Source organism: Oenanthe melanoleuca, chromosome 4 (genome assembly GCF_029582105.1).
Source record: "Oenanthe melanoleuca isolate GR-GAL-2019-014 chromosome 4, OMel1.0, whole genome shotgun sequence".
Lineage (NCBI taxonomy): Eukaryota > Metazoa > Chordata > Aves > Passeriformes > Muscicapidae > Oenanthe > Oenanthe melanoleuca.
In genome coordinates, this window is record NC_079337.1 from 40,039,202 (window position 1) to 40,183,380 (window position 144,179).

The 144,179-nt window shown below is 36.9% G+C and overlaps 1 protein-coding gene across 3 annotated transcripts; it reads right to left on the reverse strand.

Moving 5' to 3' along the window:
* Positions 1-2,190: 2,190 nt before the first annotated feature.
* On the reverse strand, positions 2,191-102,701 carry FAT1 (FAT atypical cadherin 1). Of its 3 annotated transcripts, XM_056489173.1 has the most exons (29): positions 101,882-102,041; positions 93,627-96,915; positions 67,533-67,847; positions 51,264-51,325; positions 48,180-48,509; positions 47,460-47,670; positions 43,333-43,472; positions 35,676-35,951; positions 35,261-35,471; positions 28,826-32,893; positions 28,014-28,210; positions 26,533-26,686; positions 24,876-25,109; positions 23,247-23,636; positions 21,854-22,068; positions 21,314-21,451; positions 21,010-21,153; positions 18,530-18,727; positions 13,701-14,502; positions 12,659-12,790; positions 12,387-12,550; positions 11,353-11,815; positions 10,664-10,817; positions 10,323-10,433; positions 9,478-10,109; positions 9,095-9,232; positions 6,998-7,057; positions 4,804-4,839; positions 2,191-3,895 (listed from the first exon to the last, which is right to left on the reverse strand). In XM_056489173.1, the coding sequence occupies exons 1-29, from the start codon at positions 102,023-102,025 to the stop codon at positions 3,279-3,281; spliced, it is 14,025 nt and encodes a 4,674-aa protein (XP_056345148.1). In that variant the 5' UTR covers positions 102,026-102,041; the 3' UTR covers positions 2,191-3,278. The 3 variants fall into 3 exon arrangements, with proteins under 3 accessions (XP_056345148.1, XP_056345147.1, XP_056345146.1); XM_056489172.1 differs by lacking the exons at positions 4,804-4,839; positions 6,998-7,057; positions 101,882-102,041 and adding an exon at positions 102,461-102,701; XM_056489171.1 differs by lacking the exons at positions 4,804-4,839; positions 6,998-7,057 and having other exon boundaries at positions 101,882-102,039.
* Between the last annotated feature and the right edge of the window lie 41,478 nt (positions 102,702-144,179).

Here is a 144,179-nt window from a genome sequence, read left to right on the forward strand (position 1 = left end):
TAAAGTAAATAAAAAACCCAAAAAAACATAAAAACAAACAAAAAACCCAAACAACCAACTGAACAAAACTTCCACGAGGGTCTTAACTACAGTTCAGCAAAGGGCCAGTAAGATGATTAAGAGACTGGAGCTGCTTTTGTATGAGAGTCTGAGAGAACTGAGGTTGGTCAATCTGGGGAAAAAAGAAGACTCAGTGGGGAACTTAATGATGTTTATAAATACCTGATGTGAAGCTGTAAAGACAGAGACAGACTCATCCCAGTGGTGCCTTCTGGCACAGTAAGAAAGAATGGGCATAAATTGAAACACATGAAACTACATCTCAACATGAACCTCTTGCTGTGACAACGTGAGGACAGATGAACACTGGAATAGTGAATGTGTGACTTCACTGAAATTCCTCATTTTAAAATGTTTGGCTAGTAAAATAAATGACATGGCCAATGCTTTTGAATGTGCTGGACTGCTCTTGAATGGAACAGCAATGCTCTGCTGTATCAGTTTTAATTGGGTTTAAAATGTCACCAGCTTCATCTGGTGTATTGCTGTAGCTCTGTGTGGGAGAACAGGTTTGATTCCACTTACTGGACCTGAATTAGGCAATAAGAGCTCCCCACAAAGGGAGCATTTGTCCAACATCCTTGCTTTACACACCAACAGCAAAGCTATTGAAAGCTGTGGAGTTGAAAATGCCTGCTATTTTCATAACTGAGTGTTATGATGCAGCCTTATTTTCTGCTGTGAAGTATAACTTTGGTGTTGCATGTTGCCTAGCAGCACACTTCTTGTGAAGAGTAAAAAAAATACATATATATATATATATGCATTCTGATACTTTCAACAAAACATTCTCTTACACCTCCATGGAATTTCACCATAGAATAATGAGACATTGTTCCCTTTCCGTTTGATGTTCTAGGTTAGCCTTCAGTTCACAGTACTACACATCAGTGTATATTTAAGTGGATATTCCTGTCCTTCACAACACCTCTCAATTTTAAAAATCTGTCTTCAGGCCTTTCTTCTGTAAATGAGTAACTTTAGAAAATGCACTTGCAAGGCAGGTTTTCATCTTTTCTGGGAATCCTTGTCAACTGAGAAATGATACAAATTTGTGCAGTGTCTTCCTCTTGCTGACTCCTGAGACTGATTCCTACTGAGTAGCAGATATTAAGGAATCCTGAGCAGAACTTCCACTTACCTTACACTTCCTCAATCAAGATGAGCCTTAAGCAGTGATGTGAGGTACTACAGTGTGTGACATCCTCTGCTCACAGTTCTGTAAGATTCTTCTAAAGCTACTAATTAAGAAAATTCTAAAAGTCTGATGTACAAAAGGCTGCACAGCCAGACTGTGGGTTTAAACCTATTGATGTTTTAGTCTTTTTACTTAAGTCATGAGATTCTTAACCTGCATATGGGCAAGTTAACACAGGAATGTCAGTGCCTAGCTGTGTCCTGTAATCCACCCAATTTCCATTATTCAGCTGCCAAGCTGGGAGTTGTTCCATTTTGTATATAAATAGCACTCCAAATACAGTACCCTGTTCCCCTAGATGGAAGAAGGCTGAGGCTCAGCTCTCATGACAGAGAGAATCTAATATTGTATATTTCTAGGCTACAGAACTTTATGATGGTAGGAACAAAATGGAGATGGAGCTGAAAGGATTCCAGGCTATATTAAAAATTCACTAATGTGCCAGGAAATCTGTTCTGAACTTAAAAAGCATACCTCAAGCAAGAGGCAAAAGACAGTTACATTATTCCTTTAGCTTACCATCAGGCCAAATTTATGACAGAGAACTCTCTTAAAGACTTTGTTCTTTTCTAGTCAGAAAAGCAGCTGGATAATATACAGGAAAACTGCATTCCACCTTTACTTCCTCAAGGTAAACTTCTAGTCCAAACTTCATGTAAGAAATTGCAACTGAGATATAATTGCAGGAAACAACCAATTATTTAGCACGAAGACAATGACATGGCCATTTCAGCATGCAGGTGCACAATCAAGGGGTAACTAGTCATGAAAGTATTCAGGTGATAAAGGAGGGAAGAAACTGCTTTAAAGATCCTGGGGATATTTTTTGGTACATAGCTTTGTGACTTGAGGAAAAAAAAAACCAAAAACCAGGAATTTACATAGCTGATATTATATGTTTAAAGAAAAATGCAAACTACCGAAAAGGCTGCTGCAGTTTGATACCCATCAATCTTTATTCAGACTGGCCCGATTACTTTTAAAAACACCATTAAGCAGACACACACTGCCATCTTGTGAGCATCTCTAACACAGCTGCAGGCTGATTTTGGAGGAGAGGAAAACGAGTTGCTTGGAGCAAGTAACTTAATACAGTACAAAACATATACAGACTTAAAAAATGCTGCACCGAATGCTTTGTCAATGGTATATTATATAATAGAGATACACAGAGCAAAGCTAAAGTATTTTATTAATAATTTATTGTCAGTAAGAAAGACTGGCTAATGGTAATTTTCAGTAAAAACCTTTACAAGACCATTGGATCACAAATATACAGACACTATAAAAACTGTGTCATGGTGGTTTTGGTTCTAAACTGGTATGCAGAGGGTCCCCAACACACTTTCCAAGAAGGGAAAAAAATGTTTACAGTTCTAAAATACAGCAACCCATTTAAGACATTTCCATATAGCTGACCCAGAAAAATATCAGACCTAATGTATGTACAATTGAAATTGTGTGAATATGTTGAATGTTTTACAATGAAATGTCAAACCTTCGTTTTCAGGGGAATACATACAGTGATGCCCTGATTATAATAAGTCAGGGTGCTCATTTTTAATGGCACACTAACACCACTAGCTTCAGTGGAAAACAAATTCACAAAATATCTACAAAATCTAGTTAAAACTATTAAAATCAAAACTGTACATAAAATTTACAAAAAGTAGGAGAAAATTAATTGCATTAGAACTATATAAATATATGCATCATGCTAACATGGAAAAGTGGTATGTGATTTTTTTTAAACATAGAACAATGTAAATACATAAAGGATGTTCAGAAATGGCACAGCCAATGGAAATCTTGGAACTTTCCAAAAACAGTAGGTCAGGAAATGGAAAGAGGTTCATTTAGTGAAATGAATTGCATGATCCAATGCTGCCATGCCAGTTTAGCTCACTGAAACAAAAGCATTCACCATTGCTGGAAAAAAAAATGAAAAGAAAAAATAAAAATGAAAATTGTTCTAGATTTGATAAAGTTTCTTAGAGTCCAGGCACTTTTGTTGAGCGTGTCAGACTTCTGTATGCTGCTGGGAATCCAGTGGAGGAATGGTGACATCCTCGAAGTGACCATCGTCTCCACTCTCGTAGTCACTCATCATGACCTCGGACTCCATCTCGCAGCACGCCGACACATCCGAGCAGGAGGCTGTGGACGCGTACACAGACATGGACATGTTGTCTGCAGCGGCTGCTTCAAAGTCCTGGCTGAACCCCAGCGAGTAGGGAGCGAACGGCTCCCTGTAGCTGCCGCCGCCCGCAGTCTGAGGTTCTGACAGGTCTGCAGGGTAGTGATGGGGAAGGTACTGGTTAAGGTTGAATCTCTGCCTGCTCCTTGCAGAGGAACCCAAGCTACCTACGGCTGGCATGTCTCTGGGTGGCTGTATTGACTCAAACTGGTCGCTGTATTCGGGTGGTAACGGTGGAAGCTCATCAGGTGCAGGGAAGTCATCAGGTGGAGGTGGAAAATCACTCTCTATGTCATAACCACCAGGGTAATAGTCTGTGTCGATGGCATTTGGATCTGTGTAGAGGGGAGCTGATTCCTCAACCACTTCGTAATTCGGATACTCTTGGATACCTGGCAACTGAACACTTGGCATCCAATCTGAGGTATCCCAGTGATAACCTGAAAAGTTAATTAAAAAAAGAAAACAAGTATTACTATCCCGTATTCAAATCAGTCTGAACTGAAAAATGACCACGTGTATTAGGACAATGCAATCACTGTGATTAGGACACTATTTGTTAATCAGCAGTTTGCCCTGGTTGCACAAAAGACATTCAACACAACTTTACTTTATGCCATGCATGAGAGAGTGCATCATTCACACTTGAACTTTTCCATTTTCTCAGACATCATACCTAACATGGGAAGAGCTGTTGTCACCTACAGAATGTGCTGTGACAATACATAGTTGTTCACTGGATAGCAAAGAATCAGCACCCTACCTGGTGCAGCTAAATACTTAATTGTTCCTGAGTAATTAGTTAGAGTGATAACAAAGGCCCATTTTTTCTTAAGAATATATTTAGCATATATAACCCACAACTTTCTTACATAAAAGAAGCAATTTCTATTTGGTAAAGTGTTCAGACCATTTAAAGTGACTTTGCTGCTCAAGCAGATTATAGAGTTAGTTTCACAAAATGCTGTTAAGCTCTACAGGAACACCTCTGATAAAAATTTTTTGTTATTAGTAAATACATTCCACATTCAACTACAAGAAAAAAACCAAGAAAATCAAGCTTAATCATGCAAAAATGACTGGACTTGATCCTCTCTTGCCAGCTCCTGTTGAATAAGTTTGTCTTGTCAGCTGGAAACTATATGGAAGCCTGAACTAACTAAAAACCAATAATTTCTGTCACCTGAACACCAATTAAAAAGTATACTGTCGTAATATAGTGCAAATCTAGTAAAGAGAAATCACTGCAGACAAATGCACAGCAAGCAACTGATAGTAAGTCTGTGTTAAAACCAAATATTAACAGAAATATTTTGGTGAACATCAATGAACTGCATGCAGAAGTCACCTCTTGAATTGCTGAGGTCAGGAACAGCAAAAGATTCTTTAGGTGGCAGAATAAGAAGAAAAAGGAGAAAACATCTGTAGTTAGGAATCAAATAGTAGAACCAATATGAAGACAAACAATGACTTAGTCACTATGACATTCACACTGTTTTTCTCCAGTTTAGCAATAAATTAATTAATTAATAATAATTAATAAATTAATTAGCTATACTGAAGTTGTCTTTTACAAAAATTTTCTTCTGGGTTTCTTATTTGTCAAAACTTGTTAATACAGCTAGTGAATTAATGTACAGACCATCTAGGACATAGCTGTCTTGTGGTTAAACCTGCAGTCTGGAGTTTACTGAAATCCTTGTATCAGTATACTCAGGACTTCTGCTACACAGAGTAACAGGACTTGATCTGATTTTTTTTCTTTCCTTGAATCTACCCTTGTGTTTTGATACAGGGCTCCATCTATTGGCACTTACACTTTGAAGTATCTCTCAAGTATCAAGGAATCTCTTCCTTTAGTGTCTGGCTTCCATACATAAAGCACTGGGAAACCTGCCTCCCTTTGTACAGCAATTCCAACAACTCATGCTCAGCAGAGAACTGCCCTGTGTTATCTGACAAATATTAAACCTTTCTCTCTTCAGGAATCTATATTCCCTATTAAAGTCTCTAAGGATGAGTGATGCCTATCCTAATAGCAGAATCTTCTCCTAAGAATTCACACTTTCATCTGTTGGAAGACTGAGGGGACAGAGGTTGACTCTTTGGAGAGAAGTTTCTGGTTTTTAAGCTTGCCTAGCCCAGACAAGAAAAATACTGTTCAGACTAATGGAGATGTCAGTCTGAGCTCTGAGACTCTTAAAACATCTCTGGCCCCAACTCCAGGAGATGGTTCTGATCACTAGTCTGCTTAGAAGACAACATTCTTTATATTTCCTGGGAAATTGGGTTCAAAACTAAAGCCAACCAGGCTTTAGGATTTAGAGCACTTTTACGAAGGAATGGAGAGATCTTGGTTTTCCTCTTCTTCTGAGGCAAAGACCCTTTAACATAAATGACAGAAACACAAACTAGAACCAGATGTGCCCATCTTTATGTGACAATCTGCTAGATTGAAGCTGTATTTTCTCTTGCACCCAGCTTCTCTGATTTCCATCAAGCTACAACTCGAGAAGCAGTGCAGAGAATACAGGCCTAAAACTGTCCTACAATGAGCAGAACTCTTTACCTAAGATGCTTTGAAAGAAGAAATGCTTATTAAGAGCAGAAACTTCCAAATGTTAAGAAGAAGCTGTGTAGCACATACTTAATTTCTCTATGACTGCAATGCATACAATGTTTGCATTTATCTTACAGTGATACTAAAACACCAAACCATACTTTTATCTTTGACTATTTATAGAAGTACTATTTAGTCATTAAAACAATAGTTAACATTTGTATAGACTCTTTGGCACTTTTATTGCTACTATTATTTTGTAAAGAGTTGGTGTTTTCCAGAGTGGTTAGTTTTTAAATGTTAGAGAAATGAAATAAAATACCATTGAAAATGCCTTCCCTGCCTCTTTCTAACTTCCAAATACATACTACACACACACAAATATATGTGTGCATACATATACCCAAACATACATTTTAGGTACTGTTGTAAGGCTGCATAGTAACAAACTCCTTAAACTGAGGAGGATGTGTATGGCTGTATCTCAGCTGCAGACAAAAATAATTTTTTTCAGCTTAAGAGACAGATTGATCTGAAGACCAAGGAAGTGAGTACTGATACCAGACCATTTTGATTCTGGTCAGCTGGACAAGGTATCAACAGGTGTGGGTAGGAGAAGAAAAGGAAGCGGAGGCTGCTGCTGTTTCATCTACAGTGCTGCATGTATTTGCCTTTGATGCCAGCTTTAGTATGAATATTTTCAGAAGAGAGTGAGCACCAAGATCTTTTTATGCCAATCCCTTTTTTCCCAAGAAAACACACTTTGAAACCTGTTCACAAGGCATCTACAGCATAGGCAAGAAAATATTAACAGATATACAAGATATAAATATATTTTTTGCTGTAACTTATCAGAACATCTAAATAAATAATATTTTATAACTCACATCTGGCTAGGACTACGTAACTAGAAGACAATGTAAGAAGACAAACGTGCATTATGCTGCCAGAGCAGTAAATAAATATGAAAACATGTATATACCTTCTTTTTCCACCGAGTCAACAACAGCATTGACAAGGTGTATTACAGTCACTATGGAAGCTTGTAAAAGGTATAAAAGGAGCAAATTAAAACAAACCTATAGTTAGTATCACTTTAAACAGCAGACAGATACACATAAAACCCCCCCTTAACACTGTGAAATTTCAGTTTGTTACTATTTTATAGAGCAAGATTATGGGTGTACATACACATATACTCTCAGTCTAGAGAGTAGTTGCATTTAATACATCAAACACGTATCTAAAGCTCAATTTTATTCTTCCTAAACATACAGAATACTAGTACTTGTAGTGAAATACATTTTGCATGAGCACAAGGCTGTTTAAGTTGTGTTAGAATTTCTGAAATGTTGCCTAAACATATTTATTTGCATAATACTTTATCTACATAGCAACAAACTACAATTTCTAAAGGCTTGTGCTGGGTAAATTAAGGATTATTGCATTAAAAGATTATTGCTTTAGACTTCTCCTTTAAAAATGTAAGCTATGTTTGCTTCCTACCAATGAAAGACATGGGAAAGAAATTTTCCCTGAAATGAACTAAAAGGACAAAATATGAAAAATACCCACTGAAAATTTCAGTTACTTATCTATTTAAGCTTTTTAAGAAGTAGAGATATCACAGTAGGGAAACTAAAGTCAGGCTGTTACATGCTTTTTTTTAAAAAAAAACTAAACTTAAATGAATGTATTTTTTATGTCTTCCCTTTCCCTCAAGATAGTTTTGGAATGGAGGAAGATTTATTTTTATAAGGTAAAATGAAGTAAGCACATGCAACTTGTTTGCACAGCTCAGGGATTAAATATCAAGCTAATAAATTCTGCATCTACCAAAATGGAAAGAAGGAACAGTATCTGCAGATGCTACAGCTATTTCTCTTAAAATGATGTATTAATGAGAAATCAATACATGACAGGAAATGGGGAAAAGAATATACTAAACATATGAGACAGTGAGGAGGGGAGAACAACATGTACAACACAACACTTAAAACCACAGGAAAAAAAGCTGGAAGTTGGTATCAGGTCTACTGATAAAATGAAGCATACCATTTTACTTTCACCAATCATTAAAACAGATAGGTTTTTTTCATGCTGTTAATAACAAATCACTCTACTTCATTAAGAAGCAGAATGTTCTTTATTCCTAAGCTAAAATAATTGCAAGTTCTTTTTTACCAGGCAGAGACAAAAGCAGAAAATGGAATAAAGAATCAAAGCACACCTTAACTTAGCAAATTAAGTTAGGACACAACTGTGGCTTTGTCCAATCAGTATGACATGTTTCTGAATACATAGATGCATTCATATCAACTATAAAAGCATCTGTCATCACAATGGAAAAGGCATCCATTGATTATATTTTGATGGACTTGAGGTGTGATCAAAATATTTATATTTTTATATGGGCTTTTTTTCAATGTATGAAATGTTTTTATGAATTCATTTCAGTCATGGTGAAAGCCAAACATATTTTTCTATTACAACAAAATTCCTTTTTGTGCTGTTTTCCTCATTACTAAAGTAATCAAACTTACAAGCAGTCCCTTAAACTCTGCTCTCACTCAGAACTGATCTGATCCATATGGGAGCTGAGGTCGCAGCAAGAAAAAGAGAAGGAAACAAATGAAACTGTAACACCAGAAAGCTTTTTACTGAGAGCTGAACAGCAAAGTGGAAGTTATATTTGTGCAGAGGCCATTTTTTAAATTGTACTCTTTAAACTGTATTCTTGCATAAGGTGATAATTAAGGATAACCTAGGAGAGTTTACCAAATTCTAATACATTTTAAGCACAACTTGAGCTGCATTTTCACTCTAATACTCTAACAGCAGAATGATCACATATAATTTTAGGGTAAAATAATTAACAGTTGGTGTAGAGATAGGTAAAATATTTTTTAAAAATTAACAGATCTGGGTATTAACATAAGTAAATACAAATATATATTAAATAAGCTACTATTTAATATATATTCAATATATGTACATCCTGTTGTTACTAAGAGATACAGATGCAAAGACAGAACAAATGAACATCAGCAGTGGTGCAGAACGATTGAATTTTACGTACCATTGTCATCACATGATTCAGACTGGAAGGAGCTGAGAGACTGGACCTCAGACATGCTTTCTCTAGCACTGTAAGGATGGGAGTTCTTTTCATCCAAAGGCTTCTTAGAAAGGCAGGGGTCAAGATCTACTACTTTAGCTGAAAGAAAAAGTTTCAAGTGAGACAATTTGATTCCAGATTAAAGAATCAATACAATTTAAAGCTGAGATCTGCACATTTTTACAAAACTTGGTAGAGCATGAAGGCTGATCAGAGACAAAATTCAGTAAAGTCAAAATGCCTTTTGTACTCTAAGAGGTATAAACAGAGATTTTGAACTCATATTAAAGTAGTACCAGCACACACATTTAACAGGAAAATAAAAAAATAAGAACATCTCTTACTGTCATAGTCAAAATCCCAGCTGGGTTTCTGTATTGAATCACTGTCCGAAGGTGAGTTGGAGGGAGGTGGAGGTGGCAAGTTTGGTGCAACACTGCAAACAGCTACAGCTTTCCTGTGACCGTGCACAGAATCTGGGTTAAAAGTACTGAACTCGGGGTGCTCAGGGATAGCAGACCCTTCAAAAGAATTCCTGTCAAGATTGTTCCTGGAGTCGCTTGGAATGCTTGGAGTGTACGAAATGGGACGAACAGGAACCTGTGGTGGGATGTCAGAATAGATGTTCTTATTCAATTTTGCATCAAAACATGGTCTTTGCAAGAAGGCTGTTGTAGCTCCCAGCTGCTTGTCTTCAGGTTCTGGCTGGTGCTTCTTCTTTCTACCAACCACTTTGCGGCAAACAACAAAAATCACAACTAACAAGAAGATTCCTGCGATGAAAACAATAATCCCAATCACTTCAGCTAAGCTAATGTTCCAAGATGTTGAAACGTATTTATTAAGAACAATGTCTGTGCAGTGTTTGCCTCCAAATCCATGACTGCAGTTGCAGTGATATGAACCGTAGGTATTCTCACAAAGGGCACCATTGAGACATGGATTTTCTACGCATTCATCGACATCAGTCAGGCACCTGTCAGAAACAGAGCACAGCAGTGATGTTTAGTTTGCACCAGCAGTCTTTGTTGTAACCTTGTTCTCAACAATTTTAGATATATTTATTATAAGGTACTGCACACTAACATCCATTTGACTGTTTTATCAACATCCCAGATTTCAACCAGTTTGAACTGCTAGTCTGTTAATCAATACTACTAAAATCCAATGTATGTGGAATGCTACCTACCTTTCTCCACGAAAGCCTGCTTCACACTCACAAACAGGTCCATCCAAACTGTCAATACACTTGCCACTGTTTTTGCAAGGATTGTCTTTACAATATGGACCCAGCTGGCATCTGCAATGGCAAAAAAAACAAAAACAGCTGAACATTACCTTACTGCAAGTGAGTTTATAATGTGGGATTCAGAGCTGCAACATAGGGCTTTTGTTAACCTCAGCCAGCTCCAGGTGTGTCTCGAAGTATGAGCTTTAAGTAGGAAACAGATAAAAATGGAAACAAAAAGTGCTACATTTATCTCCAGTTTTCTAAGGGGTTCACTGATACCATGAACCACACAAACATACCTTTGACCTGTGTACTGTCCTCGGCACTGGCAGATAAAATCATCGCTGACTGGGATGCAAGTCCCACCATAAAGGCAGGGGTTGGAAGCACATGGGTTGACACTTACATCGCAGTGAGTTCCCATAAACAAAGGTGCACACTTGCAGTAGTAACCTGAAATCAAACACAGTCTTTTTGAAAGATGCACACGGCTTTACTGGATTTGAGATAAAATCCTCCCTGCCCACCTACAGATTTAAGGTAAATTCCTTCCTACCCACTAACCTGTTATAAGAGAGAGAGGATGGGAAAAAATAGAAATGCTTTTATCAAAAGATGAGGCAAAGTATTACAGTAAGAGATTCCTTAAACATGACTGAAGGATGATTCCATTTCTCTCACAAAACACAAGATGTCCTAATGATTTCAGAATTTTTTAAAGAAAGACTCCAAAGTAGGCAGTTAAGAGGATGGACCTCAGATGTCAGCACTGCAGATTAAATCCCCACTTTGCCAGATGGACTTTGTCTACTTCCTACCCAAAGGACTTGAATCTAGAAAGTACACACAGCCCTCCTACCTATTCAACAACTGACCTTCTACAACTCTGGAAACCAAGAATTACGCACAAAGTTGTTTTGTCCTTCAAAGCAGAGAAGTTGAAAAGCAGTTTTGAAAACAAAAAGCAGAAGAATAAAGAGCGGCTTACCTCCATTTGACAGTGCAGTGCAGATGCCTCCATTCTGACAGGGGCTGCTTGAACAGCCATCTGTGGCAGTCAGTAAGCATCCAGGAGTGACATCTACAGATTCTTCCATGTGTGCATAGTTTCGTGGCTTGCTGTTTAGGGGCAGCTCTTGTCCATTTAGTACGATGGAATCCATACAGCCTCTGAAACCATTGCTAACCTGAGGACTTCTACCATGTCTTGTACCTTGCTGACGAATATGACCACCAAAAAACACATGATTGTCCAGGTTTAGGGTTCTGAGTGTACCAGGAGCAGTACCAGATGCAGTATGCACCCTGTCCAGAACAAGTCGTGCATAGTTTCCATCCACTTCAAGAGATATGGAATGCCACTGGCCATCGTTTATCTGAGTGCTCTGAACAGAGACAATCCCGGGTCCACTGCCACAATCAAATTTATATTGCAGTCTTCCATGATGGATCTACAGAGGAAAGCCATGTCATCAATAAATGGTCTGCACACTTAAACAGTATAAAATATTGATGCCTATAAAAGTTTATGTTTGCTGGAGAGACAGGATGATAGTGGTGTTCATAAAAAGCAGTTCAATAACACCATTTTCCAGTCACAGCAACTGTGATTTATTCTATATGGTTCTTTTAATTGAAACATACACTTTGTACATTTTGTTCCTCTAGTAAAGCAGTCACAGATCATAATCAAAATATTACAATATTTCAATACCTTCCATCTTGTGTTTTAAGTAACTTTTCCTGTATGGACTTCAGCATTATAAGCAAATAAATTTGAAGTTATTTATAATATTCAGGAAAGCTTTGAAATGATTCAGGAAGCTTTGTTTGTTTACACATTTTAAAAATTCTGTACAAGTTTGTCACCTGGATGTGTTAACACACCCTACCGTTAAGGCAATTTTCCATTATAAAAATTCTACAGAGATGTTATGACTCAATCTTTTAATCTGACAAAAAAAATAGTAAGAAGATGGTAGGAAGAAAGGAGGAGATATGCACCAGGAGATTTAAATATACCTCTAAGATGCTGTAGTCTGTTCCTCGAGCATACATAACAACTGCATGAGCAGAGTAAGTTCTAAGTCTCATTGTCAGCTTCATTTCCTCTTTGTTCTCATTTTCCATGAGACGGTATTTCACATAGCTGCTCCCAGTAAATGTCACAGCAGAGCCACTTAATGCTTAGGAATACAGAAAAGCATAAAAAGTATTAGCACAGGACTAGAATAGAAGTTATATTTGGAAAGTAATGTAGTTTTACACAGAGTTTTTTAGGGTTAATTCCTTACCAGGACATTGTCCAGCTTTGCTGTCTTGGCAAACACAGGTGTATTTTCCTTCCTGTGGATCTCCTAAACATTCAGTACCTTCAGGACACGGGTTTCCTTCACACACACTGTTCACCAGGGGGCATTTTCCTTCTGTAAAAACCAAATTCATTATTTATTTTCTGTTGGTATTTTGTGAAAAGGGCCTCTTAAGTATAGTAGCTGAAAGTACCCCAAATGATATCCCTAACTATCAGACAAGGAAGTGATAACAAACAGCATATAGAGTGTCTGATGCTCATCCTTATCTTGATTGCTCAATTCAACTGGTAAAACTGGGAAACTAATGTTGTCGTTTAAGGCTTACCATTAGAATAATTCACCACAAAACCCAATATGTAGATATTAAACATGGACAGAGTAGGTTGGGGAAAGCAGAGAAAAGCACGTTTCTATTTGAGACAGAAAAGGAATGGGCTTGAAATATTTACTTCGTATGTGCAGTTCATCCAGCAAGGTTAAGTCCTGATTTTAAAAAGCAATGTTGTTTTCCTCAGAGATAAAGATAAATTAATCTTCTGTCAGAAGTCTTTATACTTACATATATTTTAATGAATATTTATTTCCCACATTACCCTCTCATTCCCAAACAAGTCTGAAAACCTCTGTGGGCTAGTCTTCTAAGCAGAAACAAGGAAGTATTCCGGCACTTTGCAGGAACTTACTTTTATGCACACAAGACTGAAACTGGCCATCAATATAGGCTAGGCAACAACAAAAAAAATTAACTTTTTTCATAAAATGGAAAGTGAAGGTGTGGCTATAAAGAAAAAAAAGGTATCTGCTCCCATAAGCTTATATTATGTAAACTCTTGAAATGAGGTAATGAGATAAGAAAGAATTACTCTTTACTATGAATAAGATTAGGCAAATATTATAGAGAGAGTTACTGAACATTCCTAATCTTGTCCTGTAATATAAATTTCCATCCAGCAGTGGATTACTGCTTTTTAAAACCAGAACTATCTTTTCAAGGATGCAGTTTTCCTTACTGAGTTCTTACCTTTACAAAGACAAACTGCTGTTCTGTGATGACGAGGAGTGACGAAGCTCAGCCTGGCCGTGCTGTGGGTTGACATGACGTTCTCATCCACTGTCACCTTTTCTTCACAAAATTTCAAAGGACAATCTAGGCCTGCGCAGAGCTTGTGAAACACGTCAATTATCCGGACACCTAAAATCTCCTCTAGGTCAGGCACAGAAGAGTTTATCTTGTGGAGCAAAATTCTCATTGGGTGGTGAGAGCTACCAGACTTTTCAACATTCAGGAGGACATCCAGATTAGAAGGAGGATCAGAAGGCTGCAAACTAACAATCTGGATGTCATTTCTCCTCACACCCAAGATGTTTCTTAATGCTCTCTGGAAATTGCGCCAGTAATCACCGATGAATTCTTCAGGGGACAGGTTTGCGAAGCGTATTGCGATACTGTGGTTTAATATATCTTGTGTGATTTGTCTGATGTGTACGGTAATATCAGCTGCAGTTGTAAATTTTCCATCTGTAACAGTGACATTTAGGAGGTACTGTCCTACATCTAACCTTTTGTGTGCTATTAGTTTGCCACCAGTACTGGAAACAGAGAACAGGGATTCCATTTTGGGGTCCAGACTGTATGTCAAGGTATCATAAACATCTTGATCGGTTGCGTGAATTTTTCCAATGACACCACCTGAATATTCTTCCCCAAAGGCTGTGATAAAGATTTCCAGAGGCAGTATTGCTGGAGAATAAATGCTTTCCTCAATAACTCTAATATCAATGTAAGTCAAAGATGACAACGGTGGTTTTCCATTATCTGCAACCTAAAGGAAAGATGAGGACAGATTTACATTTTTGCTTTATCTCAAATTCTACTGTAAATATTTGTACTGTATACAGCAGAGCTGTATTTTTGTACCAAAAAAAAAACCCACCAAAATGACCTATAGGAAAATGCTTTACATAAATTTCATAACACAATTCTTAACATAAAAGTTAAGTAAGTTATATATAAGTTATATAAGCAGGCCCACACAAACAAATTTTCACTTCTCCCAAGATTAAAAGCCTAGAGTTTCCCTATTACTGGAAAATGCCAGGAAGCTATTAACACTGATAGCAAATACACAGGAAATGCACAGTAGCTGATTTCAGACAGCAGATGGTGCTTGAAGCTTTTTTATATCAAGCATGAAAAAAACCATTACAAACTTGAAATGAGTCATGCACTAGAAATGTACAACATGCTTCACTTCAGTTAGAGGTGGTCTGGAAGACAAAAATGCACTGTGCCAAACAGTACTTCAAAAGGAAAAAAAAATGCATGCAGAAGGTTACAATTAATTATGTTGGCTTTCATGATTTTTGGTCACAGAGAGGGAAAAAAGAGGTGGGGTAATGAGATAAGAAAGAATTACTCTTTACTATGAATAATATTACAGAGAGAGTTATAGAACATTCCTGTAGCACCTGTAGTACTATTAGCTTCAGACAGTTAGTTAACTATCTTTAACTGTATCAGCCTAATTCAATTTTAAAGCCTTTTTGAACAACCTATTCTGCACCCTGTTTGGACAAAGACATACACTGTTGTTTTATGAAGACAATAAAAACAAGAGTAGAAAAGTGAATGAAGAGCATTCCCTTGGGTTCACTTTTTCCCTTCTATTTCTCACCTCTTGTTTCCCATCTACCTTTTTCCAGAACCCTCTCCCAGTTACTGAAAGTGACACTGAAGAAATAGTTAAAGAAGGACTGGAGACATGTGAAGGTACAGAGGGGATATACAGGGCCCAGAAAGTAGATGATATTCTGCATTGTTTAAAAGATTTGGCAATAATTTTACAGAGTACACTTTGAAGATCTATGCAGAGAAGCTGCTTTTGATTTTTTAATACAAATTTAACCAAAAGAGGAGTAATTCCAGGCACAAGATTATCTGTGGACGGGCATATAAATGTGGCATCTTTAAAAGGTAATGCATGTCTTCATCTCTTTCTGGAAACTCCAAAAGACAGAGACTTGTCCTCCAGTTACCCAAATAAATAACAAGAGCTTTAGCTCAAGTTGGCAAAGTTTTGTTTTGCCTAGATCTCTGCCTGGGAACAAGACAAGGCAGGCAGTTTAGCTACAGAAGAAATGCCCAAGGGAAACAAGAAAAGGCTCAAAACAAACACAAGCAAAATTATAACAAATGTAGGAAAGTAGGAAAGAAGAGCCCCTGGAGAAATGGTTTTTCAATAGTGCAGATATTTAAAAATGTGCTATGGTTTTAAACTGAAGACTTCGGAGTGTGGCACAAAGGACTGCATGACTCATAGCTGAAGATTTTGCACACTAAAGCTGTGAGACATTTGTTAATGGATAATCTATTTCCTTTGGAAAGAGGACAAGCAAATACGAGTAGTGTGCCCATATAAGGTGATCACTGGGAAAAAAATATCGTTATTTCTATTAAAATGACAAAAAGTAAAGTCTTTTGGAGGTAGTGGATGTGTAGAGTGCATATGGGGAACGTTTGTGTGGTTTTAGTGTTTTTTTTTTGCCTGTGAGTTTTTTCAAATGAAAGTATGCCTGTAAATGAAAAACATCACTACCTCAGCAATCCATTCAGAAAGCAACTAAGGTGAAAGCTGTCAATACTGAAAAGCACACCAGTAAAGCTCAGTTAAAAACTGAAAATGGGTATCAAGAGGTCATACACAACCATTAACTTGCAATTTGCAAGATCAAGATGCAGAAAGTAAACATAAAGTAAACTTGAGAAAATGTCTTCCTACAGACTTTAAAAGGTATTATTTTAGGTGAATAAAGAAAGAATATTTTACCTCAACAGCCATGCCTATAATTTTGTGTGTAACATTGGAACTGGAGTCTTGTGATAGGGAAATGCTAGTTTTAGTCTTGGATGCCTTCACACCCATGGAACGTAAGATAATAGCAAATAATAGCAGTATGTCTATTGAAAAAAAGCTAGCAAAGTGTAAAATGACAAATGGCAATTAAAAGACAGTGATATATTTCAAAAATCCAGTTGAGAAATTTGGAAATCAACAGATGAGACAGGTCCAAAATACTGAGATTGCGTAGTACCGCACACAAAAAGAGAGACATTAGTACAGTCTGCTTTAATGATTTAGTCTCTGAGAAGTCTGTTCTAAATGAGTACATTTGTTTTAAGATACTTGTTTAGCTCCTGGATGCCATTAAAATAGCCCATATTCATTCCCTAATAAAAAGGCATTTTTCAGTTGCTGTGCTGAAGACAAGATAGCTGAAGTACTGACAAGCTGTTTACAAGCAGACTAGAGACCAGAAAGTGGCTTAGGAATGAAAGAACTGTAATATTCCACCCAGAGGAAGATGTCAGACAGGCATCTCACACTTAAGAAAAGCCAGGCACATAAGGAAGGGCCAAAGGTGCAGCTAAATCATGATATGTGACAAAGTCAGCATTAACAGCCTATACAGAACAAACATGTCTGTACATGTATTTATAAGAATACATTTTAAAAGCAAAATAAATAGAAATTAGTTACTGCTTAGAGCAGATTTAAAGTAAAACATATGAATCTTGCACTACACTGATTCCACATACAGGAAAAACATCCATAAACAAAAAGGTGACCTTGGGGGAACTGGCATATCACTACTGAGGGAAGAATGGCTAACAGAGGAATGATGTGCCTGCACCCATTTTCATCCCAATTCTTAAACTCTAAACTAAACTACACTTTAATGAAACTCTTACACTGATTGCTCCTGGTTACCAACATTTCAGTCACTCAAACAGCAGATTACAGTATATGTGTGAACTTTTTCTTCTTTTCCCAAAGAAAATAGACTTTGTGTAAATACGTCATAATTATCCCAATTTACTGATAAATTATCTGCAATAGTGTGCATAAGAATAATTTGGAGGTTGAAAGAAATTCCTCATGTGAAAATGAAGGTAAGAATTTTTCTTAGAACCTGAATCTGGAATGCAATTTAAGAATTAAGGTCATCCATTTTTAGCCTATCAATTTTAAGTCCTCTATTCCTAGCTGCTTAATTTATAACTGAATTTAAAAAGACTAGGTAAGATTAAAACAATTGGTTTGAACTTCTCTCACACAAGGTTACAAAAAGTGTTTGAGAGAACTTAGGTATCTTAATTTTACCTTGGACATGGTCTGGTCTTTTTGGACAGCAATGGCAAATGTAGCATTTATTACAGCACTTCAGTGTCATTTTTTGAGTTTTATGCTGTGGTTTCTACTGCAGGATCCTGAGATCTCAAACTACTGCACTGCAAATTTCAATGCTATGAAAAAAGGTCTAGTGAAATACTATGAAAAAGCATCCAAACTTAAAAAATATGTTTTCAATTGCTATTGAAAAAAATGTGGCACTACGGGAAAATTTTTCATTACTGCTATGTTGTGCAATCCCTGCTTTCATCATGTGAGTTTAATCAAGCACACAGCTTCAAGGGTCAAAACAACAGTGGCAAGAGGAATTCTGCAGTCAATAGTGAGTGACACAAGGGACCTGTCCCCTCCTGGTTTTTTCAACATTCCAACCAGAAGGCAAAAGGCTTATCAAGACCACTCACTCAATTAACATTTTGCTTACACCTTACTTCTAACTGTGAGCTTAACTAAACTTCCCATTGCATCTGTGTAGATTAGCATTTAAACCAACAGGTTTTGTCTATGAAGATGTCACCACATGGGACATGCCTCAAATGACTACTTGGCATGTCAGGATCTCCTAACAGAAAGACAAGTGGTGGAGTGAACATAAGTGGGAAAAGTTGATTAAATACTTAAAATGCAAAAGAGTAATAACGTGACAAAAACATCCTACCTTAACATGAAGCAAATAGTGGTCTCTCACTTTGCGATTCAGTGCAGCACTTGTGGTCAGAACTCCCTGCTGGGTAATCTGAAAAGCTCTCTCTTCATTTCCAGTCAGGATGGTGAAGAGAAAAGGAGGGCCGTTGTGAGAAGAATCCCTGTCTGTCACCACCAGCTGCAGCACACTGAATCCAATTGGCTTATTTTCCTACAGATATATAATACACATTGGTTTTGTTATAACTGAGGATATGGTCTGGTGCTGATTTCTTCCTTGCAACAGAAACCCCAAAAAAATACCATCAAAGCAGTTAATCAGTACAAGAGAAATCAGAATGACAATATTGCTTCAGGGAAAGTACTACCCTTGGAGAATATGACTCAGAAACAGTAAAAGGAAAAAGGCAGTTTTTTGAACTTTATATTGTATTTTTGGAAGTCGTTCAGCCTTGACACTACATTTTCCACTTCTGGCCTGAATTAATATTACTGTAGCCTAATTACTAAGTCATCAAAGATTTGAAATTTAAAGAAAACACCTGTTCAGAATAATCGAATGCCTTTGTTGGGAGGACTAGAAAAATACACTCCTCCATCTGATTCCTTGTGACCCTAATTAGAGTTCTGACTACAGCTGTGGCTGCTACAGCCACCATCCAGCTAAAATATGAAATCCAGGTTTTAAAATTTGCATCATTGAATCCCTTCAAGTTTGCATCATGTGGATGTCTGAGGTTTCACAGAAACTTCACATATGTGGGGTCATCATGTATCTTACATAGACATATAACCATATCTGACACTTTTAACTCCTCTCCCAGAATACTTGTGATCTACTGTATCAGCCAGATTTTTCTGTATACATACTTATTTGAAAAGCAGGAAAAGTAGAAAATTTATTTTGAAGTACAATGACAAAATGCTATCCCTTTTACAGATGTAAAAACTGATAACAATACTCTTTCTGAGAGAATGAATCAATTTAGTTATCAGACACCTCAAAAAGCTGAAGCTTTTTCCCTTTCAGCAAAACAAATACCACTGCTTTAAAATACAAATATTTACAGTTTGAAATCGAGTAATTTGACTTTCCTAAGAGCTAAGCACATTTTCTACTGTGTCCAAATATATCCATCTCCAATACATAAGGAAATGCACACCAGCATTCTTGGGCAACTCCTCCTGCATTTTCTCTGCTACTTTCAACTAGGGCAGGCCCATATGAATGAACTATAAAACAAGAGCTTTTCCTTTTTAATTGAGTAAGGGAAATAGTACAGACAAAATAGTACGGACATTGGCTACACAGTCTGCAGTTTAAGAGACATTAATTAGCATTTATTTCAAGAAAGACTGTAATTGGGGAAAAGATGCATTTGATAGCACACAAACATGAATCTGTTGATTTGGTTTTGGTTTTTTTTTTTTTGTTTTATTTGGTTGTTTTGTTTTTTTTTAAAGCAAGATTCAGGACATCTTATTTGCATACTGTGTGTATACTGTATATATTCACTTTGCCCTATTCTATTTCAGAAAGCTGCCTTTATGAATGATGCACACTAGTCCCAAACACAAGTGGTATGTTAGGATGGCATAGTGCATCAGGTAACATTGTCTGATCCTCACTGATCTACTGTACCAGGCCAGGAAACAGTAGAGGACACAAAGTACTGAGCTCATTCACATTACTACTCTACAAAGGTCTTTGTTGACTTCCATTTATTTCCTATTGGATTTAGGAAGACAAGAAGTATAGAAGCTGACTCTGCTGTCTTTGCTTTAGCAGTTTTCTGAATCAGGCAAGTATATGCCAGACACTTGAGAATGTGGCCTACTGCTACCATCCTACAGTCTAAAATTAGTCAAATGATTGGTATGTAGCCAGATGAAATTCCACTCTTGTTCTATGTTCTGTTGCTGATCCCAGAGGAGGCCAATGGGAATTAAGGCTTAACCTATATGCTATGGTGCAGAACACTAGCTTCACAGGAACAGGTACCTAAAGGGTCTTTTTCTAAGCAGTAACACTTAAGACTAAAAAGAAATAGCAAAATTATCATGTATTTTAACATTGTTGTATGATTCTAAGATTGTTCAATCCATAAATGGAATGCATAACATGTACACACACATGTACACATAAAAGGAATCTGAAAACCAGAGACATTATGCAGGTTCCCTCACAGTAAATATTCAAGAACTATCTGGACTCAGCCCTGTGCCAAGTGCTCTAGGATGAGCCTGCTTTAGCAGGGAGTTGGACCAGATGACTCACTGTGGCCCCTTCCAACCTCACCCATTCTGTGATTCTGACAACTTACAGTATAAGTTTCTACATAACATGCAAACAGGAATTTTATAACCCTCAACACTTATTTGATAAGCAGTCTCAGTGGCAACCTTAAATAATTAAAATTACAGAAAAATTCAAGTCACAAATTCGCAGTCCAATAACATTATTGATTTAACTAATTCACTAGTTGCATTTACCTGGATGATAACACTATAGTTTCCTTTTGAGAACACTGGAGGATTATCATTTACATCAGAAACATCAATGTTAACTGTAGTTGTGTTAAGCTTAGGTGGGCTTCCATTATCTGAGGCTTGAACTGTCAAGGTATATCCTGAAATCTAAAAAAATAATAAAAAAAATAAATTAAAAACATTTACTGAAGAGGAAAAAAGTAACATATAGGTATATTAATTAAAAGGTATTATTATAGGTATTATTAAGTAAAAGTAACATATAGGTATATAAATCCCAGCTGCCCTAAATACACAAAAAACTTACCTTTTCTCTGTCTAGAAGCTTAGTCACTTTTATTTCACCCCTGGTGGGATCAATTGTAAAAGGATTTCCTTGATTGCCATCTATAATTGTGTAGTGAATGCGGTTGTTGGAAGGTCCATCAGCATCATCTGCCATAACCTAAGGATATTACAGTCTCATTTAAAACAGGTTGAAATAGAATCTAGCACCTTTCAGATAAACTCATCCTGAAGATGAGCTCTTTTGGTCTAATGAATTTCACAGTTCACAGGAGAAATGTTATCTCAATAGAATATACCATCATCACTTAATTTCCAGAATTTCTTCTAAAAGTTATGTCAGAGTCTCATGAGGAGAACACAGACATATCACAAAATATTATCTACTTTCCCACAGCATTTGAAGTCCCAACTTCTGAAACTTTTTCTAAGTAAATTTTCAATTCAGTCAGTGGCAAACATCTATTAATTGATGTTCACCTTCAAATCAATATTTATTCCTTCCAGACTGAAAGCATGATCATCATGACAGAGTATTTCAAGGTAAAAAACCAATACATACTGTAATAACTGATTGTTCAAGCATAGCATCTTCACTGATTACTGCAGTGTAAGTGTCTTGGCTAAACACTGGAGAATTGTCATTGATATCTGTGACATTAATATTCACTGTTACAACATCACTTAATGAAGGTGTGCCTCCATCTGTGGCTTCCACTGTCAAGTAGTACTCATGGGAATTTTCATAATCCAAACTCTCAATGACAAAAATGACTCCTAGGGAAGAAAAAAAAAAATAAAGCTTCACACAAACTCTGCTACTGCTGTAGTATTATGTGTTGCAACTTTTCATTTTGACCTGACAAATACTCAAGTTCTTCAGGGCTTGACTTGTCACTGTAAAGCTAGAGGTACCCAATGAAATTATTATGCTTTACACATGTCAGTAAAAAGATGCAAAGTTCCTGCCATTACCACAAGAGATTCACACAACTTGGCTTGCATTTTGTAATGGGAGTTTTTAACTGACTAGTTAAGATACTGCAGTCCCTAGCACACACATTGATTTGCTGGATGAGTTTTTCTGGAACTCTTTTACTCCTTTCAAATATATGAAGTTTATCTGGCAAGGTACTTCTATACCTTAGTACCAGCATGCCCACTGGAAAAAGCAGAACTAACTATTACACTACTATAAATACACTATTTAACTAACTACTAAGTCAGTTAGAATTAACTTTTGGGTAGAAATCTTATTAAAAACAATACCCCCAAAACCTAAACAACTTTACCAGAAATTAGCTCTAGAAAAAGAACTATATAAGTAAACAAAACCAAAATTGAGGTGTTTATTGATTTTTAACAAAGAATTGTCATTAATAGGGAAAAATTCTCAACATAACCTAAACAGTGCCTGAAACTAAATCTGACTATCATACAAGCCTAAAATCTCCACTGTAATGCTGGATACATGGTTGAACATAATATGCCTATTCCAAGCTCCCCTGAATGCCATATCAAACTTCTCTAGGATTACTGCCTTTGTGGACCAATGACTAGTTTTCCCAACCAATTTTATTTCTAATCCTTCTTTTGCCAAGCCTGGCTGTTCCTTCTGATTATATACCTTTTGTGGAAAGATTATTGTTTCTCCTTACAAATCTATGTCTTTCTACCTGCCTGCCTCCAGAGTGGGGAATTTCCAGATACGAAATCCTTACTCTTGCCAGCTAATCTAATCCAAGTAATAATCCAATAAATAAAGTTCATATTCTACATTTTACTGCACTCCTCTAGAAATCATGCTGGAAAAATGGGTGAAAAGACAGAAGCAGCAACTTTACAGACAGGATGATGCACACAGATTATATATAACCTAGCTGAACCTTGGAGGAAGTCAGTATGGCATCATGCTTGCTTGGCCCAAAGTAATATTCACAGTTGTAACCTGTTACCTGTTGTTGAATCGATGCTGAATTTTCCATGTTCATTCCCACTGACTATTGAGTATGTGATTTCAGCATTGGCTTCAATGTCTCTGCTTGCAGCATAGATCTGGAGAACTTCAGTTCCAGCCAAAATGTCTTCTGACACACTTGCACTATATTCCCTATGCTCAAATACAGGTGGATTATCATTAATATCCAAAACAGAAACTATAAGACTACTTGTTGAAGACAGTCTTCTAGGTAAGCCTTCATCTGTAGCCTTCAAAGTTAATGTGTACACAGCTTGTAATTCCCGATCCAAAGGCTTCTCCAAACGAATGATTCCAGAGAATTCATCAATAGAGAACTGCCCCTCTGCAGAGTTCACCAGTGAATAATGGATTTTACGGTTCAACCCTGCATTTTGAAAACAATTGTGAAGTATGAAGCAGCCAATAAAATACATAACAACAGAATAATTCATCTGATAGCTATGGAAATAAGACATGCATGCTAAATATTATCATTCATGCTAGAAGCAAATTTCAAAAAAAAAAAAAAAAAAAAAAGCTAACACTTTACTGCACTGATTTTCTGTCATACAGAAAGCATCAACCATAGTTCTGCTTCAGTTACAGCACTAGTTAATATGAAACAATTGTCAATATAAATGCAATTACAACTTTAGAACAACAGAGTCTGCTTAGCTTATAAGAACAGAGGACGATAAGGGAGAGTTTGTTTGTATAAATTAACTAGACTCAAAATCAGTATGTTTAAGAATCATGCCCCAAAGTTAACAGAAGCATAATTTCTAGCAACATTTCTTTACAAAACAAAAAAAAATCTTACAAATTTCAGGGGCAAGTATTTTGGTCCATCTGAGCCTCAAAGACTAGCGAAGTATGAAAACATCTGTCTGTTACCTTCCAAATAAGCAACCTAGATTTATCACAGCACAAAGCAGCTCAGTTGCTTTAGGAGACTGAGGCAACTATTCTAGGCTACTAGATTAAGAAATTGATGAGATGTGGAAATCATACACTTTTAAAAATACTTTATGCTGTTGTGTTCCTTACAACAAAGTCTATGAACAAACTCTAATGTCATTTTCAGTTCACTTTCACTTAAATATTTGTAACTGAACAATGAAGACAAAGAGACAGTAAAAATTTAACAGCATATACATAAAGCTACAGCTAACCAGGGTTCTCTTGATCATTGATGGCTGGCCTGACAAGCACACATTCAAAAATCCATGAATGCCCATTTACACGAACAGACATGGCTTGATAGTCCTGTTACTTATATATATATATATATATATATATATATATATATCAGAAGTATAAGGATGAACCTAATCAATCATAACATTAATACCTTATGACACTACAAATATCCTACATTTTGTCTCTCCCCCATCTCCTCTTTTTCCCAAAGACACTATAGGGATGTATTCCAAGCTACTCACACATGGAAGTCAGGTGTTAAATGATTTAGTAGACCAAAATATATCTTTCAGGAGTCTAATCCTGAAGGGTATTGAACATCTGTCAGCTCTACTGAAACACTTGACACTTCTCAAGATAAAACTAAAGAAATAATACTATAAGTCGGAGAATATGACAAAAGTATCAGTCAGAGAATGCATACCTGCATCTGCATCTGTTGCCTGCACTCTTGTCAAAAGGGTTTTAGGCTCTGTGTTTTCAAATACTGTAATGGAGTAAGTATCAGTTGTGAACTCTGGGGCATTATCATTCACATCTTCCAGAGTTAGGATAATGTTAGCTTGGCAGAATCTTCCTCCTCCATCTGTGGCTTTCACTAGAAGATGATAAACTGCTTGCTGCTCGCGATCAAGTGCCATTAATGTTTTCAGTTCACCTACAAATAGCATAACACATAAGTTGGTGCAAGTTGCAAGGCTTAAGTACTCCTAACATGTTTTCAGAAAAGCTAAACAAGAGTTTTCTTGTTTACAGTAATTTCATCAGTGGCTAAGTCAACAGCTGTATTAATGAACTCAACTTTGGGCAAAGCATGTAAGTGACCTGCCTTTTCAGCTTGAAAAAGTTAAGACCTTAAAACCCTTTTTTTTCCTAATGCTCTTGAAACAGAAATTAGCTAAAGTTAAACTCTCTGATAGTGCAGAGAGAGAATGCATATACATGCAAAAATCCATGTGTGTTTGTGCAAAGAAAATTAAAATATTAGAACTCTGTCTTTAGAAAAATGCAAGGTTAAATCCATGTCTGGTTTTTCTAGGCTATTTGGTGGTATTCCTTCCACAGCCATTGGTATTTCCTCCTCTAATGCTCTGTGAATAAACACAGATATTCACCATGAGGTCCTAACTGCTACTACAAAAAAACCTCTAGAACTCTAACACATGCTTTCTTTCTAAAGAGACAGAAAACATGAGAGGCTACTACTATGTACAGTCATTGTCTCCTTATAAACAGTTCAAAAAAGTATTATGAAACACTTTTTGTGAGTATTCTAGCCCTACCAATTCTCAGTTTATGTAACAACACAGTAGCACATCACACAGGTGACATTCAAAGTTGAAAAAACCCGGAAACCCATGAAGTAAGGTCCTTCTCTTTTATTTTGTCACTGAAGTTTTCTAATCTCTTCTACTTGCATTAATTTTGCATTCATCTTATTCAATTTTTTCTACACTGTTTACCTTCCTACTGCATGTCTACTGCAGCCTGCACAGTATAGGATTTTGGCAACAGCTGTGGCCTATACTATAACACAAAACACACAAATGCCATGAAGACTGAAGTGAAGCAAGTTAAAAGTTAATCTCATTCCAATAAAACTGGGGGCACTTCTGGCGTTTGCTACGGAAAAGAAATTTGTTGCTCCATCTAACCTCATCCAATTTAACTTTCCAAAACAAGATGGCAAAGACAATCTGAAGGAAGATATTTTTAGTTACAAACCATTATTGCTACTACTACTACAGGGAATATAAAAGGAGCAAAATTTATGGCATACTTTTATTCCAGTCACTTGGGCATAAAAGTTTCTGGCTTCAGGGCAATTACCCTGTTTACGCTTTAGTTCCTGATATATTAAAATACCTGCCTTTTGCCCGACTTTATTCAATATATTATTACTATTTGTGTAGTAGAAAGTCAGTATTTGTGTAGTAGAAAGTCACATTTTAAACCGCTGTACAATAAACCAACCCTTAGTGAAAGGTTTTAATGACTGACATTTTTGTCTTAATGTAATAGCAAAACATTTTATAAAATGAGGTGACTAGAATATTTTATAATATATAAAGTATTATTACCTGTGTCTGGAGTGAGTCTGAATTTTTCTGCTCCTGTGCCATGCAGTGTGTAAGTAATTTCTGCATTGGAACGAATATCTGCATCTGTAGCAGACACCTGCATTATCAGTTTGCCAGGAAGGGCATCTTCAGGAACCGAATCAGCATACAAAGTCTGCAAGATTTCAAAGTTACATTGAAAAACTAAACATACAAAGTAAGCAGAGCTTGGAAGGGGGAGGCGAAGAAGGAATGATAGAGGAAATAATATTGTGTTTGAACGTGTGGTAACATATAATGTAAACCAGAGAATGAAATTACTGAAAATTAAAAGAACTTATGGTTTTCTAATTAATTACTTCATTTATTAGATTATTCAGAAAGGTATTTAATACTGCAACTATAGGGACTTTTGAACATCACTGCATTGCTCTGAAGTTGAAGCACTTCTAACTGATTAACTGATACTAGAATGTGTTCCCAAAATAGCAGTTACAAATTTTTGCCTATTTCACTTCTATCTTTTTTGGTGGATCATCTTTTCTAGGTCTGTCTCAACCTACAAGACATTGACATCTGCCCTTTTAATGACACATGAGCTTCTAGATTAAATTAAAAATAAAAAAGGATTCAGAATTTAATGGCACTAAGCACTCTTACAGCTCAACCATGTCAGGAATGTGCATTACATTAGAAGCACGAAGACTTGTAACACAATATTAACAAAGGGGAAAATAAAAGGGGAAAAAAGCTAAAAATACTGACTTGCCACTGTGTGTATAACTGCAGCCATTTACAGAGATGTAACCAACATAAACATCAACTAAAAAAAAAAAATCACTGTATACTAGTCCTTGTCCTTTGTAGTACAAGGGAAGATTTCAACCTAGTAATATCAAATCTGTGTTCAACTATGAAAAGTCCAAAAGAGGCAATAACACATCTTGCAGGGGCTAATCTTTCTGAGTTTTCTCCATTCCTTGTTTTTTCATGTCCATTTTTGCAGACTACAAAATCTGGTAGACAGCTTTGTAACAAGAAAACATTTATGGCTTAGAGATTTTTGGTGCTGTTGACTGCAACTGCAGGGTAATATTCCACTCTTTTCAACTTTTTTATCACAGGAAATACACACATATTTCAACTAAGCAATGGCATTTAGCTTTCTTTAAAACTTTGCTTCTGTCATAAAATGGAGCATATAAACTATGATGGCTGCAGCTTAAAAGAAGTTTTCTTGGAAAAGAATTAACATAGGAGAAATGTACTACGATTCTCCCTATATCTCTTAAATACCCACTGAGTGTCAATGAATAGTCTTTAAATTTTTTAAAAATCTGTGAAGTATCTTTTATTTGACAGCATTCTATCTTAAAAGTCCAAATTTTTGTTACTGAGTTAAAAGGAATAGCTATTTGTCAGTCTCCTGAGAAGCAATTTCAAAGAAAATGTAAATTTTATGTATGAAAGCAGTGGGTAATGAAAGATACAAGAATGCCTACCTTTTCACAAACAGGGCTATTATCATTAGCATCAAGGACTTTAACCTCCACAACAGCTTTAGCTGCAAAGGTCCCATCAGTAGCTGTAATATTTAGAAGATAATTATCCTTTTCTTCCCTGTCCAGAGGCTTTTTGACGTAGACTTTCCATTCATTCTGTATATTGTCAATAGCAAACTGTCCCAAAGGATCACCTCCTGAAATATGAAAAGAAATATTTATTTAAAGATGGAGGTTTCTACTAATACTCTATCAATTTAAAGTATAGTTAAAAAAAAAAAAAAAAAAAAGCCGGCACTCTATGGCTCTATTATGAGGAAACAGTTTCATTGCTTCATTTCCCAGGTAGAAATTATCACTAGATGCTCAGAAAACCAACTGAACTGTGGCCAACAGAATCCATAAAAACTAATTTAGAAATTCATGCAGCATTATAGAAAACATCATATCATGACATATGCTACATAAAAACAATAAAATACTCCATTTTAAATTAACAGCCTATTATTTTGTGAAATTTCTTTTATCTGTTCTTTAACTTCATCACTAATCTAAGTATAGTTTTTAAAATGAAATTCAATATATAAATAATATATGGAGAAAGACAATTTAAGCAAGGCAAACATGAAACAAAGCCAGCTAAGACTCATTTTTCCACTAAAGTTTTTAGTTATCATATTAAGACACAGACATTCTCTCTCTGCAGCTCTATGGTTGCAAACACTCGCCAATCCCTTCAAAGTTAAGACCTATCTCCCATCATTCCAGCACCACTCAAATGGTTATTCTGACATTACCCAAAAAAGATTTACCTGTGATGTAATAAAAGACTTGTCGATTGGTTTCTTCTGTATCAGCATCTGTTGTACTCAGGATGGCAATCACCCCACCAGGAGGGTCATCCTCACTGACTGTTCCTTTATAGATCTCTGCAGTAAACCGTGGAGGATTGTCATTCACGTCTGTGACAGTAACTTCAACCACAGCCACAGAAGACAGCTGAATTTTTTCCCCCCGGTCAGATGCAACCACTGCGATTTCGTATTTGTCTCGTTTCTCGTGATCAAGTTCTTTCAGAGTCGTAATCCAGCCAGTTTCCATGTTTATGGCAAAAGACTCTATAATGTCCAGCTCCTGAGAAGGATCCAAGCTGTAAGTAACCTGCCCATTGAGTCCTGAATCTAAGTCAGTTCCTTTAACCTGTATGACTCTTGTTCCAGCTGGTGTGTTTTCTACAATGAATGCTTCATATGGGTTGGACTCCAAAATGGGTTTGTTATCATTTGCATCTTTTACTTGAATGCTTACCTCTACTGAGGAAACAACATTATAATCTTCATTTGCATACTGTGCTTGAATTGAGAACTGATACCATTTAGTTGTTTCATGATCAAGATTCTTCTCAAGTTTCAACTCTCCAGTCTGGTGGTCAATCACAAAAAACTCATCTCTGTTGCTTTCAGGAGTGTTCCCTTTAATCAGACTATATACTAAAGTCTGATTATGCTCTGCTTTGATAACATCTATCACAGTTCCAATTGGAATGTCCTCAGAAACAGTGTAAGTATAAAATGGTTCTGAAAATTTTGGTGGAGGCACTTCTGGTGGGAGTATTCTAGCATAGACAGGAACAACTGACTCTTTTTGGGGGGATCCACCATCAATTGCTCTAACAAGGAAAGTAAGAAACTCATTTTCCAAACCAATTAAGCTTTCTTTTGTAGTAATTATACCAGACAACGAATCAATTTCCAAGTTCTCTTCTACGTTTTCCGACTCTGCTTCAATAGAATATGTGATGTCTGCATTTGTACCTTCATCAGCATCAGATGCCCAGACTTTAATGACTGAAGTACCCCGTGGAACATCAGACCCAATATTTACCTCATACTCTGTTGCTCGGAACTGAGGAGCATTATCATTGTCGTCTGTAAGAATTACATTAACAGTACAGAAAGCAACTTTCCCTCCTGAATCTTTGGCCATTAAACTAATGGCAATTACTTTTTCTGCTTGTGTTTCACGGTCAAGCTTTTCAGAGGTAAATATCTGCCCTCTCTCATTTGTATAAAATCTGTCTTTGGCAAAGTCATTTACAATGTGGTAAGTGATGTGGCCATGTGAGCCGGAGTCTTCATCTGTTGCTTTAACTTCAGTAACCAAAGTATGCAATGGAGCATTTTCAGCTAGTTCAACCTCATACTCATTCTGACTGAAAACAGGACTGTGCATGTTGGCACTGATTACAGTTACATGGACTTGGGCCGAGCTCCTGAAGACGCCATCAGAAACTGACACATTAAGATTGTAATGGGACTTCAGCGTCTGTCTGCGAAGGTTTGAGATGGTGATAATGCCAGTTTTACTATTAATCACAAAATTCTTCTGATCATTGCCTGTCAGAATGGAGTACTCCAGCTTGTCAACATCTGAACTGTCTGCATCTGAGGCTTGCACACATGTCACAAAATGTCCTCGAGGAGCAAGTTCACTAATTTTGGCTTCATAAAGCAACTGGCTAAAAAGAGGGGGGTTATCATTGAGATCAGTTACATCCACAGTTACAATAGTATCACTGCTCAAGGGCAGCATGCCACCATCTATGGCCCTTATTAGCAACTTGTGTTGCTTAATTTGTTCATAGTCCAAAGTTCTTGCTGTTAGGATAAGTCCAGTGCTGCTATCTATGTGAAAGTACTCATGACTTTCACTATTATTCTCAACCAAGTGATAGGAAATCCCCCTGTTGGTTCCAGAATCGGCATCTGTAGCGCTCACTTGTGCAACAGATGTTCCAACGACAGATGCTTCAGAAAGTGTTGCAATGTAAGACTGCTCTGTGAAAACAGGAGGATTATCATTGATGTCTTCCACTATTATGTCTACAAACACATCAGCATGTGCACCATTTAGGGAGTCAGTTGCTCGGACAGTCAGTTTATAGGCTGGATGAGACTCAAAGTCAAGAGGGGCAACAACATTTATAACTCCAGTGTTGAAGTTGATGGTGAACTGATTGAAAGGATCTCCACCTGTGATGCTGTAAAATACCTTGAGTCCTTCAGGGCTGTTTGCTTGCACATGTACCACAGGACTATGGAGCTGAATGTTTTCTGGTATCTCTGCACTGTAGAAAGGCTTTTCGAACACTGGCATAGCTTTACTCATAACTGTAATTGGGACTGTAACTTCAGTTGAAAATGCAGGGTCTCCTCCATCTTTTGCCACTACTGTGACCAGATACTCCTTATTTACTGTGTCTGGTTCAAACTCCTTCTTCAGGGAGATTTCACCAGTGGGATTAATTTGGAAATGTTCATTATGTTCTTTGAGATAGTAATGCACCTCTCCATTTTTGCCAGTATCTTTATCTACTGCTGTCACATGTTGAATAACATGGCCTGCTTCAGAGTCTACTTTAATAACAGCATAATATGGAAGGTTAACAAAAAATGGAGCATTATCATTTACATCTTCTACTGTGACTTTAACTACAATGTGTGCAACAACTGATGGTTTATTTTCCTCTGTCACTTCCACGACCACATCAAAAGATTCTTGCTGTTCACGATCAAATGGTATTCCCGTTGTTGAAAGGACTCCTGAAGTTTGGCTTATTTTAAATCTGCTGTCTGGATTTAGAATATGGTAAAACAAAGGCTTATTTATTTGATTCCCTATAGCAGTAACAACAGCTATTGTTTTTGCCTCTGTGGAATTCTCCTGCACTGTTGCAGAGTAAGAACTCTGAGTGAACTTTAGCTGGCTTGCTTTGCTTTCTTTCACATTAATTTTTACAGATGCAGTGCTTGCAAATCTGCCATCGGATGCTCTCACTGTTAATTCATATCTGCTTCTTAACTGAGTTGTGTTTTGTACTGTTATATCTCCAGTCTTAGGGTTTATTGAAAATTTTTCTCCAATGTTGCCTTCAATAATGGAATAAATTAATTGGGAAAAAATGCCTGAATCTGCATCAGTGGCATTTACGCTGATGACTTTCACGCCTTTGTAAGTTGGAACCAGAATGGATGTCTCATATAGCTCTCTTGAAAACACAGGAGGGCAATCATTGATGTCAATCACATAAATAGTAACATTAGCTGCATATTCTGCATACAGACGTGGTATGCCTGTATCATGTACTTGCACTGAAAAGTGGAAAATATTTGTCTCCTCGTAGTCCAGACTCATTACTGTCCGAATGGCACCAGTGCTAGAATCAATGGCAAAATACTGGCGGACAGATGGCTCAACAATTTGATAAACAAGCAAAGCATTAGATTCTTTATCAGCATCTGTAGCTCGAATTACTAATGGGATATTCTTGTCAGTCAGAACCACACTGTTAATTGAAGCTGATTCACTGATGAGTCCTGTATATTCAGCCTGCATAAAAATTGGTGCATTGTCATTCTCATCCCGAAGATGGACCAAAACTGTTGTATTACTGGACAAGCCAGCCATGTTTGTTCCTTGCACAGTTAGAGCATAAGAAGGTAAAGTTTCAAAATCAAGTATCTTCTGGGTAATGATGACACCTGAGTTGGGGTTGATAGCAAAGACATCATCTGTATTGCCATCTTTTATTTCATAAACTACAGAAGACTGACTGTATGCTGCAACCATTCCAACAAAACTGCCAATGTTGGCACTTTCACTGATTTCTGCAGAATATTCTCTGGCTGTGAATTTTGGTGAGGCATTATCAGAAACTGTAACAAATATGTGAACAGAGGTCACTTCACTCATTGGAGGATGTCCTTTATCTGTAGCTTTTACCATCAGGTTGTATTCTTCCTGGTTACTACGATCTAATTCCTTTGCAATTTTAATTATACCCAAAATGGGATCAATAAGGAAGGAATTTCCAATATTCCCTGTGAAGAAAGAAAAAGCAATTAAGAAAGAAGTATACAGAATTTAAGGGATGACTGCTTATTTAGCTCTATACTTAAAAAGACATAGACAGAACCCAGAAACAACGAAAGTTTCTTAGTTTTGCTTGATAAACATTTGTTAGCTGGAAGGTTTTTTGTAATCAAAAATTGGCAGTAATTCTAACCTTACTAGTGGAAAAAACTATACTTCATAAAATACAGTTAGCAAAGCCATCCAAGTCTTGAAAATAAATGCAAAAATTTTCTTTTAGCAAACAAATATTGACTGTAGTTGAAAGAAACCTGTATTCAAAAGTTAAGATTAGTGGAATCAAAGTTACATTTTATAATCTAAAACAGCTGAAATGTTTTGGACAAGAAAAAAAGAAGGGTTGTAACAAACTCTTGTGATTCTTAATTGTTTACACAAGTATTGTTTAAATCTCTGCTTCAAAAACAAACTTTTTGAATTGGACAAATAGTTACTTCTTTCAACTTCCTATTGATACAAAGACAAATTATTCCCTGTGATAGTATTAGAAGAAAAATAATGCCTGCTGAGAACCAGCTGCCATTTAATAGAAACACTTGTTTGCTTCGAATTTTGAAATATACAGATGAAGTACACTGCATACAAGACTCTGCTCATGTATTAAATATGCTAAGATTTAACATTTTACTTACTTAAAAACTACATTACTAATGCCATGATCTCAGAATAAAAAAAAAACATCATTAAAAACCTCTGAGTTCTGCACACAAGTAGGCAAGAAGGAGGTTTTGTGTTTTGTTTGGGTTTTTTTACTGTTGGTTTTTTTTTGGCTGGGTATTTTTGGGCTTTTTAGAGGAGACTCTAAACACAGTGGCATTCTTGGAATATCCCATTACATATCTAAGCAGCCATTACAGGCATTTAAGGAATGTTCCTTCTATTTGCTCAGAATATCAATTATAATGCTCTGACCTCCCAGTAGATCACAGTCCTGTAATATAAATCTTACAGGTCTTACATTTACTCCTACGAAAAGATAGAAAAAAGGAACAGAACAGCATGTTACTTCATTCTAGACTGCAGGCACACACATTTTTTCTTGCCATTGTTTGCAATTCATAAAACATGCACTAACAAAATGGGAAAGGCAAGAAGAAAATTTTATGGACATTGGTGTCCTGCTTAGTAAATGTCGTATTTCTAGAAACAACAGAAACATCTCATGTAGTTTAAGTAACTTATGAGACACTCAAAAACACTCATTCTTGTTAGAGTATCATAATCACAGCTTTGTTTTAATACAGTGTTAAAGTATGCCTTCATATGAAAACAGCACTTTGGGGAAGAAAAAAAAATTATAATAAATAATTCCTATCCTTTACACAGCAATTTACATAAAATTTTAAAAAAGCATCAGCACATATCACTTTGCATGCTACAGTAATTGAGCAACTTTTGCCTGTTGTTGTTCCCATTAATATACAGTCTCTTATGCTTGTTACCGGGATTTTTATTTTCAATTATTTTTTACCTTGAAAGCAGTACTTCACATAAGGAATGAAATTTAAATAACTTTTTTTTCTAGTCACTGTGTCTACAAAGCTCAGGATCTTGATAATGGCAAACTTGTATTACTTCAGATTTAATGATTCAGATTTAATGGACTGAACCAAAAAAAAGATACTCTGAGGTTAAAAATAAGGAGCAGTTCTTCCCTGGCCTGCAATCTGGAAGGAGTTTTAATGCCAAACTGACCAACCCTTAAGGAATTTCTCAAATATTTTAATAGGATAGAATAATAGTAGTCCTACTACTAAAATCAGCCTGAGAGAAATATGGAAAGCAAACCCTTCTTTGCTGCATCTATCAGAAAGTTCACCTTAAAAGCTGATATTATTTAAGGGTTTGGTACATGCATATTTAAGTTATTTTTGTGCTCCTTACTTCTGCATTATATTAAACACAAAAGTACTTGACTCAGGCTCTTACTCTATTCATCAAATCCCTGCTTTGCCCATGCCACAAAAAATAAGACTTACAATATCAAAATAGAATGCAATTTTTAGACCTGAATGGAATGATTATGTAATTTCTAAAGAAATTACTCATTTTGAACATTTAAAGATGGCTTTTTCTTCCCCTACTACTAAAATATGCCAAATGTATCTAGAGAATAACATAAATAGCTGAAGTATATAGATGAATATTGGCAGCTTTCTTTTAAATACTCTGAGGCTGTATCTTCAACACATCTCTCAGAATATGGCACATAACCCTGCACTGCCCCCCTTTTTAACAAATAGGTTTTTACAAATCTACAGTTGAAAAGGTATCAGCGAGTTCAACGGACTGAAAACGTAAGAAAGCGAATATACCTGATTCAATAGAGTAGACAATTTCTGCATTTTTTCCTTTGTCCTTATCTAATGCTGTAACCTGGAGCACAGCTGATCCAACAGCTGCTGACTCATACACTCGTCCTTCATAGGAAGGGCTGGTGAACCATGGGGCGTGGTCGTTTGTGTCGCTGACATTGACGACGATTCTGGCGTAGTTGCGCTTCACAGGAACATCCTGATCCCGAACCTGCAACAGTCAGCACATCACCAGTCATTAGCACTGTTTTTTCAGTAGTTCACCAGGTATTAGCAATAATTCAAGGTGCAATCAGTCACAAAGACTACATAAAAATTAAATGTGCAAATAAATGTTTGAATTATGGGGACAAACTAGAATGACATTTAAAGTATGTCTGTCATTCACAATAGAAGTAATCTCATGAGTACCTACCATTACTGTGAGAATATGCTGGTTCATGGTCTCATGGTCCAGTTTTTCTGAGGTATAAAGGGAGCCAGTTGCAGGGTCCAGACGAAATTTTTTAAGACTGATGGGATCAGTGCTGCCCTGCATTGTATAAATCAGCTTATTCTTCTCATCTCTGTCTGTGGCACTGACTTGCAGAATTTCTGTCTCTGGTAAGGTATCCTCAGGTATAACAACTTCATATTTTGAAGCAGAAAACTGAGGCCTGTGATTATTTGTATCTATGACTTTGATGTACACCTGAAATGATACAATGGGAAGAAGAAAACCTTGATATTTGGTATAAAAAAAAAAAGAGATAAAAGGAGGATATTTCATTAAAAATCTGACCATAATACTGAAGTAATCCACCTCAAGACAATTTTACTTTGCTAGGAGGAGGAGGAGGAGAGATCCAAGATGTGTAGGAAAGAAGAATGTTACTGAAGCCAAATCTACCTTACCTTCCCCAAAGTCAAAACAGAAATCTGTACAACCAGAAGCATCTTAGATAAGACATCTTAAAGGGAATTATTTTTGTCCAAAGCAATGCAAAAAAACCCAAAACCCTCCTCATTAATTTTGGAATTAAAAATTAAAAATATACAATATGGATCCTAGAGTGGGTAAAAATCCCAAAAAATTTTGGGGTACAAAGGTACAATTTTAAGCAATGTTTTTTCAAGGCAGTGCATGTATAATACTCCTCCCTTGCCCTCACATAAAACCAGTCCTCTTTCAGCCCCTCACATCTGCAAGTCTAGACAAGAACAGAGAAGTGGTGGAATTGCCACAAAAATGCATTCTTTCAAAGAACTGCAGGTGGTATTGCCTACTAATCTCCAGCCATGTAGCACAATTTCAGCATAGCTCACTGGTCACCAACATGATTTCTCTGAAGTTACAGTTAAATTAAATCAGATGCTTAAATTGCATCCTTGTATAGTATTGCTCACTGGAACCACACAAGATCCCTGCACCCCCACTTGCTTTTGACAGCACCAAAGTCTTGTACAAAGAGGGTAAGACAGACAGCCACCATCCTGTTCCTTCAACAGTGATAACATCAGACAAGCAACAGTAATGCAAAGGACTTGGCAAGTAGACAGCAAAGCTCCAGCAACACACAGCTAAATTAAAGTTCTTTATGTGCTGCACATACAGCCATGCTTTTATCCATCCAAAGGTTAGGTGCTTTCTATAAATTTGTTAAGGGCTGTATATAAAAAGGTTTTTAAAACATGTACTTACAATATTGTAAGTGGGTTAAATTGCTCTTGGAAGACACTGCTTTCCATTGGTAACTGGGGGAGTTTACAGATGTAATTTAGAGAAGTGCATGCAGTAGAAACTAAATTAGATGAATCCTGATGGTGGCAAATAATTAGGAAATGGCATACCTCTTGCTACAGGAAGAGGAAACATCAACCTTGCAAAACTAGCATCTTAGTCTGATAAAATGCCTTGCAAGATGTTGCTATGGAGACTAAGGAGTTTGGTTTTGTCACAGATTAGAAACAGATTAAAGAAAAGAAACAAAGAGTTAGAATAAATATTGACTTTCAGTGGGGAGAAATATTAATGGTATATGACCCAGGATACATATTAGGACAAGCTTTTAAATACATTAACTAACAAATTCAATTGGAAGATGAAAAGCAAGAATAAGTATTACATTAAAAATGTGGTCTTTTTATATTGTCATTGTAAGACACGATGCAATTAAGCAACACAAGCAGAGCTGTTAGTTTCTTTTTAAATTTTGTATAAATAAAATACATTTTAATGCCTCTTGGAAGGAATAAGACAGAAGGGTCTAATACACTCTCAAAGCATTTGAGTAAAAACAGCTGCTCACTGAAAAATGGGCCTCAGGAAAATTAAAAATGATACCAAACTAAGAGGAAAAAACAAATTTAAAAAAAGCATAAAACCTCAACACTCAATACAAATCAAACTATAAAAATATTTTTGCATAAATTAAAGTTTTAAAGGCCGTATACAAATACAACACTTCATTAATGGATCCTATGCTTTCAAAAGTAACTCATTACCAATTTTTTAATTACACTTCCACCCCAAGAAATTATTAAGGTCAGACTCGGGAAAAAAAAAGGTGAAAAGACAAGGTGTCAAACACAATGAATTTAAATTAAAATTGCTATTTAAGTTCACGTTTATTTCCACTCCCAAATGAGGAAACACAGAAACTAAGGTTAAAATTGAAAGTGAGAAGGTATGAAACTACAGAGCAATTCTGTTAAGTGAATCTTTGGAGCAGAAAACATGGCCACCTGTGCTGCTGGTAGTACTCATAACAAATAAAAGAAAATCAGCATTTCTAGAATGGAGCACCACAAAAAAAAACATACATGCAGACTATTAAGTTTAACATCAGGAATGTAGTGACTGCAAAACCAACATTAGTGCCTGCAGGACTAACTGTATATCCAATGAACCAGCTTAACTGAAAAGTGAGTCACTGATCATAGCATCAGGATTTACCAACAACTCTGGCACTAGCTAGTGAAGCAATTAAAATGACACAGAAGAAATCCTCCAAAAAAATACTGCTGGGCTAAGCAGATAAGGAGTTAGCACCTCAAGATGTACAGCATTATTAAATATGAATTATTAAAAAAAAAAATTGCTAAGAAATAAACAGTGACTCAGTCACTATAAATGGTTAGCTCAGGTATTCCATTACTTGTCACATTAGTTGCTCAGGCTGCAGTTTTTCTCCACACTGGTAAACACAACTACAAATACACAACTTCATATATTAGTGTAATAATTTTAAATTTTAATTTAAAGTGAAGAGTGTTTTATCTACATACTCTAGGATTCATTTTTCTCTCAGTGACATCATTACTTTATGCCCCTGTGCAAATTCTGGTGGACAAACATAACGTGACCTGATGGGTTCCCTTTTGGTAACTTGTTTAACTCTGCACACTGGGCTGCTTTTATAAGGGCAGGTGGAAGGAATTGCCCCCTTCTGTTTGATACTCACTGATGGGAATGTAGATCCACCACAGTTTTAAGCCCTGCAGTACAGGAGAGACCTTTACAAAATGAAACAAATCCAATGAAAGGTCATTAAAATCAGTGAGGATTGAAAAGCACAGGAGGGATGCAAGAAAGAGCCAGACTCTCCTCAGAGATGCACAGTGAAAGGACAGGAGGTGACACTCACAAGCCCCAATACAACCAGACATAAGAAAAAAAAAATTTTCAAGGAGAGTTATTAAACACCAGCATAAGAGCAATTCCAAGGAAGAGATGGTGTGCCTAGTCATCCCAGGCAGTTAGAACCTGACCAGTCACTGAAAAACTTGATCACCTATGCAGTTTGCTTTGCTTTGACCAGGAGTTTTAACTAGAACTCCAAGGGCTCTTTCCAATGTAAACTGTTAAATAAATATTAAAAAATGTTCTAAGGAAGCCTTATTTTCAATTCAGGAATTTTTACTGAGGGTGACAGGTGCTAGATGTGCAATTACCTTTTAAATGTAAGAGGACCAAATTGTCATGTAAACTGTTAAGACCTTGAAGTTAAATGGAAAGAACGTGCAGAAATAATTGTCAGTGCAGTTTTAAAGACCCATACAGAAAATTTTTTTAGTGGGTCTGAGAACAAAACACATTAAGAACTTGTGTCAATTCCAACATAACATGTAGCATAAAATAGCTAGTGAACATTTCTCAATTAAACTAAAAGATTCAATTAAAATGAAATATGCTAATATTATTTCTTAAGAAAGAGGCACAATCTAGACATCAGCAGACCATAACATGATCTTTCAAACAAAATGCTCTGGAACTAAAGAAACTTTATGAATTTTGCAAAAATACACAAGGGCTGTGTTGCACAGCTGCCTTCTGCCCACAGATCCCACTGAGAGCAATGCACACTGGTTATACAGAGAACAAAGCAGCCCAGGATTACTTTGAGGAAGGACTTCAAATCTATTAATAATCTGGCAGGTGAAACCTAAACTTGCATAGGGATGTATTGATTGCTACTAAGAGGAGATATGTGCCATTGACAAAACATACTCAATGTGCAATATTTACACATAATGTTCCTTCAGATTGCTTTAATATCATTTTTCCCTTACTGATTCTATGTGGAGTTCAAAACCTACTCCTGTCTCATAATTACATTATAGTTATACTGACATATTTATAATCATTTTTATAAATAAAAAATTGTATTACCCAGAGATAATATAACTTCATTTCAGTTCTAAATGTCTCTGTAGAGCAGTGTAATCACAAGCAAGCAAAAGTGCATACAAAAATGTAGTAAATTAAGATTATTCTACATTTCATTACCAAAATATCATATCCATAAAAACTGTGAATAAAGAAAGAGTAAATATTCTGCAATAGCAAAGCAATAGGTAAAATGCTGCAATTAGCTGCAAACCATCTGAAGTATTACTTTCAAGGAAAAAAAACTGATTTACATAGCAATGACTGCAAGTGGCTATAGCTAAAAAACAGGACTATTTCTTTTTGTTATCCCCTAAAAATCAATTCAGTAGTTCATTTTTCACTACTTACAGCCTCTGAATAAACTCTTCTGTTTCAGTACATAGGTACACTGACTTATGGGATTTAGTTATTTAGTTTCTGTATTTTTATTTTATTTCTAATCATAATCCTTCCAAGTGTGACACTAGTAGTTTCTAACATCATGTCAAGCACCACTACTGTAGGCCTGGAATTTGTTTGTCCTTGCTTTGCCTCATACATTTGGCATTTAGATGCATGCAAAATTCTAATAGCCTCCACGCCTACTATTGCTTTATTTTTCAAACAAGCTATTTAACTGAAGTCCTGAAAGAGTCAAATGCTCTACAGATGTTAATGGCCCAAGGCCAACAAATGCCTTCCAGTTTTAAAGTCAGATTCAATACACTGCTTTTACACAGTAAGATTTTCATTTCTTATGCCCCTCCTCAATTTCTTGCAAATGCCACTTCCTTTTTAAAATTAAATGTAAAATTACTTAATCTGCTGTTAATCAAGATCTGTTGAATTGTTTACTGTATATCCAGTGTTTATAGCAATTACTTTGTAAACTAAAAGCTCTGTATGGCATATTGTTGTTCCTCATGTATGCACTCAGAATTCAGAATTTCTTTTGCCTGTCACTCCATTTTAACTGTTTATCAGCCCTTAGAAGAACCCAATGTCACATTTAAACTTTAACCATCAGTATTTCAGCAGTGAGTAATGGAGATTGCACACTGGCAGCCATAAATCACACCTTCAGTTTTGATATTGTATCAACATTTTTAACCCCTTAATTTAAGTCTGATCTGAAATGCATCCTTCAAGGGCTAGTCCTGAGGGTTATTTTAGCAGGTTAGTGCATTTGGGTGGGCCAGGAGTTATGAGGGTGATAAGAGAAGCAATTAAAATCAGGATCATGCACCAACAGTTGCAGAGCTTGATCTAGTCCACACTCCTCAATCTAATACACCAGAGTGAGATTCCAACAGCAACAGGGAAACTTGTGCTTATCCCACAAGCAGGGCAAAAGGAAGACAATGCAAAGCAAGTCTTTGTGCTTATTTTGTAACAGAAACCACAACCTCTGATCCTGCCAAGCCTGAGAGAGGAAGTGAAAGATATGAAAACAATCATAGAAAAGCAATCACAGAAATGACAAACTTGAGACTACTACTCCAATTCTTCTGGAGAAGAGCGCTGTGGGGTAGATGTTTATCATGTTCACTTAGCTTTGCAAAAAGTGTTAAAATAACAAATTCATTTACAGAACTCAAACAAAAGGTACACTGTGAATTCCCAAGAAGAACTAAATTAATCAATCACATAACTCAGAGGAAGAGAAAGGATGAGGGCTAAAGACAAAGCAGATTATGGTTCAACTGTGACAGCTCAGGACATCTGCATAAATTCAGCTATGCAAGCAGCAGCACTGGATAGGCTATCTGCATTCACCAAGGCCGCATGTTAAGCCTTTTCTAGTCCCCAGGCTACCCCAACAGAAAGTAGGATGGAGTTTTGAATGCACTTTTGGGAGGGGGGTAACTGTTTATGGAAAAGCCTCTTTTTGACTTTTAGCTGAATTTGTGTTTCTTCTATTTTTTGTCCTAAGTAATTCCTGCCTTCTATCCAGCATGCTGTAATCGCTAGAAGTGAATCTGCTCAATACTTTTACTACCAGTAGGCAAATTTTAACAGCTTTACAGCAGGATTCTCCAAATCTTTTATAGTGGTTATCAGCACCAGAGGCAATGGCACCACAGCTGTGATTGCAGCAATTTCCTACTGGGAAATATGTTGCTGTCTTTGAAGATTCATGGTCTACAAAAATCACAATTGTCACCTTTAAAGGAAAAGGCATTTCTCAAAGGAAACTTGGTCACCTTATACTATCAAATTTACACTATTTGACCTATCAAGCCTTCAGACATGAAGTCAGCTCAATAATGATTCTGTTTAAAATCCTGAACATTGACAAGAAACATCTTTTCCCCTGGCCAAAAGCAGAAGACAACATATAAGACATTAGAAAAGGTAACAGGAAAAACATATGCACTTCACAGAAGGTGAACAAGAAGAAATTGCATTTGTAGCACAGATCTCTATGTACAGAAAAGACAGCAGCAACCCAGTTATTGCTCTTTGAGTGCCTGAGGTGTAGGTAATACAGACACATCACTGTCCAAGTCAAACAGTCTTTAATCAGTAAATAAAGCCTTTCCTTTCTATCTGGAAGAAAAGAGAAGCTCCTCTGTGATCCTCTATTCACACCAACCTCAGCTAACCTGTACTTTCAAACATATTCAGGTTCTGGGCTAGGGAAATAAACTAGATGGGATAAACAGGCGGGATACACATCATAAACTACTTTACTATTAATTATTTCCAGTGCTGTCACAAAAGTCTTCTGCACCTTTAAGTGAACTTATTAGTCCAACTGCAAAGAATTGCTACCATCACGGAGCCTTAATAAAAAGGTAATTTTAAAACATTGGTTTGTCTGAGGTTGCTGCTATTTGGAGATTGCTAAACAATCTCTACTTCCACCAAAACTAAAATAAAGTATTTGGGACAATACAAGGAGATATTATAATCTAAACCTTGTTTATATGTGAACACTATGCAGAAGAAGCAGCTCAGTTTCATATAAAACATTACTCGGACATTGTATAACTGGTCATCCACAGATCTTGCAGAGGGAGGGGAACCACGAGATATTTTAAATGGTTGTCTTTAAATTTCAAGTAAAGCAATCCATTTATTTAGTGATTTTGGGGGAGCTTGTAAAGAGAAGTAAATCAGATGAGTAGTATTAATCCTTTTCTTGTGAGAAAGTCATGGATGCAGGAGCTTAGTTTCTGTTTTCATTTATTTAGCTGTAGGAACGTGTTATAACTTAAAAGCTGTTCAGACTACTGTATAGTAACACACCACCTCACACCAAACAACATGGCTCTGTGAATATCAGAATTCAATTCTATTTTAGACAAAGTCCCTAATTTAAATAAACCATGTTCATTGTCTAGGATTAAGAAAAAGGTAAGAAGAAAACCCAACACCTTCACTACCCTCCAGCTACATACCCCCCCTTTAATAAGTGCCTCATCAGAAAGTTCATTACCTGAGTGCTGATAGATCTGGTTCCATCTGTTGCTTCTACTGTCAAGTTGTAATTTGATTTCTGTTCTGCATCAAGAGGTCTTGCAACAATGATAGTTCCTGTGCCTTTGTCCACATCAAATCGACTGTCATAGTTGCCACCTTGTTCAGGAAATTGTGAGAAGGAGAAGTTAATAAAATGCATTATTGCTTCATTGTTTTCATGTATGATCATGTTCTGTCTTCCAATGCTTAATGAAAGTGGAACTATATATACACATATATCTATACATACATTTAGTTTAAATACTTTAGGTTTTTTCCTGGTAACATGATGTGCTGCTAATAGATATTTAAAAGTGAGTAGTTTTGGACAAAGCTGACTTGCCTGGCTCATGGAAAGTCAGCAGGGACATTTTTTTATTAGCAAGATTCTCTAATTAAAAAGAAAATATATCCATGAAATGTAATGATTCCACAGAGCAGGACATTTAGAATTACTGTGTCAAATGCAATAGTTCCTTTTAGGCAGATTTTCAGCTACTGAGTGAAAAACATACTTTTTATCAAAATACATTAAAATTCCAAATCAGACATACAAAGTTTTGTCTTTTGGAGAAGAGTACATATTATTATAATCATATATGACTAGAGATAAGGCTGAAATCTCCAAAGGAGTCTCATCTTAATGCTGAGTACCTAAAGAATTCACTATCTCACTTACTGAGATAGGCAGAATTCAGAATAGTGCTAATTGTTTAAATGCCCGATGTTTAAATATGGCCAAGTTCCTTTTCTGAAGCAAATTATCTCAATTTCCCTTGTGAAACTTTCAAATTACTCTTTGAAATATAGTTAAATAACTGCGTAGATCAATAGCTACACTCAGTTGCTTAAACATTTAATTGATCATCATCCTGCCACCCGGAGCAGAGTGTCCTGAGAATGCAATGTCCATTAAATCCAAATACTATTAGTGATGATGAATACTACCATTTAACTACAATTGCTTTAGCCCTCTCAATAAACTGCCTAAAATGGAAGAATCAATTTTTATTTTGGTCAAGGCAGTGCTAGATATGGCAAACCCATTTCTCCTAATTATGGCCATGTGTTTTTCTAATTCTATTTTACAAAGATAGCAGATAGCATTCAGATATCATCTGAGTGCTTTTTTTTCCCTTTAACAAGATTATACATGCTAAGCTTTGCAAATCACTAAATGCCTTTTATGAAAAGCCACGGTTAGAAGTGAGAGGGTGAAGTTCCAAAGGTTGCAAATTTGAACTTAGTCCAAGAAAAAAACAGTAAACACTGAAATGAGCCCCCATTCACATGTAAAAAGGGTTTTGCCTTTAGAAGGTTCCACTACACGACAAACATATCAGTTTAGGAAAGATGGGCTGGGTTCTGCTTCACTGGATTTGAGATATTTGATAATGACCAACACTGCATAATTTTTCTAGCTCAATTGAAAGCCAGCTCCTCTTACTGGCCCAGCAGCAGTTTCTGAATCACTCAAATGGATAGAAACTGGACATCATGAAAGGCAGCAGCTTTTTTCCTTTCTTATCAGATATACATGAATTTTTTTAATGGGCTTTGTGCAGGATGTCAGTTTTAGAAGGTGAATCTTGTTTTTCCTTCTTTAGCTAGCAGGCAAAACCATTTTCTCAGATGTCTCAATGAAGTTCTCTACATTTTAAGAGAAGAGTAGAGTGAATGAGCATGAATTGGTACAATCAGTTTTCCTGACAGAAAGACAAGCCCTCTAACCAACATTTTTCCCTTTCTTATCAAGAAAATCACCAGGGCCTTGCCTGTATTTTTAGCAGTGATATCTGGTGGTCCACTGAAGCAGAACTCAACCCAAACTTCTGCATCTAGTACACTGAAAGTGTAACAGCAACAGTTTTGGCCAAAGCCAAAACTGGATGCTCAGAATTGATGCTGTATAAATGTAATGATGACAAAACAAAACAAAAACGAACCTGTCACAAATGCAACCGTGAGCACTTTGATTTCCGAAGGGTTAATAAAATAAATAGTTTATAAATGTACGCTTTCATTTCAGATCTCATAATCTGGTAATAAATTATGTGATCTCAGCAGATACCTTCTGCTGTACAGTTCAGGTCACAAGCCATCTGTAAGATGTAAAATACTTCACTAGCAAGCTTGTCTCCTGGCTCAGCCAAAAAGAAAGAAAGCATGGAAAGCAAGCACAGAACACAAAGGAAAGCTGTCAATCAAATTCATTCATGCTATTAGAAACAGTAAAAGAGGGTGGTAGACCACCTGTAAGAGTAGCCCATAACCTCACAACATGATCACATATCAAATTTTCCAAAACACTTTTACTAAGAAAACTGTCAAAATAAAATGGTTTATTCTACAATGTTTGGACACGTTATGCTCTTTCCCCACGGAGTTTTCTGTATATGTCTTTCTAAAAAGAGCAGGAGGAGGTCATTCATTTTCTGCATTAGGCAAACAATAAAAACATGCAAATGTCCAAACTGTGCTGAATACTTAGAAGCAGCAGATCAAAATAATACTATCAATCAGAATTCTATTCATACATACACACTACTCAGAGTGCATAGCAGTTGAAGTACACTAAAAACTTTTCCATAAAGTACATCCTCAATCTAATTAACAAATTTTGCTGTAAGAGGCCCCAGAAAACATCACTGCTGTGCTGTGGTATGGACTCCAAAAACCTGAGGCCTCTTCTATCTACTCTCTTTCATCTCCATGATTTGCTCTCCTTTTTCTGGCAATGTCACTTTCTTAACCTTTCTTTTAATGGACTCATTTTGGTCTACATACATTTCTTTGCTGTTGACTGGATAACCCTAAATTGAATTGGAACACATGATACCTTCTCATTTTTCCTGCTCATTTTATACCTTCTGCTTTTCTACTCCCATACCTATGTGTTTTTGGGAGAACAGTGAAAGAGCAGCCTCGGTTCCAAAGGCATCAACTTTTTAGTCCCTCTATAGAGTTGTACAGATCTGTAATCCCTAGATTTGTCTAATTGTGAACTTTCTTTTTTTTTCCAATTATAATTTATTTGGACAGGAACTTTTTTTCTTCAAGAATGTATTAGAAAGAACCATTTAAAAATTCTATGTAAGTATTAATGCATTAGCAATGATTATCATAATCATCACAGAATGTTCATGCATGAAGCACGACTTTAGGGAAGACTTGCATCTATTTGCATGTGCTTGAAAATTTTTTGAAAACACACTCAAGTATTTGGCATTTATATATTTCTGTTACTTGTGTCAGTTTCATGAACTTTAACTGTTGCTGTTCTCATGAATGTAATAGAAAAACCACAAATCTATTGAATCACAAGTCTATCAGAAATCTGATAGACTGACAGAGAGACTTTACTTAAGACTAGAAGCAGTTCACTACAAGGCACCGCTCCTGAAACAAAGCTATGACATTGTCCTTGATTCTAACACACAACAAAATTTAGTTTTACTATCAGCTATGCAGTGAACACTCTGTGTATTACAGATGCTCATAAGTCTAGTGACAAAGTCTAAACTTCAAAAAAGTACTATTAATTTTGTTATCATGACATCAACATATAGTAATATTACTGGTTAGAAATCCCCTTTCAATGGTAGAGGTTAAGATATGATTTAGTAAAAAGAATATTTACAGGAAGAAGATTGCTGGGGTTAGGAACATTGCAAGCTTTCCTTTTAGTACTGAATCAAAGGACAGCAAACTGAGAAGCAGCCCAGAGGAGAAGAAATCCATGTGAACAGTAAAATCTCTTTTTGAGCATACTACCCTGATTTGCAGAAAATTAGCATCTTATTGTCTTGTCTATCATAGAGTCTATGAGACTGACTTCATTAGTTTCATTTCAGTGACAATATTCACAAATCAATTTTAAAACTGCAACACAGATATTTTGCAACTTAATTTTAATCTTTGATACAGAGCGGCATTGATAAAAATTAAATAAATTTGACTTATAAAATCCGCATCTGCATTTAAAGAATGTCAAAGCCTTGCATTATTTAGAAGAGTGATTAAAACCAAGCTGCAATGAGCCCTCCAGTATCTCAGACTCCATACATTTGTTTCTAATAATAAAGGCTCTTAAGGCATCCTTACCCGTTATGTCAAACCAAAGTGGTGTTCCAAGAGGTTCAACAGCTATTACACCAATCATGTGAGCAACTGGGTCACTTTCCATCACCGTAAAAGTAAAATATGATTCCTCAAAATAAATAGGCTCTGTGGGTGGGACGGGCTTTGGAATCCATTCTATGTGAAGCCGTGTAGTCGAAGATTTCTGTGGACGACCATTATCTACAGCTTTAATCTGTGAAACAGACACATCTTTTAGGCTACAGGATCACATAAATCATTATGTCACATAAATAGAAAGCAGTAATAAGCTCCAAGCATGTTTGCTCGTGTGAGATATTTCCAAAAAGGTTAAGTGTCTCTCAAAGTGCCACTTGCCCTTCATTATCTGGACAGCAAATGGAGAAAAAGTATGCAGCACCTGACAGCAGCACAAACTGTTACCATAAATTCACTTTTATTTTGCTTTCTTCCTGAAGGTGAGTCAAACTGATTGTTTATGTTCCCTCATCACATAAATTATCTGTCAGGTTCTGGGAAAGAACAGCAGTTCTTAATACACAATACAAACATCTCAAATCATCCTTTAATAAAAAGCAAGCAAACACACAAAACAATACTTCTGGATTTGTTGAAGCTTTCTTCCTTCAGATACTGCAGTCACTCACCTGCCAGCTACTGAATAATAAATGAACAGATAAAAGAATGCTTTCCATATTCATGATATACAAGATTTTCACTCACTGAAAGGATATCGTAGTCCCTTGCTGCAGAAAATTTCTTTGATGAAACCACTCCAGTTTTTGGTTCAATAAAGAATTTGCCATGCTCATCACCATCTTCAATGCTGTAGGAGATCTCTGCATTGGGGCCTTCATCTTTATCTGCAGCAATAACTCGGTAGATCGGCTCTCTCCTAGCAGCTCTCTCTCGCTCGGGCTTACCACGCTCTGGAAGCCGAATTTTGTAGAACTTTTGCAAGAATTGAGGCTTGTTGTCATTCTCATCTAAGACCTTCACAATCACCCGTGCAATAGTTGATTTTGCAGGAGTACCGTTGTCTGTTACTGTTACCTGTTTTTATTAACAAGGTTAAAGTTAGAGGGTCCAAACAAGGTCCTTCCAACAATGCTCCTCCGCGAATGAGATTCTCCTACAACTGCCTAAACAACTGTACAGTTATCCCCTAACCTCAGTTAAAGCACTTGACTATAGCTATTAGGTGAGTATTTACAAAAAGCACTCAAAAGTATATTCAGCTATTATCTTAATATTTTGATACATGAAATGCAACATGAACTGCAAATATTCATGCTCATCTCTAACAGATGGTATGATTTCCACATATATGAATATTTGTTCACTGTACTACTTGTAATGGAACACAACCATATACCTTTCAGTTCACAAAAAAACCCCCAACCACACAATCAAAGCATATCCCAAATGAGGATATTACAAGGGGTATGGGAGATAACATGTCCATTAACATAAAATTAGCATTGTCCTGAACCAAGCAAATAACAAAGGCAAATTTGAGAAACATCTACTTGATTTGAATGCACTATCAGTTTTGAAGACTATACTGATAACCAAGAGCACACTAAGACATGAGAGAATAACATGAAGCTAATCTAAAATAACTGCATAAGAAAGTGTAAACTGGAACGCAGGAAACATAGATTTGGAATTAAAAAATTGGGCATATTAGTTACTATTATGTAAGCAGAAGTGCAATCAAAGACCAAATTTAACAGCAAAATGGAATAAACCGCCCAACCCATCTGGTCAACATTTCCATGCTCAATTAATCAGCCAGATGCTCAGCACTTGGGTCATAATGCTATCTACCATTCTGTGCATTTCCTGCTTTCTTTCCAACCTATTGTCAGAGTTGTAAACATAAAACTAACACATGGGAAAACTGTTACTTTAGGCCAGGCTGTCTTTCAGTATCACTCTGTAGTAAAGGGTTCTCCTGTCAGATACTTCACAGACTTTTTACAAAAAACTTTAATTCAAAATGAACAAAGAATGAAGAATAGTAAATTACACCAGCAAGCAATAAACAATGTTCCAAACTAAAGAGCAATGAGCCTTAACTGCTATTTTACACAGAATGATGAAAGCAGGAGGATTTATGTACCATTACGTGACATCTTAATCCTAAAAATAAACTTTCTGAGTTCTGTACATGTTAGCTTAAGGTTATAAAGCTAAGTTTAAATTAGCATGACTGCTAGCAGACAACTGGCCCTAACATTACACTGTGAGTGTGACCTGTGGCGTAAGTTTTGGCCCACAACAATTAGCACACACACACAGACGTTGCTTAGCTGCAGCCTGAGAATTCACACAATCAATACACAATTTTCAACAGGCAACTTCAGTGTGGCTGGCCTGTTCCAAGGTGTAAGCAATCAAAGCCATATGGGCCATGTCGCCTCAGGATCAGAAAACAATCCACAGCTCATTTTATTTACTGTATAAATTTAATAAAAAAACCCTAGTATAATATATAGAGATGTAAAAATCATGATTTACCAATTTTACAATCAATATACATAGCAGTGGTCAAGAAATAACATGAAGTGCTTTGGGAAACTGAGACAACCAGATCTGAGGAGGCAATTTGAAAAGAGGATTATAAAATTACTTTAAAATTTACAGGAATACTATGTCTAGTGCTAAATCAGATCTGCCATTTAATTAATTTTGTTACTATTACTTTTAGAACGACACTGCAGAGAAAATTCTGCCCCACTGCTACTTAGGTACAAAGTATTCATTTCAAAGCTGATACAGAAATGAAAATAATGATAAAAAAATTCGTCCAAAAGCTGCATTAGTCTACCTCACAATGCACCAAAGGGATACAAAAGGCCCAGGAAGATTGTACCTATACTGCAATTACACAAAAAGATAGTTTGTGCAATCAGGGAATAAATACATTCATCACTGCACTCCCACTGGAACACCTTTCTAAAGATTTCAAAAGTTTTGAGTAAATCTAAAATTGCTTCTCTGTCTTTAACACTAATTTGGCAAACTCCCATTGCAGCCTTTTATCTGTAATCCAGGCCAAGAGGCACTATGAACATTCCAAATAAATCTTAGGACGTAAGGATCACTGTGAATATTTAGTCCTTGCTATTAGAAAAGTACCATACCATTACACTGCTCAACAACATTGTGAAACTGACTTTAAGTTCTCTATGTGTTTTCTTTCCCTTCTCAACGTTTCCTTTCCAAAAGCTCCTAAATAAACTCCAGGCAATTAATTAAATATAGTTAAATAAAAGCATTATGTCACAAGTTTCATGCTTTTGGCCTCGGGCTCCATAATGCGGGTCTTGCAACTGATGTGATTGGTAAACACGTTATGCAGAAAACAGGGCTACTCACACACCATCCTTTTGTATTCTCCATATGATAAAACAGTCTGCACTTCTTTTTCAGAAGCCTGTACTCAGCAAGTTAGGCTGAAATAGCTATTCCAATAATTACACAGGAAGATGAAAAGAGGAATCACACTCCTTTTAACAATCATGCCTTTGTACCATCTGAATGTAAATCTTTGTTTCGAGATACAAAAAAAAAAAATTGCATTCAATCTGTACCTTTACTCTTTTTTAGCAAAAAAGCCTCAACACACTGTTTTTATAAGATAGGTGGTTATCTGCATTGCAACATAATGAACACATAAGAAAATTACTTTGAAATCCATTTTTTAAAATTCATCATATAGTAATCAAGCCTGGCAAACTTAATTCTCTGTAAAAGAGCAATGAACTTACTGTTTTTCAGAAATCTAAATAAATTATTTACCTCCAGTATGTGCTCTCCCTGCTGCTCCCGATCTAGTTTTCTGGATGTGGTTGTAATTAGCCCTGTAAACATAAGAGAATAATTAATCAGATCGCTCAAGAAAATAATCTGAATGAAGGTTAGGTTAAATCAGCAGTTACTGATATCCTCAATATCAATTTCTTCTTAGGTGGCCACTCCCATTTTTGTAGAATTTATGCTTTCATTAAGGGAAAGGGTGAGAGGTTTCCAACCCTTAAAAGCTGTGAAAATATTCTTTGCAATCTGAAAACTAAGCTGCTGTAACTCTTAAGACAAACACAGTTCAGTGTTCCAACACAGCTGTGAGTGTTATGTTTCTAACAGAGTAATGAATGCAATTCTCCCACATGAAATCTTGTTTTCAGAAGGCATTCATACACCTTTGACAAAGGGTGCTGACAGACATTATCTGAATTAATTACCAACCTCTTCTGGAGAAACACCTATTTGTAATTTTAGTGGTAAAGGCAAAAGACGGATAACCTGACGAGATGCAATAATAGTGGAAAAAACAGAGTAGTTTGTCTGTGTTGGTTTAATTTCACAATGACAATCAAACAGTTGCTGTTGACAACAGCAGAGAAGGACCAAAAGTTTTTGATGCATGATGTTATCACAAGGCTTTAATACACTTTTGATGCAAGATTAGGACAGCATGATGGTTTTGCTTTAAATGAAGGAAGTCGAAGAGTAAGAGATAACAAAAAGACAGTGAAATCTAATACAGCAAAATAAAAAAAAGAAGGATCTTATTAGAATTAATTCTCCCTAACAGCTCAGAATTTTAACTATTGAGTTTCATGAAAAGTAAACTTGGTCAACTCTCAATTATAGCTAAGTGATTTGCTGTTGTGTGAGTTAACTGTGCCACAGATGCAGCCACAAGAGAATTCAGTTCTTTGCTGCACAAAAGCCATTAACCTTTTTGCAGGTGCAAGGTACAACACAAATACCACTCTGTGTTCACATGGGATTGAGCCTGTGCTAGTAAATCTTGCTGGCCCTTCATGAAGCAAACACCAAGGTTTGGATTTGCCCAGCTTAAGCAACTACTGATCCAAGCATCCCATATTCGCTGAAGCAGCAACACAGAGGATACTGCAATGTCAGAAGACATTTTATCCAACTATCCCAGCTTTTCATAGTTAAAGGAAAGCACTGCCATCTTGATCCTTAATTGTCAAACTGGAAAACAGGGACAATGAAGGATGAAATAGAGATCAAAATACAGGCAGCCTACTTCATGTTCCATTTTCTAACTACAGATTAATTTTTTATTAATATGGTCTTATATAAGTAAAATTAAAATCCACTTACGAAGTTTTCAAAGCTGGTCTGCTGCAATAAAAAGCCTTCAATTTTGTTTCTCAGCTGATAAAAAGCAGAGTATGTAAGAAAAGCAATAAAGACTTCAATCTCACTTAAAAGAGAAAGGCCAAGAGAAACAGGATTGTACACTACAGGTGCATAGCTGCTCAGTGCTTCTGATAAAAACAGCTCTAGTCTACTTATACCAACAAAAGAGACAGCCTGTACTAAGTAATACGGACAAAACCTATGGAAGGCAATATTACATCTGTCAAATGTTCAAACAACTATTCTCCAAAACACAGATAGTGCAAATAACAGCTGTTTCAATTATGGTCAAATCTGCCCTTGTTTTTCCAGCAAGTTTGTTTGCCATCGTATCAAATCCATTATTTATCTAGTATTCTAGACAATGATATGTCATCGTCTCCTGCTTTACATTTTTATGCTTTTACAGCACATAGGAGGTATGTTTGCTATTGTTAGGATATATCTTCTGGTATTATGAAGCAATTGTTCTTAGTTACAAAGAAAAGGGGAATTAAAATTAAAATAGACAAAAGTCCAAACCAAAGTGAACAAACAAGGAGAAAAAACTTGCATCGTTACTCTGAACTTAGGAAGGTGCAGTGGAAAAGAGAAAATGATGTGATAGTTGTCTATTAACCTTCTTGAGATAATATTTTCACATGGCTATTACAGAGTTGTGAATAATGACAACTGAAAATATTTATTGTCACATATTTTAAAAAGCTTTACTTTCCTGCCTAAGTCTGGGCAACACATTTTCTTTTCACAGGCTGTATGGGAAACAGAATAGGGCTGTTAATTGAAAGTGCACAAGTGGCACAGCCACTGCCTCATCTGCTTCCTTCCAGTAAAGGGACTTGCAGGTGACTTCAGGAAAGACAAGTTCTCCTAAAATCTCTTTCTACTGAGTACCTCTGTAAAAAGCCAGCACAAGCCCTCCCATGAAGCATTAACCTCAAGGCTCACCACAGTTACCAGAGGAAAGGATAGATTGCAGCACAGCCACTAAAGAAACTCACTGTTTAACAGCTGGGTTGAAGATGGGGAAAATCTCAAAAAACACAGGGAAGATAAAGCAATCCTAGCAGAAATACCTCATGATGCTTGTACTTCCCTGAATATTCAATAGTTAGTCTACATCCTCTGACAATAATAAGACTCCATCTCTCACAGCAGCACCAAGTAAAGAATTACAAGAGATCAGAAAAATGGCACTTTTCCATAGCCTCCTATCTATTTTATTTTTTCATCAAGAGCCATGAAGACCGGAGCCACCTCTAAAAAAGGCAACTAAGACTTGGAGGAAAAAAAATATCTGTGTAAAAACCATTGAAAAGATTTTGCTTCAAGCACTCAAAACAAAATTCTACCATGTACCTCTACTGTACACACTAGTGATTCCTAAAGCAAGTCTTGATCCACATAAAATTCCTATTCAATGAAGCTGGTCAATACAACTCAAATGGGTAAGCAGAAAAATATCCAGTAAGAACAAAATATACATGCTCTGATCTGCTAAAACCTCCAGTCATTTCAGCCAAGCATGCCACACCTCACTGTTAACTGAAGTGTTAAAACACTTCAGACCAATAACAGAAGGGCTTAGTCTTCACCATATATATCCTGTATATTCAGCAGAAACTAATGCCAACAAAGGAAATGTAACACTTCTGGATTTAGAATCACTAATGCCAACAAAGGAAATGTAACACTTCTGGATTTAGAATCACATACACATGCATGACATTCTTTTTATTTAACTCTTTACTGCTAGACACTTTCCTAAGTGCAAATTTAGCTTCAGGGAAGTGTTCCCTTCAGCTTAAGACTACGGAAGGCTTGGTTATTGCAATCACTACATTTTTTCCCTTTTTGCCACGTTTTGCTATATTATAGAATGTTTAATGCTGCACCAACAGATCTTGCCCATTGTTGAAGAGCTTTCCTGAACTCTGGCTGTGATAATAAGGGCAAGTGTTCCTATGCACTGTGACTGCCTGTTAAGAGGGTTGGGGAGAATCTTTGGACCTAATGTAAGTCAGCTCCCTGCAACAAAAGACACCAATCTGCTCTGTTCTTAAATTTTCTTAGACTGAGCTCCTCTTTTCTGTGACACTTTGTATGTATCATTGCTGTGCCCCTCCCTCTACAAAAATAAATGCATGACCACACTTTTGCATAGACCACATCCCCAAAGGAGTGGCAAGTAAAAGATTTCAATTAAGCTCTGAAGAAGTCTGTAAAAATTCAGTTTTGAAATTCTTGTTATGAGGTGGGAAAAACATGTTTATTGCTGAATGAAATAGTAGCATGTTTGAGAAGCAGGTCACTGTGACAAACCATTCTATTTCAAAGCAAAACTGGCTCAGAGCATTTTTTGTAGCCATACTCTTGTATTCTGCTTCTGCCTCCTCCTATCAGCCTCCCTCTCCCAAAATCAACAGGAACAGCAAGTCACATCACCTGAAATCAATGTCACTATGGCAAGAGGGGTCAAGCATTCTTGAGAAAATTTATAAAAATGCAAATTTATACAAAACATTTCTAAAATAATGATGAGGAAATGGTATCTCTAGTGAATTGGTGCAATTTATGTATTTAGTAATATTTAAAAGCTTGCCTCATCAGAAACATTTTCCCAATATCAACTTAATAATTTAGAGAGTCTTTGGATAAATCATAGCTGTTCTGCCCCACTTGCAGGAGAGCTACTAGAATCAATTGAAACTATCTGTAAACATCTGTAACAAACAAAACAAAACCAAAAAGCCTGCACTAGTAGCAAATACAATTGTATTCTTCCTTCATTCCTTATTTGAGTTTTCATTCTGGGGATACTTGCTGTCTATCTGAGGTCTACCCAAAAACTAAGAGAATCACAACTGCATTCAGATAAAACTTACTTCAGATTTCTATTTTAAATAATAGCAAAACAAACAAACAAAAATGCAACTACAGCATACAATTATGTAAATGTAAATAAAACTGCTACATTTGGAATGGAGATTAGCACCAGGTCAGATATTAGCAGAGATTTATTTCATATTGGTTCGCAGCTACTTCATGTCATCTCTATTTCTGAAGACTAGCACATCAACAACAATTTTCATTCAATGCTGAAATGGCAATATCTTTTAAAAAACATAGAAAATTAGGTGGGCACTGTTAGCTATCTTTATGGCATGGATGATCCCAGTGATGAAAGAAGTGGCATCAGAAAAAGTGGTCTTTGCAAGGGGAGGAGGAAGGCTCCAAGTTTTTATCTTGCTGCGTACACATCATGCATCCTGATGCATTTGTGCTTTCACAAATATCTGCAGACTTTCCAACTGCACATTCAGCTTGAGATGATGAAGATTCTGGAGCTGGGAGGGAGTTTGCCTGTTAGACATGGCTAACTCCCACAATGAACCAAAAGACTAAAGCAGATGCCAAGTGTACTATGCTGCCTCCAATGAGCTTGAACTGATAGGCTTGATTTGAATTAGTACAACACTAACTGCAGCACACGAAAACAAATATAGTTTCTCTGATCTTTGAATGCATTGGCACTGAAGAATTAAGGAAGCAGTTACAGATTTTTTTTATCACTAACTGCAACAATTAAAAGTCATAAACTAAATATAAGTGAGGCCATATTTGGTCAATGTGGTTGTTGTCCTCTGTGTTAAATGCAAACCATAACTAACCAGCAGAAATGGTTTCTCTGGACTGCATCAGTCAATTATCACTTAAACCAAACCAATTGAAATAATTAATAAAAGCAGGTCAGTAACAGTAATTAGCAGAGGGATTGAGGAAGAGATTCCAGCTTTGAAGCTGGCAAAAAATAAACTGTCTTACTAGCCATGGAACGACTGATGATGACTATTATAAGCTAGAAAGTCTAATATATCACCACTGCCATACATCACCATGAAGGCAGACTGCTGAGTTAAAAAAGAAACAAGATAATGCTAGCAAGCTATCATACTGGAGCAAGTACATCATAAAGGAACTGAACTTTGGTTTACATAGTCTTAAAGATAATTCCCTGGCAATTTCACTTGCTTTTCATTCCTAAACTCTTCCTTGTTCTAAGCACCTTAATAACTCTCATCGAAACCAGCAACAGAATTGTCACCAACAATTTTCTAATGCTAAATATGATTGCAAATATACAGTCCCATCATTACTTCAATTACTTCAATTAAGGCCTCAAAAATGGTACCACTTTTCAGAAAGAATTGAGAGCCTGGGTTCCTCTTTCAATTCTCCTAGCCATATACTTTCTCTATTAGTTCTGCTGCTGCTTGCTTGTTCTCTCTGGCCTCTTGAATTTTACCCTTTTTTGCTATGCAGTTGTTTAGGTAAAACGAAGATTCATTCTACCTAGCAGAGCTCACAGCCTGTGGATAGGAGAGTTTTCTGGATAGTCTAAATGCACTTTTGGGGCTTATTTTCTACTTCATATATAAACTTCCTGATGAAGGTAATTACACAAATGAGTTACAATTACCCTAGCTATGAAAAAAAATTACATTAATGATTCTAGAAAATAGATTTTAGAATGGAAACCTACTGCAGTCACTGTTGAAGTCACTTCTCCCTTTTTAAGCATAGCATGATGGCTCAACTAGTACAGTCTTTCACAATTGCAGTGTTTTTTCCCCTTCAATACCTATGTATAGCCATTCAAGCAAAAGCCAACAGGACACTCACATAGCATACAGACATCTTAGCAAAGCTCAGACTGAAAAGTCTGAAACACATTAAGAACTACACATTCTATTTGCTATTCAAATCGCCTTTACTTTTTTCTTAGGTATTTCCTTATTCCTGTTTCAAATGCTAGTGCATATGCTCTGGATTTCATCCACAAAAATACTGCTGGCACATTTGTCCCAGATGAATTCTTCTTGCCCTTTGAGTGACTCCATGAAAAATCAAGCAATCATTGAGATCTGAGTCTAACCCAAGTCAGGACTGCATCAAACAAGGGGTAACACCCTGTCCATAAGGGTATATTTGTGCAGCACATTTACTGAAGTACAACAATATCACAGAATATGCTGAGTTGGAAGGAATAGACAAGGATCATCAAGTCCAGCTCAGTGTTTATTAGCTTCTGCTTGTTGCCAAGACAGACTTTTTATATAGGATCAAAAAGTAGGTTACTTCATCCTATGGCTAATATTTGATACCACCAGGCACCATGTTTATCTGTAACCAGGCAATTTAACTACTCAATCCTACTGCTATAAAGTGTAAGTGCAAGGTGCACATCTGAAGTTGAGTCACTTACCCAAACTAGTTTAACAGCATCCTGGAATCTGCTAAGCAGAATACTCATTAATCATATTTGTGATCTGAGCATGAAGCAAAGACAAGCAACCCACCAAAGCTTATCTATGTACAGCATAAGGAAGAAAAAATAATTTACATTAAAAAGCCATCCAATATGACAAACACTGTAGAGATTCAATTTCAACTAGATTTCAAATGAAGTGTAAGAATCAGTGTTTATTGATCATACAATTCTAGAAAATTCCACAAACATATCTAACTAAAAGTGAACCATGTAGTTTTGCATATTCTGATTAGTCACTGACTACATTATTTTCAGTCTGGATTTACTAAGACAGTGGTATTAGCTTCTTGTGCAGCAATTTTTTTAGCAATAAAATTATTTGGGAGATAATGAAAAGAACTATATAAATAACAACAAACACCCAAACAGCTACATTAAAATGTTTGTGATCCTGAATTCTCAGTGCTTGAAAACATTTAGGGTAAGTCCAGTTACACTGTCATTCATATTATTTTGCTAGTTTCTGTCATACAAAATATAAAACCCAGAACTGTAAGTAAAAAGCAGTATAAAATAAAATCTCAAAAAATGGCATTTAATAAATAATAACAAATAGCTAAAATAATTTTGAATGAAAGATTAAACAAAACTCACAAACGGTTATTTAAGGAAACTAGTAAATGATGATACATTTCCTCTAGAATGAACTTTGATCCCACTATCAACAGAACACTATAAATTTTTGTTACCTCTTTGCTTACTTTGTGAAATACTCTTGCTTTCAAAAGCCACACAAACTCAAAGCTCAAATGCCTTCAGTAATTAACTCTAAGCTACCTTATGTCCATCACTCTTTTTCTTCATTTTGACATACACCATTTTCATACATAACTAAGTACAGAATTATTAGCATAAAATCACACATCATCTTGAAAGATCTTTACAAACCTAACATAACCCTACTTTATATAGTGCTCTGAAATGCCTATACATTTAAACACTAAAATATTAATTTCTAAGTGAGAATTTGGAGATTTATAAAATGTTGCTGCCTCTTCCCTTTTTCTTTTGTTTTTAATTTTGTGTTATTTCCTACATTTAAAATGTACTAGAATTGCACTGCAGCCTTATTTACTGGTTTAAAGGAAACTGCTTTTGTTACTGAACCATATACATAAAGAAGTTCTACAATCCTCATAAGAGAGATCAGGTAAATTGCTGTCAAAATCTTGCCTTGGCTCTCAGCAAAACTGAGGAACAATTTTATAGCTCACTTCTAGTTAGTTCTTGAACTGTGACTCCCCTGTGAATTTTTCAGAGAGAAAAATTATATTACCTCATATAGAACAACATTTTTTCTGGGATTGATCTATTTTCATTGATTAAAAAAAATCAAGCCAAGCTGATGCAAATCAGGACACTAATTCTGAGGCATCTTTTCTTATTACAAAATTAATCAATACTAATGTTATAGTGTTGTTATATACACAACTTCAAGTTGCACTACTCAGAGATCCTACCAAGCAAAACACATCTTTGAAAGCACGTGTGAATGTAGGACTTTGCAAGTGGCTCACCACAGTATCTGATCACTGAATGACAGAATGATAACTTTGCATATTATATACTCCAGCTCAAAAGAACATATGATACAGAGAGAGTCTGGCTCCTCTGTCATTTCAAATGCACCCTTGGCAAGTTTGCATATTACAAAAAGCTAACACAGAGGACACACCAGAAGGACTGGATGGCATCCAGAGGGACCTGGACAAACTTGAGAGGCAGGCTCACAAGAACCTCATGAAGCTCAGCAAGCGCAAGGTGCTGGGCCAGGGCAACCCCAGATACAAGTCCAGATTAGGAGATAAACTGAGAGCAGCCCTGCAGGGAAGGACTTGGGTGTCCTTGTGGATGAAAAGCTGGACATGACCCTGCAATGTGCCCTTGCAGCCTGAAAGGCCAACCATATCCTGAGCTACATCCAAAGCAGCATGGCCAGGAGGTTGAGGATGGGGATTCTGCCCCTCTACACTGCTACTCCACATGAAACCCTACTGGGAATGCTGCATTCCAGCTCTGGGGCTGGTCCTCAGCACAAGAAACACATGAACCTGTTAGAGCAGAGGAGGGCATGAGAATGACCAGGGAGCTGAAGCATCTCTTGATGAAGACAGACTGAGTTTGGATTGCTTGGCATGGAATACTCTGGGAAGACCTTATAGCAGCCTTCCAGTACCTAAAAAGGGCTTCTAAAAGAAGAGAGCACCTTTTCACATGGGCAGATAGTGATGGGACAAGGGAGAGGGGATGAGGGAAGATTTATATTAGATGTTATGAAGAAATTCTTTACTCAGAGGGCAGTGAAGGAACTGGTTACCCAGAGAAGTTGTGAATGCCCCATTCCTGGCAGTGCTTAAGACCACACTGAATGGGTCCCTGAGCAATCTGATCTATTGGGTGATATCCCTGCCCATGCAGAGGCACTGGAACCAGATGAGGTTTAAGGTCTCTTCCAACTCAAGCCGGTTTCCATGACTGTGCATCAGAACATGGGAAAACAGAAAGAGAATGGCTTACAACACAGCTCATGCAGGGTATGACCTGAAGTTTTCATGTAGTACCAGGGACAAATAAAAGAAAAGGAAAGGACTGCTGTGCTTCCCGTTTATCTTCCCAAAACTTTTCTTTTTCCAAAGGGATGTAAGAGAACAAATAAAAATAAATAAATAAAGTCCCAACACCACCACTTAAGATTTAAATGAAGTGCTCTCTACACAAATGCTTTTAGGTAATCTTTAAAATAGCTGGCTCTATTATAGCAAAAATTCTGTATCTGCAAATGCAAAATCTCTAAATAGTGTAGACATGAGTGGACATGAAAATATTATTAGAAATTTCAGATGAACTTGTTTTCCCAGTTACAAAAAAGACTTAGCATTTCAAGTCCTTTTAAAAAGGAAAATCAAACTAGATTTTTGCAGAATTAAACTCTTTTTACAAACATTTGGGCTGATTTGTGTCACAGTTTCAGTAAAGAAAAAAATCTGTTCTAGAGACAGTATAATCAAATACTTTATTTCCTCCACATGTCACAGGTAAACACTTGAGCACATGGAGGCTGCTACATACACTTTGAGCTGTGTGACATGGGTGAACAATAATTGAGCCTGGCATTGCTTGCCAGCTACAGAAGTTACACGAAAAAATTCAGCATTTTGATCTTTATTTAACTTTAAATCATGTAAGCGTGCAATATACCAACACTGGTTTTATCCAATTCCAAAGTATTACGTCAACTGGGATTAAAACCCACAAGTAGTTAAACAACAAAGATTTCCTTTGTTAAAATGAAGCCAATACTACTCTGTGGTCACTGACCCTTCATTTCCTCAGTAAGTAATTCTCCAGTGTTATCGGAAACCCATGGAAGTTGTTTGCAGCTGTACCCATTTCCCATCTCACTTCGGTCTCCACATCAGACAGACACACACACACTGCTTCAAAGCTTACTGTGTAAAATGCACAGGATACACTTATGTTCTGAAACAGGAATTACTTAAAGCTTCTGCTGAATTCCCCAACTAATATCCTTATCTAAATGGAGTATCTCCTACACCATAGGATTACTAACTTCCTCAAAGGTATATCCATAATATTCTCATAACAGCTTCATATATAAATTAATACATCTTTACCAACACTCCCAAGTAATTTGGTCATGCAATTTACACTTGCAAAACCTACGTGTGGGAAAATTAACAATTCAAAACTTATTTTGGCATTCTCCTGTCCAGGTTGTGAACCCAAGTCTAGTTTTCAGAAGTATGGATCATTCTCATACCAAGTTTCATTAAAAGAATAGAAAGTTATGTTTTTGTGATCAGCATTTCTGCCAATCTGAATCAAAATTGTATGGTGCAATATTCAGTGCCTCTCTTCCTCATTTCCTATTATTGCTTTAAATTTCTGAGGAAAGGCACGACTTCTCAAGAAAGTGGTTTTTGCTACCCAGCCCTGATTCGCTCCCCAAGCCCAATCTGGTTGGCACAACAAATGTAACAGAAGTCCTGGGGAAGTGGAAAGAAGCATACCAAATGGGCAAAAGATCAGAAATTATTTCTAGCCTGAATATATGTGCATGGTAATACAAAGAGAGTATAAGGGCCCTATATGGTTATTTAGTTAGGATTCCATCTTCTTGCTCAGTAATACTAAGGACAGCTGGAACCCCTTTCACTAGGCAAATAATATAGAGCCTGTAACACTGAGAAGCAGACATATTTAAAAATCATGGCATAGCAAAACTATTTCATCCGTATGGAAACTGATACAGAGTTCAGGGAATTCAGTGAGCTTTTTTGGTTTAGAGAGAGTTAAGTCTAATGCCTCTAGTTATGCAGCAATTAAGGAAGTTCTCCCTAGCTCTTCAATACCTTTCTTCTAATTTCACATGATGTTTGCCATCCCACAATTTAAAAAGTAAAGCTAGAAGAAAAATGAGAAACAGGAAACAATGACAGGAAGGAATTTGGTTGACAATGTCATTCTGGGGAACTGTAAGCACACATTTTCAATTGGGGAATTAGTCTGCAAACCACCCTTACAACTCTTACTGGGTGCTCAACAAAAAGCTCATATTTCATGCATGCCCAACCCTCCTCAGAAAGAAATTACATCGTTTGATTGAAAGCTTTTAGTAAAATGAGTACAATAAATCTTTTGAATAGGCACTAACAAATCCATTTCTAAATATATAATTTCTCAATCCAAACAGAAGTTATGAAATCATAATTCATCAATTCATAAATTTACACTTATATACAATGGCATCATCAGCTATTACCTGTAGATGCCATACTAATTACCTGTTCCACTTTCTCTAAGAAAGCAATCCTGCTATCAAGGTGTCATCCTTGCAAAACTTCCCAAAAGCAAAAAAGCAAATTAAGATATTACAATATGAAAGGTGCAAAGATGAGGAAAAATACAAATTTTTCTACTCAATATGACTGCATTCATGTAGAATAGAAACACTGAGTAGCTTATTCCAAACAGTAAAATAATCAATTGTATTTTGTAAATACAGCCATGAAATTTGCATCTATCATATGTAAAATTTATCAGTTCTACTTGTACCCAAATAGCTCACAAGCAAATAAACCTGCAAGAAACAGCATTAGTACTGAACCACTATTATATACACCATATGTATTACATGTGCCTATAAAAGCATTGTATATGTATTTTGAGCTCCAAAGCACAAATCCCAGAACTTGTTTACTGCTATGTAATCCTTTGCTGTACATGAGTGTTGCTAAATGTGCAAATCTTTTCTGAGCCTCAGTGCAATAGCCCTAGTGTTAAGTGCTGAGATTAACCACAGAGTCCCAGGACGTGTGTTCAGAACAGCTATCAGAAAGTGCAACTTCAACTCTTTCCACCTAAACCTATTAACGTGAGTTGCAACTCTTCCACTTTGTCAATTACTTCTGTATTAAATTACAAGCTATGTCACAAGAAGTTAAGTGGATATAAAATAGTTATCATAATTTGCATGTTTGTCTACAGATTGAGCATAAAAAGCTGCAGAATTAAATCTTTGCTCTCATTCTTTCTGGCAAATAATATTATGACAACTATTTTTATTCTACCTGGACAGCTCATATGTACAGCACTTTCTTTTCATTACATGGAAACTCCAAAGACAAATAAAATGTTATTTCATTTGCTTTCATGAAAGACCAATTATATGTGAAAAGATTACAAAATGTCCTGTGATGTACTGTGTTATATATCCTGTTTCAAGAAGTGAAATAGCATGCAAAGAAAGACTTAGCAGTGTTTCCTTAAGTTATTTTTTAATTTTTTGAAATATAAAAGACGTTTTTAAGTGTAAGATTTACTGAAGGGGATACTTGGAAAAAGATTGCAGTAAGAAGCATGCAGATACTACTTAAACCAGGAGCATTTCTAAGAAACAGATCAGTCAGTCAATAGTTCTTGTCATGAAAAGAAATCTCTACTTTTTGTGAAAGAGGAACTATATCCTACAAAGATCCATGTCAGTGAATTGCTAAATTTTCAATTTCTAAAAATTCAGGATTATTGTATTAAGACAGACATCTTAGTCTGGAGTCCACCACAAAATTCTAGAAATGCATTAGCTAAATCAGGAGAACAGAATGCAGTGTTTCACTTGATACATGTTATATGTAGGTTGCTTCTATTTATAATCTGTATTACTACTGTGTGTGGGAATTCTAGCCATGGACCACCATACCATAGCATTAAAATTTACAAAGAGAAAGGAACAATGGATCCTTGACCAGGAGAAGAGATATAATAACACATTACCACTTGAAACATATTTTTAACACATTTTTAACATATTTTAGTTGACTTGAACTGAAGCCATTACAGTCCTCAACTCACCTTTGGGGATGCACAACAGCACCTACTTAACTCATACTGTCACTTTTGATGTTGCAACATAAATACAGTTAAAAAGACTTGATTCCTATTCCTGCCCTATCTCCCCTGTGGCTGGAAGGGAAATTTGGGGCTTCTCTTCACTGGACAAATACCTTTCAGTGTGGTAACTTCACAAGGTACAACAGGGATAATAAACACACATAAGCAAACAAGTCAGGACATGATCTCTCCAATTTTTGTCAAATGTACTCTTCAGCTGAGCCCTCTTTTAATTGATTGGAGAAGATAAAATGCACTGTGTTACAACTAGAACAATAACCAGTGTATTTCAAAGTGTTTTTTCAACTCCTTAACATGTCAATTCTATTGAAAACACTTTCACACCAAGCAAGATCTATTCAGACTAAATATATTCAATATCTAATAAACAGAAGAGAAACTTGAGAACTTATGAACCTGGTAACTTCAGTCAAAACTTGACCACTATGTTATTGCCCACTGCAGACTAACAGTTTCAAACTGGTCCTGCTCAGGATAGGCAGTATGGCTAGTAGAGCACATGAAATTCAGAGTCCTACTGAATGAGGAGACAATACATATATGAGTTAGCTTTTTAATATCCACTGAATTATCTGAGTGCACTCTAGGAACAAGTTTTCCTTCTCTCCTCTGCCCACCTTTTCCCTATCACTATGTTTAAGATGTCTGTCTAGAAGAATGTCTACCTAGCATTACAATTTTAACAGTAACTGATAGCAGTGAAGGGTGGTATGAATGGCACATGTTAGGCAAATACCTAAGCTAACTATATTGAGGGGAAAAAAAAATTTCTTCTGCTGAATGTAAATCAGAGAGAGATTATTTTATTCCCAGTGCTTGTGTTCTGAAATATAATTAATTAATTATTTCCAATTGTGTCCTTTTGCTTTTTTGTTTTTTAACACCAAGCTGAGAAGGATGGCAAATCTCACTGCTTGCTTCTACTGTGTGTATGCTACAATAAAGGCAGGTAAGAAACTCTCTTGACAGAAAATCTTTATTCCTTTTCTATTAAGTGTTCCTTATCACTTCACCATCTAGTGTGTTAAGTTCTCTCTCTCAAGGTCCCTTTCTAACATAAATGAGATCACAGTAAGCTACTGACATGGAAAAATGAAAACTCTGTCCAAAGACAAGTCACAATCTCCCAGTGCCCTAATTCTTCTACCCATTAAATAGGAATAAAGATGTTTCTTTATGTCAAAACTTTGGCAGAAGTGTCTTTCTTCAAATCACAGTTTGGAAAATGCCACCAATGATACAGAGGCAGAAAGGGGAGGAAAAGAACAGAAGAAGGAGGAAGAGAAAATGACCTGCAGGAATATTTAAGAAAACAGTAACCAAAAATAACTGGCCAATTATATGAATTGATGATGAAATGAATGGAGGTAGCATTTATGTTCCTTTGCAATTTGAATACTGCAGTCACTCACTTTTCTCCACCCAACTCACAGGCAATTTTATTCCTATTTTACCAGCATTATATTGAGACAACAAAAAAAACATATCAAAGTGGCAGGCAAAAGTACTTTTCAAAATCCGAAAGGCCAAGGAAGTAGATAAAACAGATTCTTTTCCTTTTACATCATATAAAATGAGAGAAAACAGAGACATAGAGTAAACCAAATGGAAATAAAGCATACAAACACTTTCTGCATTTACTCTAGAAGACTGTGGTTAGATTTTTCTTGTTTTAATTGTCAGGCTGCCTTTTCCTTAAAAGCAACATTTTGTAAATATAGTGCTTAGATGAAGGCTTTAACTATACTAAATGTCTTCTGTTGCTATAGCTATCTCATATGTCCCTCTTGGCAGTGTTTTCACAGATGCAGCACATGCTGACAAAGAAATTATTGGCAGAAACAACCCAAATAACATACCTGTGTTTGCACTCAGAGCTTTGCTGACACAGCAGTTGCAGCTGATAAAGCACACAAGTCTTTCATACTCTGAGCTGAAATAATGACAAACCAAAGTGAAGGCCATAGCCTTCAAAACATTTTTTTCGCTCCATTTTTGCTCCTAGAAGTCCCCTGAAGTTGCTTCCATGAATGGGCAAGACCTAAATTAATAAAGCTTCTATTGCTCCCTTGTACATACTGGGTTTGTAATAGATTCAAGTCGCTCACTACACCTCTGCAGGACCTCTACTCTAAAACTCTCTGAATTCTGAGAAAAAAAACTGGTTGAGCGAATCAGAAGCATCTCTCATAATTTTTACTGTGAAATAATACCTTAACAAAACATATAAAAAGCTAAGCTGGGCACAACCTGGCAAAAAACCCCAAGCTCTAAATGTAGGAAAAACATCTAGTACATGTATTATTTTCTCCACATTCAGAAGGAAGGGATTATAAGCAACTCTTAAAATATTTTCAAAATTACTGGGTAGCTTCAGTTAAGACTTATTACTTTGCTTCCTACCTTTCTGTCCTACACACCTTTCACATGTATCTGCAATTCAGTTACTAAAAGGTTACCTGGCTCTTGTGCTAAAACTTCAGTGTTTTTTTCTGAAACCTGAAACTTTCCAAATAGCCAGTGAACTCAGACTCTTTCTTTTCATTGCATAAAAACCATACCTGAAAATAATCCTCCCAATTATGTATTTCTAGCAGCAGCAGTAGTTAATTACAAAGAAAGTATCTTCTGACTGTGGGACAAGTGAGTCTGCAGGTAATAAATTGCTTATTTTGCTTAGACTAATACAACACCCCTCCCTGCTCCCCCCCCCAAAAAAAAAAAAAATTTAAAAAGGCCTGACACAAAAAACTATGCATGAAACTTTGAAGACAACTAAAAACTCTTTGGATGAAACTAGACTAAAATATGGAGTTTTACTGTATAGTTACTGCACTATAAAAATGCATGGACATTGACCAGTCTGGAGTGGAGCTACTCAGAAGAAAGCCTTCACTAAATAGGCCTGATGTGGATGTCAAGTACTTTGAACCAAATGCTTTACTCATCTCCTTTCCTACATGTTTGTATTACTTACTGATATTGACACAGCCCAAGACACCAGCTTAACTCCAGCTATTGTGAAAGCATGTTTTCAATGTTAAACCAAAGATTTTGTTTTCACCTGGTTTATGCCTTTATGCAAATACATTATTTTATTAATACATAAAACACTGTATTGCACTTACCAGTTTTGGGGTTTATTGAGAAGAATCCCTGTGGATTTCCACTTGTAATCTTGTAGGTTAATTTTTCACTTGAGCTCGAATCTGGATCAAATGCCTCAATCTGAATGACAGACACATCTTTAGGTGAGTTTTCCATGACCTCTGGGTAATAAACTGGTTCTGTGGTCTGAGGAGCATTATCATTAACATCCCCAACTTCTATGTAGATTTCAATGAAAGATGACAAAGGCACAACTCCTTGGTCTGTTGCATAAACAGTAAGCCAGTAATGCGAAGTAGTCTCACGATCCAGGTGATCTGCAGTCTCAATAATACCTGTTTAATGGAAAAAAGATAAACAGAAAATGCTCAATAAGAATGCAGAAAAGTGTAAAAATACAGTAAGCAAGAAGTTCAAATAAATTAAATCAAAATGAATACAAGTTCAAAATAAACTAATATTGACTCTACAGTGTGTGCTAATAAACACACACAACTATATTAAGGCTAATCCAAAGCCCAAAAATAAAATTACAAAAAATAAAATTACTACAACAGTTAGCAATTATGCATCACATATTGAAGCAATGTATTAATTGATTTCCTTTCCAACATATTTTGAAATACATCAGAGCAGTTAGCACTATTCATAAAATCAGTTTTGCCTGAAAGATTAAATCAAATATGTAATTTACCATCTTTTGGGACTTGAGCAACCCTCTTTACTCATTACAGTAAATTTTATACCACATTAAACTATCCAGTTTAGATGCCAAACTCTTGACCTCTTTACTATTATCCATATCAATGAGCAACTATTAAACGTGAAACATTTTTATCTCCATGCCCAAATGAATTATTTGGCTGAACTTTCTTAATGTGCTGATTTGTATTCACACAGACATGTCACAGAAAAGAAAACAAAAGTTATACCAAAGCTAACCTTTGTTGCATTAGGACTAACCAATGGTTGCCATTACTCTAGAAATGGAAGGCAGCAAATATAAGGACAAAAATCTGTTCAATCTTACAAATATAAAATTAATTACCAAATAAGGAACTACTATACAATTCACAAACTTAATAAAAAGCTGTCTGCTCCGCCTATGGAGATTGTCTAAGCCCAGAACTGACTAAAGAATTTACACAGCATGAAGAAATACAACTCTATTTTTATAAGCAGCTCCATAGGTACAGCCACATTATGCATGTGTCAAAAGGATATGTGGGGTATGGTGTAACCCATTAGATGGGGGATGAGTATTAAATAGTCATAGAGCCATGGCACAGTAACACTTCCACACTTTACATTTGCTGATCCAGTCACTCCTACAGGGTGTCTGATTTGAGATATTTTCTTAATAGAACTTAAAATCAACCTGATACACGCCATTTCAGTGGAAATTCTGAAGGGCTTTGTCATGGTTCTTACTATTTGTTATACACTCACACACCAGGACTAACTGGGACTGGAGCCAAGATGAGTCAAACTATCGCCACGACAGCCAGTTTTGGACTCTGGATAAAGCTACATGATGTGGTAATGCATGATGTGGCACTTCTACTGAGCTCATTTACTTCATACAGATACATATATGTGTACATACTTATATATATACACCATCAATAAAAATATGCCAGCGTTTTCACAGGAGTTCTTCAGGAAAGGAGTTAACTCCAAGTATTGTGTCCTTCACACACTACAGACACTTTTTAACATACATTATACTGACTGAGCAAAATATCAAGCAATTACTTATTTATTTATTACTTTCTTTGCCTTGTGAGAAGCTGCATAAAGGTCTTATCATGACAGTTTAAAATTTTAAGATGTCAATAAGATCACTTCAGAAGGGATGGAAGGGATTAAAACTCATGCATAGACCTGCAAATTCCCATATTTAGCATTTCAACCAACAAAGCATTTCAGAACTACCACCAGATGTCAGTGTGGAAATATAGTGTCAAAGGCTACAGAACTGGGATAAAAAGGAGGGGCACTGCAATTGCAAAATATACATGCATTACACACAGTCTATGAAAGTTTTCCTGAAAGTATACTACTGGCTTTATAATTTCCTTTTTTATGTTTTTCCAGCACAACATCATCAACTAAGTTCGGTGTTAATTAATATTGATATTTTACATTTCCAGTCTCTCTGCCTCAGTATTTATATTTTGTTTGATGACAGTTTTACTATAAAAACAAAAAGGTAATACTATCCAGTAGTCACTAGATTTGTGCACTGGTTACTGGTTCTGCATAAATTTGCTCCTAAAAATGGACACAGGCTTGAGCACTCAATTACCCAGATTCTACTTTGTAACTCATGGTACATTTTTTGCATGACTGTACCTCAGCCAGGAGACTTGCTTGAGAGTAAACAAATCTGTAACTTACTGTGGCCTCACTTTTAAATCTAAATGCTGGATGTAGCACACAAGCACTTAATCTTGGGTAGACTCTATGTATGCCTTGGAAAGTTCTGTAAACCCTTCTTATCCTACCAAAGAGAAGACTGGATGGTATTAATTCCCTCCTAGCAAGGGTTCCAGCAATGCTGCTTTATTGCTTGTGATTCCTGCTGAAAAGAGCAACTGTTTTCATTTTACACCTCCCACTTTCTAAACAGTAGCTGCATCAGAAGCGGCAGATCAATTTTAACATAGCCTTGGCTGATTCTAAAGAAAGATAAAAAGAGGTTCTCCTGGAAATGAAGCTCACTTCCTGCAATCTGCTCACCTAGCATTTACAAATTCTACCTCCCCAAGCAAAAGGATGACTTATAGCATTGTACATTTTGTAGTGTATCAGTTCTCAAATGTCCATTCCCTTAAATCACATCCATCACACAGGATGAAGAGGAAAAAAACAGTACAACACCCAAAAAGTAGTATCTCAGAAAGAAATACGTGGAAGAACTTGCAGCATGATACAGTGCACATGGGCAACTTTGTCTTTTGGTTAATTTTACTTTCAAATTAGATCTGCATATATAATGTTATTTCTGTATATTTTACAAAGACTTTGCAGAGTGTTCAATAAAAGGTTTAGAATCTGTCTGATGATCTGACCACTGGATGCATCATGTAAAGATTCCCCAATAAGACAGCTCCAGCTTTCAGAATGTCCCAGTTTCCTACATGGGCACTCACACACTAAGCATGCATTAGTCAAAGTAGCAGGTCACTGTTTTTCCATTTTCTCATGCTTCTCACTCAATTGATCCTGAATTTTAGGGAGAACATTTTTTTCCTTGTGTGGCCTTTATAATCCCAAATAGAAAGTATCCAGGAAAACAATTTTATAATCAGCTATGCAAAACTGTCTACCTAACTTTTTAACACTAATCAACAGGTTAATACCTGAATTATTTTTTTTAAAGGCACAAAGGACCCAGTTTAAAATAAATGCAATAGACAGGTATGAGTATGCAAGTTGGGAAACTTGTATTTGTGGATGTCCTACCCCTGGAAGTGTTCAAGGCCAGCTTGGATAGGCCTTTGAACAGCCTAGTCTAGTGACAGGTGTCACTGCCCATGGGCACAGAGCTGGAACTAGCTGAACCTTAGGGTTCTTTCCAACTGAAACTATTCTACAATGCCATGATTAGTAGAGACAGGCACAGGTAAGTGGATTACTTTGACAACATCAAAAATGAAGACTCAAAATAACATTCCTTTATAAAAGCTATGTGAAAGGGAACAGGAAGATAGTGAACAAAAATTTCCCTTCAGTCTTCACATGTTGAGGGCTATGGAGGAGAGGCCACCACACCCAGCTCTCCTCATTGCTCAAAGCTGCAGGCAATAGCAAGGGAAGGGATGGCTGGCCTACTAAAATGACTCAGCTTTCTTCCTGATGTTTGAACCCAGCAATAAAATGGAACAGATATACTAACCCAGCACATATCTAGGGGGGGGCCAGGCTCAGACAATTGAAACTTAAATTTCTTCTGGTCCTACATCAGTTTTTATGTCACAAAATACAATCAAAACTAAACACACATAACTATATGAAGTACTTCAGTTTTTTCTCTGCCCCCTCAACAATCTGATCCTACATCAGTAATTCCAAAACACCATCCTATTGTCATTAATCTAGCTGAAACTGCCCCTGCAAGTTTAACACTAAATCTTTCCTGATTTTGCCTATGAGAACACAAATAAATTCATTTTTAATTTCTGTGCAACAATAATGAATAAAATTGCACAAAAACTTTAGCAGCCTACTACACCTTCTAAGGAACCCCAGCTCAAAAGACTTGACTGATTACTTTTTTAACAATGATAACAATCATTCTCCTACCAAATCACAGGTCTAGAACCAATTCTTTAAGTACCATTAGTCCTTGTCTCACTTTTCTGCTCTTGCAAATGTTGACTATAGCAGCCTATTTTACATATTAGGGCATCATAAGACTGTATGCTGCCTGTAAGTCAGCACTCAGCACTTGTGGAGTTTATAAATTCACTGGTTTTTAGTTCCAGCGGTTCTCAAGATAACAGAAAAAAAATGATTTGAACTCCTATATCAAACAGAAATAATAAAATAATCTAGCAAGAGTCAATTTGTTTTAAACTTACAAAACATCTAGATCCATTAAGCATCAGTAAGATTTGATCATATCATCAGTTTCAACAGCATGTTTTCACTCCAAGAGAGAATTTTTCCTTTCTTTTCAAGTGGTGCAAGGCACATTTAAGGAATATACCTTTAGTGCCTCTACAGTATTGTCAATGCTATAAAAGCTCCATCTCTGCTCTAACTCTTCTCCCATTTACAGAATATCTTTAATCAGCAGATTTCCCATCCATCCTCTATGTTAAGGCAGTTGGCTAACTTTGACTTTCACAAACCATTTGCTTTTAATGTAGCAAAACAAGTTGAGAAGTCTACTAACAAATCTTTTGCCTTTATGATAATCTCAGAGACTTGCAAACATTGTTATTCAAAACAAGGTGAAGCAAGGATTTTAAAAGCATTTTTCACTTGACTGGCTGTGCAATCTTGAAGCCTTTCAGGTGATCAGGACAAAAAGAAATTTAAATTCAGCCACTAGCCACCAGAGTGGAGCACAAAAGAGCTCTGATTAAATGTTTTTCAGTCATCTGCAAGAGGACATCAGAACTGATTTTACAATATTCATATGTCTGAAATTTTAGACTAGATATTGTTCCCACTCGATGCAGTAGGACTTTTCTATTAATTTCATTAAAGGAAGGCAAAAGTCCTACATGACTACTTTAGAACATAATTTGGACAGAATTTAATGTGGAGGAGCAGGGTGGTGTATGAATACAGCCACTGAGAAAAAAGTTGAAGCAGCAAACCCACCCTCAACAAGAACCAACACTTTACCCAGTTTAAACCCCACAAGCAAATCACTACAACCAAAGTCACTTTTAAAAACAAAAATAAGCATGAAATACACCTCAAATCTGACACTCATGCATATGCCAATTTTATCTAATTAACAAATGCTCAAACTATAATACTCCCAATTCCCAGGGATGATCCTCCTTAAGGGTGCTTATCCATAAGAACTCTAATTAACAATATTAATGATTCCATAATGGAAATCAAAACCTGCAATCACTTCTCAGCAAAGCATGAAAATGCAGTTTAGCAGAATTTGCCCCAGGAATGACACTTGAAACAAACTAAGAAATCCCTGGCCTGGAACACGATGCTTGAAATCTGATTACAAACTCAATTAATCTAACTTGTAATAAGTTGGGTAAATCAAAAAGCTTCTTCAGCTGCTTTAAAAGCCATTTGGGGGGGGGCTAAGCAATATTTCACAAATTGCATGAGCAAAAGTTTTGATCAAATACGACCTTCAACAAACAACCAATTCACATCAAAGTTTTAAAAGCCAGTGGATTAAGCCTGTTATAAACACGGAGACATGCTGTTCTCAATGGCACTCTTCTGCCAGCTCACCAACCCAGACTGCAACTGTCCTGAATTCTAAACAAACAGCAAGTCACTGCAGGGTAAACTATCACTATGGCCTGCACACTCTTTCAAATTGGAGATAACATTGCTCAGCACATACTGCAGTTTACTACATGAATCTCTGCTACCTCAGAATAGGAAACATAGAGATTTTCTTGAAGTTGTTATGTGAACAAGGGTCCAATGGATCCCAGCTCCCAAAAGTTTACTGGCCAGTTTTTCTGGGAAAATTTCTGGTTTACATGAAACTTTGCTTAAGCTGTTGTTACAACAAAGAAAGAGTCACATCAGCCTGATTTGTTAGTGGTTTGGCTACCTTCCAAAGTAAAATCTTATTTAATATAATACTATCATACTTTGGCTTCTAATGTTATACAATTCAGAACAGACAGTTTTCAGGTCGTTACTAAAATTTTCACAATTACATGGCCAGAACAGGCCACAAAAACAAAGACATTTTATAAAGCTGGTATTTTCAATTTTTAATTTTTTGTGCAGCTCATTGTATTTAAAATAGCATATATTCTAACCAATACTTTGTTAACGACAGCACAGTTCTTCAAACATATCCAGATCAAACACAGATGAACACAAATTACTTCCTATTAATCTCTTCTTATAAACTCTATTTTTCTTAGATTTTTTCCTACATTATTATCTACCATGATGTGATTAGCATTTTCCTGAGCTGTACAAATACAGAGGCTATAGAAGAGTAGAGAGGATTAAAAAAAACAAAGAACAGTCCCCCACCCCTCAAAAACCCACATCTATAAGAAACCAGGAAAGAGGTGTAGGAAAAGATGCAGTGCTTGTCTGCTTCTCAGCAGACCCCAGAGGCCTTAAAGAGGAACACATCCACTCTCTTTTACTCTCCTTTTCCCCTTGAGTAACTTCTAGAGGAACAGTCAAATCAGGACAGTTGGCAAGTGCAACTCTGTGTGCTTCTGTGTGTTACACATAGGGGTTTTTTACTTTTTTTTCCCCCTCCACTTCATGATCCCCGTCAGAAATGCTAACAAGGAGGAAGGTGACTTGGAAAAAAAAGTTCATTTATTAATAGTTCTGGTATCTACCCATGCAAGATAAAACAGACTACATCAGACTAGAGTGCACTATTTACAAGTACTACACCCATCTGTAATACTAATTGTGGCCACTGTCATAGGTCAGATTCTTTCAACTTTTTCAGCAATTAAAAAAAAACCCTCTAGCTGTTTCTGTTAGCTTCTCAACTTCCTTCTGATAACTTCTGAAACTTCTGGTCACAACTATAATCTGACATTGGGAAATGCCTTGAAGCAGCAGACACAGCCCTACATACCATGAAGTGTTTTACAATTTGAAGGTTTTGAAACATGTAACCTATTGAACTCCAAAGAAAAAAATATTCTTTCCCTGAGGCCACTGTGCTACTGTAACTCAGGCCTCTACCAAGCACCAGTGTGTAAGAGACAGCTGAATCTTAAGCCTACCATGCTTCTAAAACAGCATCCAATGCTAATGTCAACAAAATTTAATAGTATTTGATCACTCAAGTGTAATAAATAACCACTTAGTAAAACCAAAACAAAGACAGCACAGAATCACATCAGCCCTAATTTTACACAAACCAACTATCCTTAAGCACTGAAAATTTTACGTATGTCCTGCCACAGAGGCAACAAACTATTCAGTACATAAAATATCAGCTGAAAAGACCAAAATCTCCATCCTAGTACCTCCATGAAACAATCTCCTAAAGAAGGAATGGAATGAGATTCCTCTTGCAAAAGTGAAATGTCAGTTCATCCACTCTATAAACACAGCAGAATGCCAAGAGAGGCACTGCACTCTAACTCTTGAAATATTAAAGACCTGTGGCAGGCACTGGGAACTTTCTAAAAGTATATACAATCTCTTATTTTAAGAAAAGTATTATTTTTTACAAGTAAGCTGAATTCCTTACTCAGAAAAGTTCCTTACTTTTATTGCATGAGCACTCTGAACAGGAAGCATTATGTGATTATGGCCCTATGGAACAAAGTGCAAAAGCCACCCAGAGAAATATGATTTGCTCTTCAGGTCCATAGCAATTTTAGGCTTATCACTAAAAATGCAAGCTACTCATATCAGACTTCTTGCATTTGAAGACTGACACAGACTAAACTGTACTGTTTCAGAATATAAATAATCCTTGCTTGCAGCCCTGAAGGAGAGCAAAAAGTCTTAGCAACTATTGCTTGCCTTTGAATCACACATGAACAAGAGATGTTCGCTGCTTTTCACTCACCTCTCCTCCAGAAGCATTAATTAGGCAAAGATAGAAAGACAGTAACCTGGCAACAAATCATCAATACTGTGCTTTCCATACCTCAAAGTGAGGTGACTTGTCTGCAAACATGTCTAAAGAATACAAATATGCAAACCTAATGATTCAGTCTGGTTTGCAATAGTTCACTTTTTCTTTTTCAACCACTCAGAAATTCTTCTGTTTTACCCAAGCTGAAACGCAAATTAACCCATTCTGATTTATTTTTTTAATAATTTGGTGCTGTAACTTTTACATGCATCCTGGTTAAATATATTTTAGTGTTTGGGGGAAAAAAAGCCAACAAAAAACTACCAACCAACCTACGATTTTGTCATGTACCCCAAGACAATATTGTCTTACTTATAATATAAACAATATAATCAATTTAAACATTCATTCTAAAAGTTAATGCTTGCCACATATATTTTACAGATTTTACACATTTATTTCCTTAAATATTCATTACGCTACTATATAGTGGTTTTAATTCAGTTTTATAACATAATATTCATAGATAATATTTCTTCTTTATAATAAAGAAATTTCTTCTTTATAAGAAAGGCAAAAACCGAAACTTCACTATTTCAGCTTCAGAGAAAGCACAGAAAAACTTCTCTCAGGAAAAGGTACAAAAAAAGTACTTAAAATAAGGTGAAAGTATCATACCAGAACTACATGTCTTTTGTCAGCATGTATAAGGGCAGATTCCAGAAAATGTAATTAAATTTTGTTTATAGCTTTTTGACATAGGAAGCTATACACATTTCAGGTTGTGTCTTGTGTACTACCAGCTGAGAAATCATGCTCAGCTAGAACTGCTAAATGGAAAGCAACTCCTGTTGCTGTTTCAAGGACAAATTGCTCATTTTCTAAAAAATCAAGGCCTGGAAAGTTTCAGATATCTATGTAGTCAAAGTCAATATCAGTAAGTTGATGGAACTGCAGCAGCAGCAAGACCTTAAACATGTGGAGTCCACCACTGCTTCCATTCTTCCCAGGGACCAGTTACTGCAAGTTCTGGGAGATGGAAGGGGAAGATTATCACTCCAAGGCACACAGAGCCCACCCTTAAATAGAATAGAGGAACCCTCACCAATGGAGCAGATTTAAAATTTTAACAAAAAAAACCAAACCGAATGGAACAAAGAAAAACCTCAATCATAATAAAATGTTTTATATCTCAAATTCAACTTCACTGAACTGATTAGATGTAGCAAAATATATAGACAAATCCAGTTTTGTAGCAATATCTTAAGTAAATGTCATACTAATGCAAGCTCTCAAACCCCTCAGGTTTCATTAAAAAAAAACTACCGTATTTAAATTAAAGAATTTCTATGACACTAATGGAACAACAAGCATAGTCAGTGACACAATCAGACACTATCAGTGTCCAGTGAAATCTGCCTCACTTTTCCAAGCTCATAGAAGTTATCAAGGCTGTCCTTACAAATATTTTTTGGGGACAAAAACTTGGCAGTCAAAAGAGCCTCATCATGTGGTCAAATCCAAACCTGGACATAAAACTTAAAACACAGAACAGTTTATGCATCAATTCTGTGCCATGAATGACAAAGACCAGAAATAACTTTAACTGTGTTCAAGTGGAGGGAAAGAGTCACTACTCTCCTCTGCTGTGTACAGCTTATAAACCAGGTTGAGGTAGACAGATTTGAAGAAATACACAATGTTCAACAGTTAAGAGCATCTAGAGATAGCACAAAGGAGTACAGATGTGCATAGTTAAAGCTCTATGCCAAAACCAGACTATGCTAAAACACTGAAAAAATAAATTTTTCACGTAGCAGTTAAATGGGTAAAGGAGAATAAAAAAATAGGGCAAAAAGAGAATTGTAAATAATTAGATGCTGTAATGTTTTCACTTCTAGTTCTCGCTACTTTATTTTCTGCACATCTCTACAAAAAACAAGTCAAATGAACAGAAAGCACAGAGTTCAGACCATTTATAAAAGAAAAACAGTTTTTACATATGTTCCTAAAATTGTCTGTAGAAACTATCATGCCCAGAAATTATGATTTGCTACTAGGTAGTCTGGGCCACAAGCAATAAACCTCCTAAGGTCCACAAAGATTTTGAACTTCCTTTCAGGAAGTTGGGGGGTTGGCGAGGGGGAATTTTCGCAATTAGAAGATCTGTGATGGCGCTGCCTTAGAACTCAACTGATTACTTCCAGTTCAAAAAATCTTTTGGGACAATGGCAGACAGCTCCCATTGTCAGCCTCATTTATGGTTATTTTAATAGTTCCAGCTTATTTCTGTCAGCTAGGCAGCTTGCATGTCAAGCTTTCGGACAGGCAATATAATTGCCATACAGAGGAACAGGACCATGTTGCTAAAGCTTGATATGGAGAGACATAAAAACCCCCTGATGAGTTCACATTAGGGAAATGTAATGTTAACTCCTATGTCAATAGCAAAAATTATTGTAATACAACCACATAGGAGCTACGTTTCCTTGAAGAGAGAGCAAGTAAAGTAAGCTTTGCTGTTAACATGAGCAGTCATTCATGATTTGAGAGAAAGCTCCCTGATAAAAACATGACTGCACATTACAGCAGGTTTATAAAATAGTAGAGAAAGCAGAACAGACTGCTAGCAGGTTCTGGGTCAAGCACTGGGATTTTGGTACCCGCAAAAGCAGCTTCTCTTACTGCATTACGTGAGCAAGGTTTGCAGGATCCGAGGCAAGTCTTTGCTCTGGCCACCCATCCCTTATGCAGGAGTTTTTTGTCTTCAGATAAAGGCACAACCAGTTTCTACGTCCCAAGAAACTCAGTCACATAGTATTATAAAATTAGAATAAGAAACCACATTTAAGAAAAACACTTTGGGAAAACAATGTTGAGCTATTTTAAGCTAAGTTACCTTCATGACCAAGAAAATTTCTACTAAAATGTAGGTGATTCACAAACAAGCAAAGGCTTTTACAGGTCCACTGTTTGTTTACTTATCAACATCAAGGACAAAGAAGGAAATTATTTAATCGAAGTTTAATAAAGGATGTGCATTTGTCTCTGCATGAGTAATACAAAGGATGAAATTCTATATTCTTTGTTAAAGTTTGTAAAAATTTCTTAAATACACAAATGAACAAATATACGCTCTTTAGACCTCTGGTTTCAACAGCAACTGCAAAATCCCTCTTAACTTCTCGATCACTCTTCTTACTACTAAGGAATTGCTGACAATGAGTGTGGTAAGTCTAATAATTTAGCTGGGAAATGGGGAGCCTCTGAAGGGGAAATTCCTCTGCAAATGGCCCCAGGAATTTCAAAACTAACTGGAGTTGACAGATTAACCTAGGTCCCCCTTAGGCAGAAGAAGAGTCTGCAAGGAAAATAATGAGACGCATGGGAAGCCAATTACGTACAAGAGCAACACATTTAATTGTTCAGAAACTGGTTTGTTGATCCAAAAGGATCTAGCTGTTTGTCCTCTGAAAACTATTAAAACCTGGGCGGTTCTGCAACAAGTATACTTTAAAACTATTAAACTTTACAGATTACAGGTTTTGTATGTAAATCTCAGGGTTTAATGACCATCTTAAATAAGGAAAATTGTTCCACGTATCCCAAGAATACCTTTCCTGCACACACTTCATTTCTCTCAGATTCCCTTTTTGGTGGCAATTTGAAACTGTAGCTTACCTCTTACTACTTCTGCCAAACACTGAAGGCCCAGCAACAGAGCAATCCTATCCTTCAGTAAGAAGCAGTTACAGCTGCAATCCACAGCAACTGTGGCTCACGACGAGCCGGCGACAAAAAATTGTTGTTTAGCACATGTGTGTGTCATTTATGCATGGCTGTGGTTTGGACTACTGCAATTTTGTTGCATGCTTTCAGTCTCCAAAGTATTTTCAGTTGCAGAAACCGCTGGTTAGCGATGAGAGTTTCCAGACCAGCTCTGAACAAGGAAAGATACTGATATCTATCAAAACATAGGTAGCTTGTAGAGGAATACCAGAAATCAGACTATTACTGCTGTTCATGTTACTGTACCAGGTAGCTATATACACAATAGCACTTAATTACTGCCAACAGAAATGCTGCTCCCAAGCTGATTTCTGTGTACAGAGAAGATCTGATACACCTCTGGGCATGCTAATGCTAGGAGAACAAAGCAAACTGACAAAGTAATGAAATTAAAGCATCTGGGATCCAATGACATCAAAAGACGTTTTCATCCTTGTTCTAACAAAGTCAGATTTATTAACTTACAAAGTATCCATTTATTTATTCAGATTTTATTTCTGCTTGTGTTTCCAGAGAGGATTCTACATCGATCAATACATGTTAAACTGATTTTTTTATTTGCCTTATTTGGCTTTGCATATGAATCATAATTAAACACAAGGCCATTTCTGAACTCATCTGGTTTGGAGTAAAAATTTAAAGCCAGAGGAATCATGAATGCAAAGAGTTTTGGTCCCACAAAATTATGCTTATTCTCTTTTGTTATGATTACTGTACTCTGCAAATGAGAAATTCTCAATTTGTAAGCAAATTCTTAGAGCACAGTGGAGAATCAATACCTAACACCTAAAAAGAAGACTTTTAACTAGAAAACTAGAGATCACTTACCAGATATCAAGTATAATTATTTGTGGGGACCCTGGATGCTTATTGGGAAGTGGTTTCAGTTTTTCTCACATAAATAATAGATAACTGCATGTATAATTTTAACCAACATTCTCCAGAGTAAAAAATTACTAACGGTAGTAGAAATGAATGCAAGTTACAGTTTAAAAGCATAAAAAACTATATATTTAATTCACTTTATTGCTTACTAGCCAAACTTGCAAGCATTTGGATGAACAGAGAACACAGAGTCTGTCTGACAGAATTTCCATAGAAAAAGCTCTTAATTATTCTCCACAGAAACATTTTTTTGCTGAAGATAACTGCACCCTTCGTAACAATACCAAAGAAAATGAGTGTTATGAATAACACTTCATAAAACAGTAATTTGCCATAAAGCCATAACAAAAGTAGCTCAACTCTGTCAACACTAGAATATTCTGTAAATGAAAGAACAATATGATATTGTAGGTAAGTAGTAGACCATTTAGGCAGAAAATGCATTCTGCTCCTAACCACTGAGGATTTTCTTCCTTGTCTAAGAAATTCACAGAATACACAGCAAATAGACGGAGTTGCAGAAAGAGACCTTTTCAAATCTCTGTTACTGTGCAAAAAAAGCTCAAATGTTGGCCATGCTTGTGTTTGACTAGACTGAATGACTCAGTTTCCAAAGTATTTTTTAATCATCCCTGGAATTACAGAAATAGAATGGCATGTATTTCTTATTCCATTTCCTCCCATCATCACACGCTGGATCAATATTCACTCAAACATTTACTCCAATAATCAGCAGTGATCTTGCTCTCACTCTGTCACTCCCTTAACTTCTTATTAAACAATGCACATTAAACCTGATGTGTCATTTGAGTCAATGACAATTTGACAACTCATTTTCCACTAACTATTTTTAAACCTTCTCAAATTTTCCTCCTCTACCTTAACTGTAAAGATTCAAGTCATTCCAAAATTTCAGTAAGAAATTTCACCATTCAGTAGGAACATTCTGAAGAAAGCAAAAAGCTAATTGAAAAGCCAAAGTTCTATGACAGTTTTCGTTTTTTGTATTTACAAGCCCAGTTCCTGTTGGTTTCTGTACTTAACAGACAAGGCCCCTTTGAGAAATCTGATTAGGAGTGGTGTAAAATAGTTTGGACTATGAACTGCTTAGATTTTATCCCTTCTTTTTTTTTTTTTTTTTTTTAAGCCATGTGTTGCCTATACCCATACATAAGTAATCCACTTATTAATAAATTGACAAATCTTCTTACATAGTTTTTAATTTAAAACTACTGTCTAGACTAATGCAGGCAACCCAAAATATTACTGTGCTAACTAACAGGACAGGTAGAAAGCACATAGATATAACCAAGTATCAAAGAAAGGCACAGGTCATTTTTCCATTTCTGATTAATCTGCTGAAATTGATCCTGTAATATTTAAATTACCTTCAAAGTGAACTATCACACCAGACTGCTTATGTGAAGAAATAATCATCTTTCCTTCCCCCTCCCAAAGTAAGTAGCATTCCTTGCACAGGCAGCTGCACATTTGTTAATCATTAACTGGTTTTGAAATAATGATGGAGAGAAACTGTTAGCTATTTCTCACAATGGTACACCAACAAAATCTTTAAAACAGAAGATGAAGTGAGTACTATAAAATTATTTACAGTAAGAAGAAGATGCTACATTATTATACCTCACTCAATATCTTGCTGACAATATTAGTTGTGGGCAATACTTTCTGTGTTCAAACCTAAGTAATTAAATCAAATTTCATCAGTAAAGAAACAGCACTTTTAGCTAAAACAGAAAGAGGTATCTTTTAAGAAGATGAACTATGCTGCTAATATCTCAAATAATAAAATAATACATATGGGCAGAATTGAAACACCAAATATAATGGAGGCATAACCAATGCACACATTCCAATCTTATCTAGAATCACTTTAATTCACTCTACCTTGCTTTCATTACAGGAAGGGCACAGCAAGGGCATTCCTCTCAGATCAAACAGAAAATTCCACAGACAGAAGTTTCCACATGTCTGATTCGTTGCAGATTAAACCCTTATCATTAGACAGCAATCTCTAATTTTCATAGAGACAGGATATACCCTGTCATGGCAAATCTACAGGCAAAGAGGGGAGGAGGATTAAAAAAAAGATAAACAGAAACCCCCTGTAGAATAGAGATGCATTCCCTGTGAAAGAGCTGTCATTCTCACAGCTTTGGAGAAATGGAGGGGACAACATACCAACATTAAAGATCACATTCATAATTCCATAATTCATAATGCTACCACAAACTTCTTTGCACTGAAAGACTTTCAAGCTGAACTACCAAACTCCCTCTCTCTAATAAATACAACCAGGACTACAGGCAACACATACAGGAAGTCTGTATTCATTTTTAGCATATTATTCATTCACTTTACTTGCTTTCAGCATATTATGTTACCAGAATCTTCTTTTTTTTTTTTTTTAATCCATATGACTGGATCAATTCTGTAATACTCATGTACATTACCAGTAACACTAAAATCAGAATGCTATTCCATAATTTTGCTTCTTGCATTTTGAAATTTGCAATATAACCTTTAATCCTTAAATCCGACACAAAACATGAAAAAGCACTCTATGATCAGCAACTTCAAAACCAAAACTCAGTAATTTTCACTTTCTGGTGTATACATATAGTATCAGGCTTTTTGCATCAGCAAAATAAAAGACTGTCTTTTATATAAACACCCAAAATTATTGATTTAAGATACATACAGATTTTGGAAATTATTAATGTCAGAGAGGATTATTCTAGGTAGAAGATTAGTCAACAAAGCAATGCAATTACTGTATTTTCTATGTATAACTTTCCCAACATACAGGCAGATATTCAGTTCTGTTATCAACAATACCACTCTGAGAAGTCTGCAAAGACACAGAACTCAGAGTCAAATGAACTATTAATGACCACCACTACTAGTAGGTCAAGCCAGTTTATATCCACTAACTCAGTAGTTTGCTCTTTAACCCTAATGCCAATCCAACATATGCAACCACTTATAAAAACCATGAACATTGATTATTGTTGTTCACAAGTAATTTTAAATTAAAAAGAAGCAGTGATTAGAATCATGGATAGAACACAAGGAGCTTGGGGAAAACTAATTTCTGAACACAGAAATTATCTGTTGCACTCCTGTTGCTAGTTTCTTTAGACACTTCTGTTTTTCCAAAAATCCCTCTCTGTTGGCACTGGAATGCTAGAGACTTTCTTTTCTTGAGCCACATGGAGAGTGATGAATTGAAAATTCATTTTTGGTCACATTCAGATGTCCAGTGTAATAAAGTCACAGATGCAGTAAGAATGATACACGGATTAAAAAATGGACCTGCAAAACCTTGTTTCAGCAAAGCCCAAAGTATTTTTAAATCCAAGTTCTAAAGCTGCAACTACTGCATGTAATAAGTTCTGGAAGTTAGCCAAATGCTCATGTAGGTTTGTCCTTTGTTAAATATGTCCAAATGCTGCATGATTAAAGTCTAAAATCTTCAAAGAAAAGAATAAACATTATGCAATCATTTCAAGCTCCCCTCCTTTGACCTTAATATGTACTTCAAAAGCTCAGCAGATGCCTAGTAGGAAATAAATCCCCAATTCAACAGATGTCCCAACAGTGATATAGCAAGATGCACCTTCCATAGCTTTTGGCAACCCTTCCCTTTTATTATTCCTTTGCTCACAAGTACTTTTCAAGTCAAAGAGAGACCCAAGCAAGTTAATAGGCCCTTAATATCTATTCTGCTGCCTGAACTGATTGGTGTTTATAAGGTAATCTTTGGGACCACATGTGGCTCAGCCCCAGTTCATCTCCTACAGAGACACAGCCCCCAGGCAGCTCTGTTTTCATCAAACCAAGCTGTAACCCAATCAACACCTTTCACAACAGAACAATCCCTTACTTTCAGCATGCCTGCAGTAGAGGAGGAGAGCCTCAGCTTTTGTATGGGATCCCCATTTGGCAGCTAAGGTGATGTTTTACTCAGTAGGATACCTAAGAAAACTCAAAGTGCTTTGGAAGATGCCCCGGCCAACAGAAAACATAAGATGAATATGTTTGTCTAAAACTAATTCAGCTTTTTCCAAAGACACATTCTAAAAGCTGCATTAACAACCTAATAGCACTTTGGGAGTTGCCACCATCACAAATGCAAATTACATGGTTTTCTTCAAGCCTAAGAAAGAAAAGTAATTCCCTAGCTCCAGGCTGCTCAGGACCTTGGTCCAAACCCAGGCCTCCTTAACCTCTGCCAAACTGAAACTCAACATTAGTTCCAAACACCAGGCTTAGTTTGATGCACCTGAAAAGAAACACAAATGCAATAGCATCATATCACAGTTTAACCCAGTGGCACCATTAGTTCTAGACCTTAGAATGAACATAATCACACCCTCAGTAAGTAGAACAAAGCTGCAAACTGCAGTCAAAAGCAGATTGTCCCTGGCAGGTTAACCAGGTAACCTCTTCTGAACTGGAGTACTAACATACACTTAACTAACTTTTGACACTTTGCTTGATTGCTGGTACCATGGCTGCCTGACACCTGAATTATTCATCTCCTAGTAAATACTTTCTCAATAGCAGCAAATTCAGGCTTTGTCCGCAGTCCGACAGATAGTGAGTGGGTCTCTGGCTCTTTTATTTCTCTTACCAGACAGAAATTGTGCTAAATTTGGTCTGTACTCCTAAAATAAAAGTTTTTAGATTTCTCCTAAACTAGAGGAGACCTAGAAGTACAAAAATCATTCTTAGCAAGCTGGTGTTCCAACTGTTTGTACTATCTCATAAAAGAGAATCTATGTGCCAAATGCCTCATTTTTAAAACCATAACAAATTGGCGGAAAACACATTTTAGTTGCATGAAATTTTAAGCAAATGTTTTTTAAACTCAAAACATTACCCAGTTTAGGAACAGTTACTTTTTTTTAAACATAACTATTTTTTTACTGCACAATGGCACAAGTTTGTGTTAATGCCACTGAAGAAAAAATTCATAAAACCAAAACGAAACCAATTCATAAAACCAAAATGAAAGTTCATCTTCTACATCGACCTCACTCTTTTCAACATCATACAGAACACACACAAACCAACTGGAAATCCTTAATTAGAAAGCAGAAAATAATACCCCATTTCAGAAATAGTCTACCCAAGTTTTTTAGCATCTGTAATTAACAACCACAAATATGCCTCCTCAATTTAAGTGTCCCACACAGCTACGGTTGTCTCTCCCATCTTGCAGACTAAGCTAGAATTTCAGCTGTGTTCCATATATAGCATGCTTGACTACCACTGAAAATTACAGTAGAAAACAGAGATCATAAAAACATGGGATAAATGCTTTAAAAAACAGGTCATAGTGTTTGGGTGGGCATACTACCATAAGTGGCTTTATTATTTATTGCCACAACAAAACCTTTTTTTCTGATTGCTCTGGAGAAGCTTGATAATGACTCTCCTGCAAAGGATTCACAAGTGTCAGCAGGAGAGTTGAAATGTGCAGACCTGACCCAGAGTTAGTGAAGATGTTCTCAAGCTGCTCATCTTTCTCAATTCAACACCAAAGGGAGAACATGCCCAGAGAACAAAATATACCACTAGAAAAAGTCCTTGGCATGCATCAGCATTAAAATATCTTTCCAGAGCAATTAACTGCCAAAGTAATCCTTACTTACCCTGCCCCCTTTTTTTAAGTAGTGTTATTTTTACAGAACTATCTTCACAGAGAAAGTTAAAAAATTACTACTTCTGCATCTCTGTCCTAAACCACTTTAAATTTCCATAACAGCTGTATTAAACACAGATAAACTAAAACTTCTTGAACAGGTATGTTCCCAATATTTTTCAAAATACAAAAAAAAAAAACCCAACCCAACATACACTTTTACAGAGATACAAAAATACATCTCACAAACTCAGGAAGTGTTACTTTAATTATTTTGAGAGCTTTAATTACACAGTATTCAAACAAACAGACACTTGCCCTTGTACTGCTTTCCAAAGAAATAAGTTTAACAGTTTATGTTCAAATTCCAGGTGTTGACCTGAAATTCTGTTTCAGATGTCAGTGTGACAACTAACCAGCCAACTTCAGAATCCAAAAATAATCTGCATAAATCCTTTGTTTAAGAAAAAACTCCCGTCTGCTGACTAGAATGTCACTCAAATCTCCAGCATAGGTTAGAATTAGGTTTTCTCTTAATTGCAAACTGAAGTGCTGATGCAAGTCCCCATTTAACCTCCCAAATCAACATTTATAAGCTTAAGAATTTAACTCTAACTTGGAGCTTACAGTACCTCGTAATCATTCTGGGGTTGTTTTTTTTTTTTGTTTTTTTTTTTTTTGTCTTGGCTGTTTTGCATGTTGAGGGTTGTTCAGGTTATTTTTTATTGTTATTTTAGGTTTGGAGACTGGTTTCTTGGGTTGTTTTTTTTTAGTTTGGGTTGGTTTTGTGGGTTTTCTTCAAATTGCATCAGAATAATCTAAATTCTTACTCTAGGACATGTATGCCTCAGGTACTGAAGAAATTTAACTGCTACAGCTACATGGGCAAATCATTAGCTTCAGTATAATGTAATGCAGCTGCACAGAATGCAGTGTAGGATGAAAAAAATTTGCCTGAAGAGCTAATTAGATACCTGGAAGATTAGTCTGTTCTCTGAGCTTCACTCATGACTGTACCTGAGCTAGCTAGGTTAAAACTTTACTGTGCAAAAAGCTGCAGCCACTCAGTATTTTGCAGAAATACAGAACCTCTTAGTCCTCCTCTCTCTTCAAATGTAGTAGGAAGAACTACTGTGCTTTGTAAGAATAAAATGCTATCAAAACACCCCATTCTATCAGGGGTCTTCTTCCTAGTTCCTTCTCACTTTTAACTGGTCAAAATACACACATAGGGAATCTTAACTGCAAAACCTATGTGCCAATGAGACTGCATCTGTGGACAGAAGCCAAGCAGGAAATGCCATTGTCACAATGTTTGTAAACCAACTTAGTTTATGATGTGAAGATACTCTAAGAACTAGTCAATCATATTAAACCCACCTAGAATATTATTTCCTTAGTATCAACATCACCTGATCCATTACAATTTTTAATTTAATGTTTCACAGCTTTCTTACATTAAGATTTGATCAACATATTTTTCTGTTCATCGTTTTCAACAACTATAATCTGATAGATCTTCAGAGACTCAGAATTAACACTAAGCCAACATATAACATGGAATTTTTACAGTAAAAGAATGGAAATTATTAAGAACTTCTTGGTCTTATTTTTCTCCTTTTTTTTTTTATTATATACAGAGAGAAACTAAGTTTTTTGCATACCCTGATGTTTATATCCATGACTTATACAACAACATATACAATAAGGGTAACAAAGCATATAGAAGGAGCAACTTCAAGATGAAGCATTCAATGAAAGGGTGTGAAGTCTTGCATATGTAAGGTTGCTTCACTACAATTAAATTAAAACCAATTCATACTAATCTCAGTTTTGATTAAAAATGCCTCCCCATCTCCAAGTTTTTTATGACTGTATGTTCACAACAGACAGAAAACATTCCCAAACATTTGAACTTGCATACTGTTAAAACTGCTTTTGGTTTGTGCCAACTACTGTTTTTCAAAGAGCAGGGGGCACAGTTAGGAGTGAACTGCAGGATTCCCAACAGATGATCTGGGTACAGTCACCCTTCCTAAAGGTACAGGAATTTTTGGTACAGATGCAGGCCAGTTGGTTACTGTTCCAGAAAATGGTGCTGGTTTAACGTCTATCCAGTCGGTGCTTATGTGTTCTGCTCCAGTGATGATTTAAACTTTGCTAATGCCGGTCTTCAAAAAGCTCAAAAGCCAAAGACCACTGAAGAAATGGAACCTGAAGCTATCCCTTATGTACAAATGTTAATGATATCCTGTATTCAAGTTAATGAATCTGCATGAACTACAAAGCAATGTTAACATACTTATTACATGTTAGCCATGCTCTGTTTCTTTTATGAGTATAATTGAGTACTTTGCTTTACACAGTTAAAATCCTATTCATTCCCCTTAATGAATGTCTTCCCAGCTGGAAATAGTTCTGCAAATATTAAAAATAGCATCCTACAGCCATTAAGCTTTATTGACACTACTTTATGCATACAGAGATAGTGCAATAAAATTAATTTTCTTCCATATGCCCCTGCTAATTTTTTTACTTGCTCCTTTAGTACTCTTTACTTAAACAATTCATTTTTCCTTATCACAGTAGCAAGGTTACACTTGAAAGTTACATGGTTCCAAGGGAAGACTACACAAGGAAGATAAGCATGTGAATGTTACAAACCATGTGACTTGAAAACTCCCCAAATACAAAATAACCAGAGACTGGGAAAGTATTAGAAGATAGTATCATCTCTGTGTCCTGCCTATGCTACTGGAGACAGCATTCCAGGCTAGACAGATCTTTGTTTTAATAAACCACAGTCATGCATCTTTTAAAGTCAGCAAATTAGTTTAATCACCTTAAACTTTGTCCGTATCATTAAAGCAGAATTACTGTTATTCTATAACACTTATGGCCTAATAACTCAAATTAAGGTTAATGAAAGAACAGTTAATTTCCTGGCAACAAATAACTACACACTGTAAACACAAGTAATAAGGTTATCATGTATGAGGTCCAGACTGTCACATCATCCTTTCTTTACCATTCTGGAACTAGGTGACGTACTGTGAAATATCCTCAATTGCAGAAGTTTAGAAAACACCTGCTGGTAGCCTTGCAAGTTGAACTAATTGTTAAGTTTCTGATAATAAGATTATAAAATTCCCTGTGGCTTGGAATCTTGTGCAGGGCCTATATGTAACACCCAGCATTTCCATGCATAAGGATTGTAAATGCAACCACTCAACTGGTTAGCTATAACAGACTCCATGGAATTCATTACTTAAACCCTCCTCCACTTCTGAACATCAGTTTCCAGGATGGGCTCCCATCTTCCCTAAACATTTTAACGAGACCTTTCTTAGGCTAAATGATCCATGTCATCTACACATCCAGAGTCTGCTGGCTCCCTCAGCTATCTAAATTTTGAGCACTGGAAAGAAAAGCAAAACCATAAGAAAACAACCTTGGAACAACGTAAGAACAGCTCTCAATGATAAGCTAAGAATTCCTGATAACTCAAGGAAAAGAGCAATCTAGTTGGCAAGAATTCTTCTGAGAAGGCCAGATAACTGCTACGAGTTTTTCTCAGTCTCATTTTTACAGCTGAAAATCAGCATGGACACTTGCTCACCACACAGTGCTCCCATGATAGTGTCCCATCCATCCAACAGTGAGTGACACTGTTCACCTGCCTACACAACTGGAAGAAATACTACGAGCTCTTCCCAACACTGTTTTTACAAACTAGAGCTTCCATCTTTCAGTTAGCCTTTGAGGGGTGCAAATACTCAATGGAAATGCTCCATCCTTGTATCTGAAAACCAAAAAGTAAACAGGAAGACATTCTTCTTTTTCCCTCCTTACCCACTGCAATAAAAACTGGGACAAAGAACTTTCAGTATTGCCTTGGTCCTAGAGAGCTTCTGCTTTAGGTTCTGCTCCAGCAATTGCCTCTGTAACTCTTTAGTTTTTCTCAATCAAGTAGCAGCATGGTATTGACATGATTTATCTCACTTTTACTGCTCTGTGCTAATGGGATTTAGGTGGTGCATGTGTTTTTCTTGTGGCACACTGAGATCTGCATCAACACAATGCCTTCTATTATTAACACACACCGATGTGCTCCACTTCTTATCAAATTCTTTGAGAAAATATTTTACTGCTGCTTTAGCAGGCAATTTATATAGCCAATTGATCATCTCAATTTACAGCCTTCAGTTCTGCTCACAAATAAAAAGCTATCTTAAATTCAAAGTTATCCTGAATACGTACCTAAAGGATAAACAAATAGCTTTGCTATATAAATTCACAGCACAAAGATGACATTTTAACACTTTTCCTCTCATATAATAACACAGTCTTCATTTATCATGAAATTTAAATTCTATTTTTGTACAATATCAGGCACAATGCACTGTTGTACTTCTAAATCATTTACTGAGCAATGACCTCTGATCTCTTCCCTTATCCCTTTGGCTTCCAGTTAGCATTTTATGAGCTGAAGATAGCATGAGGCTGAACCTCAAAATAATCTCATTAGTATAATTTATTTTCTTTAGAAATACTTTCAATCTTTGTAACTTCCTGAGGAAATGTGTTTCATTACTTTATTACACTTCATGTGAAAAATACTTCCTTTTAGCTTATGAAAGGAAAAGTACTTTAAAACCTATTAAATGTGTGTGCCCTATTTCTTGCATTACAAAAAATAGACAGTGATATAGGTGCTACAGAAATTATTGCAATTTTCTAGACTTTTACCATCTTGTTCTCCTCCTCTTCTGACCATTATTGCCTTTTCAGGCTTAAGAAGACTAAGAAAGCTGAAATATGACTGACTACCAAATTCACCCCTAATATATCTTTTTTCTATGTCTACTTGAAAAGCACCAGAGCAGACAGGGAAGTAAGTAACGAAGGCAGCTCCTGAGTTTGGAAACATTGGTGTTTAGTGCTCCCTGTTAAGAGATTCACTGCTAATGGTTTGGGCACAAATGCAGAAAACAGAACCTATGAAAATCTGCTGACCAAAAATAAAGGTAAGCCTTCAAAAACAGAATGCAAGACATTCTGGCAAAGATATACTAAATTCCCTAGTGAAAACACCAGAATTACAGGTACAAATATTAAACACTAATACCATTTCCTGCCTTTTGAACTGTAAAATTAAAACAAACTTAACATGGGAAAGGCAACCTGAAAGTATAAAAAAATAAAATAAAATAAAAAAATAAAAAAAAAATAAAAAAAAAAAAAATCAATGCATCGAACTAGCTATTCAGTGGTTCTATCATCATCTAGTCTAGTCTACCTGCAAATATGATTGTTGTCCTTAATTTCTTATAAGCAAGGGACAAAAGAACCACTGTGAGCCACTGAATGGTTAAGTGTTGACTTGAAATAAATTCTTAAATCTGATTTATCCGTCTTTGAACTGACAGTGTAGTATGAGGCTCTTCAAAGACAGCAGGATGAGACGTAGCTCAAGGCTAAAGTCAGAAGAACCTTTCAGCAAGCTGAAAAAGTTAGCAAGTTGCTTGACAAATCTTTCTTTCACAAATTCTTCAGTGTGCTTTGTTGGCTGATAATCAGTCTGTTCCCTATATCAAGGCAAGTGATTTTAGAAAGTATGACAAATATTCAGATACTGCAGTATCTGAACAATTATTTTACCAAAACAAAGTGTCAATCCAAATTTAAGCTACATTGTCAAGTTTGTACACAATGTCCTTTCCTTTAGATCACCATTTGATGGAAATAACATCAAGGAAACTGAAATAAACACTTTCTTCCCCACACCAGTCAGTATCATAAATGGAATTTGTTCAATAAGATTAAAAACCAGCAACCCCTCTCTACCACCACCTCATTCCCACCAAATCCCTCTACTTTTGTCCCTGAAGAACTACAAACACTAGATAGCAGATATGAATACACAATGCCTCTCCCCTGCCCTGAAAATACAGGGCCACTGTTCTGGACAACATTTTGAAACAGAAGCTGGCTTTTGCCCCAAGCTCTGCCTACTTTGTAAACCCTGCTGATAAAAAGCAACTTACTTAAACTCACACCAATTTGTTAGTCAAGTAAACTAGCTTTTTGCCAAAAGAGTAGAGAGGCAAGACATGCAGACAACTAATTCTGCCATAGTAGCACAAAAATACACATACCCATAAAGAGGTTCGTTTTCACTTACTGTTACCTGTCACTGACAATAAACTGCCAAACTCCCTCACTCTACAGGACAACTAGGGACACTTCTAAAATACCATTACACACAGTGAACTTTAATATACTTATGTCAAAAAAAATGCATAATGATACATGAATTAATATTCTGCACACATACCAAATGGCCAAAAGTGTAACTACAAGATCTTGGAAAGAAAATATTCTATTCTCCACTTTTAGAAAATCTGTTTCACTATCTTAAATAAGTGCTTTGTTAAAAGCAAAGCTAAGGGAAGCATTGCAGAGCAGTAGAGCTGGTTCTTCAGCCACAAACCACATAATTTAATAACTGACTTTCCAGAGAAGAAAAAATAGTCAGAAACAGTTTGTTCACCTAAACCCTAAAGAGTAAAGTGGCTTCATGAGTCTTCTATTACCCAGATTCACAACTGTGGGAAGCACAGAGAATGACTACTGGATGAATCAGACATAATTCCTACCCTTTATTCTCAGTTACAACCTTTATTTTCTTTAAGACATAGATCATATATGTCACCATTTACCTACATGTAACCTGTAGACAAATTTTGCACCAGATTGCTCCTCAATTTATTTCAAGACGCTTAGATAATTGCAAAATATCAATGCTCTCTCGTTATCAAAGACATTAATGAATAGATAGCTACATATACATCCAACCAAAATGTTAAAAGTCAGCACTAGAATTTTACTGAAAATAAAATGATGTTTCTTCTGAACACATGACACTGGAAAAATTCTCATACTGCTCATCAATGTATGCATCATGTATGAAATAAGTCAACAGTTCAGCCTGCTTGATTCATGAGGTTTTTCTAAGGCTGTATCAATGCTTTCTTTGGCAGAACCCTTTTGATGAAGAAAGCACTGTTTACTGAATTCCAGGTAGGCATCTGTAAACACTGGAAGTAACTAAAAAAACCAGCAGGTATGGCAGTATCCCACCTATGCATACCTCCAGTAAAAGCAGTGAAAGGTAATGTCATTTAAGTCTGAAAAGCATGACAGGCCTACTGTCCACAAGACAGAGTACGTGGGGCAGACCTCCATTTTATATCAAGTGTATTCTTACTTTTTCCTGGGTGCTATAGATTTTAAGACTTCAGCATGGCTTTAGGTAGGCTAAATGGAAGTGGGAATATTAGAAAAAAATTACTTATCAAATACATAAAAATAATTTCACTTAAGTAGCAGACACAACTATACACATTGTTGGTGACATCTTTTTGTCACTCAAGAACACCTACATTAACTGTGACAATGCTGCTTCTCTTCTCTCTTCCCTGGCATTTGATTTTATTTGGTGTAAAAAATAACAGAAAGCCACCTTACCTTTTTCTTCGTCTATTCGAAAAACTCCTATACCCGATCCATCTCTGATGGAATATCTGATCTCCCCATCTCGGCCTGCATCTTCATCATAAGCAGATACTGTCATTACTGAGGAGCCAACAGGAGCATCTTCTTTTATAAAGCCTTTATCTGCAAATATGGAGAACCGTGGGGGGTGCAAGTTTTCGTTCACATCCACTACCTCAACCTCAACGTAACACGTAGAGGACAAGGAAACGGGCTTTCCCTTGTCCTTGGCGCGCACGGTCAGGTTATAAAGCTGCTTCCTTTCATAGTCCAGCCTCTGTACAATGCGTATTGCTCCACTCACTTTGTCAACGTCAAAGGTGCCGTCCCCACTGTCCAGAAGGCTGTACCGCACTTGACTCGACTGGCCTGAATCAGGATCGTAGGCTTCTAGCCACGTGATAATAGCCCCCTCAGGGAGATCTTCTCGGATTTTCACATGGTAATTTGAAGGAATAAACTTGGGAGGATTGTCATTAACATCTTCTACAGATACTTTCAAAACAACTGTTGAAAATAATTGGGGTTCTTCAGTAGCTTGGTCCCTAGCCTCAATTTTCAACAAGTAAATGTGCTGTTCCTCCCGATCCAGGACCCCTACAACTTTGACAACTCCTGTCAAAGAATTAATAGTAAACTTGTCTGTATCTGTAAGAAGAGAATATTTCACTTCTCCATTAGGCCCCAAATCTTTATCAGTAGCTCCAATTTGAATTATTTCACTGTTGGGCTCTTTGTTTTCACTTACTTCAACAAAATAGTTGTCTTGGAGGAACTCTGGTGGGTTGTCATTAGCATCCAAAATTTTTATATCTAAAAGGGTCCAGGCAGATTTCTGCGGTATTCCAAGATCATAGACAGTAATATTGAGGGTATATTTATCTTTTAGTTCTCGATCAAGGGGAGATAGAATTTTCAGCACTCCTCTTTCCATATCAACAATGAAACTACTGTCTTCATTACCTGCAGAAATAACATACACTAGCTTTCCATTGAAGCCAGTATCAAGATCAGTAGCATTCACGGATATTATGCTGGAGCCCACAGGTTGGTCCTCTTTTATCTCAATGCTACTGGGGAGTGTACTTCTAAACTGAGGTGCGTGCAGATTCACAGAGTGAGTATCAAAGAAAACATCCTCAACTTCTCCACGATTGTGCAACTTGTTTGCTTGTAAAAGTTTCTCTGCGAGCATTTTGGCAACCCCAGTTTCTTCACATTGCAAGTTGACTGGTTTGCGATTACTAGCTACAGTTATGTTGATATACAATGGTTTTGCAAAGTTCTCTCCATCTGTAGCTGTAATTTTCAAACTGTAAAAAGATGTTTTAGCACCAAGGCCATCCATGAGAGACTGTTTGAGAGAAAGTACTCCAGAATTTGGGTTTAGGCTAAATAAATCCAGTTCATTTCCAGATTCAATGTGGTATCTCACCAACTGGAGCTCATCAGCATCAATAGCAGACACTGTTGTTATTTGTTCTCCAACACCAAGATCCCTGGGGATTACTCCCTCACAATTTATTTTCTCAAAAAGAGGTATATTGTCATTCAAGTTATTTAAAATAATAGTAACAGGAACTTCAACTTCTCGGCGATATGGTACGCCCCAATCAGAGGCTCGAATTCTTAAATTGTAAACCCTTGGCATCAACTCATAATCCAAGTCTTCTGAGGTACTAATAATCCCACTGAAATGGTTAATCACAAATGGCAAAGGATTTAGGTTTGCAATGCTATAGGTCACATAACCATTTTCTCCTTCATCAGGGTCTTTTGCACTTACTCTCATGACACTTGTACCTATTGGCACATTTTCATCAAAGGAGGCTTTATAGGATGTCTGAGTAAATTCAGGAGGATTGCTATTCATGCCTAGTACCTTAATTAATACTTTTGCAGAAGCTCTTCTGTCACTTGTCACAACTTCAAGTTCAAAATGGGATGCATATTGTGCTTTTATGGGTTCTAATGTGGTAATAAGACCAGTGTGAGTGTTTAAATTGAACTTTACTTTTCCTGGTGTGTTTTTAAATACATATTTTAAATGTGAGTAACTAGGTACAGCTTTCACCATTATCACAGGTGTATTTGGAGGAGCAAATTCACTTATTTCAGCTCTATATATCTCTTTTTCAAATCTGACAGGACCAGACTTAAATTGTGGTGATGTCACATGAACAACTTTTACAGAAGAAAATTGTGGGGGATTTCCCTTGTCTTTAGCCTGAAGGGTAAGGTTGTATCCAAAAGGGTGACTCTCCCAGTCAATGGGACCAATGGCTTTTATTCTGTATTCTTTGCCACCTGGAACAGACCTCACTGTTTTGAACTGTTGAAGAGCATCTCCTGCAACGATATTTAATGATGCAATTTCCCCATTTGAACCCTGATCATTGTCCTCCACGGTTACAATTGCATACGTTGGATCTGTGTCTGACTCTGATGGAGTCAATGGAACAGCTGTAATAACAGGGGCATGTTCATTTGCTTGCTCTACATGAACAGTTAGTTTTGCCATACTGCTTATGCCACTGCTACCATACAGCTTCAGCCCACGATCCACTGCAAGGATTTCCATCTCGTAACGCTTAGTGTCCGAGTAGTCAAGCCTACCAGTTAGAACTACCACTCCACTAGCTGGATGTATAGCAAACACATCTGTTCTTTCTTTAAAGCTATAGTAGAACTCTCCATTTGTTCCTATATCTGCATCTGTTGCACTGACTCTTGCGATGCTGGTCCTTATTGCTGTGTTTTCAGGCAAAGAAACACTGTAGGATGTTGGAGAAAACAGAGGCCTCAAGTCATTTGTATCCAGTACCTGTATCCTGACCTTCGTGCGTGTTTCAGCATTTGTGTTTTTTTCAACTGCTTTAACAGTCAGCATATAATGGTCCTTCACCTCTCTGTTAAGGATAGCTGTGTTTCCTCCCTTGGTCCGTATTCTCAAAAAACAAAAGTTTCCAAGAACATACTCTTCAGCTTTGAACAAGTTCTCACTGTCACCAGAAATAATTTTGTATCTTAAGTCCCACAATGGATTTGTAATGTAAATGCCCATTTTCACTGGATGCCCAACATAAGTCTTGGCTGCAGAATTCTCATACACAGTGGCATTATACTGTTCTTGTGTAAATTGCATTGATGGAGCATGATGTGGCCTTTGATTTCCTTCACAGTTTCCAAAATGCTGCACCAGCAGCATCAGCAGCAGCAGCATAGTCAAGTATCTTCCCATGGCAGCAATTACAAAGAAACCCTGAAACAAGAAAGAGATGCAGTAAGACTTATGATTGCTAAACTGTTTATCAAATAAACATTGATGCTTAGTTCAGAATTCATACTTGAATTGTCAAAATTATTTGCAGTAACAGAAACACAGATAAATTTAGAACTCCTAAAAAAAGCCAAGAATCCATTACGTCAAAAGTCTAGGAATTACTAATGCAACACAGGAGGAACACAGAGTCAAGTTCAAATGAACATTCCATGAAGCAACATGCTAGAAGAAGTAGGTCAATGCTGTCTGAGCAAACAAACTAGGTCTGAACTAATCTGGAGTAGTGAACATTCACTCCAGTTCTCTACTTCATACAAGACAATGACATCAAGTAGAAAATTCTCCTCCCTCATTTCATTTAGATTGTAAAATGGCTGATTTCCAACTATGTGGAAGCAAACTGCAAGTGTTGGTTTGATATTGCCATCAATTCTTTACAGTATCCTATGTGCACCTGTTCCAATAATTATAAATATTATAAACAGAGAATAATTCTCTATTACATTCCCTCCAGCTCTGACTACCCTTCTAAGGGTAGTGCTTATCATAAAAAAATACAAGTATCAAGTACCACTAAGGTGGTGCTCATAAAACCTGTAAAGAATAAGACTTGTTCCTTTATTATCCTCTCAGAACCAAATCTGAAACAAATTAGTATTAAGAACTATAAGAACAAGAATCTATCAAATTTAGAGGAGGAACATTTCAGTCAGGTTTCTCCAAAACACTCCAGAAATGACAGAGAAAGAGCCTGGAACAGCAAGACAGTCATAGAGGCACACCTGCACTAGATTTTCCATTTGAAGTCAGTATAACATTTTTGCTACCTAAATCTAGGCAAGACTGCAGTAGGAAGAAAGGCAGAAACCTCAAGAACAAGACACCTGGGACTACTTTCTTCATCTGGGTTTACAGCAACCGTTTTTACTTCAAATCTCAAAGCTTAAGAAGGCTCCCTCAGCAAGCCCAAGCTTTCAACAAGATCTTGGGGGCAAAACTTCTTTCCAGCAAGTAGAAAGCAATCTAACATTGTATTGATTATTTTGATTAAGTAGTACACATTCATTTCTTTCTCCTTTCCCTATTTATCCTCAAATTTTCCCCTTGCCTCTCCTAAGTTTTCTTCCCCGGCCAATCTGCTATACAAATCAAACTAATTACTCACTGTTGTTCTTCTATTGTTCCTCACTTTTTCTCCCCACATTTTAGCCCTGGTTTTCCCTTATCCTATTCTTTGGATGTCAATCTCTCCTCAGTGCATATCTTCATGCTAGTTCTGCTCATCTCTGCTAAAATAATATCACATGTTGTCTCCTTTCTGCACTCGCATTTTCTCTTACAGTAATTTCTCTCTTCCCTACTTCCTACCTGCTCAGGTAGATGGGTGAAAGATCACATTGGCTGACATTCCAGGAACTGACTCAGCCCACTAGCAAACATCAGAGCAAATTAATCTACTTGTGTCAACAGCTCACTTCAAACCCTCAGAAGGAATTCAGTCACAGATATTATTAAAGTCAATGACTTTGACAGGAATTTAAGACTCAGATTCACACAAACTATAGGAAGTATTGTAGAGGATAATGAAAATGCATATCCTTCTGAAGGAGGAAAAAAAAGTGTCTGTCTTCCAAATCCAGCATTTAAGTTGCACAATTAAAACTAAAAACATAGCAAACAAAAAGTGAATAAGCAAATAATAAAATCATTAAAGCTCTTTGAAGCAAGTCACTAGGAGGAACCAATACTTAAAAGGTCTTAACTCTGAATGAAGAAAAGGTTGGGAGAGCAAATGAGTGAGGTTGGAACAGTTACCATTTCAAATGGCTTAACAATATTATTCCTTCCCTATCCACTTTCTTTCCCAGGCTATGACATGTCCTGGGAATACAGAGACACTTGGCTCTCCAGGGCTTTATGTCCCAGCATACTGCCAAGTTAACAAATACTTGCTTAAAACCAGAGAAACAAACAAACAAAACTAACTCTTACACACAACCAAATCTTTGCAATAAATAGCTGATATCACTAATTCCAAAGATCTGAAAATTTTAAGATGCCATCAGACTGGCTTAAGAGACAATGTTAACACTACTTAAAACATCATTTTAAAGAAATTAACAAAGCCAGCTTTTCCTCCATCTTGCTGGAATTTTGGAAGCCATCTATTACCAATGACCTACTACTCAATGATCAAATTTTATGTTGATCTGATCAGATACTTCTCTCTTTTCTCCCTCAGTTACACTAGGATTTTTAATTATCATTATTATTTTTAATTTATACACCTAACCGTGTCAGATAAAAACAAGTTAGAAATTTCTTTTACATGACACCTTTTCCACCTTGTCATAATTTACATAGCTACTAGAAACTAAAAAATGTTGACTAGGATTATCCAAAAATCAACATACTATATTCTTGGAAAATATCTAAAGTATTAAGCAATTCCAGTTATAAAGACCATTAACAACTAAGTATGAAAGCATTAAGATAATGTGATAATGTGTTAGATATAAACTCAGATGGCTCATTACAGCGTGCCAAAATGACTGAATTTCAGAAACATTTTAGCCAAAGGCTACACTTTGAACTCCTAAATTTTTATTATCTTTGGAATATGACCAGTTTAGGATTTTCTGTATCCATGTTCAATACATAAGGCAACTGTTTGCTTAATAAAACATCACAGCCTTGAATGCATAAAAATTGCACATTGTATTATTCTGAAAAGCTACTTTCAAATAAACTTTGATTTCCTGTCTGGAAATTATTATTCAGATAATTTTTATTTATATGCAAATTGGGCACTGGGATATGTAAGACAGTTTTACTACTTAGTTACAACATCACAAAAACTACTAATGCATCAAAACATTAACATAATATGTACATTGAAAAAATATTAACACAATTTAGATATATGGACTATCTTAACATTAAAGGTCTAAGTATAATTTTGGAGCTAGCAGTGCTCAAATTGCTAACTTACAAATTAAGATGACTGGATAAGATAGCAGTAACACAAAAGACTACTTCTCCTAGCAGGAAGTTTACAGTATTTAGATTTCAAAGTTTATAGCTTGAGATTTTGAAGTTTTGAGCATGAAGTACAGAACTTAGTAAACAGCAATTTCAAGCAAGCAAAAACAAAAAAACAAACAAACAAACAAAAAAAAAATCACCCCAAAAAAATCAAACCACGATTATCCTGCTTAGCATAGATACATTGAACCAAGCTTACCATGTATCTATGGGGAGCACACACTGAGATATTTACTCCCTCACCAACAGAAGTCACAGGTAGAAAAAGGAACTAAATCAGGACATATACCCTAGTTAGTCTCAGTCTCATTGTTATTCTTTTTCTACACACAACCTCTCCCAGTTAAATCCAGAATACCCTACCTACCAAGCAAAACATTAACTATTTACCTTAAAGGTCAGTTTTGATCAGCACACCCAGTTGATGCTGTGTGACAGAAATGCACTGTGAAACTAAACAGTCATGACAGGATTTCTAGTGTAGCAGCCTATGAGAGATCGTGTGACTTTGCAAGCTGCACTAATTGTAGTTACACCTACACTTTCAATTGTTTAAAAGCAAGTATTTATGTAGTCTGATGGGAAAAAAAGAAATACCAGGCTTAGCTGTTTCAACACTTTCCAATCAAACAAATTAACAGTGTCTTTTGCTCTTCAGAGAGGGAAGGTGTCTGGTTTGGTATTCAGAAAATTAACACATGATGAGAGTGTATGGTAGTGTTACTTTAGTAAAGCTGGTAAGTTATTCAAAAAATGTACATTGTCGCACAGATTAACATAACAGTTTCAACTTGTGACTAAAGTCCAGTAAGTTTTATGTTTGTATTCCCCACATCATAAATTAACCTCTAGAGATACTTTGATTTATGTTCGAGATATTAGTTGTTAAAAGGAAAATGTGCCAGGTATATTCCAACAGCAGGCAAAAATTCTGAAACCAGAATGAAACAAAGATTCACATGCAGAATTTTGACTGTTTATCTGTAGGCAGTTACTTACTAGTGCATCTAATATAAACTCACAAGCTGAGCAAGGAAAAGAAGACCTCCAAATTCTGTGCATGAAGAGTTTGATTGAAATTTAGCATGGCACCCTAAAATTTGTGATAACAAAAATAGTTCTGCTATTCTAAAAAATAAATAGGTCTGATTCTGAATTCGGGTTTAAACTTTAAAAAAAAAAAACGCCAAAAAATCATAAGTCAAACAGGAAATCTTCGACAGTTTAAGCCATTTTACACTTGTTTACTTGAACTGATAGCAGAGTTAACTTAGCCATACAAAGTTCTTAAGCATGCTTAATTAAAAAAAACAGACTATCCTTCTATAGTGACTACTAAAGCTTCACCTTTCAGTGTTCTAAAAGAGATTTTAGGATTTCACAGTGAAGGAAATAAAAACTTTTAAAATAATTTACTTTCCACACGGTTAGAAAAGCAAATGGGAAATCCACATCTCCTATAGAACGTTCTTTCCTTTTACAGAGAGACAGCAGAGGTGGTAAAAGAATACAGGTAGTATTTCCTACGCCACTCCCTAGGAACAACTTGTATGCAAGTATTTAAACCGCAGGAAAACCTGCTGCTAGAAGGCAGCATTCCTTTAACTTATTAATGCCTTTCCGGAAAAAGAAAAAAACAAAAAAACAAAAAAACAAAAAAAAAACAAAAAAAAAAAAAAAAAAAGAAAGTTTACTACAGGGGGATACTATCAGCGGTAAAACACGGCGTCACTTGTTGACGAGCGAGATTAAAAAGTGCATCTTTCAAGCATAACTTTGTTCTGCTTCAACTACCCTAAAGAAGAATAAAAGAAACAGCAGAAGCCGACTGATGAGCCCAGCCGGGCTCTTCTGGGGAGCCGCTGCCAAACGTCGGGTCCTGGCGGGCACTGCCCTTTACCTTTCGGAGCAATCCGGCGAGGAACGCGACGAGGCAGGCGGTGTGGAAGTGCGAACAAAGGAAGAAATTCATCCTAAGGCACTTCTCACCCGCCGCGAACCGCCCCTGCCGGCTCACCCGGGAATGAAGTTTGCAATGGCCCATCCGACGCACTCAGACACCTTGCCTGAGGGAAAAGCAGCACCGCCAGCTCCGTTCCTCTGCCCAACTCAGGCGGAACCTGCCCGCTAGAGTCCTGCCGGCTCTCCGGGAGCGCGGCCCGGCCGCCGCCAGCCGCGGGGGGAACGGGGCGCCAGGGCCCGGGGAGGGGGCGGACGGCAGCAGGGGTAGGGGGTCGGCACCAGGGGAGGGGGGCGGATAGCAGGGGAGGGAGCTGGCAGCAGGGGAAGGGGCTGGCTCTAGGGGAGGGGGCCGCTCGCAGCCCGCCCCGCCGGGCCCGCAGCACGAGGCGGCCGCTCGCCCGGCGCCTCCGGGTGGCTTCGCCCCCGTCCCGGAGCCTCAACTTCCCACGGGGTCCGCGCCGCCCGTCCTCCCCCACCGCCAAAACTTCTGCCAACTTTGCGCTGGCGCGGCGCTCACCTCTGGGCGCTCGCTGCCTGCGGGCCGGGTCCGGGTCCGGGTCCGGGGCCAGCCCCGCACGGTGCCTGCCGCGCCGCTCCCCTCTCCGGCCCGGCCGCCGGCGCGCCGCGCCGCTGCTCTCCGCCCCCTGCGGCCGCGGCGCCCCCCGCCGCCGGATTCCTCCGCCGCGCCGGACGGCCGCCCCTCCGGAACTCGTTTCTGCGGCGGCAGCCCCGGCACCCCTGCCCGGCCCCGCCGGGAGCAGAACAGCGGGGGAAGGGCGAACCGCTGCCACAAGCTGCTCCTCCCGGCGGCCCGAGGCTGGGGCAGCCCTCACCTCCGCCGCGCTCCTGCACGACGGGAGCGGCAGGGAATCAATCGCGTGCCGGTCCTGAGACGCGTATGGCGAAGTTTTCCCCCAGAAAGGCTACTCAGAAACTTCGGAAAGCTGCGGCCGGGGACGGATGCCGCGGAGCACGCGGTCCTCTGCCGTCCGAGGAACACAGAGAGTGGCCGGGACAAGCCCCGCGGTGCCCGCCCGCCCGCACCGCTGGTACCCGGGAGCGCCCAGCGGCAGCCGCAGCCTCGGCCCCGCTCCCCTTCCCACAGGCGGCCGGGCTGCCGCCCCCGGCTGGGGCTCACGCCTCCCCACCTCGGCTGGGCTGGGCTGGGCGAGCCGCCGCTGAACGGCCGGGCGGAGGAGGGAGGTCTCAGCAGGAGCCAAAATCGACTGGCGTCTGCCCGGCACCGCTCTAAGGAACGGCGCCCTGCTCCGGCGTCGGGAAAAGCAGCGGCAGTGAGAGGGAGCGCGGAGCCGGGGGAGCGCAGCGGCGACCACCCTGCGGCCAGCGGAGAGGGTATGGGCTACCTCTCCGTACCCTCAAGCGGAAAAGCGCCCTGCCGGATTCATGCCGAAGGGGTATCTGGCAGTCTGTAAGCTCTCCGGTAGAGATTAATGCTCCGAAACAGTCCTTGAAGGATTCCCCGCTCATTAATAAGTGATCACATTTAATAACGATCAAATGTTTGCCTGGGGAATCCTGTCCCAGCGGACTCACGACGAAGCCGGGCTGCAGGCAGGAGCCGCCAGCGGGGGCGCATTTACCAAGCATTAGCCCCGCCACGTCTTTTATTAGCCACATAAATAAATACAGCCAGCGGCGCAGGGAGCCCCTCTTCAACCACAGCCTCAGGCAACCAGGGCTGCAGGTCAAAAGGAACCAAGCCGGTCTGAAAGCGCTGGTTCCCAGGGTCACCAACCCGCAGGCGGGCGGCTCTGCCCCGCAGCGCCCGCGCCCCCTCGGCGGGACTGGCCCCGCAGCCCCCGGTCCGGGCAGCCCCCGGCCCGGGCAGCCTGCAGCCCTCGGCCCGGGGAGCCCCCAGCCCTGCAGCCCCCGGTCCGGGCAGCCCCAGCCCCGCAACCCCGGCCCCGGCCCCGCGCAGTTCCGCGGCGGGCGGGCAGGGGGCGCCGCGCCACAGCGCACGGGCGGCGGGCGCTGCTGGCAGCGCCGGCTCTTCCAAGGGAGCACAGCCGAGCCGCTAGCCCCGCGGCCACCAGCCCGGCCCCGGGGGCAGGGCTCCGGGCCGGGAAACTTGAGCCCCGCTCTCCCCGTGAAGGGGGCGGGAAAGCTGGGGGTACCTTCAGCTCCAGGTACAGGTAGCTTTGCACAGAGTCGATGTGCGGGTATGTATACTTGTATCGGTACATACACAAACACACACACTCTACACAGTTAAAAAACACGGGTTGAATCGAAGACCCTACTGTTTTCAGTAACGCAGCAAATTAGAACAGTAGAACTCTCGAGGGAATCATCCCTCTCAGCACCCTGCTGATAATAAACTCATTAAACAAAGAACTCACCAGACCAGCTGGACTCGGCACTCTTCTCACAAAGTCCGCTCCAGCTCAGTTCATCTCCGCACGCTTCCTCCCCCCGCTCTCTTTTTTGTCCTCCGGAGAAAGCGCGAGCGATGCTCCGGTGCCCACACGCCTCTAGAGCGTGAACCCCGCGGTGGCCCTGGCGCTCAGCGCGGCCCCGGCGCGCAGCCAGCGCGGCGCCCGGCCCCGCCGCCACAGCGCGGCATGTCGGCTGCGACCCATCCGCCGCTGGAAACTTGAGCGAGCGGGCAAAGAAAAACACACGGGGGTGGGAGAAGAAGAAGAAGAAAAAAAAAAAAAAATAAAGTGAAGGGGAAAAAAAAAAAAAAAAAAAAAAGAAGAATAAAGGCGAGAGGGAGAGATCCAACTTTCTTAAGACATGTCCAGGCAAAGAACGGGCAGAGTTGAGGAGTTACAGCAGCGCAGAGAGTGAGAGTGGGGACGCTGCGCCGGATCGGCGACTCCTTCCCTCCCTCTCTCCTTCCCCCGCCTCCCTTCTTCCCTCCCTCCCTCTTCCCTCCCTCTCCCTCCGTCTCGTTTCGCACTCTGTCCGTCCCCCTCGGACCCTGCTCACGGCAGCACCACCCCCTCGCTGCCCTCGCCGCTGCAGTCGAGCGCGGCGGGAGAGGAGCGGGGAGCGGCGCGCAGCTCTGCGCTCCGGCACGGCGCCGGGGCCGCGGCCGTCCTCCCTCCCTGCTTCCCTGCTTCCCTCCCTCCCTCCCTGCCGCAGGTGAGGCGCCGTGCCCGCACGGCCCCGCCGCCCCGGCTCCCTCCCGCCGCCGCTTGGAGCCTGGAGGCCCCGCTGGCTCCGCCGCCGCAGCGCCTGCTGCTCCTTCTCGGCGGGCACAGCCGCCAGCCTGCCCGGGAGCCTCCAAGGGGCTCAGCACGGGAATTTCCCACTCTGTCCCGGCTCGTCTCCCTCTCCTCTCCCTCTCCCTCTCCTCTCCTCTCCTCTCCTCTCCTCTCCTCTCCTCTCCTCTCCTCTCCTCTCCTCTCCTCTCCTCTCCTCTCCTCTCCTCTCCTCAACACAATCGCAAGCAAGGTGTATTTAAAATGTGATTCTCCCTCATCCAAATTACTCTCCCCCAACCAATTACTCTTCTTCGGCAAAGTTCAGGAGATGTTGCACTGCCTAGAGGCAGAGATCAGCTGAATGGAGCAGCCCCAGAAGGTCCTAAATGGTGTGGTTTATAAAATTTTGGGAAAACTACAGAAAACGCTTTAAAAAGTATTTGCCTGAAAGACATAGTGTAGCAATAAATTTGTAAAGCACTCCCGAGATTCTCACAAGGTAAAATAATCTTTTACTAAACAATTTATCCCTAAGGACCTTAAAGTCATGGCCTTCTTCCAAAAGGCAAATTGACTTCTGAAGACATTGGGTCATTATTTCCAATAAGATACACCACTAAAATCTATCAGCCAAATGAGTGTGGAGGATTCTAGGATAGGAAGAGCAGATACAAACTGCAGTATATAAATATTAAGTACATTTCCAAATAGTGCATATATGCCATTTCAGTCTAGGAATGTTCACTTTGGGCAAATCTCTGGGAACTTTAATGTCAAAATTCTCTGTCTGTATAGATTTCCACAACAGACACAGCTGACTGATTTATTTAGCATCTCATCTTCTTTTTAAAGACCCTAAATGGAATTGTACTGAGTCCTTATCCAAGTGCCACTGGGCCAAATGACCTTTTCTTCTGTGAAAACTGCTTAAAAGTGAGTTGCATAAAATAAACTGCATTGAAAATAGCATTCCAGAAAAGGACTGAAAGGGAATCACTTTAGGCCATTATAGCTAAGGGCTAAAAACAAATGTAAACCACACTTCTACTCCCTACAGTTGCAAATATTTCGTAATCTTGGAGTATGAAATTTCCTACCTTTCAGGAATATTGACCATATTGTGGTTGATAGCTGAGTTAAGTAACAAAAGGTCAGGGCCACAGAGTGTTTTAAATTTTGTCTAAACTTTAATTCTTAATGCCTGGAGAAGTGGTAGACTTGCAATAACCTCCTGTAAGCTGGGCAGGTACATCTTTGAAAAGTATCTGGTAAAGATAACAAAAAAATTAGAGGCTTCTGATTTGGATCTCCTACTAGACTTGTTATGCTGACAGTAAGTACTTTAGAAGAAGAATAAAGGGAAATGCCATCCTTCTCCAATAGTGGGTAAATGGTGCTTAGCACTTCAGATAAAGTGTTGGAGCCATGATGTCCAGGCAAGTGTATTCATAAGTCTACTTAATATAGATAGATTTACCTTCTAAGACAGGTTTCTAACATCTTAAATAATATTGACAAAGTAATTTTGATACTTACTGAATATTCCATTTTAATTTTGTGGGTTTTCTGCCCTTTAATTTTTTTTTCTTGGAAATAGTGTCAATAAAGCTGTTACAATTATTGTTTACTTTCACTATAATGTGAAAAGATATCTTTGTGATATGTTACCCCAAAGCAAATTCATATATTCTGTTATATTTTGCTAACCTATAGGAAAGGTACAAAAGAGAATACTTGAAATCACACTTGGGTGTCTAGGGCACCATCCATGTCGCTGAAAATCTTCCAATCTTGCAACCATTGTAGCAAATGGATGGCAGGTTTTCTCTGTCATCTATTAACATGTGTCTGTCCTTATCAAATTGCCTAAGATGAAACAAGTTTCAGCTCAGCTTTCAATTAAAAAAAAAAATAAATTGTCTGGACTAAAATGTTTTCTTTTTGAATCCTTCAACTTAGGAATTTCCCAACCACTGAAATAGAAATTATATTTCCACATAATCATAATCACAACCATTACTATCTGCTTCTGAGGTGTTATGGCATGAACAATTCTCACTAATTTATCTCAAAACGGAGCCTCACTGATTTCAACTCTTGTTTGCTGTATTTTTAACAAAGAGGAGGTGGGAGTTAACTGGGTGAGATCGGAAGTAAATACCAAACTCAAGTGCCCTCCAGAGAAATTTTTCCTGCTCCCAACCCAAGGTATGCACTGGGGAAATGATATCTGAAGTACTTTGGACTGATTTCTCAGCTCTTATTTTGTTAAAGAGAAGATTATTTTAAATTGTTGCAACTTCAGCTGCATAAAACTTTGAAGATCAAAACTGGCGCTTAGAATTGCACTGGCTCAGAGATGGCAAAAGCAAGGACAACTCTTTCTTGGTCTCTGTGAGGGTAAACCAGTTGCAATTGCTACACAAAATACAGCTTCAAAAAAAGCACTTTTGAACACAATAGTAGCCTGTGGCTTGAGGGCAATAAAGGGGCCATAAACGTCGATTGTCTGTGACAGAGAGCAAATACATCTTTTCAGTAAAGAGGTCAGACACAGTTTCCTGTGAGTTCTCTGTCAATTAAATATGAACTGACCTGATTGGTTTTACAGTAAGAACTAAATTCTGTGCAGTACAAAAGGCCAGCACAAAACCTGTACTCTATCTGAACTGCATTTGTACAGGGAGGAGGAGGCTGTTCTCTGGTTGTTCTCCTTTTCCTCCTCTGGTCTTAGGAAGAACTCCCCAGACCTCAAATAGTTGTAGCCTTTGGAAAGCAAAACAAAACAACTTCCCAAAACTTCATAATTATCCTTTCCCTGGCCTGCAGTCAAGGGTATATACTCCTTTACCACTCTAGCTTGTTTCCTGTCTAGTAAATGCAGACCTGGGCAATAAAAACTAATTCTGTCTTTCTGGCTGTTCTTGTCTACTCTTTGAAAACTTGGGTTGGACTACAAATGTCAACTTCCCCCCCTCTGCCATTTACAAGGGGGAAAGGGGGCAAGTTCTATGAAATACACATTTGAGAGAGTGCTGACATTTTCTTACCTAAACCAAACTTTTTCAAAACCCCTGAAAATCTTTAGGATTACCTTAGCATACATCTCTTTATTTGACAGAATTTGAGCAAGGATATTTAACTTTTCATATTTTAATTATTTTTATTGACTTTCTTTTACCCTAGAGATTTATTACTACGTAAAATACCACTGACTATTTGATTAGTTATTCTTTCACAGTGCTATTCAAGACTTCCAAGGCAGCAATGTCAAAATAATAGTCATATATCAGCTTTGGTATAATGAACTGCTAAACAGTCTCAGCTACCTGACAATCTGTTGTGTGCCCTGTGAGCCTAAAGAGGAGTTTATTGTGGTGACTCAATCATTAAACATGCAAGATACAACTATTTGTGGGTATATGTTTAATACACACATATGCAGCAATGCTACAGAGGAAAAAAAATTAAACTTAAGAGATAATTTTATGTTTCTAGGTTCTAGTTCTGCAGGTAGTAGTAGGGTGAGGACATCCAAATATTCCAATAGTAATTTTCTGATAGACAGCTAATCTGTAACAGAATGATTTTTCATTTTTGTTCTTTTAGCAGCAAGAAGGAGGAAAATATTCTTTAAACAGAAGTGAAATAGGCAGCCTCATATTTACATTACCTCTGTGTATGTCAGCTTTGGAGAAACATTTTAACATTACTTCAGAAACAAGCCACTTTTCCACATCACACTTCACCAATCTATCTTCATAAATAATTTTTAAATCACATAATGTAAGTTTGCTTTTATGACACTTATTCTACTCTATGCCATACTGGAACCAGAACAGAACCAGCTGCACTGTTATGGACAGTACTGGTGTTTTGGTTAAAGGTCTGGATGGAATTTAGGGTAATGGTTTGTGCTAGTTCATCCCAAACAAAAGTGAACATCCCATTCACCTTCAGTATTCCCTGGGGTGGAAAGATGATGGAGATCTGCAGGGATTTTTTTTGTTGTCTCTGGCTTAGCAAGGAAGCCTGTTTGCTTCTCCATTAGATGATATCTTCCTGCTGAGTGGTGCTTGGACTGCTTTATAGAGCTCAAATCCACCCAGCTCAAGGCAGAAATGCATTGGTTCAGAGTCCATGCCTACAACACAAGTAACTACTGAGTTTAGATTAAAATAATTATAGCACAATTAAAATGTTTGAGAAGATGCAAAAAGGGCTAGACTATGACAGTCATTAGTTTACAAATAATCTTTTAAGCTATGTAGGCTGGTGGTTTTTATTTTATCCAGCACAGGGTTAGCACCAGATTAAGGAAAGGGATTTTCAGACTCACCAGTCCAGGGCTGATATGACTGGTACTTTCTAGGACAAAAAGAGATGAAAGAAATCTGCTCTCCACCGGATCTTAAACATCCTATTTTCTTGGTCTGGTTCTTCATCTCTTTTAGAGCTTTCAAAACTGAAAAAAAATTGAAGTCCAAATAGTGCTTATATGACATAGTGCTAAAAAATAGTAATAATTTGACTTGCTCGGTTTTAAGTAGCTGGAATTAGTTGTCCAGGTTCCATTGAACCCAGAGCTGATGTGAGATCACAAGACTGAAGTTGTGAGAGCTCTGGTGACATTAGCATTATGTAGGATTGAATGAAGTAAAAGGACTGCTGTACAAGTGCTGTGTTCTGTTTTGTACTAAGATGCTGGTCCTTTTGATTCTAAAATTGGTCCTAAATCCAAAATTAGAGTTTGAAGAACTATGGAAGAAAGTAGAGAGACCAAGTGACTGTGGTACTTATAAACCTCTGAAATAAGTTTGGACTGCATAAGCAGTGGATTTACCTAATGTTCCTGGGTTGGTAGGATGGTTTAATTTGCTGTAGGATGATTAGTGGTGGAATGTAATACTCTGAATATTTTAAGGTATTCTTCAGGTTATAAGAAAAAAGAAAGGCATAGGTCTCTGCTGAGACCAAGTTACTATGTCTCTTATTTTGGTCATTGGGCCTTTTTAGTAGGCTAAGTCTAGACTATAAATCTATAATTTATAAGTCTAGCTTATAAATCTATAGCATTAAATATATAGCATGTAAGTCTAGAACCCAACCAAGTTCAGTTTACTGTATGTCTCAAAGAGATTTTAATTGTGCTGGCATCTACCGTGTCATAAACTTCATGTTTATTTAAGACTAGATATCTTATTCATTCAGATTTAATTAATCTTAGGTTAAGGTTTGGTTTAGGATTTGCAAATCCAAATAGTCAAAGACCTAGATGACTTCAGAATTTTGAAAAGCTAATAGACAGAGAGGAAGCTGTTTTCCATTGTTACTAAGGCTCAATGTCTTTTCCACAGAATGGAATATTATACATCATTCTTCTGCTGCAATTAATTTGGACAGACAGCTAAGAGCCCTTAGATTTCATCAAGATGAAGATTCCTGGTCTTTACTGGTGGTTTTTATCCCATTTTACTAACATTAGGGTTCAATTGAGATTAAGCCTTGTGTTCATGCATCTAGAGTTCAATTTATTTGGGAATATTACTTCATGCAGCATAAGAGAGGACTCTCCTAACTAGACATTCCCATTCCACATATTATCTTATCTTCTGTAAATTGAGTTGTCTGGTCCAGAAATTGTGTGTGGAAAAACCCTTTCTTCCTTTGCTTACATGGTGTTCTTCTCTATTTTATTGAGCAAAATTCAACTTAAATAAATTAAAAAAGTCTGAATTCAGTGAAAGACTATTGGATCTTGGAAATACCTGAATATTTAAGGAACAAACAGAAGATGCTCAGCATGACAAGTCCCCTTTCCTTTTAGCTGCCTAGTTCAAGCACAGTGTCATGGCAAGGAGATGAGAGTCTCTGTTCTAAGGACAGTTTATCAAGAGGATGCACAGTTATCCATTGTGAGGCATAGAAATAATAATGGCTTCATGAGTACAAGGGGGGGTTGGTTCTTCACTTCTCGAAACATTGCTCCTCCAGCTGAAATCAATCCAGCACAAGAACCTCCCCTGCAAGAACACAGTGGGCAGAGAAAGAATCTTTTATGAACTCTTTTTATTTGTTTTCTGTCTTGCCTAGGCACCATTAAGTCAACTACTCTACTTTAAAAGCTAATAAAATCTGCTTTTCCTGTATTCGAAGGTAATTTAGTATCCTTTTTTGGCAGCTCTGTGTAAGAAAAAGGTCTTGGTCTATCCTCCTACCTGACTTGGCTTTCCATCACAATCCTTGTCATAAAGCAGTGTAATTTCTTTTCTGGAATATGCAAAGAAATTGTGTTGTTAAGAAAAAAATTCCAAATAAAAGGATTAATATGTATATTCCACATAAAAATTATCTATTGTCTCATATGCTCTGTATTACTGAATGAGACTTGACAACCTGTTTTTTCTCTTATTTTTCAGCACACATTAACCTTCTGTCTCTCTTTCATAATAAACAAAGAGAATATGATTTTCTGCATTCTTTACTATTTTATTTTTTTTTTTTGCCAAAGTTCTGTATTTTAAATAGCTAAATCATTAAAAGCCTCACAGAACGTCCAAGATCAATATAACACATCATCTTCCAAAATAAAGCTTTGTCATATTTAAGTTCTAGTCTTACATCTTACTATACTGTCTCTAGTACTCTATACCATCTTTAGTTCTCTTATGGCACATCAGAGAGATTATTCCTTTTTAAATTAGCCAAATAATGAACACTGTAGAAGTGTTCATTCAGGCCAACATTGTGTCACTCTGAATGTATGGAAAAAGTGCCTCCTAGAAATGGGATCACATAAAGGGCAATGTCTGTTAAATAAAAGCATATATCAGACCAGGATCTAACTAAGAATCAATATCAATGTATCCTGTTTTTACATCATAAGCATATATGTGTGTCAGTCATGAGAAATATATTGTGTCCTTTTCTGCTTGCAATTGCAACACCATTGCTTACCTACAGTGAGTTATAGAGCATGCCTTCAGGCATGAACTGCCCCCAAAATAAAATTCTACTGCACTATTATTTTATATTGGCAATCTTTATAAAGCTAGTGTCTTGGAAGCTGAAGCTGCGCAGTAAAACTTGCATGCCACCTAAACACAGCTCCTAAGCAGTTTCTTTAAGTTCAGAAAAAATTGCCCCTCTTCTAGTTCAAGCTACAGAGAAAGAAATATCTGCCAAGAGGTTCTTACATAGGGAGCAGAAAGAAGAAAGTAGATTGGTGAGGTACACTGGGTAGAGTTCAAAGATGAGTTTCATGAAAGAGACAGAGAAGGAAATATTTTCACTTCCAGAAAAGGTACTAGGTATGCTACAGAGCTGGCATTCAGTTAAGATGTTTGAACTTACCATTGTAGCAGGGAATTTTTGCAGGTTTTGTGCAACTAGCCAGTGTAGTTAGGTCTGTTTGTACCTTGAAAGCAGATGTAACCAGTAATAAATTCTTGTGGTGATTCAATTCATCTCTATGCATCTTGCACAGATGGAATTTTTCAGACCTGTGGAAGCAACATTAGATGTATTATTCAAGGCTGATGAGTCAAATATTCTACCAGACCTATCACAATATTCAAAATAAATCACAGTGCAGCCATGCTGCCCAAAATCTAGAACAAAGAGCATTTCAACATGTATTTTATCCAACAGAAACTGATTAATTAAAGAAAATATATTTCAGTTAATCAAGAGCAGTTTAGTAAAGCAGGGTAATAAAGAAAAAAATGGCTTTAAGTTTGGCATTTTCAAGGCATTGTATCAAATAAAGTTATTTTAAATAAAACTCATATCTAAATGTGTTTTTCATTGCTTGGCATTGTATTTTCTCTCTTCTCTTCCCCACTCCTCTTTCCTTTTTAACAGGTTTTAAGGTTATTTCTGCTAGTGCTGTCTATGTCAACTTTTCTGTGTACTTATAATCTTATGACTGTAATAGGAACTTAAATACATGATGGAAGACTGGCTTTGATGATAATTCCTTCTCTGCTCTCAAGTTATTGACTTTTCTTCCTGCTTAGTTTTCTCTCCTATTACTGCTACCATCATAAGTGTTCAGGAGTAGGGCACTCCATTGCACTTTCATTTGAACTTTTTCTGAAAATCTAACTGAGATCAACAAAATATCTTATCAAGTGTTTCCTCAATATAAATAAGAGGCCTTTCTGTTTCAGGAGTCGTTGGTTTTGAAACTTGCTGCAAATACACTGAATACTGATTTTTTTTAGTGTCTTTGTGCTGTAAAGCCCATCACTTCCATTTTTATATGTTATATTATCAAGACATTGTACAAATGAAATAATTCTAAGGATTGCATGTGTTGAGCTAGCAACATTTTTACTGTAGCATTTTTAATTGGTGACCCAAAAAACCCCATATAAAATAAATGCAAGAATTGATCATCACCTGTACTTTCCTGTCAGGGTTGAAGTATGTCAGGGAATCAAAAGCTGTTGAGTGATTATTTGTCATGAAATCACTACCACAATGCTCTCATAGTCCTTTGCAAAATGAAAGTAAAATGCAGACTGGAAAAGTACTTTCTACATTCACAGCAATGGAAGAAGTTTGTTTATTCAGTAAGTAACTATGTTTGTGCTGGCAGGAGATAAGTTTTTTACTCAACTACTTGAAATATTCTGGCTATCTTCTTATTTCATTACCAGAGGCAGCAGGCAGAAAATACATTATGTGAAACTGTACTGCTGCATGCAAGTCTTCTCATCTTGCATGATTTAAACAGTAAAATACATTGTTAAACTGCTTAGTCTGTGTGGTGACAAGGGCTGTACACTGTATCCAGCCACATAAACAAACTGCTTATTAAAACTTTGTTCAGTTCTGTCCTTCTGTCTGATGAAAATGTTTTCAATCAGGCAGGCTCATTGAAAAAAGATTATACATAATTAAATTTCAGAGGCTAGAACAGAGAACTACTTGATTGTATTATGTTAGCTGTATTTGTAAAATGTGTTATGAAGATTTTGTCGTTTTTTAATATTCTTCTCTCTTCAGTTTTGATTAAAATATTTTGCTAGAGTATCTTCACAGACAGTGGACTGTATTTCTTATTTTGTATTTATTTCAACTGTGTTCTAATTGCAAACATCACTGCACAAAAGAATAAAAGCTATGATATTTTCTGCATTTTGATGAAATATCAAATATACATGTTAAATTTTCTGTATCTTCCCAATCATCATTCAGTAGTTTAGAGTTTAGTGGACAAAAATAATTACAGAGTAAAAAGGCTATCTGAGATGATGGATACTCCAGGGAGAGAGAATGGAATTTTTACAGCCAAGTCACTGGCTTGAATGTGGCCCATTTTAGTGGAGGCTGAATATACTGACTTTTTGATAGCTCATCACTGGCTGTAAGAAATTTTTTTTTAAATTAATCCAGTTTTGTGTAGATGTGTGTTTAGGATGCAAAGAAAGGTTTTCTACATGCTTCAAATTTCAGAAGATGTAAAGGGATACTTCTAGAGACTTTATCATAAGACTAACATTTTTGCTGAAAATGCAAATAAGTGGGGAATAACAATAGAGTGAAACCTGTACTGCCATGCCTCTATGTTGCTTTGGACATCAAGGACTTGAGTTTCTCAGACTTCACAGATTACTACAGACAACAATCCTTTCTTAAAGTTACCTGGAGAGGTAAGGAGAAGTTCTGTATCTAGTGCTCGACAATGCATCTTCCATGAGAAAAGTCCAGTTACAGAATTGGTCCTAAACAAAATTCAAGATCAAAAGAGTTTACCATCTTCTTAAACCATAGAAAAATCAATACTGTTTTTTGATTAAAATAAATTCAGGAAAAATGTCACATACAACCCCAAGGAAAATTTTTTCATTATTTATTTGTTAAGCTGATGTCTATCAGATTTTCAATAGTGAATTTTTAAAAACAAAAACAGCCAATGACTGAGCTTCACTTAACTTCCTTTTCTGTTTGGTAAAGATCTTGAAATATTTCTTTAAGCTGATCTATAGAATATGGTCTAGTCTAAGTGAGACCTCCATAGTTTATGTATGCAGCTCATTCTGTTATTAAAGAAATATTTTGTTTGGCTTCCTAATACAATGATGACCCTTTCACTAGTTAATACATATCCTGACACAATAGCAGAAAGACAAGTATGCTCCTCCTTGAAGTTCAAGTGTCAGGAACGTTGGAGTTTTTTTAAGAAAACCAAACCCTTGCTTTCTTTGTTTATTTCCCCTCCACCCCATAAAATGCATAAGGCATGTCTGTCTTTTGAAACAATTTTCATTGTGTTGTGCTGCATTGCATTTCCAGATGACAATACGAGAGTGCTTGTAAAGGAAACAATATATTACATAGAATTTGCAGTTGGTCCTCATCCTAAAGTGCTAAAAAGGCATCCCTCCATTATTTCCTCCATGTTTCTGCTATCAAGGTGAAGAAATTACTTAAAGGAGAAGAACTGAGAGGAAGAAACCAGTGAGGAAACTTTGCAACTAATTCCAGAGTACAAATGTGTTTTGTTCATGCCAGGGAACATGCAGAAAACAAGGAAAAGGATTCACTCTATTGCTCAGTGGCCTCATAGGAAAAATAGTTATCCATAGGGATTAAATGCTCAGCCTGGGTGTGTCCATTGGTTTAGGAAGTGGATGGTTTACTCTGTGTAATCAGTTTTCCTTTGGCTCTTCTAATCACAAGATTTTTTTTTTGGTGTGACCAATCTGAACAAGAAGACCCTCAATTTCTTGAGAAGCCCAGTTCCCACTGCTTTATTTAATTCTCTCTCATTACATTGTTTTTCCTAGGTCTGTGCTATGAGGCACACGTCTTCATTGCTCCCTGAACCCAGATGAACTGTCTGAGTATGATACAAGACTCCTGAATGTTTTTGGAGAACATGTGGGCTATAAGGTTACCTGGGAAAGGGAAGCTCACAATTTGGGTATGTTTTTTATCTGACTATGAACAGTAAGATTTAAAAATGGAAATTTTAAATTCATTGGATATTTGGATAAAATAAATTAAGTTCAGTAGCACACAATCTGATGCTATTAGCATTACATTGGAATGTTTCATTTCCTTTGAAGAAGAAAAGCAAAAAATGTAGCAAAGCTACCCTTCTAGTATAAGTCCTTTCAGCATGGAACCATCCTACATCATTGATCCCTCTCCAAATCCAGTGCTAAGAGTCTATGCAACTACCATTTTACGTATCATGTAACCAATGCTTACTCCACAGCTTCAGTGTGTTTATTTTTGTAATAGCACTTTGTGGTTAGAAGGTTTTAGTATATTAATTTTGTGAGGAAGAGAAACACAAAGAAGGCCTTTTATTAGCATGGCCAGGTCCTATATTACAATTTCTTCAATGCCAAAATGTCACTGAATACTACTGATATTCAAGCACCTAAGGGCCATCTCCTAAATTATTAGTTGTGAAATATTAAGGCACCAAGAATAATTCAGGAAAGTCAGAACAACAATAATTAACATTTATAGGAGACAACATTGAAACCAACTGCATGTTTCTATACCTTTTTATGTAAGAGTGAAGATGGTGAATGAGTTCTAATAAAAAACATTTTCTCTCATGCTTTGGAAAAGCATGCAACCATCATTTAGGAAAGTAATTTGCTATTGCAGTGTAATAACAATATTTATTGCTGATGGTTTATTGTTTGGGGGCTGAAGTCTTAAAGTGTGACATAATTCAGAGAAAGCAAAGAATGAAGAACAAAAATCAAACATTGTCTTCCTTCTCAGCACCTGTGCCTCAAGATATGGCTACTCAAGACTTATTCTGTACTAATCCCTAGGGAATATTTTAGATTCTGTGAAAATTTTCTCAAATTAGGAACCTGAATAAAACTTGCAGTCTTGAAGGTTGATAAAGCTTGGCTTTGCTATAAAAGACCTTGAAGAGATCTAGTAGATTAAGTGTTCTTAACAAGAATGTATGTAGTAAATAAACAGGCTGCATCAGCAAGCGTGATTTCCAATGTGCTGCTTTCTAACATGCTCTTATCTAAGATATTAGGAATTGTTATCCAAAGGTATCTAAGATATTAAGAATTGTTATCCAAAGCTACCATAGCAAGTTAAGCATTTACCTTGTTCAAAAGGTTAATGCAAATGGTGAGTTGCCCCTGAAGTCATCCATACACCTATTAAGTTGTGTTCCACTGTAAACATGCCCACAGATTGCAGGGATAATGTTGAAAATACTAGACTGAAATTAATCAGTGGTTCTTATGAGTCTGCAGACAGGTAGGAATTAGTGCCTTTTCAGACTGGTAAATAATCATTGTGGAAGAAAGAAAGAGAGATCAATTTTCTGGGAGACTATGAAATTTATGACTGTTCTATTAAATATCAAAACACCCTTTCTGCCTTAAAGAAATTCCCGAGATAGACTGTCAGGAGGAAGATCTTTTTGTGCTTACCTTATATTAATACTCTCCCCAAGACATTTCTGGTGTCACAGAATCACACAGAGTCTCTGAGTGGTTGGAAGGGGATGTGAAATCACCTAGTCTAACCCTCCTGGTCTGGCAGGGTCAGCTGCAGCTGATTGTCCAGCACTGTGAACAATTCAGTTTTGAATATCTGAAACAATGGAGATTCCATGACCACTTTGGGCAACCTGTGCCAGTGTTTGACAATTCTCACAGTAGAAAAGTGTTTCTTGTTTTCAGAGGACACTTCAGGTGTTTACTTTGTGACTGCTGCCTTTTGTCCTGATCACTGAGGCATCACTGAGAGGAGTTAGGCTCCCTCATCTTCTTTCCCTCACATATGATATTTATGCATACTGATAATATTTCCCCTGTGCTGTCTCTTCTCCAGGCAGAGCAGTCTCTCCTCATGTGAGCAGTGAGTAGGTCACTAATGAATGTGTTAAAGAGCAATGGTATCAGCCCCTCAGGTACATCCTGACTGGCCTCCAGCACTTTGCACCACTGCTCACAACCCTCTGAGCCCACCTGTTCAGCTGCTACCTGATATTAATTATTTTAATTAGGTCTTCCCTTGGCAGCTCTATTGTTCATAGACCACAGAATATTGAGCCAGATGTATCCATTAAGACCATTCCTATGTTCTGTTAGTAAGTAAGGTAGAAAGAGATGGTTTTTAAATCAGATAGTCCCAAGATCATCTGCCCTCCCAAACACCCCTCCAAGGCTTGCAAAGCAAGAACTGCCATGAAGGGATTTTCTGTAATCATATTCCAAACACATAATGAGAACCACTTGGACCACTGTGCCCTTTCTTTGATATTAAAAAGATGAGAAAGTAATAAAGCTGTAATGTTTTGGACTCCCTGGCCAAAAAAAACCCAAAACCAAACCAACCTAAAACAAAAGCACACCATCCCCCACGAAAACCAATCTCCTCAATCTCATGAATATCCAGCTGTTTATTTAATTTTTATGCTGAGCACTTTTGTCCTTTGAATGTCCTAGAAAATTCTAATCCTTGAGCTAAGTTCACAACAATAAATGTATGTTCTTCAGAATTACCTTCTTTACCAGAATTTTCTGTAAATTACATAAGGAATAAATTAGTGCAAAATTTCTTATTTAGCTTCAACCTTTGCATGTGTTGTATTGAATCAGTGTGAACGTCTATGACCACGTCACATACCATTCTATTAGTCTTTGATGGCATAAAAAGAAAAGACAGAACATTAAAAAATATGTTATAAAAATAATACATCAGAAGGAACAAGAAGCTTTGATCCTCACATCTAATTAATTGCACATTGGCTGGATTTAGCTCATATGAATGTGGGATAGTTATTTCACTGTAAATGATTAATAACAATGGGTGAACAGTTGTTTGTTTTTTCTTCATTCCTTCCAAATGCAAAAACACAGATACCTACAGTTCAAGCATCAGGAAAGAGGCTAAATGTCTGACCTCTTCATAACTACTTATGCTATGTGGGGTCTGAAAAGGACTCTAACAAAGGCTTTTCATAATCCAGCTCATAAGCAGGTAGAACACACATGCACTTCCCTGAGCATCGTGTACAAGTCAGTACAGATGCTCTCATACCAATCAGTAAAACATGCAGAGCAATAATTTATTTATAATTTATTATACTTTGCACCTATACAGCAATTGATTTATGCTGCCAGTTCTCTTGGCATATGTGAATACCTTGGTGACAAAAGTAATATTATTTAGAATCATGAGGTATGTCATGTGTTTCTTTGATCTAGGTACAAAAGGAAGCATAAAATAAACCTACTTTTCTAATGAAAATTTTCTTGCAACCAAATACTTTGATTTCTTTCACTGTTTCCAAAATTCAGTGGTTCAGAACTGAATTTTTAAAGATATCCTTCACAATATAGCCTGTGATGTTTACAATACCATCCATGCATAATACACAATTTTTTTTCAATTACTCTTTGACATAACCCTGCCAAACACAATAGATATTAATCATACACAATGAGTGAAGTTTACCCTCAGTGCAGTAACTCATTGATTTGACAGAGTATGATTTCACAGTGAATGAATCACTGTAAGTGTCTGCTGATTTATGCTCTCAGTCTGTTTGACTATGTTTGTGTGTATGCATATATAGAATATACAATTATTTTGGAGCTGCAGATACTTTACAGTTTCTCTGGACAGCAGGTGTTGAGAAAGTGAAAGGTGTGCATCTTCCCAGCAGGGATCAAAGCAGAAAAATCGCACAACTTAGATAACCTTTCTGCTGGGCTACCTCCAGGGCAGAATACCCATTTAAGCATCTTTCCCAGAGCTGCATCTCCTCCATCTCTGTGCTTTGCTCTTTCTACACCAATAGCTGTAAGTAGGAGGTGCAGTGAAAGGTGAAACCAAAATGTTTTGATGCTGGAGGCTTTGATCCTTCCTGTTCTATTGGGATCCCTTATATCTGAAGCCCTCAGTCAGGTTCTGAGAAACTTCTGGGAGGAAGGATAGTCTTAAAGACTTTTCATTTCTTTTTTTGTTTCTGCAGTTTTTCCCACAGAAGGGCGTATTCAGATTCCTAAAGAAGGCTTTGAAAAGGATCCAAGGAGGCAATCACATGCATGTGCAGCTATTTTTTCACCAGGCAAGAATATATGGAATGTGAATGGAGTTTCAGCACAGCCCTGCGAGTGTGAGTATCAATTGAAACTGGGTAGGCAAATTCCATTAAGTTCTAGGTAAATTAATGTGCATATAGCCAGTGAATTACTGACTTCATGTAATTGAAAGCAGGAAAACCTGTCTGCATTCAGTTGTTAATATAAAGTTTAATTAGAAGGAAGATCTTTCAGGGTGAAGAGTCTCACTGAGAAGCACAGACTTCACAGTATCTTGAGAACATGATTCTAACAAGTACAGGATTTCTGAAGAGAAAAATGAATATTAGAAAAATGAATGCTTCTCTTGTGCAAATGTTAAGGTCTGTAGACTTTCTATCTATAGTTTAATTCTAAGTAGGAATAAATATTTCCCAAAGACTAGACAATATATTCTTTCTCCTCAGGTAAAAAGGTGTAGTTGGAATCAAAGTAACTTATTATGTCTCCAAAATACAAATTAGTTCAAACGTATCTGATTTTCACATTTAAAAGAGCTGGTAGATAGAACAACATTTGCTCTTAATTACTGCCTGTTGTTTATTATTAACCTCCTGTTTGAAATAAATTCAAATCATCCAGCAAGATGCAAAAAAAGCACCATGTGACCTAAGTGCCTATTGTGAGCAGTATGAGAAGACTGACCAAGCAGACTTGTAAACAACATTTTGCTTAGGTCAACCATTTTCAGGCTACAGATCCACACACTGTTCCTCAAAATAAGGGATACAGTTGCAGAAATAAAGTTTGATAGTAGATAACACGAAAGCAAAGCAATGATGCATTCATTGGATACATCCTTTTCTGTGAAAAAAACAATCTTTTGTAGCAATTATGTACTGCTTGTGCAGTTATTTTAAGATAAGAAGTCCCAAAAGTTATCTTCTGTATTTTTTTATTATTTTTAAAAATATGATTTTCATCTTTACATTCTAGGACTGCCCTATCTGCCTGTACTTGAGACTTATGTGGATTGGCTTAACCCTTTTAGAAATTTGACTAATTAGTCCTTATTACTTGAATTGAACTTTGAAACAGAGCTTCCATACTGCATAGAAATGATAGACAGAAAAGAAACAATCAACTCTTGAGAGAAAAAAATATGACCTGTTTATATGCCTCTCTCTAAAGAAAATTCATGCATTGAACATTTAGAGAATTGGACTAAAGTTATTGTTGTTCAAAGGATGTTTGCTGGGTGTATTTTGTAGGACTGTAAGTGGAGCATGAGCCATTTGTGTTTGCTTGACTTTTCTCAGTGTACTGTGACCCATCATTGTTGGGTTTGTTGTATCTTTATTTAAACTTTGTTCCTCTGTGAGGAGCTGTGGCTTCTGTATTTTTCAGCTTCACTGTACCCCATGGGTGACATTTCCTTTGATCCTTAAAATGCAATATTTCAGATGTTATACCAAACCTCAGAAGAGTAACTTGCTAAGGAAAATATAGCTGTGTTCTCCTGAAGGAATTGGAGCTGCATCACGTTGAATTTCACCCTGTAGGTTATTTAAGCACAGTATGATGTTATACAAACTGAAAACAGAGGGCAAATTCCTGTCTGCTACTGAAGAGATGTCATTGAGGGGGGAGGAAAAAAAAAAGCAAATAACTCCCATTCCTTTCCACTGATGTCTTAAGGGCAAAGATTTAATTGTGTTGAACTGCAGAATAAAACTAATTTCAAAGAGAAGTGACGTACCAATAACTTGGCCCTCATTCTGTAGCTCAAGTTTATAAAATCAAGAGTTTACAGTCTTTGGTCTCATCTTGTTTACAGAAGGTTTAATAAGGGATTTTTTTTGTTTGTTTATTTGTTTTGGGTTTTTTTTCATTTCCCAGTTTCAACTGATTCTAGATGACCTTTCTCTATGTTCAAATGTATAAACTCTGTGGCATAATGTGGCTTTACATCAGAGATTTTTAGAATAGAGCTTTCATTTAATGGGTATTTTGTAAAGGCTGTGTGTCATCTGTGTCTGTCTTCATTCTTTTTATCTGCACTCTTTCCAGTGCTCCAGATCTCCCACATTTGCCATGGTGATCTCCCCAAATTGCAGTGAGTAAAGAGGATCAATATGTTGTAGCAGAACTTCAGAGACAATTCTCTCTACAATGGGTCTGAGTGGAAACCTGCTTCTTTATCTCCTGAATTTTGTGAGGACATCAGAAGATAAAAAACAATAGAGCTATTAGAAAACTGGAGAAGCACATCTCAGTCCTGTTTCATATTCTTCAGCATCTGAGCTGTGTGAGAAGGCACTGACACCCCTAATGGGAACATTTTCCACTGCTGAGACCTGTGAGAGGCTACATGGGTCAGGCACTTCAATATTTGGATTACTGCTCAGTCCCTTGCCCACCTTTGAAACACCCAGTCTAATTTATAGTCTTTGTTTTCTAGTATAGTTCCACCATTTGCCTGTTGTTATCAAACCATGCTATTCCTCAGTATAAGAAGTGAAATGAGTGATCTACTTTGTAACTTTTAGCTGTATCTCATCCCCTTCTAGTTGATATTTGATTACCAGAAATGCTTTATGCATATCTTTTACTGTATAAATATACCTTCATAAATGTGTATATAGACATATAAATATTTGCATATTTCTTTTAGTTCTGAAAGTGAACACTAGTAAAATTCCTTACAGTAAATAAAGTACATCATGATGGAAAGATGTAAGGCATGTTCTTTATATTTCTAGACAGAGACCTCTCTAAAAATTGAATAAAATGTTACTTAAACAAGACAACAAATCCAAGAGTTCAAATCTCTTCTTAGTAGCAACATTGGTTATAGAAGGAGATAGCAAAACCTGACAAGTCCAGGACTTACAAGTCTGATTAACCTGTAATTGTGGTTGTAGGGACTAAAAGCTGGTTAATTACTACTCAGCTGTAAAGTGACAGATATCTCCTTTTTCATCAGCTGCATTCTCTGAGGAGAATATTTTTTAATATTTTTTTTTAGCTAATTTTTAAGTTTTCAAATTCCCTGCTATCATTCTGCTCTGCCTTCTAAAATCTGCATCTTACTATTTCGAAAGCTGCTCTTTCCCACTACTATGATATATTGCAAAAAAAAAGACATTTCAATTTTTTCTCTCTTGCTTTTGTAACTATTTTTAGCCATCAGAATTCAATCTTCCAACAGTCCCTGTCAAAAACTGTGCCCCAAGCATGTAAAACCACAGGATGAAGGACTGTCCTAACAAATGCTTTTAGACAGTGCTCTGGATCATTGTTTCACAGTAGCTTTTTAATTCAGTTATAAAGTTGCATCTTCCAGTTAGCAAGAAAGAGATGTGATTTGTCTGATGGTGATAATACAGTTAAAGAAAGAAAGGCCTTTTAGAAACTGCAGAAAGGGTTTGAAATAATTCTTTTGTCTTAAGCAGCAACACCATGTAATGCAGTGCTACTTTTGTAACTGAAGAATGTTCTTACCAGGCTTTTGCTTCCCATCTCTCAGCATTTTCTTATTTAATGTAAGAATGAACTGATACAATACAGGTATTTTATGTTTAGAATAGGAATAATAAGTGTTGTATGCAAAATTTTCAGATATCTCTTTCTGTCTCAACAAACTTTAAACTCTCCCCTTTCTCTTCCCCTTTCATGTCATGTGTTCATCATTGTAGCTTATGCATACAATTTATATTTGAATACAGCAATGAAAGCAAGTTCATTCTTGGTTCATATCTTCACTTCCCCCACTAACCCTTCATGTAGTTGTATATTATTAAGTCTGTCCTTATTAAGTCTTTTTTCCAGTCTTACACATCCTGCTCTCGCTGATTTTAGATGAGGTCTAAACAAAGCTTTGCAAAATAGAATTATTACCTTTTGAGGTTTAAATATTAAGTTAATTCACATCCTGCAACAACATGTAGTGCCCAAATATAGGTGAATGGGTAAAGAGAAGGTTGGGCAGATGGGCAGACCAGAGATATTAAAAACAGACATTATGAGAAAAAAAATGGGAAAGACAACCTGCCCTGCCCACCCCCTCCCAAAAAAAAAGGCCAAAAAAAAGAAAAAAAAGGAACAAAAAAACCCCCCAGAACAACAAAAAAAAAAACCAAAAAAAAAAAAAAAAAAAAAACAACAAAAAAAACCCAGAACAAAATCCAACAAAATCAACCCAAAAAACGACACAGGAAACCTCTACAAACCAAACAAAAACCCCTAAGCAATCAACCCAACTCCAAACATTCTTCAAATATAAATCAAGGCAGCTCCAAGTTCATTGTTTCTCTACTGGTAGCCACTTATAACAACTGAGGATCTGGGCTAGTGTCAATCCTATATGCAAAGGTGTAACACAAGCTGGATTGAAACCCATTGTATATTTAGGTAGTTTAACTTACTGTGATCTTCAAAAATGAAAATGTCTATTGTACAACATGCTCCAGAGCACCAGCAAGTGACATCCCCAGCAGCTGGTCACTTCTCTGCTGGTTTACAGCAGGATGTTTCTACACCACTCTGAGCCATGTGTGTCAAAGATATCCATGTTAACTTCACACAAACAGAGCCTCCCAAAGCCAGGTCAAGATGCTGCCCTAGGTGGTTGGGGACCACAGAATAGAATCCTAGAGTCACTGAGGCTGGAAAAGACTCCCAAGATCTCAGAGTCCAGTCCTTGACCAATCCCCACTTTGTCAGCTAGGCCATGGCACTAAGTGCCACATTCAGTCATTTCTTGAACAATTCCAGGGTTGGTTACTCTACTGCTTCCCATTCCAATGCTTCACTATCCTTTCAGTGAAAAAAGCACCTAAAACAAAAAAATGGCCCAAATAGGGTTGTGTCTTTTGTATAGAATTTGCACTGATTGTTATTGATTTCAATGAGAATGGGATAATTAACTTAGGAACAATTCAGAGTGTAACCTGCTTAATGAGAATCCTAGAACATTAGATGATTCTTCAGAGATATTCTGATACTTTAAAGAAGCAGAATCTCAGTTTTTCTTTTGTAATGTGCTTTTTCAAAATTCTGCTCATGCATGATTTCTGCTCCTAAGCAGAAATTACAATTATAATAATTATATAATATGAAATGCAGTTAAAACCAGACAAGTTATTTGTCCTACAAAACAGTTGGATTTGTGCATTCATATATTTGTATATTTTATCCTTTTGTCTGCAAAAATGGCTGTTTCTGCCACATTACAGTTTAATACATGTCTTTTGGAAACTTAGCCCCTGATTGTCCTCCTTAAGACGTAAGAAGAGATTAAACTTCATATATCAGCTTCTTTCTTCTTAAAGCTTATTACCATCTGATTAAGATTAGGTCTGTGCTCAGTCTTCTGAGGGAGGTGTATCAACACCCAATAACATGTGGAATACAGTGCAAATTGTTGTATATTGTTTCCTCCTAATTGAAGTGACAGAAGGGCTATATGACTGCTAGAAAGTAAATTTTTAAATGAAAACCCCAAAGGGACTTCTTTCCATGCTTCTGTCATTCATTCAGTGATTCTGATTGTATTTTTTCTTCAGGAAGTCAATCCATCAAATACAGGAGGAAAACATTTTCTCTGTAATATGATGAATTATTTGAGTTAGTATTATTCTATAATTTTAAATAATTATATGTGTCTGATTTGTCTTCTTTTACAGAATACTTTATTAAGCTGTTGATACAAAACAAACCCTACTTGAATAAGTCAAACATCAGATATTTACCAAAATACTTTTCTAGAGAAGCTGCTATAAAACATTTAAAATTAATTATTTTTTTACAAAAGTATCCTAAGTTTATGCTATAGAAATTTACTGTAAAGTGAATATAAAATTAGAAAATGCTGTCTACCTTTAGCATAAAATTTCCTAAACTATATTTTCTTCTGTTAAATCAGAGGGGCTTATTTCATATACTGATTTGAAGAGGAGCAAAAGCAAATCTTCATTTCCCTACTGCTCTCCTCAAACATCTTTTTTCATAACCATGTAGTCAATACTTTAAAAATAAAACTTTCCTACAAACTGTGGTAGTATATGATTCTTTTTCCTACCAGAATCCATACATTCCCATTGACAGGGGTTAACCACAAAGCCTCTCTTTAATGACTATCATCTGTAAGGAATGTGCACATAAACATTGCATTCTTCTCTGGGAGCTTTCTTTATAAACTATAATATCCTTAACCAAAAATAACAGCTGTCCAGCTTCCTTTCTCTCTCTCTCTCTCTCTTTTTTTAAAATTCTTTCATTACTTTTAGAATTCTGTGTATTGACAGAGTTGAAATGCTGTCTCTAAAAGGAAAGCATGCAGTTCTCTAAATCTGCAATTGTATCTAGCAAGGAGAAATAAAAATCATGCCTGCTTTTTATCTCCTAACCTGCTAGGCAGGCATTAAAATAAAAGAAAAAGTGGGTTGGGGTTTGGAGTTTTATTTCAGTTGTTTGAGTTTTTGAAATATGTTTCCCATATTTCAAAATATGGGGAGCATATAACCCTGTCATCAGGAGAAATCTAAAATACAAAATCTTATATTATTATTGACACAGGTTTCCTGTTAAAATGATTTTTGCCATACTGAAAATAGGTAAAATTATTTCTTGATTCCTATTGTAAGTGTACTAAATCACCTACAGTGATACAGTGAATCACCTAAAGTTGTAAAAACAATTTGGGAAAGATCACAAACTTTTCTATTCCTTTTCACTTGTGCAAACCACAAACTCTGGAAGTTCTTCAGTGTTCTCCTTTTTAGCTATCATTAAGCTGCTACCAAGGGTGAGTCACCCAATTTATGTGAGAGACATGTAATGGTTGCCAATTACCAATGTATATTTTATCAGGCATAAATCTTGAGTGAGCAATTCACATGAACAGATGAATGCACCATGTGAAGAGTTAACTACAAATGACTTGAGTAAACCCTCATATAGCTTGGATTCCTGTGACTATATACAAACACAACATAGACTAAATGATATGTAGATTATGCAAAAATAAATGAAACCTAGAGTAGTTTCAGCAAATATTTTCTGTGAGACATACTGTCTACATGTTTTCTTAACTGCCCGTGACAAATCTTGTTATCAACTTAATTTAAGAAGAATATCTATTCCAATTAGGTTTGTGTGATCTGTGCTGAAAATGAAACAAAATATTTCTCCTATCACTTCTGCTGCCTGTGACAAACACTATAGGGTAGTATTCTGTGCAACTTAGGAAATTAAATAGGGCTTTAAGGCATATATTTTACTTAATTCTCTAAATCCTATCTTTAAAATTGACAGGAAAAGATTCAGTGCAGGTAAAAACATTTTGAGACAGGAAATACAGGCATTGCTGTATTTGAACTGTATCAAAATTTAAAGCACTTATGAATTTTGTGCATTTTGAGTGTTTTTTGTCATTTTTAGGTCCTCTAGGGAAAGACACAAGTGCAGAGTTAAAACTGGTTTGAAAGAAATTCCAATAAAACTTGGAAAATATGTAAGTCTAAATAGGTGCACAGGGCAATAGGATGAAGTGCTTGCTTTAAATAATGTATTTAAATAATGATTTATTCCATAATTTTTCTCTTAATGTAAAAAATGGGTTAAGTAAAATTAGATCTGTTTCTAATTTGATCATCAGTGGTTTATTTGAAAATAATAAACACCATTATTAAGACGCATTGGAAGGCACCTATAAAGTCAAGAGTGTGATTCCCAGTAGTGTCTCCAAATGAATGTGGTGCAGCAAAAGTCAAATCAGGTCCAACAGAAAAAAATCTATACCCTAGATAATAAGTTATCCAGATGCTGTATAATAGCTAAGGCAGTCAAATTCCAGGACTATTAGCAAAGAGTGGAGTTAGCCTTGTGATGAAAAAAGTTTTTATTCTCATCATCTTTTTGCATATGTTCATCTTAATGTCAGGTAAATCAGCATGGCATTTGCCAGTAACTCTGCTTTAGACTCAGCCTTGGAGTTTTATAATTTATCATGAGGTCCTTTGAATTTTTTCCAGATTATTGGAGGAAAACCAGCAAAACTCAGCTTGACTCCAGGTGACATGCAAATGTCTGAGTGCTAGAAAAATCTTCTATAAAATACCACTCACATACTTATTTATAACTCAAGACCATACACCATGGCAATTTAACTTCCACCAAAAAGTATAAAAGGCAATTTTAGCTGAAATACCAAGAATCTGAGGTATAATAGTGCCACACTCTCTTTTCTTTGGTATAATCAACTCCTTCACCATGCATCTCTAAGCAATCCTAAGAAAGCTCTTTTGAAATGTAGCAATGCAAGATTATTGATTACAGAAATAGATATGTCATAACTAAGATATAAACAATGTGGATGGTTTTTTTTTACTGCCAGTCTGCTGGAAAGCTGAAAAGCTCACATAATCATCTCACATCATCTTTCATGCAAAGACAGCAATGTTAATTTAAATATTGTTTCCCATGCAGGATAAACTAACTGAAATGACTTTGAAAATAAATAGAAGAGCTAATAAAATCATTGCAGATTGAGCATTTCTGATGTTTTTTTTCTTATTCTATTCAAGTTGTTCCCTTATTTAAAGGACTGCCACCGTTTTCCAAGCTGCATAATAGACACACGGATTTTATTTAATGAAGCTGTAGATAACAGTTTTATTAATTAAAATGGAATGAAGAGTGTTTTACAAGACCAAAATATGACTTAGAAGAGCTTAGTACTGTAACTGTCAAGCAATTTCCTTCTTTTTAATGTTTGCAGTTCTATGGATCTAATTCCTACTCTGTTCTGTTCAGTTTCACCACTAAGACCCACCTAGTATCAGAATATTCATTAAATTATCCCCATTCATATTTATGGAATTGCAATGCATTAAATGATAGAGATGATAATTCCTCCCTGAAAACTGGGGACAATTGAAATAAGAAATAATAGCAAGCACCCAGCACAATGTCAAATCAAATTACTGGGGAAAAAAAATCCCCACTCCACATGTTTCTTTTCTCATGCACTTTTCTTCAACCAGAGAGAGTATTTCAGCCTCTCTTAGAAATTAATTGGAGTCCATTTTATATGACATTTACATATATGGTACCTGGGTTACTTGCAACAATAGCAGTAAGCCTCATATAAAAATTTACAAAGTCAATATCAAAATCATATAGTATATTACTCTGGGGATTTTTATTCAAAAACTAGAATATATGCATTTAATGGGCTCTTTTTTTTTTTTTTTCTAGGAGGCATTTATTTATCATGAGGAAATTTCTTAGCATTGGTGGGCTGTGGTTTTTAAAATTGACTATCTGGGTAAGATGTCTTAGTAAAGAATGTTGCTAATTTTGACACCATTTCTGAATTCTGATCATTCTGATCTTCACTTTTTCCATAGTTTTCTCAAAGAGCAGGAGTAATTAGTTTTTAAATTCAGCTTCCCCAATCAAGAGTAGTTTGCAGAAGTAAGCATTTAGTTTAATAAAATTCTGGAATAAAAAATGAGATTAATTTCTCTTTTGGGAATCTTGATTAAAATGTTTTAAGAAATACAGGATCACAGAAAGGTGGTTGTGGCAAGGCTGGAGATGAGGATTAGCCTCTTCTCCCAGACAGCTAACAACAGGGCAAGGGGAAGCAGCCTCAAATTGAGCCAAGGTGGGGCTCATGTTGGATGTTTGGAAAAATCTCTTTACTGGAAGAGTGATTAAGCATTGGAACAGGATAGTGAGGTGAAGCCACCATCCCTGGAAGTGTCCAGAGGACAAGTACAAGCTTGTCTTGTTCATGTCTATATCCTGCCACTTCCTGCTGTGGTGTAGTCAGCATGGTCAAAGCTTGGACCTGATGTCCTTGGAGGTGTTTTGCAACACTCTGAAAAGCTCCAGATGAATGTTTGGCTTTGGTTGTTAGTTTGGGCTGGGGGAGGTGTGTTGAAGGAGGATTATAAGTATAGGACCAAGCAATAGTACTTTTTCTACAGGTGCTATTTACTACAGCACCTCTGGAAATGTTCACTATTCTTTGTGAATTTGAGGATCCCAGTAAATACAATACATAAACACACTAACCATGATCTGCAAACTTTCTTCATGGGAACAAACAGAGCTCACAAGAGTGCCCATTGTGCAACCTGCAGCCTCAAAAAAAGTGGAAATTAATTAACACACACTTTAATCTACTTTTTTAAACTTACTTCCTGGGCATTTGTTCACTGCATTTAAAAAACAGGATAAGATGACTACTTAGTACTAGTCAGACAAGTGAGTGATCTTTAGCCACCAAAGTACTCTCTGTCATGACCTTCTTTACCCTGTTGTATTTAAAAAGAGAAGATATGATTTCATCCCTTTCTCATAGATGTATTTCTAACTTTTGGGTATATTTCACTTACATTTTATCTGTAAACCCTATAAAGTAAAAAATTGTTCAATCATATTTGTTGAATATTTTTAGTACATAATAGAATAAGAAGCTGTCACTTTGAAGAGGTTAGCAGTAAAAATGAACATATTTTGCTTTGCTTTTTACATGCATGCAAATAATTCTTAATGACCCTATTGCATACTCTCATATTTTATCAGAATTATACCCTCTGTTCAGAAAGAATTGTGACAAGGGAACTTCTTTACATCTGATATAAATCAATGAATGCTGCCTTAATCTAAAAGCTGAGTGATGATAAGATTTTATGGCTCAAAAATTTTGATCTTCTAGTACTATGCAGGAAAACATAAAACTTGTTTGTGCATTATAATGTGGCAATAATATATCCCTTCCTAATCACTGCTGTACCTATCTTCTCTAGCTTGCCTATAGCATGCATAATAAAAGTTTGCAAAATGAGAAGAAATTCTAATTTTCATATACCTGCACAGTAAATCCCTGCAGCTATTAAAAAATACTAAAATCCTTAAACTGTGAGAATAAAATACAATTTACAGAGTACATTTTCTTATTATTGACTTTGATGATAGCATCAGTTGTCTACACAGACCTATAAAATGCTTTAAGCATTGAAAGGTACACCTTAAAGCACTTATCTTTCCTTTCTTAAAAAAAAAAAGATAAAATAACAACACTCTGAATGATAAACAAAACAAGCAAGCAATAACTTACTGCTTGCCTAAGCTGACCTTGGTTTTAAGAATCAAGGATTGCTTTTCCTTAGCTCTGGCATTAGCTAAACTAAATCCCAAAGCATATTCTTAGATGGTGTGAAGTTGGCCTAATTGCATTCCAGGGAAGTGACACTGATTTGCTCTCTCTGCAGATCTGGCCCCTGACAGGACTAACCACCTGCCCAGATTTCAGAATTTACTGGGGATAGGGCTGATTGTTTCCTGGGTGTTTGGTAGGGGACTGTCTACTCTTTAGCTATTTTTGCCTTTGTCTCCTTAACCTTGTGCAGCTATCTCAGTGAGAGAAGAAATAGGGATGGAAAGGGTGGAACAGGGTGATAAGGAAACTGTGATATTTTGTAGAGCACGAAATTAAACATTTCATGTACTTTCAATGTGAACTTTGTGATCTATGGCTGGTGGATGAAAGTTTCTTTTAGCTTTTCAGAAATACAATCCCCTCAAGATAACAGATCAGCTGGATAAAGAGGAGAAGGTACAAAATATTGTAATGTATCTAAGACAAGGGTGAGAGGGAGGCAAGTATTTTTTCCTATATTGGAAGCACTTCACAAAGAATATTTCTGAGGGGGGTTCTTCAATATAAACCATGCCATTCTAGTTCAAAGCAACAAATTCAAACAAACTTGCAAAATATACAAACTAGTAAGTTCACAATACTAATTTAGATATGCTTGTTTACATTCTCACTCCATTTTGCTAAGTGTGAAATGTTGAAAGCAACTTGTGTAGACCACAAGTATTTTGGTCCTGGCTTTAAGTAAAAGAAACAGTGTAAATAGGGTGTTATTGCCTAACTGAACAAAAGTTTTTGCAATATTTGCATTTTCTTTAGAACAGAATTTTCATACATTTAATAAGATGTTTATTGGTGGAATATGTTAAGAAGATGATTTTTTTTTTTTCTTTTTTTTTTTTTAGCAATTGAAGGGCATAAAGAACCTCATAAATATGCTTACAGCTAGTGTTTACAAAATCTGCTAATGATCTAACTAATGGAGGCTGCAATATGGAATGCATTTTGCATCAGGTTTATGCCTGCAGCAGCCATGTTACAAGGAGTCCCTGACAGAATAACATGTGTTATACTAGGGAATTAGTCCCTCACTGGGTTCATTTACATGCACTCTTTTTGGGGGTTTTTGGGGTTTTTTGTGGGTTTTTATTTTTTTATTCTGTTGGTTTTTGTGTTGGTGTTTTTTTTCCTGGTTTTTTTTTTGTTTTGTTTTGTTTTTTTTTTGTTTTTTGTTTTTTTTTTGTGAATCTTCTTTACACAAGCACATCTCAGTAATAATAAAAAAAAAAAATCTAATGATTTCAAACTTACATGCATAAAACTCTTGGGTAAGAACCTATGATACCTAGTTCCCATTGGTGTGTGATACTAAAAGGTTCAACTATATTTGTATAGTGAGGGACTCTTCCACCTTTAAAAACTGATTGTCAGCTAGTGCTAGTCAAGCTTTAGACTGACTGCATAGATAAGTAATCCTTTTATTTTTAGTGTAGCAGAACTGAACAAAATCACTCAGGTGGAACATTCAGGTTTAATATTTGTATGCTCTCACTAATGAGAAGGAAAGTAGGAAGTATTTTACAGCAGGTTCATTTTTGAGACTGCAGGGCTCAGCACTGGTACTGTTCAAGAGAGAGAAAAACTTCCAATTAATTACACTGAAGAGAAGATCAGGTACAGAACACTAAGAGCAATTAGGCATTATTGCTCACTTCTTGGGCTGTTTCAGATACACACCAATTTCCTGTTACTTCCAGGGAAAGTATTTTCAGTATTTGCCCTTGATGGATACACCTGAACCTCCCTGACTGTAATTCTGCTGTGAAAGGATTTCATATTTGCATGCTGGGTTACAAGGCACCCTTTTGAGGATGCCAGCAGTGCAAAAGCTCAGAAGAAAACTTCCCAAGAGAGAAAGACACTTCATGCCCTGTGAGGATTTAGCCATTTTAGAAAGAGGGAGATGACTAAATATTGATGTCTAATATTAATTCTATTAACTATGAGACAAAATTTATTAATTAAAATATAAAAATTTCAGTGATAGACTGTTAGATTGGAAGGAAATCTAATGCAAAGGTAGAAACAGCAGGTTTTCATTATTTCCTCCATTAACCCAAGAATCCTGGCAATCTGATAATTTTTCTTGTCTTACATTGCTATAAAAAAAAAATGGCATGTGTGTTACAGGTAAACCCATAAAACAACTAAGGCCATTGGTTTTTCTAGTGCTGCTGACAAGACAGCCATCTCTTGAGAAAGTTTTGGGATTTGAAAATTTAAACAAAATTAAATAAACAAGCTAAGTCTTTCAGTTGTAAAAATATTTAATCCCTGCATGTCTCTGTGGATTTTCTTCTTTGAAAGTAAATAAATAATAGCCTTTTTTTTTACAGTTACTCATTATACACTTTACCAATTATAACATAAATAGATCTATTTAGGACTGATTTCCCATTTACCAGATTTCCATATCCTGGGTATTAGAATTTTGGAGCCACTACGTTCAAAAGTAAATATTTATTTTACTCTTCTGAGCTTCTTTATTTCACAAAATATTGTAACAAGCATTGGAGATTAAGGTAGTTTTTGAAGAGGAATTATGACTATTAATATAATGCATACAAATGATGTGAGTTTAAACCTCCAATAGAGAAAGGTAATTGTATTAGAAAGAATCCATGTGGGATGCAAATAAATGTGAAGGAAACAACTGGGTGCATTTTTGAGATACATTTCCTATAATAACTTTCTGAAAATTTTTGTGGGGAGAGAATGTTATAAATATGGCTAGCAGTGTCCAGGAAGCAAATTATATATAATATTCATCTTCACCAGTTAGTTTTCTCTCTTATGATATTGCTCATGTGGAGTTCTTTCCTTATATTTATATAACATTTGAGCCATCCTTGATGACAGTTTCCTTGTTTCCCTCACCATTGAAGAGCCCACAGGCAGTTTGTGTCAAAAGTCAAAGAAGAAACTGCAGAGAAATAGTTAGAAAAAGTGATGTTTAATTTTAGATTTTTCTTGCTATCCAGAGGAAAATGTGAGGATTCATGTAAAGTTTGTTTCTTATTGAAGAATAGTGAAATGTCACAAAACATGTGTTTTTAAACTTCCATTAATTGCTATGTATTTTTCTTGGAGACTGAAACCAGCTCAACCTGTTGGTATGGGCAGGTCTGTGTGTTCCTAATAAACTCTTTATATGATAAAATGAAATACCAGGTAATGAAAACTGAAAGGCTGAAGAAGATCAGCAGTGAAAGGAAAATTTGCAAGTTCTAACACTAAATATGTACAGGGGAGTTTATGCAATGTCATAGTGTATCTATATATTCTTTATCCTGACTTCATTAGATAACTCTGTATTTTTGTGTATGATAAAGACCCATAAACACAAGTCTACACTCATACTCAGTGCTAAACTTTGCTTTTTAAAATAATCCCAACCATTCTCTTACTGATTCCTTTTCTACAGAAAATCTACCAATAAATCTTTTTTTTACAGGATGAGTCATTGGTTTATCTTCCTGTATTTAATTTTATTTCTTAGGTAGAACCTGCACAGCAGTTATCTGCTGAGGTTTCTAATTGTTTTCTCTTTCAAGTTTTCCTTTCAAGGATTCACTTCAGCCTTTGGATTTAATGTATTTTTTGTGGACCTATAAAGATGCAGATGTGAAGACTTAACATTAGAATAGTATTTCCTGTCTGCCTTATGTCAGTAAGCCAAATCCAAGCATCCTTGGGAAAATAAACTCACCATCATCAGTGATACAGAAGACTTGTTTGCCCTTTATATATGTATTTTTTTAAGTCACAAAGATGTACAGATATAGTTATGCATGCACATCCACAGATAACAATTAAAGATCAGACTATTGAAATCACCACAAGGTGCTTTTAGTTATTACAGTGTGTATTACAGTGCAGGTGTGGTTAATTGGTGATATTTTTTCTAAAGGTACTCCCTTTAAAAAAATGTAAAAAATCTACTGAATGTTTACAGTTCTGACTAACTTCAGTCTATGTATTTCATCAGAAAATGATGACAAATACTCATTTAGCTGAGGTGACAATTAGGGTTTTTTAAAATTTTAATAAAAAAATGTCACAGTGGAAACAGCTTACTATTGATGAGGTTGAGTTTACCACATATCCTCCCATACAAGTGTGTCCTTTTTGATGAAAAGAGGTGAATATGACATGGAAATTCATAATTACAGTACACCTTGGTCTGTGAGTAGCAAATACAGTAGAGCCTCATTCCTGGCTGGCACATGAGACATCTGTATGAGGAAGCAGTCCTCTACACATCCCAGGAATTTGATGGTGTCATGTGAGTTGTTATATTGTACTTCCAACAAAAGTCTGTGTGGTTGAAGTCACCCATAAGAGCCATGTTCTGTTGGCTTGAAGCTTGCTTAAGAGACCCAAATATTGCCTTGTTGGCCTTGTCACCTTGGTTTTGAGGTTGATGGCAGGAGCCTGCTGTAAGAGCCTTTTTGGAGACAACCTCTCTGCTCTTGATTCAGAGGCATTAAATAGGAATTCCAAAATTGCCATTGTTGAATGCTGTGCAATCCAGTTCTTAACATAGAGAGAGAGTCCTGCTCCTCTTCCTTCTGTCTTTACAGCCTCCTGCTCCTCTTCCTTCTGTCTTTTTTTACAGCCAATCCATCCACCACGATCCTCCTGTCAGTGAGTTGTTCCACCATGTTTCAGTTATTCCTATGATTGAGTGACTTTGAGTGGGTGCAGAGCTCCAGAGCTCTGTTTGGTCCCCAGGCTGTGTGCACTGTACACACACTCTTGGTCCTCATCCTGGGAAGCAGCTAAGGAGCAAGAGTTGCTGCTCTGGTTGGCCTGGCTTATTCCCCAGTTGTTGCAATATGGCACAAGTGCAACCACTCCAGGTCTAGAGTGCCCTGAAATATCTCAGCTTAAAGACCACCTCAGCAGGTTGGCCAGCCTGCTGCCAAAAATTCCTTTGCCACTTCTTCAGATCTGATTTTGGTTGTAGTACTGGAGTGTGGGTAGGAAAGCAGAGTCCTGTTTTTGTGTGTTGTCAGGGTCCAAGGTGCCAAATTCTCTGTGGTGGCTGCCACAGAAGCATGATTCTGAAAGCATTTCTCTATCTCCATTTCCATCCCAGCACCTCTAATACAGCACAGCCTTTTAACAGTTTCTTGCAACTTTCAAGATGCATTCTTAGTATTTGCATCAAATAATATTTTTCTATGAAGGCACATATAGAAATGGTTAAGGTAATTTTCATATTGCTGACTGTTTGGGTGTCAGAGAGTTTTTTGTTGTATCACAGTACTAGAATTTGATCTATATAAGAACAAAAAAGCAGACTAATATACTTTTAAGCTAACAAGAGCATATGCTCAAAGTCATATTTTATCTGAGAAATGGAATAGTGTAAGGAGATACAGAGATAATTCCATGCACAAGTCCTCAGTAAGAAAGAGGTTATCAGGAACCTCAGTAAAGTCAGGTCTCAGGTAAATATGGCTGGGACTATGATGAAGCAGACAAAATGCACCAGCTGGAGAAGCAGCTGGTTGATGTGTAGTAGTAGAAAGGTGTCTTGTTTTTCTGCTTCTTTTAAACTCTTTGTATTTGTGTGTGTAATTAAATATTCAAGAATGTGCACTTGTTGATATACAACAGAACTCAGCTTAACTCTCTACATGCCTGCAGTATTTCCTGTGGATCTGTGCCCAACACACACCTTTAATTTTCTAATATCGCCAAGTGTTCAACAGAACTGGAAATAGAAAATATTTACCAGGGTGGATGTATTTGGCAGCCATGGTTAGGTGAGAGGATATAATCAGTGGGAAGTGCCCATTTTCTTCCTGCTTCTAGACTGCAGTTAGATTATATATTAATTACATACTATGCATTATGCATAATATATAATATATAATAAATATATAATATATAATAAATATATAATATATAATATATAATATATAATATATAATATATAATATATCATATATCATATATCATATATCAATCATATATAATATATAATATATAATATATAATATATAATATATAATATATAATATATAATATATAATATATAATATATAATATATAATATATAATATATAATATATAATATATAATATATAATATATAATATATAATATATAATATATAATATATATTATATATTATTATAGATTATATATTATATAATGCATATATTATGTTATATTATACTGCCTCTTTATCCCACCTTCAAAAAAACGGAGGACATCATCATGATATACTGAGGGTCACATCATAGCACTATGGATATCCATAAGTCTGGGCATGTGAACCTATAAAACAGATAGAATGGCTTACATCAGGAAAAAAGTAACAATTTCTGCTGAGTCAATTAAATTTCTGCATCAGGAAGAAAACAGAGACAGAATGGTTAGCAATAAAGTGGTAAAGATTTAAGAAGTGATTTACTCGTTACATAAATGTAATTATCATGATCTAATTATAAGAGGTTAGAAAGACAAAACATTTCAGAATTGCTGCATTAAATGCTCTAAAGCTTGCAGCTTTGTGTGCCTGACACACATCATTAGTGTGAGCAAGTACCACTATGTAACATTCCAGGAAAAGTGCCAGAAAAGTAGGCATCTGGGTCTGATATTTCTAGGGAAAGGAGACTGCCTGCTTAGCTGTAGTATACTTAAGGTTGAAAGGTAAAGCTGTTCATGAACTTCCAGATTGGAGGCCATCTGGAAAAAACCTGTGAGTGAATGGATAATTAATCAAATTGAGAAATATTTCCACTTTATGGCAGTCATTGTCCTTTGCAATGAAATCTAGCTCTGTCACAGGTGGGAGCAAATATGAGTGTACACTGAAAATTGAAGGTGGAAATGTGGAGCCAAGCACATTTGCTGAGGAATGGAGAACTGGAATCCTGGCAATGGAGCCAGCAGCTTTAGCAGATATGGGCTGCAAAGGCAAGCATCATTTGAAACTGTCAGCAGCATTGGGTTTATAAGGTCACTGAGCCTGATGCTTTTTGCTTTATTTAAAGAAAATGATGTTTTCTATCTGTCTACCTACCCCTCAATGACCCATTCCCAATTCCTATGCAGAGGGAGCAGAGCCAGCTCTACAGACAAGGTATGTGGTTTTCTGAGAAGGGGGAGGGCTGGCAGCAACAAAACGACTGGTCTGCAGCACTGTCCTGGAAAATCCATTTGGTGGCTGATGTTCCTCTGGGGGCAGGTGATGGTGTGGCATGGTGCCCTGCTTTAAACAGTTAGGAGATGATGACAGAAACCTTGCTTTTAGAAGGAATTGTCAAAATCAGCTGCTGCAGTGAGTAGCCAGGCTCTTCTGCTATTTTTTGTCATTTCCTCTCTTGGCTGCTTCTTTTCCCTTCTCATCTTCCAACACAGAAGTGACATAAAGGCATCCAAGCCCTTGTCACTGTGGCAGTAAAGTTCATCTTTGTGCTCCTGACCTGGCTTTGCACCACTTTAGAATGAGTCTATCAGTGCTTTGCAGTGATTAGCACTTAGGTGTTTTCATTTATACTCTCAATTAAGATTTCAGCTGGAGAAACTGGCTGAGCTGTGATATTGCAACCCATTTTATTTTACATGAAAGCAACTGGGGACTGGAATATCTTAATAGGGCACAATGCCCTTGTTAAATGTGTTAGGTCACATAAAATGAATTTAAAAAATCCAAATAAATGACACTTATGGTAAAAGCACTTGCTGTAAGCATCACCTTTTTCTATATGCTAAAATTCTCACAAGATAAGTTTTGCTATTTTTAAATATATATATATATTTGAAATTTCTGTTTGAGTTATGTTTCTGTTAATTAATTTAATTGTTAATTTGAAACCATACTTAAATATCAAAACAAGAATTCCTTTGCTTGTGCCATAGATTTTTTTTTTTAATTTTCAGTTTAATATTGATATTCCACTTTTGTCCTGGACCAGTAAATTTTTTTACATTTCAGAATAACTACTAAACTAGAAAATTGATTTCCTCCCCTAGTAGAGAACGCTGAAGGAATGAAGAAGAAGAGGGCATTTGTTGGCTTTTTAAACTCTAGCCATACTAGAGTTTTTTTAAACTCTACAGTGCCATACAAACTGGCACAGAAATCATGGATGCTGTTTATTTTCATGCTTCTTTCAGCTTTTAATGTGATTGTACACAAATGAATTGAGGGCAGGAGAACTCACAAACATGGAAAGTTTTCTGTTTAAGTCTGTTTTGAGAGAAGTTAAAGAAGCTGTCAGGAATGGTGGATAAAGTGAAATACCTCGTGTCTAGCACATAAAACCTTTAGGAATCATCTCTATTAAAATGTCAGGTTTTGGTTAAATATAAAGAAAATGTGCTCTGGGATCTGCCCTATTTCACACTGACAGTGGAAATGGAGCACATGCTCTTCTTATTGATTATAAGTGGGAAACCAAACAGATCAGACAGAGAGAAATGCCTTTTTTTGACATTTTCTGTACTGTGCTTTGGTGTTTACCATATTTTCCTGAGGGAGTATTTATCTTAGAAACCACCACAGAAAATCACAGGCCTCAAAAATCAAAGGAAAGGACATGGATATGAGAAACCAAAGGCAGAGTGGAATATTTAAAAAAAGCAACTAAAAGTAAGTGAAGTAAAAAGAGCATTTCATTGCTAATTAAAAAGCTTCCACATTTAAAGGCCAAGAAATGGAATCTCCACTGATGAGGAAATGTGTATGTATGAACAGATGCAAAGAAAGTAATTATGTGTCTTGTTATATTTCATCTAATTAGGAATCATGATGACTTTAAGGTATGCATTTAGGAAGATCCATGGCAAAAAAAAAAGCCCTGAAATATGTTCTCTGACCAATGAATTAGATTCAAGGTCAAATGGAAGCTTTTCCATGGCTCTTGTGTAAATTAGCATGCAAATACAGAACAGACCTGAGCACTGTTCTTTCTTTGTGCAAGCCCAACTTTCAAGAAGTTATATATATATAAATATATATTTACACAGAACAAACAAGATGCAGTATAAAGTTTCAGTAAAAGAGAAATTATGTTTTAAAAGAGATTATCTCCTGCTATATAAAAAAAGAAATAGAATGTTATTCATTAGTCTACAGAAAGATTCATGGATAAATATGAGTTCTGGCATTTTTTGACACTTTCTTTCATAATGCTAATATTTTTTCTTCATTAATTACATCATTATCAGTGCAGAGAAAGTGAGATGAAAAGGGTAGCTGAACTTACACTCCCTGAACACTGTCTGCAGTTATGGAAGGCTCTGGCCATCTGAGATTAGTCCTTCTGCAGAGCCAGGGCAAACTCTGTGCACCTTAGGAGTTAACCAAGATTAATGACTAACAATGCACAAATGCAGATCTCTTTGGGTTTTTTGTTTGTGTGCTTGGTACTTTTTCTCCCTATTGCTTTTTGAATTGATGAATAAATTTTTATCTGGGATTGCCAAACTTTCTCAAAGGATAGCTTTAAAATTCAGCTTGTTTCAAAAACTCTTCCATTTTGGACTGGAGAAGGTGGTGAACCTTAGGATACCCTTTCTCTTCCTCATGTATGGTTTAATGATCTCTCTAGAAATGTTGTTCTATCAGTGATAATATTGTTTCTGCTAATAAATGCATTGCATTATTTCCTTAGAAGTGGCCAGCCAGTTTTGAAGTGTGCTAGAGAAAGGTCAGAGCAGAATTAAGGTTCTGATATTTTGCCATTAGCATGGTACAGAGCCAAAGTTTTTTTGGAAATCACTTCTTTCTGCTGAAGCTGGATGTGGTCCCTGCAGAAGGGGTTTGAATGTGCCTGATTTCCCCAGCAGGTCACCCTCTCCAGAGAGCAGTGGCTGTTATGGCAAAATATTGTGGGGTGATAAAGCAATGGCATTGCAGAGTGCAGATATGAGCATGTGTGCAGGGGGGTTTGTGCTGTCTGCACGTGGATGTGTGGATGCAAGGAGCTTCCACAGCTTTGGAACAAGCTGAGCATGCAGCAAGGAAAAAAACTTCTCACATGCTCACTATTTTCAGATTCCGTTTGCATATGTGCTTACTGCCATGCAACACTAGGTACATGTTCCTTGTCTCTCTAATGAGGTCAAAGTGACTTTTTATTATTGAAAATAAAATATTAAAGGAAAGGTAAATATAAACAGGCTTTTGCACAACCAGTAAAAAATAACTTTCTCTTGCTATGAAAGAGAAATATCTTGATAATGAAAATATTTAGGGCTTTCTTAATGAAAAAATTAATTGCCTGATAACATTTTTGCATAGCTGCAGAGGAAGAGTAAAAAATGTACCATTTCTATATTTATCAACTGCCTTCTGACCTGCCTATGATAAAACTTAACCACAGTTATGAATACAAAAATGAATGTTAAAATGTGTGAGTTAGTTTATAGGTAAACCCAAATAGAATTCTGATACATTTTCACTAAATCTGGAATTCTTTCCTGTAAGCAGGGTTTTTTTAGTTAATAGTGGAGCTATGTGAGTGTAGGCACATGCTTATCAGTTGTGTGCTGCACTGTACCTTGTGTTTGGCATATGCTATGAAGATGAAATGCATTATTCTTTGTCAGACTTCAGCTGGTATATTTGGTGTATAGTACAGCTATGGTGTACTGGTGTAACTGGGTGTTAAGGGAGCAAAAGGAAGAGTAGAATTCCTGTTACAAACAACTCTTACTAAATTCCATCAACAGCATGCTGACACACGTTGGTGTCAGCAAGAGCAATGTATTCAAATAAAAAGCATAATATGGCCCCCATCTCAGTGGAAGTAAAATACAGTTTGGATGTCTACAAAGTTTTAAGAAATACTAGATGTGAATAAAAAAGCCTCACCTGAATTTTACAGCCCATGAGGGTCCTCTGTGATCTATGTCAACTAAATCCAGTTGTTCACAATACATGACTCAAAATTTTGCTTCTAGAGATTTCCTGGAGTCTTATAAAATTAAAATAGGTAAAATCATTACATACTGGGGATGAATACTTCTTTTTTGGGTTCTTTGGTATTTTGATCTTCAACTTGAAAACGTGATCAAATGCATTTGATTGGAGCACTTGCCCCTATAGGAACAGTTAAATTAAAGATAGGGGTGGTTAATAAAACAATTAGGGCATTTGTAGGTGGTCACAGCACTGACTAGATATTCAAAGAGGGCCTTAATTATTACACATATGTGTGTTGAGGCTGTCTTGAGCAGGCAGCAATCCTCAGTGCATAGGCTCCCTGTCTGCAACATCTCACTTCTCACATGATTCCCAAGACTGCTGATGATACCTGGGCTCTGCAATGCTTCCTGAGTTTAGCTGAGCTCAATTTATGATGCATTCTCCAAAGCTTCTGTTAGCTGAGAGAAAACATTCAGATTTTCTAAAAGACTCTAACCACAATTACCCTTTACTTTAAACAGGACAGAAACTAGCTCTAGCCAAAATAATAAACATGTCATTCTGCATGGTTAGCCTGTTAGGAAAATGGTCAGCTTTTAGGAAGTGAGTCAAAGTCTTCTGGGAGTCTTTTTTGCCTGGTACATAATTTCTTCCCTGAATTATAGAACCAGAGAGTCTTGTCTGCTTATTGATTACCTCTTTATTTTTCTGTCCAAACACCCACAGGGCAAAGGACACTTTATTTTATAACTGTTACCTATACCATTGTCTAAAGTTTCTCTAGTCAGCCTATTCAAGTAATTAAGTTCCTTCCTCACATGCTGGCTACCAGCCCACAAGGCATAATAAGATTGATTGACCTGCAGAACTGCACAGTTAAATCTATTCAAGTGTCATTGAGCCCAGATAATTCACCCTTCCAACCCAGACCTGCTAGTGTGCCTCACATTAGTCCATTCACTGCCTTTTCCTCAATTTCAGAGAGTATCTTTGAACAGAAATTAATCCCTTGAAGTCAGTTAAGCAATCAAGATCACACAGTTACATTAAGTGACACTTAATATTTCATAAAAATACTGTAAAAATAGTCCCCTGTGGTCTCCAGCAGTTGACATTTGTTGGAATAATTTATGTCTAGGCTTCTAAAGGCAGTCAATGGGAAGAGTTCTGTCCACATGAGATTTTAGATATATTTTGCCTGATTCAGACATCTTTAAGCATTCCTCAAAGGCTCCAGGTTTGCCTGCAAGCCCATAATTTCTGCAGGATTTGGGCATCCAGTGAAGTTATAAGTTATTATAGTATATGCAGCAATGAGAAGTGGCTGTAGGCTTATTCTTCTCATCATGTTTGTGCTGTAAAGAACTCTAGAGTAACTTACATTTCCAGGTCTTTCTGGGGTCATGTTTTTTATTAAATTCCACTTGGCTTTTAAGAGTTAGTATTCCTTCTGTCCCACCACATCACTTTTCCCAGTGCTCATTTTACCTCTTGATGAGACAATCAGGCAGCCAGCTTGCTGGGGCAGGAGGGTTAGTAAATGCCAAGGGCCTCTCTCAAAATGGCATTCAAGCAATGAGAAAAGTAATTCTGTGGCTGAAGGTTTTCAGTTATTTTTGTGATCATATGAAACTTCTTTCTTCATGAGTCTTTCTGCAGAAAGGTGTGATAAGACTAAGATTTTTTTGGGTGATTTTAAGTAACCACAAATACTCTGGACTTAGAACATATATGTTCTTGTTTTAGAAATTGTCTCATAATGTGGAACAGAGGTAATTCCAAATGCTGAATAAGACCTACTGAGTAAACAGATCCCTTATTGTAGCACCTGAAGGTTATGAAGCTGCATTTTCTAGGATATTCACACCCCAATTTTATTTGGTTTGAAATTTTGGGAAGCTGTAG

Bases quoted from the DNA above. Each gene is read 5' to 3' on its own strand.
- FAT1 (XM_056489173.1), bottom strand. From the start codon at position 102,025: ATGGGCCATTGCAAACTTCATTCCCGGGTGAGCCGGCAGGGGCGGTTC. The intron at 47,671-48,179 runs GTGAGTGAAAAT...TCTGTTTCACAG, and splicing joins GGGACTACGATATCCTTTCA to ATTAAAGCTGTAGATAATGG. The intron at 26,687-28,013 runs GTAGGCATTCTT...GAAATCTTGCAG, and splicing joins ATAGCCCTGTTTGTGAAAAG to ACTTTGTATGCTGATTCGGT.